At 38.2% G+C, this 112,315-nt stretch overlaps 3 protein-coding genes across 7 annotated transcripts; 1 reads left to right on the top strand and 2 right to left on the bottom strand.

Annotated features, from left to right (window-relative positions):
- Positions 1–21,229: 21,229 nt before the first annotated feature.
- On the bottom strand, positions 21,230–82,071 carry ALPK1 (alpha kinase 1). 2 transcript variants are annotated; one of them, XM_034442292.3, is made up of 14 exons: positions 81,799–82,071; positions 48,531–48,711; positions 44,572–44,726; positions 35,842–36,040; positions 33,994–34,053; positions 33,360–33,446; positions 33,176–33,252; positions 32,003–32,098; positions 30,299–30,403; positions 27,334–29,410; positions 25,305–25,458; positions 23,408–23,570; positions 23,094–23,280; positions 21,230–21,893 (listed from the first exon to the last, which is right to left on the bottom strand). In XM_034442292.3, the coding sequence occupies exons 2-14, from the start codon at positions 48,643–48,645 to the stop codon at positions 21,694–21,696; spliced, it is 3,675 nt and encodes a 1,224-aa protein (XP_034298183.2). In that variant the 5' UTR covers positions 48,646–48,711; positions 81,799–82,071; the 3' UTR covers positions 21,230–21,693. The 2 variants fall into 2 exon arrangements, with proteins under 2 accessions (XP_034298183.2, XP_087730568.1); XM_087874442.1 differs by lacking the exon at positions 44,572–44,726 and having other exon boundaries at positions 81,799–81,931.
- On the top strand, positions 81,425–83,331 carry TIFA (TRAF interacting protein with forkhead associated domain). 3 transcript variants are annotated; one of them, XM_034442294.3, is made up of 2 exons: positions 81,425–81,561; positions 82,670–83,331. In XM_034442294.3, exon 2 carries the CDS (start codon positions 82,692–82,694, stop codon positions 83,229–83,231), a length of 540 nt encoding a protein of 179 aa, XP_034298185.1. In that variant the 5' UTR covers positions 81,425–81,561; positions 82,670–82,691; the 3' UTR covers positions 83,232–83,331. The 3 variants fall into 3 exon arrangements, with proteins under 3 accessions (XP_034298185.1, XP_034298187.1, XP_034298186.1); XM_034442296.3 differs by lacking the exon at positions 81,425–81,561 and adding an exon at positions 81,757–81,780; XM_034442295.3 differs by lacking the exon at positions 81,425–81,561 and adding an exon at positions 82,063–82,198.
- Positions 83,332–85,210: 1,879 nt separating this feature from the next.
- Positions 85,211–110,834, bottom strand: AP1AR (adaptor related protein complex 1 associated regulatory protein). Of its 2 annotated transcripts, XM_034442289.3 has the most exons (10): positions 109,415–110,834; positions 104,105–104,153; positions 101,042–101,068; positions 99,805–99,830; positions 98,086–98,182; positions 96,293–96,391; positions 93,169–93,221; positions 92,735–92,808; positions 90,670–90,798; positions 85,211–88,325 (listed from the first exon to the last, which is right to left on the bottom strand). In XM_034442289.3, exons 1-10 carry the CDS (start codon positions 109,492–109,494, stop codon positions 88,060–88,062), a joined length of 900 nt encoding a protein of 299 aa, XP_034298180.2. In that variant the 5' UTR covers positions 109,495–110,834; the 3' UTR covers positions 85,211–88,059. The 2 variants fall into 2 exon arrangements, with proteins under 2 accessions (XP_034298180.2, XP_034298181.2); XM_034442290.3 differs by lacking the exon at positions 96,293–96,391.
- Positions 110,835–112,315: the final 1,481 nt, after the last annotated feature.

Genomic DNA, 112,315 nt, shown 5'->3' with positions numbered 1-112,315 from the left:
CTAATTCTTCGGCTCTTGGGACCATTCCAAAAGCTGCTAGATTTTCAAACTAAAATTATTGATTGTCTAAGTATGTTCTCGTTCCTACCTGAACATTCACAGACCATAAATCAATGTCGTCATCTATAGAAATAGGAAATATTTAAGGTGGGTTTCTTTTTTTAGTCATGTGGGTGATATATTTCATTTCTAAACAGTTCAAGCATCCCTTTATTTAGAATCTTCAATATAGTCGTTGCAGTTTTCCAATATGGAAATAGATTATTATCAGATTACAACTTGATTAAGCCATAAAAATGAGTTATCAGTTAATTGTATACTGAGGGTTCATTCCAGTGGTGAAATCCAATTTTTTTACTACTGGTTCTGTGGCCGTGGCTTGGTGGGCGTGGTGTGGCTTGGTGGGCGTGGCTTGGTGGGTGTGGCAGGGGAAGGATACTGCAAAATCTCCATTCCCACCCCACTCCAGGGAAAGGATACTGCAAAATCCCCATTCCCTCGTCACTTCTGGGGGAAGGATATTGCAAAATCTCCATTCCCACCCCACTCTGAATCCAGCCAGGAGTGGTATTTGCTGGTTCTCCGAACTACTCAAAATTTCCACTACCGGTTCTCCAGAACCTGTCAGAACCTGGTGGATTTCACCTCTGATTTATTCCAAACAAATAAAAACTCACTCTTAACAGAAGTTTACAAAATGAGTTACATAGTGCAATCTTTTAATGTTTGTTCCTAATGGCAACCACAGCAAGAAGACTAAATATATTTTAGGAAGAACCTTTTTGCCATAAAGAAATTTGGTCCAATTCCACATCTTCAGTGGTGTTCTCTTCGGAGTCCCATCCTTTTCCTTGCATTGTCAATATTGTTTCTTGGCTTTCTTTCTTCTCGGGGGGGTCTAACTGCTCAAATGTTGAGAGAAAGATTGCAAGATGTGCTGCATCCCTGTAAGAGTCCACTTTTCCATATGTAGTATTAGGAAGCCTGGGAGGTCAGCAATAGGCCTTTCGCAGAAGGGTAAACTCCAGCAGATGCTCAACAATGCAGCTATTTTGACAATGGTTAACTGAGATGCTGAGAGGTAGTGACTTATCAAAAGCCATTTGGAAAATTTATGGATTAAATAATGTTTGAACAGGGGCTTAGTAGTTTACAAGCCACTGAATTTATACCAAAGGGATGAGGAAAATGTTTGTTTGTTATTCCAAATATAATGGCACCAATACAAGGCTGTTGAGTGTGCTTAAACCAGAAGGGAGACAGCTTGTTTTCAGTTGGGGGAGCCTGACTGGGCTGGGAAAATTGGAACTTTGACTCAAAACTTGATTGAGAGTGAGATCTGTTCGCACAGATTATTGGCCACTTTTACCATTCCCAAAGTAGATTTTCTTGGCTTTATTCAGCTTTTAAAAATAGAAACTTTATCTCTTTTTGAAAAATGCAACCATAATTTTAGACTACCTTCTAATTACAGTATTAGCAAATCTCTATAGAGCTAATGAAGAACAAATTTAACCAATAATTCTGCTAATGGATATTCAGCAAACATTTCTCCAAACAGAAGGCCTTGTTTATTACTTATTTAAAATAATTGTATACAGCCTTTCAGATATATTCTTTAAGCCATGATATAGCTTATTTGGCTTTGATTTATGCAACAAACCAAAACCACAGATTGATAAACTAATCACTGTGGCTTATAAGCAACGTTGAGAAACCCACAAATGTGAGGATGTTTTAGATGCTGAAAGCAGTGGGATATATATATATAGCAATCATTCATGACATTATTTTAATCTGTATATACATTTGGTTTGCCAACAAAATGAGAAAGAATTCAATAGCATCTAGCAAAGTTTATTCTGACATAGCTTTTCATTTCATTAAATTACGATTTGCAAAAGTCCTTTTTTTTTCCTGATTTCCTGGCCAGCACAATATTTTTTTTTTAATCTGCTTAATCAATAATATGTTAATTAGAGTCATTTGTTGAGATAGGCAGCATTAAGAAATCAAATAAATAAATTCCTTTAAATGTAGTAAGTCTACATTTATCAAGTTGGAGCAGTTGGGTCCCACAAGAATGTTAATGCTGTGCTATGTGATGGGCTATGTAAACAGGATAACCAATGGACAACTGTCCATCCAAAATGAGTAAAAGCTGCTTGTTTCCATAGCAGCCTTTTGCCATAAAAGCTTAATTTCTCCTGACAAAAAGGTCATCTTCCCTGAAAACATCTTTATGATCCCTGTGCGTATTGTGCTTTTAGTATAAAAGCATCGCTATACTATCAATGCTCAACTGGCAGTTCTATGCCTCTCAAGGGGGTTTATTGCCCTCCTTGGCATAAGAATAGCTTTGAGAAGCCAAACCTACTGCCAGTGTGACAAAGGCTAACCCCAAGAGCCTGTGTTTGCTTTCTTTGGGATAATGCACATTTCTCAGAGCATAGCACCATAATTAAAAAAGAGTGTTCCTGACACACAACCATAATTTGGCTGTGTAATCTTAAACAAAGATATTTTCCCTGCCTCTTCTGGATGAATGTCTTACAACAAAGGGAGAAGCTACATGGATTATTATGGTGGTTGATCAGCTGTTCCTCCCTTAATTTTCTGTCATTGACCACAACATAAAATTAAATACAAGAAGCCAAACATCAAAGCCTCCGGGGGATCAAAATCCTTTGCTTGTTTTTTAAGTTGTGTGACCATTGAAAAGAAAAATCAATGAAGCTTCAAAAATAGGAGAGAATATAATCTCTGTAGAAAGTGTCTATTTATACATATGGGCATTTAAAAGTAATGTAGGTAGTTTCCAGTTATTGTTCTTGAAAGTTTAACGTTGTCAGTTAGCAAATAATTCTATGGTTTGCAGGACAATGGCTAAAGAGTCGGAGGATATATTGGTTTTGGGGATTGGGGATTCCCTTATGTTGGAAAGAGCTGGTGTGGATGTGGTGGAGGTAAACAAGATGACTTTGGATCTCAGCATTCTGCAGATTGGAATGGAAGAAATATATATATTTCTTGATAGTTGTTATTTTTGACAGACTTGAACACAGGGCCCTATCCAACAAAATGCAGTTCAGTGGTGAAAAATGTAAGTGTATGTAAATGTAATGTAAATTACATGTAATGTAAAAATGTAAATGTATGTCCTTCATCTAGGCAAGAAAAATCAAATGCTCAGATATAGAATAGGTAGTAATATAACTACTGCCTGGCTCAACAGTAGTAACTGTAAAAGGGAACTAGGTATCCTAGTGAATCCCCAGTCAAGTATGAGCCAACAATCATGTGCTGTAGCTGCTAAAAAAGACAATGCAGTTTTAGGCTGCACCAACAGAGAGGTAGTATTCAGATCATGAAAAGTGATAGCGCCACTTTATACTGCACTAGTGTGAAACCACATGCTAAAGATGAACAGTTGAGGGAACTAGGTATATCTAGTCTAACAAAGAGGAGTACTAGGGATATCATGATAGCAGTCTTCCAGTACTTCAAGGGTTCTCACCAGTTCTCTGCCCTAATGACTGGCTGGATGGGCGTGGGCATGGTGGGCGTCGCCAGGGTGTGTGACAGGTAGCACTCAGACTTTACCCCCTGGGAGTAAAAAACAAGCCACCGGGGGGGGGCACCAACCCTCCATGCCCCGTTTTGGGCCTAGTAGGCCTCCCTGCAGCCCTAGGAGAAAAAATGAGCTTCAAGGGGGCCATGCCGCACCCCATGCCACATTTCGGGCCTAGTAGACCTCCCTGCAGCCCCTGAGAGCAAAAATGGAACATGGGAGATGCTGCACACCCCTGTGCCCTGTTTTGGGCTTAATTGGCCTCCCTGCACTTACCTGGGAGCCAAAATGGGGCATATGGGGACTTCTGGAAGGGGTGGGGTTGGGCCAGTCATCAATTTAACAACCGGTTTGGCCAAAATGGTGCGAACCGGTTGAATCCCACCACTGGTTGTCATAGAGAAAAGGGGTTTTACCCAGTGGTGAAATGTAAAATTTGTTACTACCGGTTCTGTAAGCGTGGCTTGGTGGGGGGGTAATGTGACTAAGGTGAGCATGGTGAACTTTTTTTTTTTTTACTTTTAAAACCATTTTTTTTTACAACCACTTCGCCCCAAAAAAATGCTTTTAAAAGCCTCTGACGATCCCAGCTGTGTTGCCTGATCGGCAGAGACTTTTTTTCTTTTAAAAATTTTTTTCTATAACCTCTTTGGCCAAAGACATTGTAGAAAAAATGCTTTTAAAAGCCTCTGACGATCCCAGCTGAGCCGCACGATCATCAGAGGCTTTTTTTTACTTTTAAAAGCATTTTTTCGGTCGAAGGGGTTGTAGAAAAAATGCTTTAATTTTTTTTTAAAAAGCCTCTGATGATTCCGCGGCTCAGCTGGGCATGAGAGGGGGGGCAGGGATTTTTGCTACCACCCAATTCCATCGCTACCGGATCGGGCGATCTGGTCCGAACCGGGAGCATTTCACCCCTGGTTTGACTATTCTCCAAAGCACCTGACGTAGGACAAGAAGTAACAAGTGGAAGATCATTAAAGAGAGATCCAATCAAGAATTAAGGAGAAATTTCCTTAATTGGGATGGGCAGTGGACGGTGACATGAGCGGCTCCCTGCGTTGTCCATGCAGCTGCTGTTCAACCTGCCTCTGCCCTGCCTGAGCTTGACTCTGGCTGCCACCCTGCTGCTGCTCTTGCGGAGCCTGCCAGTCAAGCTCTCATTGCGCCCTAACCTCCACACGCCCCGCCTGATGTCCCTGCTGCTCCTGGGACACTTCTTGGCCACGGCGCCATACTGGCTGACATGCGCAGCAGCTCTTTTATGCTGTGTTTATTGTGAAGCTTTGTGCCAAGGAAGGTCCGCACTTTCTCCTTTCCTTCCCACCCCCATCTCCTCCGGCTGCTCTGTCTCAGCTTTCACAGACGCCAAGGGTAGAGGCTCCCTTGCAGGGCGTAATCAAACTTCCAACCCCAACGGCAGGCCAGGCTGGGTGAAAGCTGAGGTGGTGGCAGAGCTTCTGCAGGTGAGGTAGATGCCGAAGGCGGCCAGGGTGAGTGTGTGAGAGGCTTTTAAAAGCATGTTGGTGTGAGTGTGCCAAAGTCAGGGCTTCTTGGCCAGCCCCCGCACTGGTGGTGCTACCACTTAAAGGAAGAAGCTGATGAAGGTGTTTGCATAGCAATCTGACTGGCAATCCCTCACCACGTGACCCTTCCAACTCAGGATGAAAGGAGGCAGACACTTAGAGCTTCTTTTCTGATGCATCACACACATGCACCCCCCCACACACAGTTGGGTGATACAGGCTAGCCTTTTTCTTCTAAGGTTGTAGATCTGGGCTGACTCGCCCCACACCAGGCAGGAGTAGCCCAGCAGGCAGTTTAGAGCAGCATTGCCAGGGGGGGTAAAGAGTCCCCACGAGTCCAGCAGCAGCACAGTTAGCCACTTCATGGCCAGTACAGTGCCTGCCATGGCCGAGAAGTGTCCCAGCAGCAGCAGGGTGAGCAGGCAGGGCAGATGGAGGCTGGGGCAAGTTGAGACCATTGTGGCTGCTACAAGCAGACAGTGGGACGGAGAGGGCAGGGTTGGCTGTAGCAGCACTCCCCCTCTCATTGGCCCCCGCACTTACTGCCTCTTGTACATTTTTTTAAAAAGACATCCCCCAAAATAAGCCCTAGTGCTTATTTTGCAGCCCCCCCAAATATAAGACCCGGTCTTATTTTCGGGGAAACACAGTATACAAGCTGTAGAGCTGCTATACATTCTCTCCTATTCAATCCCCTACTTTGAAATCATAGTTTAGTACAATATTGATGTGAAATTAATGATGTTGAAATGTTAAAGAGTCAGAATGAAAAAATGACTTTGCAAATATCAATCTAGTGATATAGTTTTGAGCAGCCAGATTTTTGGGAACTGGTTCAGTCACCGCTTAAGTGTTAGATGCACAAATTAATTAATGTTGTCTACTTTGTTACATTATTAGCACTGTAGTTTAAAAAGAAAGAAACAATTCTCACAACTTCTTGATGGTGGTCATCCTAAAACCTGCTCTTCTCCAATCAATGATGGTTCCAAGCAGTGGTGAAATCTAAAACTTTTTGCCACCAGTTCTATGGGTATGACTTGGTGGGTGTGGCCTGGCAATCATGTGACTGGGTGGGCATGGCCACCATGACGTCACCCACGTCATTCTTTATTTTTTTCTTTCTTCTCTTTCTCTCTCCCTCTTTCTTTCTTTCTTTCTTTCTCTCTCTCTCTCTCACACACACATGTACACACGCACACTCGCTCTCACACACAGACCTGATCTGAGCAGCGGCTACTGTGGGAGAAGGAAGAAAGTGCTCCAGGAGGGTGGGCGGCCCAGCATGGAAGCAGCGCATCCCCCGTCATGGGCTGGATACTGGCAGCGGGACCCAAGGCGGAGGGGAAGGCAAGCGGACGGCAGTTGCCCAAAGGCCAAGTGCACCAGTCCCAAAAGGCAAGTGAGCCTCACCATGTTCCCCCGAGGCATCTCTTTGGCCAAGCTCAGTGGGTCTCCCTTCCCCACCACCAGCATCGGCCTTACATCTGTCCGCCCTCCCGAGGCTGCCCAGGCACACCCCAGCAGCTCCAGCAGCAGCGGCGGGAGAAGGAAGAAAGCAAGCAGCCCCTCTCAGCCCCAGTGCAACAGTTGCGTCTCCCCCAAGGGCCACCCAGCAGGAAGCAACTCTCTCCCACGCAAAGGCTGGATTCCCGCCGTGACCCAGACAGGGGAAAGGAGAGGGAGGAGGGGGCAGCTAGGTCTTCCTGGCCTTTGCTGGGTGCTCTTCCCCCCTCCCACTCCCCCCAATTGCTTCTGAAAGATGCAAGAGGCATTTTGGGCAAAGGCAGGTGGGCATGGGGGACCGCCAGGAAGGCAGCGTGGAAGGCAGGCAAGCATGGCAGGGCTGCGAGGAAGGGAGTAGGCTGTTAGCTCCCTTCCCTGCAGCCCTACCTTGCCTGCCTTCCACGTGGCCTTCCGCTTGCCTGCCTTCGCAAGCTGGCCACGGGGATGCCAGTAAGGCTGTGTGGAAGGCAGGGAAGCATGGCAGGGCCGTGGGCCGGTTTGGGGGCATGGCCAGCCAGCGATTGCTACCAGTTCTCTGAATCAGCCCCAATCTCCGCTACTGGTTCTCCCAAACCAGTCCAAACTGGTAATATTTCACCCCTGGTTCCAAGAGGATTTCTAGCATATGCTTAGCACTAAGGCTGCCAAAATCCATGGGACCACTCGATGAGAACAAAGAGTTTGAAATTTTAGGTAACTCTTTACTTCTATCTAGTGTTGATATGATTATTTTTCAGCCCATATATGATAGCGCTATTACCATAGCTTTAGCCACTCTGGCAATCTCTAGTTATGGTGGTACCTACAGTGAAAATTCCTAGTTGGCAAGAATAATTTTGGCCAGTTTTTGTCCCTGTGTCTGGAAAAATGAAACGTGACTGGAAAAATCAGTTTGGGAAAAGCTGCTTTACCACCACACACCACTCAAACTACCAAAAAGTATGCTGAGAAGAACAAAACTACAGTCCACTACAGTAATAATATGGATTTTGTTTGGATTTTTGCTCCCCCCCCCAGTAAGCAAGAGATGCAGAGGGAATAGTAATTACACACTGATAATGTGTGTGGCTGTGAATTTTGGATAAATTTTGCTCTTGCAGAATTGAACATTATTATTTAAGGTTTAGTTTGCTTTAAAAAGGCACCATATTTTTCATACTTTTGAAAATCAGAAAATTGCCATTGAATTTTGATGGTGTAATCTTTGATGGAAGCCCTTTGGAGGCCTGCACACAATCCACAGATGATGGGCCATCAGTTAATCATTAATCTAAAATATTTACAATCCAGCTGTCTTCCACACAGTTCTAGGATTTCTAGTGAATTACATTAAATCACATATGGTTAATTTAGTCATCCCTTGAATCATAATTATTTGAATTGATATGCTCGTCAAGTGTAGTTTAATCATTAATTTTACATAACTTTGTAAAAGGATAAACAACAGTGTAATGGTTTTAAAGTTATGCATGAAGAAATGGCATGTATCCTGTTTCACCCAAAATAAGACATCCCCTGATAATAAGCCCATTCGGGTTTTTAGCACATGGCAATAAGGCCAAGCACTTATTTCAGGGTTCAAAAAAATATAAGACAGATTGAGAAAACACCGGTATTAACTCAGATGATGCCATTCTTTGTTTCTTGAGACCAAAGATGAGATGGGCTTTAGAAAACATGGTGTCGGTCATGTTATAGTTTTTACTATAAATTTTAAGAAGCTGCACATGCACATAGAGACAGCTTGAATAGTTGTGCCACAGGAACTCACTGCACTATTTTTTTCCATCAGAAATTTCTTGGGTGATTCTTCTAACCAAGATTTATCATGTTGCTTAAGTCATCCAGTATAACTCTTAATTAGGCTAGTGCCAAAACGGAGCCAGTTTGCAGTCGATCAGAGGAATTAGTGCACATCAATATGCAAGTCCATCAGTAATTTCTTTGTCAGTGACATCATGGTACTTCATTCATAGTGTATAAACACTTTCAACCACCTTCTGAAAAAGTATATCTCAAATTAAATAATTGATTGATGTAGTTTCAATATCTATGACAATAAGTTTCTTTTCCCCGGAATACTTTAATATAATAATAAGCACACAAAACATGGAAAAAGAAACCTTTTCAAAGACAAGATTGCTGTTTTTTCCAAAAAAAAATCAGAAAAAACTTTTACACCTTGATGTTTTGATAATTTTTATTCTGGCCCCATCTGATTTTGAACTGTGTTTTACCCCAATATGGCAACCAAAAAGTTAATGTGATCTTATCTTGAAAACATTTGCACATCCTTAGTTTGTAAGATTGAACCCTCAGGCTGCAACCTAATCACATACTTAGTAGAGAGTCAATCCTATTTAGCATAGAGGGACTTAATTCCAAGTAAACATACTTTGGACTAAACTATGGAAATCTTTAGAAAGACTTTGCCGGCAGAATTCAGGCTAATAGAGGCTAGTGCACATCAACACTTACTCTGCATTTGTTTGCATGACAGAAATGTGTAAGGCACCAGTTCTATTCAGACTATCTTGGTGTTCCTCAGAAGCTTATTTCTGCCTGTTCATGAAATACTTGATGATCGTCTGCCACACATTTGACTGAAGCTTGACTTGACAATGTCAACTAGCCTTCTGTTTCACTTGACTGAAGTAATCAGATAAACTCAGCGTGAAGGAATAAAACGGAGCCAGGAGCAAGGCTGACAGTTAAATGGAAGCTAAGCCTCTGTTTTCTAGGCAAGCGTCATCAGACCCTTATTGGGGAGATTTTGATTTGGTGGCAAGCAGCTCAGAACAGCTGCGCTCAGCAACACAATCACACTGTTGAAGGGCAGAACAGAACTGTGTCCCCTAATCGTATTTTCTGAGATATGGACAATAACGTAGAGAATTCTGCCCAATCAAGAAATTCAAAGCCAAAGAATACTCTTAAGCTTTGCCCTTTAAAACACATAAGCAGACCCAAACATTACTCTTATTCTCTGTTTCTCAATATTTTTCACAAGCAAAAACCGATTTGTGGTGTCTAACTGCCTCTCAGATTGGCAGGAACTGTCTGAATAAGAATATGTCTGAAATTCCATTTTGCACTGACAATTAATCCGAGGTGGCTTTTATTTTCCTTTCTGGGTTTTTTTTTTTTTTAAAGTCATCCAATTTGAATATTATCTCACAGGCTGGACTGAAAGAGTGGCTGAAGATTTCAAGATTTGCCATATTACTCCAGGTGACTTTGGGCATTTAAATTATTTTTAACCCTTTACAATTTTTATATTGTAAGCACCCAGAGTCGTTGGATACGAGATGGACAACAAATAAATTTCATAATAAATTAACTAAATTTCAAAATAAATCACTTTTGTCCACTCATCATGTTTGCATGCATTGCTGCAATTTTTTTAATGATCCAGAAATACTGTAGGAACATTTGTAGGGTAATCTGTGAATATTGTAACCACTCTTAAGTAAATTACCCTGAAAGTCAGATTGAGACTATCCATGATATAGACATGAAAGCTGGTGCTGAAATGAGGACTTATTTCATAACTTACCTTTCTAAATATGTGAAAGGAAGTAAGAAGAGAAGCTTTGTTTGGAAGTGATGGGCATTATCTAAACTATTACTTGATACAATACTCAGAATCAAGGTAGTGTGAGATTTATTAGGCAGCAGCCAGTGGAAACTACAAGCGTGGCAGATAAAAAGATATACAAAGATGTAACTTGTCAAAGAAGCTCTGATGAGGGAAAATTTTCAAACATTTCTCCTTCTTTCCTTCTTTCCTGCCTTCCTTCTTTCCTCCTTCCCTCCCTTTTTACTTGTACGCTACTCATTTCTGAAGGTACTAAAATTATGATAATGTCAGCATAAAATAGATGCGTATAACAATAAAATTTTAAAAATGCAAATGTCACATGCCCATGAACCCACTTTCAGTTCATAACACACCTTTTCCCATGCAAGATGGAGCAGGGAGCTCTTTACCATTTTCCTGAAACCCAAGAAGTATGAAGCTAAAACCAGGAGCGTCTCACAGAGTGGATGTGGCTTTCAGTTTCAATCAATGTAGTTTTGTAATTCTGGGGTATAAGTAGGATCCATAAGCATCCTTGGAAATAAATTGTGAAAGAGACTGTTGTTTAGTAGCCTGTAACTACCCATTTTTTCCTACTAAAACAAACAAAGATGCTAAGTAAAATACTGTATCAGTATCCAGGTCCTTGATGCCTTTCTTAGTATCCACTCCATCTAAGGGAAATTGCTTGCTGAAGCTTCATTAGAAGGAAAACAGAATGATGCTACACTGTATAAATGCATTTGTGGGTATTCATATTTAAATTCATAACAAATGGTTATGGTTATACAAAAATTATCTTCCAGGAGGAAGAAGAAAAAAGAAAACATGTAATGTGGCCATTCATATATTTGCATTAAAGGGTATATGAGGTATTACTTGTTTCCTAACCATTTTAATTACCGAGAATACTTGTGGGTCATATTTTTTTTAGCGTCTTAATTATTGTTTCATGTCTTCTGTGCCAGAAACTTCAAATGAGAGGAGAATCGCAGCAACTAATTGAGCATTATTCTTTAGGTCTTGGAATCTCAGTCGTTATATTTTGCTTTTCTTTTTTCTATCTTTTGCTTCCTCCTTCCTATTATTATTATTATTTTAAAAAAGAGGGGCAAGACAGCATGGACTGCTGCTGATGGAATATTTACCTTACTGAGCTTTCTCTAAAAAGTTAATTACTGCTTGGAGCAAGTTGATTTGGCTGTCTTGAGCTGCCTTTTATTAGTAGAGTCTTTCATTAATTTCCCTCGCTGGATTTGCTGTTAATAGCTGCTTGGTCTCAGGCAGCACAAAGCAGCATCTGTGCCATTGATGGGGGTGGGAGGGGTGACGCCGTTTACAAATCAGCTCTGATTAACATGATGCTGCAGTCTAAGGGGAGCAGCACCTCTCGTCTACCACCAGCTTCAGGAACATCAGTCGGTGCTACTCTAGCTCCAACATGATCAACTAGTGTCATTTAGTAAAAGGAGGGGACAAAGCAACTTTTCACGTGGCAGCAGAGGGCAACTGGTGTAACTAAATGAAAATGCCAATTGATGCATTGGACAAGAAGATGACTAAACATACAATGAAGTAAACAGAATGCAAAAACAGCTGCAGCCATTGCGGGCTGCTCGAGAAATGTATCTGACCTTAAAAACATTATTTGAAAATTAAGAACATAAAATCACACCCATGACTATTTAATTTAACACTGTGTTCCTAAAGGCAACTAGTCTGATGCCCAGATATCTGAAGTCAGACTACGGTAGTAGTTAGTCCGGTTGTATCTCCACTTTTCATATAGTGGGCTTTATCCATCACATCAAGCCTTAGTTTCAATTAGCCATGTTTATTCAATACATGGCTTGAATAACTCATAAAAGTTAATGTCCTAGTTTATAAACTAGCTGGATTAATATTCTGAGCTAAAGTCAGTCTAAATTAACCACATGTGCAACTGTAAGCATAGTCTTACAGTTGCACATAGACTGCCCCATATTTAACTCTGCTGTGCAGACTTTTAAAGCAATTCGTTCTATAGTTGAAAACAATTCACACATCATACTAAGCCATGGCTTGTTGAACAAGCAATTGTGGCTGATTCCTACATTATGCCGAGTTATAAAAATCATAGTTTTCTATGAACACTTCTATTAGGAGTGTTTGCCTTTTTGCTCAATAAGCCAATTATTTTTGAGTGTCTGAACCGAGGGCTCTGTTTATGGCGATTCTACATTCTACAACATAGAGTAGCGGTCCCCAATCTTTCTGAGTCTGTGGACCAGCCGCTGGTGGTGGTGAGGGGGGGTGGGGTGGGGGAGAAAAGGGGATGGTTCTGTGCAAGTGGCAGGTGCATGCATGCAACTCCATTTGTGCAAGTGGCGAACATTCGCGGGCAAAGCTTCATTTGCACAAATGGAGTTTTGCACGCTCACCAGCCACTTTCGTGGCCTGGTTCCCAATGGTCCACGGCAATGGTGGGATACAAATTTTTTTACTACCGGTTCTGTGGGCATGGCTTGGTTGGTGTGGCATGGCTTGGTGGGCATGGCAGGGGAAGGATACTGTAAAATCTCCATTCCCACCCCATTCCAGGGGAAGGTTACTGCAAAATACCCATTTCCTCCCAATCAGATGGGACTCGAGAGGCAGACAATAGATGGGGCGGGGCCAGTCAGAGGTGGTATTTACCGGTTCTCCGAACTACTCAAAATTTTCACTACTGGAAACTAACCCCTGACTTAGAGATCACACATAAAGTGATCACTACACCACTTTCACAGTAGCCAAATTTATTGCTTGAAGTAATAAAAAATAAGACAAAAACTCAAATCAAATATAACTTGACAATCATTTTTATTTTCTCTTAATTGGTTTTATCTGGTTATATCTATTGCTGATCCCTTGCTGTAAACAAAGTATTTGAATAATTTTATTTGGCTTAAAAGTCAGTTTCTTTTTTAAAAAATGCACTACTGATTTCAGTTACAACTGTCTAAGTGTAGCTCTGGATAACATATTTTAAGAAGGATTCAGACAGATTAATACTAGGCCTAAAGAAATACAAGAAGGATGATAAACTGGAAATTAAGTCTTTAGATTTAGATTTTTAGATTTAGATTTGATTTGATTTATATACTGCTCTATTCCCGAAGGACTCAGGGCAGTTAACAGCCACAGATAAAACACATAAGTACAAAATTTAAAAGCAAAGTAAAACCGAATTAAACAATTTTGGCCCAAGACAGATTTAAAACACCCCAATAATTTAAAACAGATTAATATTTACATTTTAAAAAGGGAAAAAGGGAAAAGATTAGGCCAGGCCAGCCTGATGGAATAAAAAGATCTTAAGAGTGCGGCGGAAGGTGCGCAGGTCCGGGATCCTCCGTATCTCCGGGAGGAGCTCATTCCAGATAGTAGGTGCCCCCACAGAGAAGGCTCTCCCCCTGGGGGCCGCCAGTCGACATTGTTTGGCCGACGGCACCTGGAGGAGCCCCTCTCTATGAGAGTGTACCGGCCGGTGGGAGGGTATTGGTGGCAGCAGGCGGTCCTACTTTTCTTTAAAAGAAAAGAGTTTTAAAATTTTAAATTGGGAAAGTTCTGCATAAAAAAAAGTGAATAACAGAGTTGGAAGGGACTTTGGAAATCTTCTAGTCCAAACCTCTGCTCAAGCAGGAAACCCTATTACAGACAAATGATTGTATGAAGAAGGCACGGGATGGTAGTGTTAGGATATGGTGTAAGCCTAACAAGTTGTCCAGGCAATATATGTGTGCTATAACTTTAAGATGTAATGCTGAATAATTGTACTGATGAGTCATTGTACCTGACTGCTGACTGACTGCTGACTCCAATTATCCTAATTGTACTGTTGAGTCATTGCACTGCTGACTCCACTTATCGTAAGTGGATAATTACTAGTGTAAACTGTATATAAGGAGAGAGCCGAGCTATAGTCATTGTTGCTTGACTTGCTGCTTGACTTGTTGGTTGGAACTGTTACCGTCGTGTGTGAAGAAGTGGATGGATCTGCTCGTGATTTGTTACCAGCGTTGAATTGCTGTTTATTACCTACTGCTGTTTGTATGGTAAGAAGATATCTGTAACTTCGGACTGACTTGGATTGACTAAAAGACTATGCAATTGTTTTTCACTACAAAGTAAAAGCTTTGTTAAACCAGTTTGTATGTATTGTATTCATTGCTCTCAGTACCGTTTCTCTGTGCACTCTGCTGGTTGGTAACACAACAATATCCTTAACAGGTAGCACTGTCCAATACACACCCAGAATCCTACAATTGTCCCAGAATGTAGGATTGTAGGAACACACTTCTTCTCTTACAGCAGAGATGGGCAACCATTTGCACTCTCTTGGCCTCTGTATTGGGGGACATACAGTGGGTGTCATGTCATCAGAGTGGGTGGAACTGAAATTTTCTCCATGGCATTATTGTTTCCTGCATGTAGAGGATACAAAACTGCTGGTGGTGCGATGTTAGAATGCAGTATTGCAGGCTAACTCTGCCACAGCCAGGAATTCAATCCCGACCCACTCCAGGTTGCCTCAGCCTTCCATCCTTCTGAGGTTGGTAAACTGAGGACTCAGATTATTGGGGGCAATATGTGACATTTGTAAACTGCTCAGAAAGTGCTGTAAAGCACTATGACAGGGTATATAAGTCTAAGCGCTAGTGCCAGTGCTACATTTTTACCAAACTCAATTTAGTCTCACCCTTATTAGATTTCAACAGACACAAAAGGCATTTGTTTATTCTTTCTTAATTTGGTGGATGAATCATACGAATAGTTAGTTTTTCATTTCTCTCTCTCTCTCTCTCTCTCTGTGTGTGTGTGTGTGTGTCTCATATATCTATCTATATCTATCTATATCTAATCACTATCTATCTATCTATCTATCTATCTATCTATCTATCTATCTATCTATCTATCCATACTATGATTTCTCTTCAAATTATAGAAATCTTTTGCTTTGTGAAACTGTCATAGTTTAATAGCTAGTTAATTAAATAGTATTTTTAAGATTCAATTATAAAGAATGTGTAGCCAACAAAGAATATGAACCTGAAGAATATAAAAAAATGGGGTACAACTATTTGAGAAGGACTATGTAATATTGATGCTTACAGCTTATTCAGATAGTTCCTCATTTTCAAAATGCAAAGAAAACAATGACTAGGTTCATGCACTGCAGTTAGACCTAAGGCACAGTAAGAAATGACATTGATTTTGGCTTAATGGGATATGCAAACTAAGTCAATGGTTAGCAATAAGACATAGGAAAAAAACATGGCTTACTGCAATGTATAGTCCATTCCATGTATTGTCCTGTTGACTATATGTAGACTAGTAATGGGTTTCAATTTTGGCTGCTACTGGTTTGCTCATGGGTGCTTACGCACTTGCGCATGAGCAGAGACATCTGGACAAGTGGGTGGAGCTTCCTGCTACCGCCGATACTGGTTCACCCAATACTGGTTCATCCCGGATTGGGCAAACCAGTAGCAACCCACCACTGATGTAGACCTGTATACTGATGCTTAGAAATCCCAATTGGGCCAGACTCCATAGGTGCATGAACATTTATTTAACGATTATAGTAAACCTTTGCACTTTATAAAACTCTTTTGGGATACACTGCTCTAAATTGATTATATCTACTAAACTATGCTTATTTGAAATTGTTAAGCAAACATTATCAACATGCAAGCAGAGAAAATAAAATCAAAGCTACTCTATTTTAGCTTCACAAAATGACTTGAAAGAGTATGAGTACCATCCTTCTGTAGATAGAGCCCTGGTCCCTTGGTTAAATTTTTTGAGAGTAGATAGGTGTCTGTCTTTCTTAGTTGTGAAAAAGAACTGGCGTAATCTTCCTAGGAACACGTGAGCTGTCATGTATCCTTTTAATCTGCAAAACCCCACAGCCAAATGTACTGTCACATGCTGATTTTCCTTTTCTTTGAGAAAGCAGCTCTGGGATAGCTGATGGATTGTTTGCTCTCTTTTTAACACAGTCAAGATGCTGAATGCCCTCGGGTGATGGGAACCAATGGGAACCAAAGCAAGGCTGATGACCCAGTTCAAGTTCACCTTACAAAGCTTGAGCAGTCTGCGAGCAAGACTCTAGAAAAGGATTATTCACACTGGCATTATATTTTTGAATGCATTTTCTTCTTGTGCAGCTGCAAAAGTCCCAACACTGAAGATTTTGCACAGAGCTTTAAAAGAGATTTAATTTTCTCCTCCTTTCTTTCTCCCGCTTTTTACTCTTACTACCTAATTTCTTCTCTAGCTCTGGACTGTGACAGAACATTTATGTACTCAAACAATGCAGCACAAGCATCATATAGGTGACAAAAGGAGGATAAAGAAGCTGCTGTACAAAATCTGAACTCTCTCTAGTTTGACAGACAAAGCCATTTCCTCTTCCTTAAGCTAAACTTTGCGGAAATCATGAATTCTTTTATGAAATATTCCTGATCTATCTCAAAATAACCCAGATATTTATACATATTTTAAAAAGATACCATCACCATACCTTCATAAAAAATAGCTCAAGGAAGTTTATTAAAAAGCTGCTGTGTTCAGAAAATATTCCTGTTTTCTACTTAAATAGCAAGACAGTTATAAATTATCTCTACAATAGATCATTTACAACAAGTATATAGGTATAATCTGCATGTAAAACATTACGTAAGGGAATGGCAGACCTGGCACATAATACTGAGTTGTAACACATAATGTAGAAAGCCTAGAACTAAGCCAATATATATATACCTGATATTTGACAAGTACTAGAACTCAGATTCAGAGAATAATGAGTGGGATAGGCCCGGGATACATGGCTTAGGCCCGGGGTACTTGCAGGACCATCTTCTGCCATCCTCCCATCGTCCTGTGCGCTCTCACAGAGCGGGCCTTCTCAGGGTGCTGTCAGTCAGACAATGTTGGCTGGCGGCCCCCAGGGGGAGAGCGTTCTCTGTGGGAGCGCCAACCCTCTAGAACGGTTTGCCCACCGGGCTTAGGACAGCCCCCGACCTCCTTTCTTTCCACCGCGAATTGAAGAGGTGGCTTTTTCATCAAATGGACTGACCCGTTGAGGGGGGTTTTTACATTGTAATAATTTTAATTAATTTTAATTGGATTTTAATTTATATTTAATTCATATTGTTGAATTTTTATCTTGTAAGCTGCCCTGAGTCCTTCGGGAGAAGGGCAGCATATAAATTGCAATAAAATAAAATAAAATAAAAAAATAAGTTACTGAGTTGTGCCCTCTAAGGAGTTCATTTGCAACAACACAGATTGGCACCTATATGTGTTAGTCCACTGTAACTGGGACATCATTTGGTTGTGAATTGCTGGGCTGCCATCATAATCAGGATGGTAAGTTGAAGTTCCCCAGCACCTGAGAGCCAGAAACTCCAGTAAATATATTTCTTGCAACAGAGGACAATAGATCAATAACAAACTTAGCTTGTCCTTGTTTGTGGATATATCTGGTCAATGAAGCCAGTGTTATCTTTTTTTCTGAAACGTCTTACCCCAAACAGCAGATGCTATCTCCATTGCAGAAGATGTTCTGCCGCACAGCAGCACCGGAGAAGCCAGTAATCCAGAAGTTGCTTCTGCACCGGAGAAGCCAGTCATCCAGAAATTGCTCCTCTCTGCTTTGCTTGTCTTGCCTCTCAGGCCTGGAAATTAGCCACAGACCCTGAATTCCCCTGCCAAGCTCACTGTATGCTGCCATCGAATCTTGACTTTTTTCGATCTGACAGCCCTGGTTTCTTTAGCTGCTTTCAAGTTCACTCTTCTACTTTTTAAATTTCCATACTATTCCTTAAGCATTTTAAAATTTCATTAACTATATTACTTTCTCTTTAACTTCTTTCACTTTTCCCTTCCATCCACCTATGAAAAAAATCAATATTCTTCCACTATCATCAGTGCCATTTTAAGTCTAGATCTTGCCTTATTCTTAGCTGTGCAGTTAGACTAAAGAATTCATATCTTTATGTTGGATAGAAAAGTATACTACATCATCTAAATATGTTAAATTGATCCTGGTGGAAATCTTCCTGTTTAATTGGGCCTTAGACGTCAAAATTCTGCCTTGTGAGCATCACTGCTTTAATGTACATCCATATCAAATCAGGCATCACCCATCTAAATGAGATTCTAAATATTTTTTTAAATAAATGGGTGTGTGATGAAACAACCAGCCAAACGCTGATCTAATTTTCAGTCTGAAAATTATCAACTAACATTTTGTTAGGGATTCCAGGGTCATGTGAATTGGTGCACTCAAAGAAATCCATATCACACAGGGTGGTACAAAACAGATGTCTGCTCTATAGCTGAGATCCCACCATTGTTTAACATTAGGAAAGCTACAAAGGTAATTACTACTTTTAAAGGGGAAAAAGGGTTGAGAACCACAGTGATTTAGACATTCTCCTCCACCAACTTTAAAAAATGAAGGGGAACCATGTAACAGCTAATGGGTTTTGTGCAGGAAAATGTGTATTACTGTTATCATACTGTTCAGATGGGAATAAAAATATTCCCATATGAATATTTAGGAAACGAAACGATGCAATTCCTCTATTGCTTCTTTTTAAAATCCTCCAGGTGGTAGCTGACAAAAGTCCAGGAAGGTCACATCCATGAATTATAAGCTTTGATCAAAAACCACAAAAGATTGCTTCATAAACAGAAAGAAAGAAGGAAAGATAGATAGAAAGAATAAAAGGTAACAGCTGCTTTTACCCAGTGCAAGAACAGCATACATACTACAAAACATTCAAAGAGGATGAGTGTCCAACCAGAAGCAGCCTGAATATGTTAGATAGCTGTGAGCAACACCCTCTGTTCCAGGATCAATGGCAATATCATTGGCCAATGTAACAGAATGAGGGACCGCTTGATTCAGGAATAGCTCTGGGAAAAGAGCTCTGAGTTTTAAAATCAAGATTAGGAAACCAGCACAGAAAGTTAAGGCCCAGTGGCTGCAAAGAATGTTTGCTAAAACAAAGGTGAATTTTATTATGCACTTAGCCTCCCAATGCATTTCAAAATGATTTTGGGTAGTTGCACCCCAGGACATTTATGCTTTCATTTGTTTTGGGAGAATCTCCATTTATTCCTGCTTGTATGGCTTTGCATCAGTTTAGCAATCTAATAATTCTAATTTCAAATCTTTATTGTCAGTGCACAACATCTGTACAATGAGATTGGTTGAGCTCCCTCAGTGCACCCCCCCAACACAATACAACTCAACAGTGAAGATAGAAAATCCCTAACCCAATAAATGATATTAACAAAACACCCAGTCCTATTGCACCAGTGTGAACATGTTACACATTGTGCTGCCCCTGCAGTCCATCATACTACGTAGTTACGATGTTATTTCTCATTCAGGAGTCTGACAGCCCATGGATAAAAACTGTTCTTCAGCCTATTTGTGCAGTTGGCTATACTTCTATATCTCCTTCCCGATGGTAGGAGGGTTAAAGAAGTGATGACCAGGGCGAGAGTCGTCCCTGAAGATTTTCCTCACTCTTCTAAGGCAGTGAGCCCTAGCGATCTCGTCTAGTGGTATCAGGGGACAGCCCACAATGTTTTGTGCTGTACTCATCACCCTCTGTAATGTTTTTCTATCCGCGGCTGTCAGACCAGCATGCCATACCGTGATGCAATAAGTGAGGATGCTTTCTATTGTGGACTGGTAAAAGGAGGTCATCAGATGTTGTCCCACCCTGTTTTTACACAAGACCCTAAGAAAATGGAGTCTCTGTTGGGCCTTCCTGGCCACCTGGATTGTACTGTTTTTCCAAGTGAGGTCTTCGCTGAGATGGACTATTTTAATTACACATTAAACACATACATGTCCAAACATACATACATAACAAGTTCCTATACCATTAAGCTCCTTAAATCCAAGATCTTTCCACAATTATATTTTTATTTTGAATTATTAACTAACATTATATATTTATTTTTTATTCAATGTTTTATTTTAAGGTTTGGTCTAGGACTGTACATTCTTTAATAAACACTATTGAATAAATTAAGACCAGGCTTAAATAGTTTTATGGATTGCATCTTTCTCTGTCACAAATGTGAGACTGGCATTAAAGATAATATTGCAGATTTTTGACACACTGACCTTTTAAGAAAAGTTAAATGTAGGGCTTTTTAATTGCTTTTAATTATTTTTTTGTTGCTTCAATATTTTAGGGTGGAATTGGTGGTGTTTAGGTTCTTATGAAGTTATTTTTGTTTTGATTTGTTAGCTTTCAAGAAGGATATAATTTGTACCTATGAAGATGCCAGACACTTGAAGAAACATCAGGATACAGGATAATTAGACCATGACCTATAACATCCATGATTATCACAACTGGAAAAAATTTTTCCTTCTTCCTTGTGAACTTTTTTGGATCACCTTGATTCCATGACTATAATACAAAGTATTGTTTTTAACATGTGGGCACCTATTATCATGTGTTCCTTGTTGGTCCCTGGATAATAAGTTGAAAATGAATCAGGGTCCATGGCTCAAGTTCAAAGCAGAGCTCCCACTTAATATATAAATCTAAGCAGTTGTTGAAATCTGGTGACTAATGAATTTAACAATGCTCAGCTAGTTTATTTGTGTTGCAGTATTAATACAAGAAAGGAGAAATGCAGTCTTTTGGAAGAAAATGTACTTAAAATGCATGACATAAAGAACATGCGTGCTGGCTGAGCTGAGAGTCTTACCAAGCCTATTTAGCTTTGCTCAGTTGCATTAATAATCATTTCCAGATAAGATAAGGTGGTGTATAGACTGTCTTTTATCAGTACTGACTTTCAATGACTAATTTGTATGATGCTGAAGCACAGAGCTACCGGTATTTCTGTAGTTAGAACAACACTTCTGTGCATACAACACTGCAATTGTACAAAGAGTAAGATACAAAAGAAGCAACTAAATGCAAGGTCTCTCCTTATGAGTAACACCTCTGCCTTATTACAGAATGAGCTTTTGATATCAGAACGCACATAACACATTTTAATTGGATGTTATGGTGCAGATATTAAAAAATAGGAAAAGATGTTTGTTGAAAAGTCACAGCAGGGACTCTTGAAATACAACAGGTTCTGACAGGTTCTGGAGAACTGGTAGAGGAAATTTTGAGTAGTTCGGAGGACCGGCAAATGCCACCTCTGGCTGGTCCCAGACTGGGGTGGGAATGGAGATTTTGCAGTATCCTTCCCCTGGAGTGGGGTAGGAATGGAGATTTTGCAGTATCCTTCCCCTGAAGTGGGGTGGGAATGAAGATTTTGAAGTATCCTTCCCCTGGAGTGGATGGGAATGGAGTTTTTGCAGTATCCTTCCCCTGCCATGCCCACCAAGCCACATCACGGCCACCAAGCCATGCCCTGGTAGCCATGGTAGTAAAAAAATTTGGATTTCACCACTGACTCTTGGGTAAAGGGGCAAGGGTCATCTAATATCACTTTGGTTTCTCTATTGTAGGTCTTGTCAATGAAAGACGGGAACAGATTTCATTGCATTCTGCATGCTGATTATTGAAGAAATAGTAGATTCCTTTCTTTCCAAAGTTTGTAAGGCCTGATGTTTCTTTCTTAGAGACAGAATGGATCTGGGGATCAGTAAGATAAATGAGGCCTTTTCCATTATCAGTCACCCAGCCTGTCCAAAGGAAAAAAACAAAACAAAACAAAAAGTCATTTTCTTAATGTAAGCATTATATAAACTCTCCTAATCCAAGCAAATGTAAAAGTGAACATGCAAAAAAAAATATTTTATTTATTAAACAAATTTATATAGCCACCCAACTCACACATGATGACTTGTAACTGTGCAGCTTTGAAAATGCTTCCACTGATTAAAAGTTGTAATCTTTTATTTATTAGATTTATATTCCATTTGGTAGTATACATAGCACTACCTTATCCAATTTTCCCTGGCAACTACCTTGTGAAGTGGGTTGCACCAAGAAAGAGTAACTTGCTTCATCATCAAGCAAGTTTCCATGGCTAAAGATGGATTTGAATCTAGATCTATCTTAGTCCCTTAGTATTAAAGGTGTATTTATCGAAAATGTAACAATTAAAAACAGTTTCAAAGTACGAAGTACAGCGGAAGTAGAATTATATGCTCTTTTAATTCTATGTTCCTAAAATATTTCAGCAGTAAATATTGGTTCTGCAACTGGATCAAAGCAGAGGACCTCAAGGCTAGAAATTGGGATTTTATGAGTTTTAATTCTTCTTTTTTCCACAAAGGCAATGGAGTGACCTTGGGCCACTCACTCTTTCCCAGAAAAAGGAAGAGGGCAAGAGCAAGCACTTCAAAAATTTTGCCAAGAAAACTATGTAAGTATCAGAAATCAATATTGTTTTGAACATACCAAATAAATAGTCAGTGTCTTTGAATCAGAGTTGATTCCTAACATTAATCCCTTTGATTGAACAGCCACGACACCATAATAACTTTAGTAGAAAAATGTCTTCAGACTTATTTTCAGAAATGAGGACAAATGGCATCTAAATTATTTATGGGATCTACTTATGAGAAATTTCTTATAGCTTAAGTGAAATGGACATTAATCACTTGCATCTTCCAATCAATCAGTTAAAACTTTTGCTGCGGTTTGGCTGCTTTTGAGATACATTAATTCCATTCTCCCTTCTGCCTGCCAACATTTTTTTCTTCCTCTCATCTTCGTCCCATGTAATTATTTAACATTCTATGGCTACTGAAATTAGAACTCCAAATAGTCACATGATGAAGAAGGTATGCCTGTTCAAACCAAACTTCAGCTTTTAATAACCCATTGGTCTAATAAAATGTTAGATTTCACCACATGACAACTGCATGTTTACAAACCTTGTAAATCGACCACCACATCTGTGCCTTGGGAAAATTCGTAGCAGAAATGACCATATGCAAGTCCATATTCTGTGGCTTTGTACTCCAATTTTACTACATTGGTGTTGTTGGATAACTTCACAAATTCTCCTAGAATGTAGGGTTCCACAGTTACACATCCTTGGATAGACTTGCCTTCTAGTATCTGACAAAAAAATAAGAGAGCTACAGTATGAATAGTATTTCCATATAGATACTGTCCATTATTTTCATGAGGACATTTCTCCCTTATCTTCTGCTGAATTCCTTATAGCCTTTTGTTTTCTCCTTACCAAGAGTACCACTGATGGAATGTAAAAGATTTGTGTAGGGATGTTTTGCTCATACAGTCTTTTGTTGAATTCTGTCACATAGTACTGAGCTGTCATTTGCCGTTCCACATCATTGAAATGGTACATAATTTCTTTTTCTTCTTTGTATTCTTTGCCAACATACCTACGGATAATGTAACACACAACACAAATAATATTCTCCAATTACTGGGACTAATGTAACATACCACAGTAATAATTCAAGTTTATTTAGAAAATGTGTTCATTGCTCTTCTCCAATAGCAGCTTAGGTGTGACATGAATATATATATATTTAATATAAACACATTAAATATGATCTAGGTAGAATGACCCTATGAATAACCTGGAAGATTTTCCATAGCTAAGAAATCACTACCTTATAGTGCGCTTCAAGGTTCTGGTTACCACCTTTAAAGCGCTCCATGGCTTAGGACTTGGGTACTTGCGGGACCGCCTACTACCACCAATAGCCTCCCACCGGCCGGTACGCTCCCATAGAGAGGGACTCCTCCGGGTGCCGTCAGCCAAACAATGCCGACTGGTGGCCCCCAGGGGGAGAGCCTTCTCTGTGGGGGCACTTACTATCTGGAACGAGCTCCCCCCAGAGATACGGAGGATCCCGGATCTGCACACCTTCCGCCGTGCCTTAAAGACCTTACTATTTCACCAGGCCGGCCTGGCCTAATTTTCCCCCTCTTTTATAAGAGATTTTTAAAATTTTAAATATCTTTTAGTATTTTATATATTCAATTTTAAATTGGTTTTAAAAGTTTGGGGTTTTAAATTTGTCGGGGCCAAAATTATTTAATTTGATTTGATTTTATTTTTAAATTTTGTATGTATGTGTTTTTATTGTTTGGCTGTGCACCGCCCTGAGTCCTTCGGGAGTAGGGCGGTATAGAAATCTAATAAAATAAAATAAAATAATAAATTATAAGTCAGTCTGGGTTCATAGTAGAAAAGGGAGCCATGGTTCTGAACCTCCTGTAGTTTTCCTTTATTTTCCCCTCCACCTTTTAATTATAATTTATTTTGCAAAAGAAGTAAAAATTCTGTATGACTGATATAAGTTTTCCTCGTGTTTGGAAAGTGTCTAAAAAAATAGGGATATAACCATATGCAATTGATGGGCTATTGCAGTGTTTCCCAAACTTGACCCTTTGAAGATGTATGGACTTCAACTCCCAGAATTCCTCAACCAGGCATACTGGTTGGGGAATTCTGGGAATTGAAGTCCATGCATCTTAAAATAGCCAAGTTTGGGAAACACTGGGCTATTGGAATACTCTAGTAGTGGGAAGAGGGGAAGGTCTTCATGAAAAACATGGATAATATTGAAGGAAGCCTTCTCCAGGAAGAACTCTGGTTCTCCTGTGGAGGAGGAGATTCATGATAAAATGAATCGCTGGAAATTCCCACCTCCAAGATTCAATATCCAGGATATTTGCTATCTTAATGTTGCCCTTTCCCTAATTCAACTTCAGAAGTAACCTGGTCTGGCAACTGAAACCTCTGTACTCATCCTTTGATAATATGGGTGCTCAATACATGTGAGTACTTCAAGTCAGCAATGCTTCTACTGCCGAGGAATTCTGGGAATTGAAAATGAAGTCTATAATCTAGAGGGTACTCAGATTGGGAAAGGTTATCTCAGGAAGCAGATGTGGGAATCAAATAGTGGCAGACTGCTCGAGTTTGTGTTGTATTTGCCACTTATCCTAGGCTGCTAAAATAACATGTAGTCTCAGCAATGGTGGAACACTTTATAAAAGGCTGAAGTAAATTTCTGCTACCAGGAGCCCTATATGTAGTCAAATGCAACATAATATGGAACTTGTGTGAACTTTTCCAGATCGTATGTTAGCTTGAGTCATACCTTCCCAGGGTTTCTTCTTGGTGCAGAAAGTGCACCCAAAAAGCATTCCTCTGCTTGCCTTTCTTTGCCACACTCAGGTTATCTCCAATATATGCAGCTGTCTCCTGAGCTGTCCACAGCCCAGATATCTTAGAATATTTCAAAAGAAGAGCATCTAGAGAAAAAAAATGGATGAAGTGACAGAGCTATGGTATATTACATGTGCTTTCACAACCTGATCTGTACTGCAGCATAGAGCTATCAGTCTCATATGTGCACAGAGAAGCAAAACAAGATGAATTGCTTTGGACTGAGAAGATACCCGTATTTTTCTGAGTATAAGATGCACTGGAGTATAAGACGCGCCTTAGTTTTTGGGGAGGAAAATAGGGGGAAAAATTCTGCCTACCAGGTATTCATCTGGCTAGTCCCAGCACATTAGTTCGCTCGCTGGTTTTTAAGTTGGGCTGGTTGGGGCTGTGCTTTAGCACAGCTGATTGTCAGAGGGAGCAGCAATTAGAAAAGCAGGCAAAGCAGGGAAGATGGGGCTGAAAAACAGCTTCAAAAGCACAGCTGATCCTTGGAGGGAGCTCCAGTGACTAAAGCAGGCAAAATGCAGAAGGGGTAAGAGAAGGCAGCAGCTGTTCCGGGTAGCCATTTTGGGCACTGCACGGGGTTACATTCAGATTATAAAACACACCCAAATTTTCAGCCTCTTTTAGGAGGGAAAAAAATGTGCTTATACTCTGAAAAATACGGTATTTCTCAATAATATCTTGCCAATGACTACAGATTTAAAAACAACTATGGCCATGCTCCCAAAGGAAGTATATTGTTTTGTATACGATAACCACAAAAACACTAAAATCAAAACAAATGATTCTGCAGCAGATACAGAACTTTAACTGAAATATGTGGATATCAGTATTTAGATTCTGCCTCTCATTAAATCATTAACAGTTTCTTTACATCTTACATTTAAGAGTATAAATATGATACAAAATCCATAGAAAAACAATTGTATCAAACAAGATCTGAATTCAAAAGCTTGATCTTTTCTTAACTTCTGTAGCCTCATTTCTTTTCCTTTATTTTTGAATGAAAAATAAATTTTATTCAATTTTACATCAACATTTTGTTTGTTTTATGTTTGTTTGTTTTATTGAATTTGTATACCGCCCTACTCCCGAAGGACTCAGGGCGGTGAACAGCCATAGGATAAAACATAAAAATACAAAATTTAAAATAGAATAAAACAAATTAAATAATTTGGCTGAACAAATTTAAAACCCCAATAATTTAAAACCAAATTTAAAATTTCCATTTAAAAAGGGGAAAAATTTAGGTCATGAAATTCGCATTGGTAGGATATGAAGCTTGTGTGTTTAATTAGCCTCAACATAGCCCTAGGGTGAGTATCATGTCCTTCACTGTACTACCCTCTTTCCAGCAATAGACTACAAGATTCCAATCATCTGACATCAGCAGTCATAGAACTTCTGTATGTGTGGTCAGCTGCAGCTTTGAGGAAGGGGACCCAGCAAAAAGAATGGAGAAGCCCCTGGAACTACTGGCATTCTATGTGGTAGCATGGAGAGAATAGCATTAATTGCATCATTCCCCCCAAAATGATTATGTGATTGGTTTTACATAATATGCAGCTATTTGCTCTGCTACAGACAGTTGTAGTACAGTATAGATCCTGGATTTTGATATCCATGCATTGATAAAAATTGGGCAAAAAAAAAAAAGAAATACAAATTCAGAATGAAGCTAGACAATAATTGATATTTATCCCTCAACATTTGGTGGTAAATATTTAAAAAAATATGCACAGTGCTATCTGCTGGCCATAGCAACAGGTCCTACTGAGCTTCTAATCCCAACTAGGGTGGATGAGCTGGTAAACCTACCATGAGTCAAATGTCCGCATTTATAAATCAGTATGAAAGTGTCAGGATGCAATCAACTTCTGTCTCTGAAAATAGCATAGGTTTACTGGGATCAAAATTCCTGGAGCAAAGATAATGGTTTAGAAAATGTGACTTACAGTGTGTTTTATGCAGGAGGTTTGGTTTAAAGAATCCTGTATTCTTCAATCTCTCAACTAGCCAAGCATGTTCAACACCTGAAAATAGCTTGTTATAATCATCATTGCTCAGAGTACGAGCTTGTTGCATTTGTTCTTTGACCATGCTAATAAAGGAAAAAGAGCTTCCGCTAGAATTCATTAAGGGAGAACTTCCCAGTTCAGAAAAACTACTGGAAAAACTGGGTCCTTTGTACCATGATTTCCAAGAGCTTGAGCTGTGGCAGCCGTTTAAAATGCCTTTCATATTTTCACCTTCATCTTCTTCAGTTGTAGCACAATCACTAGAATGATTTGAAACTTGCTTGTTGCCCCAACCTAATGAACAACTTGGGGCCTCAGTCCTGTAATTTTGTGGATCTTTTATTAGACCTTCATTGGAACAATGGTCTGTTAACTCTCTTCTATCATCAGAAACCAGTTCCCAGTCATCTTCTGCTTGTGTTTTAACTTCAGATATTTTAGGAGAGCCTCCTGTTAACATCATATTGGCAGATTGATTAATCCAATTTTGTACAAAATGGTCACATTCAGCTTTTAAAACATTGTTTCTTATAGAAGCAGGTACTGTCTTTTCACTGGGTAGATCTGGATTCATTAGTGAATCTTCCGTCCCCTCTTCTGTTTCTCCTTCTAAGTCAACCATTTGCCAATGATTTCTACTTATTGGGCCTGAATCTCGTGTATGGTTTGCATTGTCTTCGATGCTTCCTTTTCCAATACTAGAAATAGCAACATTGCTGCTGTCCTTGGTTCTGGAAATCTTCCCTGAAGAAATTATTCCAAAAGGATCTTTTTCAGATGTAACACTCATTACTTTATCTTGTTTGGAGTTGCTGCTACTAGCTCTTCCGGATGATTGTTTTGAAGCATCCACTCCTGCCTCCATATGTTTCTTTCTTAAATTTGGGTCCAATTCTTTTGGTGTATTAGTGAAAGGTATGCTTTTTGGAAAGGGATGCTTTAAAGAAACTGTGTCATTTTGAGAGTGTTGAAGTATGATTTTATGTATTTTATTAGTTAACAAACAAAGATCACTTTCTTGAATTTTCTTTTCAGTATCTTCAGGCAACTCTGTAGTGTTCTTTGTCTTCTGCACCTTATCTTGGGGTAGATCGTTTTTATTATTGACAATTTCTTCCCAACTAGTATTGGAGCTTGATCTGGACAATTTGCTCCAAGTTCCCAGTTCACTAAAGACTTTATTCCCACCTTGGGAATCCACTGAAATCTCACCAGCTTTGTTTTGATTATCAGAAGTTTCACTTTCTGTCTGATCATCAAGAGAAACCCCCCTTGTAACAATGTGAGAAATTTTCTTTCCCATTTGGTCTTTAAGGCCATCATGTCTTTTCCTTGCTTTCTGTGAAACTAGGATTGCTACGCTGTGATTTTCATAATGAGAATTTGCTTCAGTGGCACATATGGTATCCATATTTCTGGTTTCGGTCTTCAAAGTTGTTATACAGACTCTTGCCTTCCCTTTTCCTGGTCTAATTTTATGGTTTCTGCAAGAACTTTCAAAAACATCACAGACTGATTCATGATGCTGAAAATACATTCTGAGAACCTCCTCAAAGCTCAAATCACAATTCAGAACTTCTTTTTTGACATCCGTTTTGTAGCTATCGGGAATGTAGGATTTGGCATCTGAATTAGGAAAATTTTGCACTTGCAATTGTTCTTTAACTGACATGACCAGGGACATGATGTCTTTAGCAAGCAGTTCTTTTTCCTGCTCTTCATTTTGAAGTGAATAACTGTAAGCACAAAGTTTCTCCAAAGCTTCCTGGCACAACTGATTCACCTGATTAAGGCTCTTGCTTTCCCCATACAGCCGCTGGTGTACTTTGGCAAGGGAGAAAGCTGCTTTGAAAAAACTGTGGAGCTCCTGTTTGCTGGTGACTGGTTCTTTGTCCTTCTTGCTCAATAAACCAATTTCAAAGGACTCCTTTGCTTGTGATAAATAAAATGCTCGCTTTTCTGGAGGACATACACTTGAACAGCTGTAAGTTAGCAAACATATTCCCCGGATATTCTGAAAAATAAGTACAGTGGGAATGAATAGGATTTGTCAAATTCATATGTCAATATATATGTTTAAAAATCTATTCCAGCATGTAATCAGAATTGTTTTCACTAATTTTCAGTTGATTATAGTTTCTACATTTAGTGAAATATTATTATTAGTTTTATTTTAACATAAATTTATTTAGCATAACATTTTAAGTCACTGCTCATCTTTGTAGAAAATGGGGGCGCTTAGAGAAATACAGTAAAAACACTTCAAAAACATTAAAGGAAAGTAATCAGACTCAGACAAGAATGGGCATAATTACAACAGAAACATATAAAACATAGAAATGAAAGATACAAAACATCCAAATTAACTCAACCAATCTTGTAAGCTGCCCAGAGTCACTTAGGTATGATTGGTGGTGTAAACATGCAATGAATGAATGAATGAATGAATAAATAAATAAATAAATTACATATGGGAATTGTGAAAGAAACCACATTTTCTACTCCAGCATCAAGTAAAGCAAGCTTAATTTCAACTTATTGATAACTAAATATGGATTCTAATAGAAGCTGCATTTATAACTATACTTATCCTATGGTAAATGCCAGTGAAATAAATGGAACATGCTTTTATCTATCTTTCTGAACTGAAATATTAATTCAGGCAATAGTAAATAATTGTTTAGGAATAACTCATAACTGTTTAGAGTAAAAAGCTTGTCCCTGGGTGCAGTTTAACGTTCTGCTTTATATTTCATTCCTTTCATCTGCACTAGAAATTTACATTATAACTTGAATCCCAAGTATTAGCTAGGCAGGATCATATTATATCAGTAGTTGACAAAGACCACTGTAAAGAATTTTCAGACTGGAAGAAAATAGGAATGCTGAACATGGTACTTACAACTGCAGTGAGCACAAACAATGGTGTGAACTGACTCAAGACTGCCGCCAGCTTGCAAGCTTCGGCAGCTGAAAGCAAACGATGATTGAATTCTTTAAGAAGGTTCTAATAAAATAACAAAAAGAAAATGGACATTGAAAGATACTTGTTTTGAGTGTTTTAAATGCATATTTTATATGACATAGACTCAATTGCATCTCCAATTCAGAGACAGTGTATGATAAAAAAGCTTGAATTACAAACTATTTTGTATAAATAAGAAGCTAAAGATTGCTAAATGTGCCAAAAGCAGTATATGATAGCAATAAAACATGTGTAATGATAAATGGAATTCTTACAGAATGGTTTAATATTGAACTGGAGTAATACAAATGTGTGTAACATCATCTTATTTGCTTAATGTATTTCTGGTCAAATAAATAAGGAATGCTGATAGTATGTTGGATGGGATGAGACATTAATGTATCTGTAATAATGACATGTGGGTTCCTGACAGCCCAAATAACTTGCAGTGAATATAATATAGGTGCGTCTGATGCAATTAGAAATATGGATTTGAAAATTAATTTATAAGGAGCCTTGGTGGCACAGCAGACTAAAGTGCTGTTAAGTAACACTTAGCTGCCAGTTGCCTGCAATTACTGCAAGTTCAAATCTCACCAGGCTCAAGGTTGACTCAGCCTTCCATCCTTCTGAGGTAGATAAAATGAGGACCCGGATTGTGGGGGCAATAAGCTGACTTTGTATAAAAAGAACACCGCTTTGGGGGGGGGGGGCGAAAGCCCTACTAAGCAGGTATATACAAAAGTATGAAGGCTATTGCTTAACGCATTGTAAGCCACCCTGAGTCTCCGGAGAAGGGCGGCATATAAATTGAATCAAAAAATAAATAAACAATAAGTAAATATTAATGGTACTTGCATTTGAATTAGAAAATGGAGGGATCAATTGCAAAGTATACATAACTCGTAATAACTGGAGCAATATTTGTTTTTTTACATAACATTTAAAATAAATGAAAAAATTAATGGATTTTGAATGATGAAAATGTTTGTAGAAAAGGAGTGGATACTGTGTGGTTGATTATAAGGAAAGAATGTTGGTCGAAATAAGTGAAAAATAGCTATAGTAACAGCCTGCCTACTTTGTTGTACAAAAGGGAGAGTTGGGTACATGCAAATAAACATAAAAGGAAATTGGACATGGGGCAATGGGAAGTGTGTATGATGAAACAAGCAATATAGTGCGTGGTTGTGAATGAATGGATGATGCACAAATGTGGCTTGAATGCAAACATCAATAAATGATGTAAAAAAAAAGATGGGTCAAACAATGAAAATGATGAGCTTCAAACACAAAACAAATATATGAAACAAAGGTGAATGGGTTGAGAGGAACGTTGGGTGGAGTTAATGAAAGTCTTGAAAAGAAAGGTGAGAAAGAACAAAAGGCTATAAATGTGAACGGTATGAATGTGGCAGTAACAAGAATGGTTAGCAAGGAAAAACAGCTATAAAGCAATATGATGAATTATGTTGATACAAAATTAGTTTTAGCTAAATTTACTTTTCTTTTTTCTTGTTTTAATTCATTTGGTTTATATTGTTTATTCCTTTTCTGTACTCTGCACAATGTTTGCTCCAAAAAGTATGTATGTATGAAACTTAGTTAAATCAGGTTCATCTCTACTAAATAAATAGTTACCAGGCCCAGCTGAGAATTGTTTTTAAATCTGATGTAATCATCTTCACTCATGGATATAAAGATGTCTGCCAAAATACCCAGTGAGGTAGCTATTCCCTAAAAAAAAACACACATATGAACAACTATATATATATTTATTTGCGGTTTGTTTCTATTTTAGCCTACTTCAAACATGTCAAAAGAGAGAAAAAACACCATCTAAGGCTCTTTAGCTATCTAATTCTAGTGGCACAAGGAAAATCAGTTGTTTTTCACCAGTCAGGAAATATTAAGATATATACTTCAAGAAAATTTAGTTTTTTGTTGTAACAGATTTGCAACAATCTAAATTCTTCTATTTGTGAGCAGATCTGATCATGATTACAATAAATCTGGACAATATGAAGCAGTTGAATAAGATGAACTCTGTAGACACCAGTAAATAATAGAGAACAGTGATATTAGGTACTTAAAGGTTTTATGGCTGCTGAACCAACTCAAGATTAATTAGATATATCAATATTTTTTCCAGATTAGTAGAGAGCTGAAGAATACTAATAAACTAACTCATATCCAGATGCAAATATAGAAATAAAGAAATATTTAAATTTCACAATTAATTTCCCATCCAAATCACCTGCCATTCTTCAATTATTCCAAATCAGTAATTTCTCTTCAATTAATTTACCTCTAATTAGTTTTCCACACTGATCCTGTTCAAAATTAAATTTGCCTTCAATTAATCACTCTCTTTCATCTTAAACTAAAGTGCTTTAAGGTATAAACTGTAGAGTCATATTTTTGTGGTGGTGGTGGCATATATGCCTGCCTGTGTGCTTGAATCCATGAGAGAAAGGACAAAGTGTCCACATTCTTCTAGGAACTCTTATTTCTTTCTTAGTTACATGCATCTATATAAACCAGTCTCAAAACTTCCAACAGCTATTTCACTTTTTAAAATCAGAAAAGAGAGACAAAATTATCCCTTAGATATCAATGGCTCAAGCACCAAGGGCCTCAAAGAACATGGAATTTTGCCTCTTCAAAATAAACATTTTTTATGAAGCAGTCTGCTTCTTTGTAGTCATTTGAATGTATACAATCAGTGTTCAATATGCCCATTTTTAATATGAGCTTCTAATAAGGGTATGACTGAATAGAAAATATTCAAGGTGTCAAAAATACATTTATTACCTTCTTATCTGGCTGGGGAAGTGTAAAATAACCCAAAATTGAGGCCCAAATCAGCTCTGCTGCTTCATACCACATCCCTAAAATACAACACACATAAACAAATGTTCATTTTAAAAACATTTTAAATGCAATCTATTCCAAACTTGTAGTTTTGGAACAGTATAGAGGTTCTTAGATTTATTACCCAGTTTCTGTAGAATCTGTCCTCTGATCTGTATACAGACAGATTGAACAAGAATACGATCACTTTCTTTACAGTACTTCCATACTCCTAAAAATCAAAACCAAAAGGTCAGTAAAATATCATTCAGAGCTTTAAAGATGAGGAATAATAATAGGAAGACTAGAATTTAACACTTGGTTGAAATTAACAGTTCTTGTTTTACAGCTAGTTGTTTTGTAACTTAAGCTCTGGGAAACATTCAAAGACATAAATACATGATTATTTTATATTTTATTTAATGACTTATATTTATCATTCAATATAATTACAATATTTGCTTATATATCTTTCTACAAATGCTCATTAACATCTACCTACTAATACACACTACAGTTCTTCAGTGAGCCAAACTACAGCAATTAAAAAAAATGAGGATATGTTAAAATTGGTTCCCAATAGATGTAACATGCAAGGTTAAACATAAAAAACTGAAGAAATAAAGACTAAAACATAGTTTTACTCCCAACGAATTAATTTATAACTTAAGGAAAACATATCCAAAATTATTTGCATATTCCAGTGTAGGCCATAACTAGCAATAACTGGAATTTATCAATTAAAATGGAGAGAAGTATAAAAACCATAATTTATTTACCTGTTGCCCCATTGTCAATAATAAGACTGCTAAGAATATATTCAGCCTTCAATAATTTACCTAGAAATATTAAATGTTTTTGTTATAATCAACGTGATAGGGCAATTTCACTTCATGAGTAAAGTTCCTTTAGTTGAAATGATCACCAGGGTGAATACAGACAGCTGCATTACTTCACATACAATTACACACATGTATCAACTTTGTGGTAATAATTTCTCACCATGCTTGACATAATTATAGGCTTTCTTTTAAAAAAACATATGGGATCTACTTGTTAACTTGGGTTGTAGTGTCTTCTAATCATAGTGTAATGATCAGGACCCGCCTTAAATTAGGCTGTGACTAAGCAGCAGCCTTGGTTAGAGAATGATGATATGCTGTATGGTCTCAGTCTCACCCTATTAGCTAAAGCTGCGACTTACTTGGGAGTGAGCACTATTGAAGACAATATATTAAACAATGAGACAATGCACAACCTTGTTTTATGCTTTCGATATGCTACTTTGACTAACACTGAATTAAAAGAATGAACAGAGACCCATCTCTCTGTTTTGTTGACATATCTACTTTTCAGACTTGCCAGTAGAATGCTAGAAAACTTAATATTTCTGCTTCTATTGTGTTAAAATGCAGTTATTAAAAGATTATAATTTCATGATCATTTACCAAACGGCTGAACAAAAACAGATTTTGTTTTCTTTTTACAATAATCCTTTTCCAAAAATAAAGAACCAGTGCGATGTACTGGCCTAGAAAATAGGAGACGGAATTCTAGTCTTCCCTTAGGCATAAAAGCCAGCTGGGTGACTCTTGATCAGTCATTTCTCTCAACCCAACTCACCTCATAGTGTTCTTGTGGTTGGAAAAAAGAGGAGGAAGAAGGAGGAAGGAATATTATGTATGTTTTCAGTCTTGAGTTACTTGGTATTGTTCTTGAGTTACTTACTGTATAACAATACCATTTATGTTCTTTGCTGAGAGCGAAGGAAACTCCTCTGTTTATATAAGCCGGTTAATTATACAATAGAATTTGTAACCTTGAGCATCTGCAGATTTTTAACCCCTTATATGGAGTTTGAACTGTACTCAGAAAATATTAGAACTGTGTAATCTATTTTAAGACATTTTTGTTCCAAAATACAGCAATTTAGCACTCAGTATTTATGTTAAGATTTTTAAATTTAGTAGCTGGAGCAGTGAGATCGTGCAGCGAGCCAGAACACATAGTTGTGGTCAATTGGTTGTAGATTGCTAGCTCCTGCGTGAGGCAATCTGTGCTGTGATTGGTTGCTGTGGGTATGGAGGGGGAGTTTCCTTGTTTCCCGCCTTTTTTCCCCTGTGTGTTCTGTAATTTACCTCATGATGTTCCTGCTGTATCGATTTACCTGATGATGCTCCTGTTTGCCTGACTATCTAATTTGATGTATATATATAGAGAGATATAAAATATTTATTTATATAAAACAAATTTGTGTTAGTGTCTCTGATTTGGACACCTGCTGTGCAATTCTCTGACAGGTTATGGGCCCAGAAGCGCCCTGAAAAGCTAGTAATATTTTTCTGAGGTAAAAGTTTCTTTGTGAGCCTGAGGGAGATTGAGGACGATTGGCAGGGAGCAGCCTTTAGGCAACAAAAGCTCTAATTAGTGCTTTCCACATTCTTTTACAATTTTCTCCTGTTTTTCTTCCCCATTAGAAACTTTGTGTTGGCAAAGTGCATGGCATAAAGAAATGTCACCTTTAAAAAGAGACAAAGTATCCTCTTGAAAGTCAAGTATCTTCTAATTGGAATTGGGCTAAGAAAATGGAGAAAGGGTCAAGGGGCTTGCAGACAGCATTTCATTACCTGAATTCACAGAGATGCGAGCCTGACGGATAACCAGCTGAGGGGCAATTGGTACCGTAGGCTCAAGCTGATGCAGCCGTTTGACAATTTGAAGAAGCTGGCTGGAACCATCAACCCAATATAAAAACCGGTCAACCAGAAATGCAATAGCTGTTGCTGTCAGATAGTCTCTGTTGGCAATGGAGGTTTTTAAGCAAACCTGAAAAGAGGACCCAAAATATATAAATAGGAACAAGTTGTTCTAGGAAACTGTTTGCAGGGGACGATTCATAAAAAACATCATTCATCAGGAGATAGAAAAGGTACCAAGCTGCAATATTTGTTCACTTATTTTTCTGAAAGATGTTTATGCTTCCCTTGAGCTACAGAAACTCCTGAGGCAAAGTTGGAATGTATTTCATCCAATGCAGAAAACAAATAGAAAAGGTGGAAAAGGACTTAAATAAGACTTCACAAAATATGGTATACACTTTTGGTATAGCAGTGTAACATTTTACGTTTGTGTGCAGTGATATTTTTCAGGTTCATTCAGCTTGTTAACTGAAGTTAGGTGAGAAACTTAATTCTGTAAACAAATATATAGGTTGTACTAAGCTGCTAATAGTTTAGTTTGTTGATTAAGCCACTGTTGCTGGCTTCACAGATAATGTAAAAATATAAAATATGGTTGACAAACTATAGAAACTGAATTCACACCACAGGCTAAACTAATCCCCTGTACAGTTTAAGCGAACCTAGGTATTAAGTTAATCTACAGCTAAAAAAGTTAAGTTTGGTTCTCACTAAAATCAACAGGGCTTAAATTGTGGAGAATGTATCACAGAAATTTTAATCAGAACTAAGAACTGCACAGCATCTCTTCACGTAAGTGAATGGTCCAGAATGCGGCCAGGCGGGTTGTTACGGGAGCCTCCCGTTACTCCCGTGTAACACCTCTCCTGCGCGAGCTGCACTGGTTACTGATGGCCCTTCGGATCCGCTTCAAGGTGCTGGTCTTGACCTATAAAGCCCTACATGGCATGGGCCCAGGGTACTTGCAAGACCACCTCCTACCAGCCTCCCACTGCCCAGTGCGGTCACATAGGACTGCCCTCCTCCGGGTGCCATCGGCCAGACAATGTCGGCCGGTGGCCCCCAGGATGAGGGCGTTCTCGGTGGCTGCACCGACCCTCTGGAATGAATTACCCACCGGGCTTCGGACGGCCCCCGACCTCCGTGCTTTCCACGCCAAACTGAAGACATGGCTTTTTCAGCAAATTCCCTGATCTGTTATGAGATTTTAGTTGTTGGGGTTTTTACATTTGGATGTTTTTAGTTCTATTTATTGTTATATGTTTTTTATTCTGTGAGCCGCCCCGAGTCCTACAGGAGAAGGGCGGCATAGAAATCTAAGAAAATAAATAAATAAATAAGTGCGAGAACACTCTCTCCAGTCATGAGAATTTCACCACATGTCTCTTCTCCTTATAAAGAAATGTTGAAAGCAGACTTCCTTTCACTATAGTGAGGGAAATTTTCCTGCATGGTATTAGCAGGAATGCAGAGTATATGTTTACTCACAAGATCAGGGTGCTAATTACTTTGAAGTTTGCTCTTCAGATGATTTAGGCAATAAAAAAACTGATTCTTTTTGAGAATTTTTGACAGTAAAATAAAACGGGGCAATTGAAAAGGATTCCCCTTTTTCTGGAACATATACTTTCCACTATGGGAGGAATTCCCCATCTTGAAGCACCTGTAAATTGATACTGCCTAGGTATAAATTCTTCACAGTGCTCCAGCATCTACCATATGTATAAGCATTGCCTTCATTGCCTAATATATTTTTCCCCTTTGCATCTTGCCTTCCTTTAAGAAACTGAAACACAAAAGCATGGGAGAGGGTGACCTGCCAGACAAAAGAGCCTTTGAGTTCCTAGGAAAAGGAGATGTGAAGAAGGGTAGGAGGAATCCAAGTGGCCCTATTATTTCCACTTGCACTAATTAGACATTTTTCTGTCAGCTATTGAGCACCGCTGAGAGGCCAAACTCACTGAATTCATTTCTAAAGTGTTTACAGAAGTTTGCATCTGTTTGTGTCTCTTCAGGAGGAAAATAAGCACTTCAATAGCATTGTGAAAAAAATCTATACCAAGTTTCCCTATTCTGGGAGGCTGGGCAGCTGCATAATTTAACTCTCTACTTTAATGCTGAAACCTCTTGTAACCCTCTTCAAAATCAAGTTGACATAAAATAGGGCAAAGTCAAGACAGAGGAAGAATATTGTCTATTTTATTTTTCCTTTCTTTGAAGGTAAGGTGGCACTTCACTCTGATAAATTTAGCTTGATATCAGTTGTTGATGTTATAGAACACTTCTCTGGTCTCTCTCAACAATATGCTAAGAAAATATTTGACTTTTTCTTTGCCCATGGAATCATACAACAGCATTTAGTCCACAAGAAAACTGTAAAACGTATAGATGTCAGACTTCTTCTCCCTAAAAAATATTTAAACATTCAGGCAAAAAAATTCAGGCAAATTCTGGGCACAAGTCTGAAGCAATTGAAGAAAGTAACAATACTTGAAGCCTAATAAAGCAACTTACTTCTTCCTCTCAAAATCATCGGCAGAGATCTAATAAAATTATTTCTCACAGGGGATTCTGTCCAATTCAATTCTGTTGAACTCAAAGCCTATAATAAATTCTTGGTCTGCCATAATTTCTTTAAAAATATCTATGTGCTTCTGGAATCTTCTTTTTTGACAGATGCTGAGTTATAACAAAGCTAGCTTCTCTTTTTATATCATCATGCAACAACATGATGTTGCAGCTGGAAGGATGGTATCCTAGTTCAAATGTTTCTATTCACACAGATCAAGAAACTCATCTTGATGAGGCTAATGAAGGGATTGAAGACTCGCCTTTTAGGTAATCTGGTCAATAAACTAGGATAGGATTTAATAGTGTTTAGGAAAAACAACCCATCTTTGTAAACTTATTTTTCACTTTCTCACTTTGCCTAGTTATAATTAAAACTAGCTATAATCTAATAATTTTGAAAGCAAACCAGTAATTGTAACTGAAAGAAAAGTAATTTCTTGTGTTACAATCAAATAATGACTATGTATAAATATACTGATAGAAAAAAGGGAAAATATGATGATCATTTGGAAATGTATATGTTTATACATTATATCAGTATAATCAAATAAATGATTTATATTATTCCTTCCATTTATGCATAATATGTAAGCTAAGAATAGCTGGTTTCTATATGACTTTCACATAGAATTATTATGACTTTTGAAGCCATCATGCAATGATCTGATACAGGTTTTTCAAAATGCATTAAGATAATATCTTACAATTTACGCTCAACTCCTGGAGTCTATGTTCATAAATTTTCTTTGCAGTAGTACAGAAGTGGTTTCTTATTGGCTTCTTCCATGATTTTTCAAATCCCCAGCCTAGTTTACAGCCTTGATATTTCTTGTAGTCTCTAATCTAAATATAAATCAGGTCTGACTCTGTTCAGCTTTGCCAAGTTCAGGCAGGTGCTGCCACCTGCTGTGGCAAAATAAGTTTGTACTGTTAATGATACCAAGCTACTGTCCTTTACAATGATATCGTCCAGATCACATAGTTGTGTTAGCGCTTCTGTATTTGAATGCTTCCATTCACTATATAATCTCAGTAATTTCTTTGTCAGTTTTGAAGCAAAACTAGTTTTGATCTTGCTATTGGTTTTGTTTCCAATTCTACACATATGTCCCGCTGCCTCCCCCTAAAAAAGCAACTGGTACATATAGTATAATTTCAAATAAATCAATTTAAAATTGTAATTGTAGTATTTTTGTCAAAATATAGTGTAGAAATCATTGATTCAGTAAATGCAAACAGCTCAACCTTTTAAAAAATACAGTGTAAAGAGGATGGATGGGCGGGGGGGAAGTTTTTGTATTCATCATGGCTAAAGAGAGGAATAAGTATGCACTCTGCTTGAACATCTGTTCAATGTGTGTATGTAATTGAATTTAGGGCACAAAAGGAACTTCATGGCTAGAGAACTGAAGAAGGTGAAAATGGAATTAGATTTTGCAGAATTCTATATGTAATTAAAATGTTTGCATTTGGATATATGCACAGATTGGGGATGAAAAAAATGTTTTCCCAAAGAGCTTTTTCTAAAAAGCTCAGAGAGGATGAATGTCCTGTATTCTAGTACATTATTTTAGTGATTTGAAAACTGGGAGGTTTTCCCAGTTTTCTGGGATTCATAGTTTCATTTCTAGCCTCAAGGCCAATGCTACAACATCAAGCATTTGCCAGAAAAACTCCTACTTCTTCAGAAACACCTGCTCCGGTTATTGTTATCAATATTACAAATACAAACAGAACCAATGTCTCCTAAAGTCCTTTGCTGATTCTGACTCTGTATGTCATAATAGTTCCTCCTTAGAGACTGAATCACCATCACCAAGTCCTCTAGGAGTTTACAGCTTTACAGTATTAAGAGCAAGCTGGTTTTTGCATTATAATTCTATAAGTTATGCTTTCTCATTAAATGCAAATTTTGAAATACATAAATTTGAATCTCAATTAATGACATTGAAAATCCCAAATATTTTAGAATGTCTCAGGAATCTTATTTTCAGAAGTGTGCAGATTCTACCACAGTACATGTAGCTTAGCTGCATCAAGAATGACGCTGATTTCAGTGAGCTATTGGCAACTCTATCTTGTGATCAAAAAATACTCAACTAGAATCAAGACTTGGCTATGAGAAATCTCGATTCCCAAATAGGGGCATCAATGAAGTCTCTTTTGGCCATCCTTTGAAGGGAGCTTTCCCCCATTTTGTAACTATTTTTACCTTCTAATATGGAGACAAGGTATAGCACAATTGTTGAGGCATTAGACGTAATTCAGAAAGATCAGGTTCAAATTCTTCTTAAATAACAGACGTTAATTGGGTTACATGGGGCAGCTACTAGTTTTCAACCTAGCTACACAACAGAATTGTTATAGGAAGAACTGGAAGAGGGAACCATATTTACATAATTTTAAGGTCATGAGATAAAGGCAGAATTACTAACCTATCAAATAAATAAAAATATGATTATGCTAGCCCTGGTGGATATTATCTCCTGAAGTAGAAAAACAGGCAAAAAGTAGGGGTGGTGGGAAAAGAGTTCAAAAAAACAATTGAAATAAATAATTGTAGCAAATAAGAGTAAAAAGTAAATGCTGAAGAAATTCTAAATTGGCAGTTAAAATTCAAAATGTTTGGGCTTTTTTTGAATAACCATTCAAATAACCTTAATAACTATTAAGTGTTCTTAGTGTCCAGAGAGACCATATTTTCTGCATTTTATTGAATCAAACATTTATTATCAGATACATTAATCTGAATTTAAATTAATGAATGAGAATTACTTAAAGAATTCATGACAAAATGTGCTAAGGGTTACTATATCTTCTTTTCATTTCAAATTCCTAGCTAAAAGTTCAACAGTGAAAATCATGAAGAGAAAAAAAATATATTGCAGGGTACACATCTCACTCTGCCAATTTTTGAAGTTTGATAAAAACCAACAATATGGGGATTCTCTCCACTCCCTGCCAGCTCCTCAGTGTCTTTTATGATCGTTCTCATTCTGCTAGTTTTATACAATAGGATTCTGCAGCCAATGCCAAGCTGAACTGTTTAAAAGGCTGATGTAAGCAGCCCTGATTACTTTGCATACTCAGCCAAGCAGTGGTCTGCAAACAAAGCTTGGCTTGTAACAATGCAAAGCTAAGTCAAATTTTCAGACAGGAGACCCAAGTGCTCTCACAGAGATACTTTGAGATCAGGGAAGCTACTCAAGAAGTAAGATGCTGCATGCTGTGAATAAGGACCACAAAATCTGGCCTTCCAGAATAATAAACACTTCATTCAAGGATCCCAGAGCATTTACAAACACTGGTTCATTCTGGTCGACAGCTTATTCTAAACTCACCACTTTAGAATAAACCCAGACATAATATGTTAACTGTTTTTTTTCCAACAATACCAACAAAAGGTTATTTGTGTTTCTGGGAGAATTAAAATAATTCCTCAAATCATGTGAAAACAGTAAAAAATTCATTTTTAGCGGTCAAGCTGTAATTTTGAAAAAATACATAGAATTCAATTGAAAATCTGATAATGCCTTGATTATTTAAAAGCTGGGGGTGGGGAGCAAAGTAGGAAAGGAAAAAGCCTTTCTTGACTAATACTAATAATATGGGTCAAAATGTCAGTCAAAGTACGATTAAAAGGAAAACAAAAAGAAGTGTCTCTTTTCTCCTGCACTACAATGGTGCTGGAATATAAATTACCAATGAAACTGAAATAATACTTCAAAGCCCACAGGGAAAGGAGCACAGTATTTGGAAATAACTTCTTACGGTAGGATGAAACTACGAAAATGATGGGTAACCCACAAACTTTGGGACACTTGAGTGAATAGTTTCCAACTAGCATGACCTGGGGCCAAGAGACCTATAGCCTGTAACCCCAAGATCTGCTTTGTTTTGCTGGGGCAGCTGCAGTTATCAACAGATGTTTCAACAATAAATAATTGGTATCATCTCAGAAATGGTTTGTCTACCTGGGGTGAGAATATAATGTGTGCAAACATGGCTTTGCTATTACAGCCACATTAATCTCCTATATATCCAGGTTTCTCAAGGAGTTTTACTGCAGGTGTTTTTCCTAGGAGGGAGCAGACAAATGCTTTTGAGTCTAGGGGCTTTGTGGGCATTGTCAAAGGGTCAGCCTCCACCATAAATTTCTGTCTAAGGCCACACACCAGAAAGGAAAAGAAAAGTTAAAAGAAAAAGAAAAAAGGAGGGGGGGGGATGGGATAGGGGGTAGGGGAGAAAGGGAAGAAGTAGAAAATAGCCAAAACAAATTCAGAATCACAATAAAACTCCACTTAGTGCCAGGAATTTGTAAAACAGCAACTGAGCCCTCCTCCTCTGTCAAGGCGTGTAAGTTACATCACACACGCAAATTAAACCCATTTGCTTATGGAGGGGGAGAAGGAGAATGACTTAGTACTGATTCAATAGGACTTTAAATATTACAACTCTCAGGCAAGCACTGCATGATGCATTCAGTATTCTAGTTGAACCCACTTGGAGTCTTACATTTAACACATTTTTCTGGTTAATGGCCCACAATCCCATGGATAAAGCTTGGAAATTCATATCTATGCAAATAATTTTAGCAACAATTTTATAGGCAACATTTAGCAGAAAAAGCTGCCAATTAGGAAGTTGGGTCCCTTGGATGGGAAGGGTCCAAATAAAATATTCTGGAATCTAAAAGAGCATGCCTAATAGGAATATCTTATCTCTATGCATTTGCCTAAAATGTAGTAAAGACACAAGTGGAATTGTTTCATTAGAGAATTGGTCCAGGCAATTTGTGGTGCCTGATGTATTTTGGATATTAGGACTGTTCAAGTGATTCAGATTCAAAGACAAAGCATCATTTGGACCCTGAGTGGGTATATATGAAATATTTTCTGGGACACCTTAAAGCAACTGCCTCTTTGGGTTTCTATGGCTGTCCATTGTGGCTGTTTTTCCATTGCAGGAAAAGTGTCCAGTCAATGGTCCTATCAGGTGCTAATTGCACATGCACACAACTTTAAGTCACATGTTGCCCTTTGAATAGATTTGATTTCATTATTCAGCATAAAATGTTTCCTCTATAAGGGAAGGCTTAATTCATCTTTCAGAGCTAATACTGTAGTTTGGGTAAGGCAGAAGAAATATGAAATCTGCTTTCTTTTGCACTGACTTGTTGGCATCGTAAAATCTGATCCTCAAGCCCTAGGACAAAGTAACCCAAAAGCATACTGGGATTAAAAATACAATAATAATAAATTAGGAAATATACAAATTTGTTTTCCCAAATACTCAAAATCAGCTACCCATCACCTAGTAGCTTTGAGAAGAAAGGAAGCTTCTAAAAAGTTTTCAAATGGAAATACCCTTTTCAAAATTATAATTATAATGTAACAAATAAAACAAGTTTGCTGTCCCTCAACATAAAGCTAGGCAAGCCCACTAATGTTAATCTTTATCTAACAGGTAAAATTTAGAATGAAAATTTTCACCTCAAGGGGAAAATACTAGAAATTTTAATCCGTGCCGTAAGTAACTATCATGGAACTATTATTTCAGACCAGATTTATCTACTTGTTATTTGCTTTGATAACTAGAATCATAATGTCACATTTTTTATTTTTTTATCATTTTATGCTCACCTTCATGTGGCTGAATAATATTATCTATTCTTTATCAGGCTAACAGATAAAATGTTAAATTTGTGTTTTTCATTTGCACAATCCAAAGTATACCTGATGCACTTGAGTGAGTGGCTTCTTTAATCTCTTCGCTGCAGGAAGTCCTTTTGTGCATGAACCCTGTGCTTACATGAAAATGCATACTAAACTACAGATCAGGTTACATATCTTGCAATATGTGAACAAAATCAAACCACTGACCCCATGTCTTCTGATGACAACGGGAATCAATTTAACTATTGACTTGAATAGAAGCAGGCTAGCAACTGTCATGGGGTAGAAGGAACAGTGAAAAATGGGTGTGTGTGGGGGGTCACCAGTGTAACAAGGAAGCTACCATCTGTCGGGTCACTGTAAATTTAAGAGCTAGTGCAGGTTTCAAGGACAGGTGTCTTTGGTGTCATACCAGTAACTCATGCAGCCTTGCATTGATCATATCTTGCAAATTTGTTTTGTCTTCAAGGTCTATGGCTTGTTTGTATTGCCACCTTTCTGGCACAAAGGGCCACTTCATTTCCTTGGCCTCTTCGACGAGAGTCCTCAAATCCTCAGGGAGTGAAGCTGAAAGGGTCAAAGGGCAGGTAAGTGAGTCAGCCACAAAGGTTACAAGGTGATACCTTTCTTGCTGAAAGCATTCCCTTCCCCAGATTGCCTCTAAGGAACTACAAGCTGCCACTTCTTCCAGCAACAGACCAACAGGGAGAGAGGCTACCTGTCATCAGGTGACCTCTCATCCTTTGCCCTGCAGCTAAACTGGAGCTGTCTGCCATTAAAGAAAGAAATTTTGCAGGGAGAGAAAGATTCGGTATTTCATGAGTATCAGTACAGAGTATAAATTGGAAAGGAGTGGAAGATATAGGATGCTTATAGTAAATTCATGAATTTGGATATAAAGGGTTAAAGCAACAAATGAACGGCTTGATTGTTCTCCCTTTCAATATTATGCATACAAAATAAATATGGACCATTGCATTATTATCTGATATATTTATGCCCTTCAGAAGTTCAAGGCAGCTCATATACTCTGTTCATTTTAACCATGCAAAACAATTCTGTGAGGTAGGTTGGGCTGATTCAAAGTCACCCAGTGTATTTTCATGGTTGAAAGTCTTTGTCCAACTTCTTGAACCTTTACGCCACACTGATTCTCAACAAAATTGTTAACTATGTTTGACATTTTGCATCCCAAGCTAAGAACTCAGACAAGTATCATAATGGATTGGATCCAGGTTTGAATATTCTTGTTCTATAAATGGGGTTAGTGCAACGATTATATTTTCTATCTTGCTAAAAAGTTGTTTAAAAGAAAGTGGGAGATATTGTGAAAAATTATCATCTCAGCCCAATTATATAATGAATCCAAGTTCTCTTCGTGAAAAGCAGCTTTTCATGAGATGATATTCTGATATTAAATTAGGATAAGAGATAAGTCTGCAGCTATTATATGTGATAGATAAATAGAATCTCAAGGAGAGCCAGAGATGTATAGTAGTAAGGATACTGAACTAGCAGAAAACCCAGCTTTAGATACATGCTAAACCATGTTATTTCTTAATCAATGAATCAGTTTTAAAACAAAATCTTCACTAGAATTCTTTGTTGATCAGCTTATGCAATGGGAAAATATGAAAAGTGTATGAAGAAGTTATAGAAAAGGAACTAACATGGAAAATAAGAAAGATAGTGTTGCTACAAGGCAAGACAAAGCAAAACATATATAAAAATATTCAAAATTTTATTTATCGTGGTTTTATTATATGCAATAATGAATTTGCAATTCAACAATAGATGTTCAGGGTGAATTTGGATGTTAATAATTTCAACAATTATTTAATGGCTTAGGGATTTACAAACTGGAAACATTCCTTTCCAAATCATCTTTTCCTCTCTTTTCCCTTTCATCTCCTAAATTCTGCTTCATCTGAGCATCATAGAAAATAATAACAGCTCGTTTTGAATTCACAAACCACCATAATAAAACAGGCTGCACCATTCCTGTTATCTTACAACCATGATGCATGCTTTATGAATTAATTGCCAAAAATTCATGTTATAGCTTTGTGTTGTAAACTTCGGTCTTAACTACCTCCCTGTGAAGTTTGCAATACAAGTACTAAACAGCATTGTGATGTCATAATGCACATTTTATCACCAGGGATAAAAATGGACACCTACAAATTTTTAAATTAATCATGCAGAAAATCACATTAGGCCATGACCCAATTAACTGCATTTTAAGTCTAGTATTTCTACAACTTCAATCACTTAAGAATCTAAAGCAATAATCTCTGTCACACATTGTGATATTTATCAATATGTCCCATTTCACTGGTTCAGGCAGATTTTCCACCCTTATCTCAGCTGAGGATAATCGATCCTAGGAAGCTCCGAGTCTCAGATCCTTCACTTCCTGAAGCAGTTCACCTGGAGGGCCCTGTCTAATGAGGTGATTATAAAGGCATTGATGCAGCAGATCTGGAACTAAACCGATTGTTCACCAAGATCTGCAGCATTTCACAGTGGAAGAAGCAAAGGAGAAGCCACCTGATTAGAAGCTGCACAGCCCATCTGAGAAGAAGTACGGTAATACAGCTGAGAGGAAATAGTGACAAGGAAGCAAAAGTATCCCTTATGGCATAAACAGATTTATACCCGCTAAACTATATTCTTAAATGAATGTGCACAATAAGGAACTATTGTATAATCAAAGCTATACATCAGCAATTCACGAACTGTAATTCAAGAGGCTATCTACACTCCCACAGAATGCAGTCCACAGCACTTCTACAGTCACCAAAGCAAAAAATATTAGATATAGACCAGTGGTGGGATTCAAATTTTTTTACTACCGGTTCTGTGGACGTGGCTTGGCGGGCGTGTTGTGGCTTGGTGGGCATAGCAGGGGAAGGATACTGTAAAATCTCCATTCCCTCTCCACTCCAGAGGAAGGTTATTGCAAAATCCCCATTTCCTCCTGATCAGCTTTGACAGCCAGAGGTGGTATTTACCGGTTCTCCGAACTACTCAAAATTTCCTCTACTGGTTTTCCAGAACCTGCTGAATACCACCTCTGATATAGACATTAGATACAGGTAGTCCTCGTCTTACATTTAGCAACTGTTCAAAGTTACAATGGCACTGAAAAAAGTGGCTTACAACTAGTCCTTGCACTTATGACTGTTGAAGCATCCCTATAGTCATGTGATTAAAAAGAATAGGTAGTTATGATGGTACTGACATTCTGCGGTTTTTTGATTGCCATTTGCAACCTTGCCAGCTGGCTTGCGATAAGTAAAGTCAATGGGGGAAACTAGATTTGCTTAACAATTTGTTTAACAACTGCATGATTCATTTAACAAGTTTACTTAACAATCATGATAAAAAAAGATTGTAAAATTGTGCATGTATTGCTTAATAACTGCCTTGCTTAGCAAAGGAAATTCTGGTTCCACTTATGGTTTCAAAAGGAGGAACTACCTGTAAAGAAGAGCAATCTTATTAAAATAATGTATCAAGTGTAAATTAAATTATCATGGATGAGTTATTACAAAATAGCAAGTATTACTGGTGCATCAGTCTAGGTGGAGAGAAACCTCTGATCTTTGTGTCAGAAAAGGTTGTTACAAAACCTGTTACAAACAGAAAAACTGTGGTACAGATAGTGATTGTTTGGAGAGTTTTAATGAATAAGAAAGCAAGCATAACTATTTGATATGAAATAATTTGAACAAAGGGTATGATGGCAGTGAATATGGCAGAAAATCTGGATGACTATTTTATAATCCAATGCATTGTTAGTCATTAGAAATTATGCACAGAGTTTGGAAAACCTTGCAAATATCAATCATTTGCAAGTTTCCCTGCCTTAGATTCATTGAGTTCAAATAGACTTACATTTGATCGAGTGCATAAATTTGCACTGTAAAATGATTTAATGTTTCTATTAACATATTGGGATGACTTATATAATGAAAAAGCAATTAAAGAATTCCAAAATAGGGAAATTTGTCAAATAGGTTTGTAACAGAGAATGATTTTCAACAAATGGAAAAAAAAACAGTAACAGGCAGCATTCAGGAGATTCATCACTATTTTTTCAATAATTTAAATGTATGTGCACCACCAATCTTTGGAAACATTGTTTTTGTCAAGTGAAAACTGCCCCTTACAACCTATGTTTACTGAAGCTTCAAATGGAAACTGACAGCAATTCAATGGTATAATGTAGCCTCTACTCTGCCTGCCTCTACACCCGCATCCGGTTTTGGTTCTAGAAGTTTCACTGCAAGAGAACGGAGCACAACGGACCATATAAGCACGGGTGGTCAGCTGTCTTATATCTAATTCTTAACATAATAATCTCACCTCCGAAGAGTTGATTCTTGCTTTCCTTGGGATGTTCTTCCACCATAAGTGAGGGCTGCTCCAACATTTGCTTGCATTCTTGCAACAGACAGTTCACCATTTTTTGATTATTCATGTTGTACACTCCTGCACTGCTGGAATCAAGAGGAGGGGGTGTTCTGGTTGCACAGTGATCAATTACCTAGGAGAAGACACACATTCTAAATGAAAAGGATCCCTTTCAGGTTGACATACCTGGTGAACAAAAGAAGTAGTGGGGGAGATGATTAACTAAAACATCATCAATTATCTGCAACGCTCAAATAGGGTAGGATAATAGGATATGTATATTATAGCCTCCAAGGGCTTTATTAGAGAAGGGTATGAAATTACTCCAGGGTCCACAAGACAGACTAAAGTACAACAAACATCTCCTTGCAAAGGGAGCATGAAGAAAGAACTTGAAATCCACAGTATTTTAAAACCCAAACAGAGAAATGGCCAACTGACCTGTGAATAAGGGAATCACTTTACATATCTACAACTTCTTGGGCTTAAGTGCTTTAAACTGGGGGGGTGGGGGAACAAGAAAGCATTCTAGCTGTAAATTAGAGGAAAGAAACAGAATATTAGATACAATAACTGAGTTCTATGATAGTCAATCAATCAGAATAGAACTGAAAGGGACCTTAGAGGTCTTCTAGTCAAACCCCCTGCTCAAACAGGAGACCCTATACCAATGGTATACTATTTCAGATAGGTGGCTGCCCAGTCTTTTCTTAAAAACCTCCAGTGATTACTACTTCTGAAGACAAACTGTTCCACTGATTAATTCTCCTCAATGTTAGGAAGTTTCTCCTTAATTCCAGGTTGCTTCTCTCCTTGATTAGTTTCCATCCATTGTTTCTTTTCTTGCCTTCTGGTCCTTTGGAAAATAAGTTGATCCCCTCTTCTTTGTGGCAGCCCCTCAAATACTGGAATACTGCTATCATGTCACCCTCTAGTCCTTTTCTCTAATCTGGCCATACCCAATTCCTGCAACCGTTCTTCATATATTTGTCTCCAGGCCCTTAATCATTTTATTTGCCCTTCTTTGTTCTTTTTCCAAAGTCTCAGCATCTTTTTTTGTAACGTGGTGACCAAAACTAGATGCAGTATTCCAGGTATGGTCTTACTAAGGATTTATAAAGTGGTACCCTGTTTCCCCAAAAATAGGACCCAACCGGAAAATAAGTCCTAGCATGATTTTTCAGGATGCTTGTAATATAAGCCCTACCCTCAAAATAAGCCCCAGTTAAGATTGTCAGCCAGATGGTGCATTTAGTACCGTATTTCTCCCAAATAAAACCTAACCAGAAAATAAGCCCTAATGCGTCTTTTGGAGCAAAAAATTAATATAAAACCCGGGAAACATGGTACTAATATAAATATATGATAAGTTCATGTACTACATAGGAGTTGGAAGATAGCAACCTCTACTTTCCCCCCAGCCAATAAACAGGAATGCATCAACTTCCCTTGTAAATGATCACATTGAAAGCTCTTCTTAAAAAATAGAGAGCTGCCAATGAACGTGGCATTCTTTTGTTGGCTGGAATTCTGTAATATCCAAGCTTAATATATGTGATGGAATCCGGGAAAACTCCCCCAATTTTTAATGCATAGTGTTCCCAATTTGGTTAACTTCTTATGTGTTGAACTTCATTTTCCATGATTCCCTAAACAACATGACCAAAAACTGCAGGGTGATAATGGGAAATGAATCAGGTTAAGAAAAACTAGTCTACAGATAGTCCCTTTAAGACTAGAATGCTGTGCTGTCGTGAGTTTCTCCACCCAAGAGTAGAACATGAGTGGGAAGGGAAAATGTCATAAATGTCATAAAAAAGCATATGATTTTGACAGAAACCCAAGTATTCCTGAGGTAAAGTTTCCTTCAATACAGTTTTTAATTTGTCTCTATATTTGTTAATTTTTCATCTTTAAATTCAAGATAGTTCATATAATCTAAAGTTTAAACTTCTGCACTCAGTTTATGAAGTTGCCCCCCCCATGCAACCAAGTTTTCTAAAGCAGTATGTGTACAATCTCTGAGACTATATTAAAAAACAATGAACTTCGAAGTAGATCATAAATAGTTCATAAATGCTTCTGTCATAATAGATTTCTCTACAAGCAAATACAGCAAAACTGATTTTCTTTTGCAATACGTCATCACAGAAAAATCCTACATTTTATATTGTTAGAAACTGAATTCCACATTCTGAAAAGCCAATTAGATTACCTAAACCCTTTTATTCTTTTTCTTTTTTAAATTACCCTAATTTTGATCTCAGGTTACACTATTTAATTCCAGAGACCAATAAATGGGGAACAAAGACTTGAAGAGTTCTATGTGGAGGCTGCATTTATGGATTAATCCCAACAGGGAACAAGTAAAGCTCCTCACAGGCGCCTTCACTGGGACTTAGCACAGTCAATTGAGAAAAAGCGATTGTTATTTATGGCTACTGGTGTTTTGACTTTCAAATAAATATTTTAATTATTTTAAATGCCACACCAAAAATTCCTTGTTCTTTGAATGGAAATCTGTGGTGGCCCCGAAATAGATGCAGCTGTAATTATACAAATCTTTTTGTTATGTTAGGATTCATTTGCAGAGCCAAATGGGGAATGAGTGATGCTTGAATTACTAGGGGATCTGGCAGCTGCAGGAAACACAAAGCTCATTATTACCATTAGCAGTTCCCTCATTTCCCTTTGGGGAAGGTAGGCTTCTCTTCTTCTTCTTTAAAGTATTCAACTAAAGGTTCTAAAAAAAAAAGGACTCTGGCTTTCAAGCATCAGAAAATTAATTATTTAAACATGGAGAGACACAGGCTTTCCTTACGTGTGGTGAGTCCTTTCTTTGCTCCAAGTCTCCATCAGGACTATCTTGAAGGATTATGCAGGCATGGAGTGAGACCAGTATGGAACTGCTAACACTGTTCTAAAACCATTCTGAAATAACATAGTTTGTTATCCTGCTTTTTAAGTTGGTTTCTTTATTGCTTCATGTAGCTTTATTTTTTAAAACATTTTAACAGATGGTACACCACACAAAGAATGTCTGTTTTAGGTAAAGGTAAAGGTTCCCCTCGCACATATGTGCTAGTCATTCCCGACTCTAGGGGGCGGTGCTCAGCTCTGTTTCAAAGCCGAAGAGCCAGTGTTGTCCGAAGACGTCTCCGTGGTCATGTGGCAGGCATGACTAAACACCAAAGGCGCACGGAACACTGTTACCTTCCCACCAAAGATGGTCCATATTTTTCCACTTGCATTTTTAAGTGCTTTCAAACTGCTAGGTTGGCAGAAGCTGGGACAAGTAACGGGAGCTCACCCCGTTACACGGCACTAGGGATTCGAACCGCTAAACTGTCGACCTTTCAATTGACAAGCTCAGCATCTTAGCCACTGAGTTACCGCGTCCCTTGCCATGTCTGTTTTAGGATGATATAAAAGAACAATCAGTCTATCAGATATTTTGCTTCTTATTCAAGAAACTTCTTGGATGAGAAGTGAAAAGTCTTCAAGCAAAACAAAGAAAGAAAGTCCAGTTGCCTTTTGAAAAAGCACCTTTTGAGACAACCATGACTTGAATGACTGAGAATCTCCATAGACAATCATTCTACCAATTTAGATCAATGATTTGGTGCAATGCATTGCATTGCCCTGCAATGGGAAGACCCAAGTCTATGTCCCTTCATGATTACAAAGCTCACAAGGCAATTTGAGGCCAGTTTTTCTCAGTCCAACCTCCCTTACAGGATTGTTATTAAAATAAAATTAGAAAAGTTCTTACAGAAAAAGCTTGTGTAAAGCATGGCTACTTGGTTCATGGGGATCAGAGGTGGTATTCAGCAAGTTCTCACCAGTTCTGGAGAACTGGTAGTGGAAATTTTGAGTAGTTCGGAGAACCGGTAAATACCACTTCTGAGTGGCCCTGCCCCCCATCTATTCTCTGCCTCCTGAGTCCCAGCTGATCGGGAGGAAATGGGGATTTTGCAGTAACCTTCCTCTGGAGTGGGGTGGGAATGGAAATTTTACAGTATCCTTCCCCTACCATGCCCACCAAGCCATGCCACACCTACCAAGCCATGCCCACAGAACTGGCAGTAAAAAAAATTGAATCCCACCACTGATGGGGATTGCCTTGCTTCCAATAGCTAGAACAGTGTTTTTCAAACTAGGCCACTTTTAGATTTATGGACTTCAACCCCAGAATTGCCCAGTCAGCATAAAGAACTTTGACTGATGAATTCTGAGGAGTAAAATTCACACATCTTAAAGTTGCCAAGTGTGTAAAACACTGAGCTAGACAATCTACTTTGAGCTATGATATAAAGAAACAAGATATCAAAGAGAACCTCTGTGTTTTAATTAGCCATTTCACCAGAAGTGCCAGGAAAGAGAGTCTTCTGCCCATGCCAGAACAAAGAATTGAGCAGAATCAGCACAAAGATGAAGTATGACATAATTTAATAAAATTAAATTCATAAAATTAAATTATATAAAGATCATAGTGTTTTACCAAAGTTAGACATGTTTTAAAGTATCAAAAAAAGAAAGGAAGTTGTAGAGCACTGTATTCACCCATAGTATTTGCCTGGAAGGACCAGCTTTAATTATAGTATTGCACACAAATCAGGAAACCAAGGCAGTTCAAATGAATAAATGGATTTATTGCAAGCTTAAGCTCTCGACAAGAATCTGAACTACTAATGGTCAAAGCAAATTGGCGGTAGATGGAATTCAAGGTGAGCTGGACTTAGAGCTCTTATGGGCATGAAGAGACTCAAGACTGATGATGCATTTTACCCCTCCCTTGGATTCAGCCTGGTCGTTTCCCACAATTGCATGGTGCATGTTACTATATCAGAACCAAGCTTTTAATTTTAGAACCAAAATGAGAACAAGTCAAGATTCAAAAGTTGTTTGTTACCTATGGAATACATTTCATATTTCTTCTTCTTTAAGGACAGTCAATGGATAATCTACATGCTAAGGTCTATTTGTCTGTGTAGGAACAATTCCCTGTGCAGACATCTGTATTATAATCAGGTTTCTCCATCCCAATCCTGGTAACTCAGGTCTATATTCAATGTAAAATGGTTAAAATTTCACAAATTTATCAGTTTTGATACTGCACTCAGACCCAAGTTTTTTGGGAAAAATGGTGAAATTATGTTTTTTTTTTTGATACCTTAAAGCAAACATGCATGAACATCAGAATATGATGAAATAAACAAGTTGCTATTTTTATTATTTTATTCGGGGCTGGAAATGGTGTGTCGATACCATCTAGAGGCTGTCAATACAATGGAATCGTCTATGGCAGTGTATCATGAGAACTCATGCTATTAAAATTCTGTTGCAAATCAAAAAACAGGAAAAGAATTGTCAGTATTGCATCAGATAACAATTTTACAATCACATGAATAGCAAAGTTATTTCAGTTATAGAGTAGTGGAATAGATCGGAACAATGTTATAAAAGCTTGTAAACATAACTGCAGGAGATGAAGTCTATCATCAGGGAATGGCAGCCAATATTGTAACAAATATAGAGCCCAATTTTTATTTGTTGTAGCAATAATGGAGTGGAGATTGCAATCATCTCTCTCCCCTCTGATATTAGTTGAAAAAACATTTTTAGAGAATGATAAACTAATGCATCCAACGTTCAGCCTCACTGCAAATTATCTTCCCTTTCCTACTGCACTTTGAACTGTGTGCTTATTAAAGCTACTTTGAACCCGTGTCATTACGCTACAGTGCGTTTTGTCTCTATTCTTTTAAAAGGGTGGGCTTTGCTCTCTTTGGAATTGAATAGCAAAAATCCTGTGGTTCTGTCAAGGGGAGAAGGACTGAGCCCCAAACACATGGCCTTTCCAAAGGTCAGATTTAATTTTTTTATTTTCACAATAATGAGCCTTCTCCCCATTTTCAAATCAGGAAAACCCCATTTTATTTGCACTTTCTTCACTTTTCATCTGAAATTACATTTAAAGCAGAATCAAGGGTCTGGGAGGAACGGAACTACCAGCTGTTTAATTTTGGAGGCATTATTAAGACAAGTAAAAATTAGCATTGTTCCTATTTGTTGTGTTCTGTATTTTTGCTTTGATTTACTTTGCAGAGTTTTGTGAAATAAATACTCAGCCACTCTTTGAGCTCACAGTTATAACAGTAGAAGATATGAAGCCTTCCTCCTTCTCCTTCTTTTCCTCCTGGCAATTTTTGTTGCTTTTCACTCTTGTAATAGACGTAATATTCCACACAGCACGGAATCAGTGTAACACAATGATCTAATGTGTGATGAGCCAGCCAATTTGCTCATAGTCCTATTTCCATCTGATTTGGGGACTGCAAGGCTCAAGGCTTCCTTTTTTCTGCATTGCTCAGTACACCAAATGACCCCAGCAGTATTAAAATAAGGAAAACCCTGACCAAGAAAAGCCTCTCTGAAGACAAGCTTACTTGTTAATATGCAGCTACATGAAAGGCTTTCTTTTCTCCTATACAACCATTGGTGTACGTGTGTGTGTGTGTGTGTGTAAATTGCAGGGGGCTCATTGGCATAAATCTTGGCTGCGACCTCTGAGGTAAACGGGATTTACATTACTTTCTGACAAGAATTAAATGAAGGCCTTGTGACTATATGAACAGCCTTCGAGACTGCAACAGATGGGCATGAATGCACTCCCTAGGCAAACTATCAGTGACATCTGTGTCCCCCAAATTCTGGTGGTCTCGGCCAATTAACAGGCAAAATGAGGGAAAGGGGAGGGGGACCAAGAGGGGATGGTCCTACCCCACCCCCTTTCCTCAGCAAAAGCTGCAGCAGAAATACTTGTGAAAGGAGATCAACAGTAGTTTAGAGCAATGTATAAATTGTTTGCAGAAATAATATAGATAAGCTTGGAATGAGATGAATACATTTTAGTAGATATTAGTTCAGGACCAAGGTCCCTTTATAAAACAAATCTCCCCAACTTCCAGAGAACTGTAAATTTATAGAAATGTGGAAAGATACAGAATTTAGTTTGGTAGCTCAAAACACAGGTAGGTACACTGGAAATATCTTGATTCTCCAATTGCCCTAAAATTTGCAGATTTCCTGCATTCCTATATGCATCTAGCATGTTTCCAGAAATTGGATCCAGCTGTTGTGGATACTGATTTGACAGGGGTGCCCAGCCTATGGTCCCAAAGCTACATGTGGTCAATGAAAAGCTTGGTGGGTGGCCTCTAGAAACCCCTGCAAAGTTTGCCACTAAAAGGCATTTTTCAAAAGGACAGAAGGGGGAAATAATCAGACAGATGAGTTTACTTGAATACTTTAATTTTGCTCCAATTAAGTTAAGGTTGGGTCCTTGATTCACCACATTTTTTGCCATGGTCTCACAAACCTTTTTGGTATATGACGTCTGGCATAGCATTTAACAGCCAAGAATAAATACCCCTCAAAATTATGATTCCAGTATTATAACATGATCCTTCCTTCTATTTATCCACAATGATTATTTATTAAGTCACCTAGAGTGGGAGATAAGTAATCATTTACCTAATGTTCAGTTTTACTAAGTCATCTGAGATCTGTATATGAATCCAGATCCAAAACAAGAAAGAGATCAATTTTAGAACATTTTTCATATGAGAGGGAATTACTACATCATGGCTCTATCTATCACCATTTATCTTTGGGCCAAAAAATAACCCATATAGCTTGGACATAAAACTTTATTATTAAATATACACAAGTATGTCCAACCATACATACATGGGCATATTTGCTAGGCACTCCAAGAGGTGCAAAAAAAGGTATTCTTTAATACTGTATTTAAACCCTTGGTTAAGAAATGTGTCTGCAGTCTTCTGAAGACTAGCATGATTTTTTTATGTTACCAAGGAGATAAGAGTTGTATTGACACCATCAATGCACTACAATCATATTCCACCCACCTGCCTCTTTATTTAACAAGTGACAGATTTCCTAATGATGCATTCAGTCTCATATCTAGCTTGATCCTGACTGTACAATTCTTTGCATACTTATAGGAAATAAATCATACTGAGCCCAAAAGGGCTGTAAAATAAACATGCTTATTTAATTAATTTAATTTAATTTAATTAATTCAATTTATATGCCACCCCTCTCCGAAGACTCAGGGCGGCTCCCAATACATTCCAAAAAATCATTATAAAAAAAATTAAAAATTAAAAACATTAAAAACATTAAAAACTCATTCACGCCATTCATGGCCGGATCTCACCAGATCACAAGAATGAGATCAACGGCCCCAGGCCTGCTGGAAAAGCCAGGTCTTCACCGCTTTTTGGAAGGCCTGTAGGGTGGGAATGGTCCAGACCTCAGGAGGTAACTGGTTCCAGAGAGTTGGGGCAGCCATAGAGAAGGCCCTCCCCCGCAGTAATAACCAACACCTTGAATTGTGACCGGAGACCAATAGGGAGCCAGTGCAGCTCGCAGAGAATTGGTGTAATGTGGGTGTATCTAGGTGCACCCATGACAGCTTGCGCGGCTGAGTTCTGGACCAACTGTAGTCTCCGAACACTTTTCAAGGGTAGCCCCATGTAGAGCACGTTGCAATAATCTAACCGTGAGGTGACAAGGGCATGAGTGACTGTGAGGAGAGCCTCCTGAGCCAAGTAGGGTCGCAATTGGTGCACCAGGCAAACCTGTGCAAAGGTCCCCCTAGCCACAGCTGTCAGATGTTGCTCTAATCTTAGCTGTGAGTCTAGGAGGACACCCAAATTGTGTGCCTGTTCTGAGGCGGACAATTTCTCCCCCCCCCAGAACCAAGGATGGACAATCAACATAGTCTTTAGGAGGCAATACCCACAGCCACTTGGTCTTGTCTGGGTTAAGTCTGAGCCTGTTGACTCCCATCCAGACCCTCACAGCCTCCAGGCACCGTCACATCACATCCACCGCATCACTGAATTAAGCGGGGTAGAGATATACAGCTGGGTATCATCCACGTATTGCTGATAACTCACTCCGTGTCATCGGATGATCTCACCCAGCGGGTTCATGTAAATGTTAAATAGGAGGGGAGAGAGGACCGAGCTCTGAGGGGCCTAGGGCTCGACCTCTGTCCTCCTATCAACACCGACTGTGTCCGACTAGAGAGATAGGAGGAGAACCACAGTAACACGGTGCCTCCCACTCCCAGCTCCCTTAGTCATCCCAGAAGGATACCATGGTCAATGGTATCGAAAGCCGCTGAGAGGACAAGTAGCACCAACATGGAGGAATGACCCCCATCTCGGGCTCGCCAGAGATCATCCATCAGCATGACCAAAGCAGTTTCCATGCTGTAGCCAGACCTGAAGCCAGACTGAAAAGGGTCTAGATAATCTGTTTCCTCCAATGACCGCAGGAGCTGAAGTGCCACCACTTTCTCTACAACCTTTCGCACAAAGGGAGACTGGACAAAAGTTCTTTAATTCTGCTGGATCCAGGGAAGGCTTCTTGAGGAGGGGCCTTACAACCGCTTCCTTTAATGGTTGCAGGAAGGCCCCTTCCCTCAAGGACGCATTAACTAAGGCCTGGAGCCAGCCTCGTGTCACCTCCCTGCTGGCCAAAACCAGCCAGGAGGGGCACGGGTCCAACAAACAAGTGGAGGAACTCATCGCTCCTACAGCCTTGTCCACTTCCTCAGGAGTCACAGCTCAAACTCATCCCACACAATGGGACTAAGACCTGCCCTCGTCATCTTGGTCGGAATTGCCCAATCAGAGTCCAGGTCCATCCGAATCTGAGCGACTTTATCCGACAGAAACTCCTCAGCTCTACCCTGCAATGGCTCCTCCACTCCCCCTACATTAAGGAGGGAGCGAGTCACCCTAAATAGGGCAGCTGGGCGCGAATCAGCAGATGCAATAACTGCGGAAAAATGCGAGCATTTTGCCGCCCGTATCGCCACTAAATAAGTCCTAATAAAGGCTCTTAAGAGTGTTACTGGTCCTCCAGCGTCGCTCTAGACGTCTCTTCTGGCGCTTCATCTCCTGGAGCTCCTCGGTAAACCAGGGAGCTTTCCTGGATCCACCGCCATGGAGAGGTCGCAAAGGCGCAATCCGGTCCAGTGCCCTAGATGTTGCCCTATTCCAGGCAGCAACCAGGGACTCAGCCGGACTGTGGACAAGGGAGTCAGGTAACTCCCCAAGCTCCTACTGGAACCCTTCACCCTCCTGCGATGGAGGACTAGCACCCTGAAGTCTAACCTCAGCAGGAAATGATCTGACCACGACAAGGGAGAAGCATCTATACCCCTTAATTCCAGATCATATCTCCACTGCCCCGAGAGAAACACCAGGTCAAGTGTGTCCCCCCACCTATGAGTCGGACCCTGAACTACTTGGGTCAGGTCTATGGTTGTCATGGAAGCCATTAACTCCTGAGCTGCATCTGAGGATTCGCCAAGTGATGGCAAATTGAAGTCCCCCAGTGCCATAAGCCTAGGGAACTCCACCGCCAGCCCGGCTACTGCCTCTAGCAGCACAGGCAGGGCTGTCGTAACACAGCTGGGAGGCAGGTACATCAACAACAAGCCCAACTGAGCCCCTAAGTCCAACCTCAAGAGGAGAGACTCACACCAACAATCTCAGGGGCAGGATTCCTGCGAGGGCAAAGACACTTCCGGACAATATCTGCCACTCCTCCACCCCTTCCCTGGAGTTGCGGCTGATGCAATATCTGGAACCCATCTGGGCACATCTCCCCCCTCCTGGGGTGTGCCAGATCTCAGTTATGTAGATTAGCCCTCTAAAACAAAAATGTTTATTGGAAATCCTACACAGCTACCAATGTACATATGCTAATTTCTATGAGGCTAGTTCTAATTAGCCCAAATCAATCCACTGAAGGATAAAGATCTCTTCATTAGTGGTTATGGATCATAATCTAACAAACTTAATCCAGTGTGGGTTCGTATATACTAGACAGATGTTTTTCAGCATCCCAAAGCAAAACTGAAAGCTGGGTGACTGACCCAAAATCGTTTGGGTGGCTTCCAGGTCTAACAGAAGACTTGAACGTGAGCCTCCCCAGTGCTAGTCCAGTACATTAATCACTACAGTCTATTAGTTCTCATGATGCTAATGTATAGATAAATATATTGACGACAGAATATCATGCACATTTTTGCATAGGATTAAGCACACATTCCAATGAACTTTACTCTTAAACTATATGCACAGGATTGCAGGCATAATTTTACAAAACATTTTAAATAAATCCCAAATTGTATTTTACTTTTGAATTATTATGCACATTTTCTTTAATTAAGACTACCTGTACTTGATGCTTTCCAAATCTGTCTCATTTTAGGAATTATGCAAATGATAGTCTAACAGGGAAAATGTTTAATTTATATCATAGTATGAGTTTTGATGGAGATGGTGAAGTGGGACCTGCATCCCCAGATTCCATTTTTTTTTAAAAAAAAAGAAAAGGCAGTCTTAAAATACAAGGTAAAAAGTGCAGATATTCTCATTCTTCCCTCTCCACATATGTAACTGTTTATGATAAAAAGATATTATACATTAAGTTTTGTTCGCTCAAAAAACAAAATCTTGAAACTCTTATTTGCCTCAGGAAGGATGGTACAGCAATCAGCAAGGTGGACAGAATAGGCAAAATATGTTGCTATGTCATAATATTTTCTGGAAGTTGCATAATCTTTTGACCTCCAAATGACAGATATCTAAGTTCCAAAATTTCCTGGCATGTTGCAGGATGCCATGCTGGATAATTCTGATCTACAATATATATGTAACACATTGCTCCTTGGCCCAGAGCAGTATAAAGTGCCAAAGTACAGTAAGTTCTCAATTTAAAACTATTTGTTTAGCGACCATGGTGCTGAAAAAAGTGTGATTTACAACCATTTCTTGCACTTATGATTGTCACAGCATCCCCACAGTCATATGATCAAAATTTGGGTGCTTGGCAACTGGCTTATATTAACAATGGTTGCAGTGTGCCAGGGTCGTGTGATCTTCATTTGAGACCTTCCCAACTGGCTTCCAAAAAGCAAAGTCAATGGGGGAAGTCAGATGAGCTTCATGACTGCATGTTTCACTCAATAACTGCAGTGACTTGTTTAATAACCATGGCAAAAAAGGTCATACAATTAGACATGACTTCCTTAACAACTGCCTTACTTAGCAATGGAAACCTGCTCTCAATTGTGGGCATAAGTCGAGGACTACCGGTACAGGTTACGACCACAATTGAGCACAAAATTTATGTTGCTAAGTGAAATATTTGTTAAGTGAGTTTGCCCCATTTTACAATGTTTCTTGACACAGTTGTTAAGTGAATTGTTGCATTTGTTAAGTTAATAAGATGGTTGTTAAGTGAATCTGGATTCCCCAGTGACTTTGCTTGCCAAAAGATCACAAAAGCTGATCGCTTGACTCCAGGACAATGCAATCGTCATAAATATGAACCAGTTGCCAAATATCTGAATTTTGATCATGTGACCATGGGGATGCTTCAATGGTCGTAAGTGTGAAAAACGGTCTTAAGTCACTTTTTCAGCGCTGTTGTAACTTTGAACGGTCATTAAATGAACTGCTGTAAATTGAGGACTACCTGTCCTCAGGTCTCATAATAGAAAAATGAGAAAGAATGGAATTTTGGAACAGAAATTCTGCTGTGCTTAACCATAAGAACAATAATAACTATAACAAACACAGCAGTAATTATTCAAAAATATTAAGAGCACCTTCTTTTATTTCCAATTAATCAATTGGTTCTCCTCCAAGTGAATTACCCCCGAGACAAGGTTGCATGAGCTAGGATGGAATAACTTTTATTTTAGATCAGAGCTATATGCAGTGGTTCCTTCCAGGGAAAACAGAACAGGCACAATGACAATTGTGGCACTGCAATCAAAGCTCTGACCCTATTTTTGTTTAAAAAAATATTGTAAAAAATATTTAATAGTATAGCCAGAATAAGTTATTTAAAGGAATAAAAGGTCCAAGAACCCCAAACTAATAAAAAAAAAGTTATGTACTGGAAAAAATTGAATAAACATTTCAAAATAAATTAGGTTGATCAAAGTAATCTTAACTGCTATTAGAATTTATCAATCCCAAATAAAATGGTAAATAATTAATATATATAGTCAATATTATATGAACCATCAATTATCCATTCATTTGATCACACGATCATTTTTGACTTGTTTAGTTTCTATTTCAATAACAACTTATAAATAAGAGCCAAGAGATGTTCTGAATTTTGCAATGTTGCAATGTTTTCAAATTCAGTCAAATCTGAGTATTCTGCATTGTTTATGTAATACCTTTTGAGCTTTACTGCTCACAGTATCTGAAAAATATTATATTCAGTGGAGCATTTGACCACTTTGAGGAGACAATGGCAAAGAATTCATTTTGTTTCAAGGACTAAATCTTGCAAATGCATCTGAAAAGTTCTCTATGCTAATTAAATTGTTTTATGCATTCACTTCATAGAAATATTTAATACTGGTGCAAGAAGTGATAGATGTAGACTTTCTCTTTTTAATCCTTTAATTTTAGTACACACTTTATAACTGATTAATCTTTTATAGGTAGTATCTTTATTTTATACCCAACCAAATATATTTTTACAAACCTTCTGGAATCTAGCTGCTTCAACAGAAGCAATATAGTCAGAAAATATTATACTCCAATGTATAATCCAAATTAACCAAATAAAATTGATTATTTGTCTTTGCAACTTGTATAATGCCTTTCTTCCTAATCACAAGTTTAACTTTTTCCATCTTGAATTATCTGCCATTATTTTGATCCAATTCTGTGAGCTTTATAAATCTTTATTATATTTTGTTAAGTAAAATACTTAGGTACTTAGTACTTAATTATTTAATTAATAAATAATTTTTATTATTTTATCAATTATTCTATTCATGCTAATAGTAAATCTGTTAATTGCTGCAGATGTTGCTTTTCTTCTTCCTACAGCTTATGTGATCATTTGCATCCTCTTATTAACCCATTACTGTACAGTAATCTCATACTGAAGCATATTTATTGTACATGTTCCATGATTATTTAATTCCATTTTTGGTATTTGTGATGCATGTACCGAAGAGGCGGGGTTTCAATGCAGTGCTGTGATTGTTATTTTGATCTCCCTGCTGCAGATGCTGCTGGATGCACAGGGTGTTGCCTCAAGGAACCACTCTCTAAATCTAGAGTTTGGTCCCTTTAGAGGCACTTCAAAAGCTTCTGTCAAATCATCATCTTTAAACACAACAATGAAGAAAATATGAAATACATTAAGAATAATCTATATGTCATCCTCATGTATTTACTTTTACATCGGGCCTTCCTACTTCCTCATTCTGGCTTTTTCTTCCTCTTGGATGCCCCCATGAAGCACAGTAGACAGGAGGCCAGTAGAGTTCTCTGCCTCAAAAGACTTATGGTCTTCCTTTTTGCAGACACAGTTTTTATATGCTGTCATATCCAGGTCAAATATCCATCTGTTGTTTAGCGAGCCCATTTGGGTTCTTAGGCCTTGCTTGGGATATATTTAGGCCTGGGTGGCAAATTTAAAAACCTACCCACTTTTCTTATGTGATGAATTATTCTATTCATGAGTCCTACATTCTAACTATCCTCTGTATGCAACTCCATTCAGGCAGGAAGATTCTGTGGCCAAAGGCAGAATCTGAAGGGAGTCACATTTAGGAACAAAAGCACCTGTTGTTTTCCATCACTAATGTTCTTAAAAGTACAAGTTTGGACTGTTCCTCTCTAAATATGGCCATCTCAAAACTACGCTACATGTTGAAGAGAGGATCAGCATTAAGAGCAATAAATTTAAGAAGCCCATTAAAAAGACATAATGAATTTGGTACACTACATATTTCTAGATCAAAGGTACCTTTGAAGTGACCAAACTCCAATCCGTGAACAACTGAAACTGATTCCTTTTTGTTCTGATCTTGCTTGGTGGTGTCCAATAAAATAGAAGTTAAGGAAATTGTCATTATCTGAATATGGTCAGAAGAAGTCATCAGTGAATGACAGCCTTGTCCCTAACAACAATTGGCAAAATCATTAAGAAGGCAAGGCCAAGTGATGCAAGGATTTTTTTCCCCCAGCTAATCTTGTCATTCAGCTGTTGTCACCCACAACTCCCATCCACTTGCTGTGTGAAACCAGCTTAGTCTTTGTCAGTGTTAACAGGGTTGGGAAAGACTTTCTCATTCATGAATATGTATCATCAGCCCACAAGTCTACAGAGACAAACCCTTCAAAACTGCAATTAAAAAAAAAAAATCCTCACCAGCCAACCAGCCACTAAAACCCTAAGCTATTGGGCTGAAATGCTAGAGAGTAATGTGAGCTCACGCTTTTGAAATTAACCAGAGGAACTCTCTGTTTTAAACCTTTCTTTAGAGCTTGATGAGGTTTGTGGAATATTTCTTCATGTGCAAATGTGTAAAACCTTCACAGTCTCTCAGGGGAAAAGAAACAATTACGTATTTTAGGGATCTAGTCCTTTTATGTACTTCAAATGCGTTTCCAGATGCACTGTGCAGGGGTCAAATATTTACATCTATGTCTAAAATTGACAGGGCCTTAGTTTTAAAGTGGCAAGACACAAACAACACAATTTCTGCAAAACAAATCTGGATAATTTTTTATGTGACAAAAGATTCTTAATACATGTCTACCTGATCATGATCATGAGTTGTGAAAGCATTCTTTAAGTCAATATACTTAAAGAGTTCAAAATGTTTATCTTGTCTGAGATTCAAATATAAAGAAGTTAAAGTCTGTCAATTATGCTTTTGTATTTGATAAATAATATAATTTCAACCTAAATTTATGAGACTAAATGTTTATATAATGCATTTTTATAAGTGACACCAATACATTTTAAAACCTTGCAGTTTTTTTAATATTGACTCCCTGCATTAAAAAAAAAAAAAAAAAAAGATATACAGAGATACAATTACAGCATTTCTCCAGAAGTAACACCACTTTAAATTTCTTCAATAAATAGGGGAAATAAAACAAAGTCTAACATATCTTGTCATACATAGACAAAATTTGGGGTACTGTTTAGACCACTATATAATATGCTATACTTTCAGCCTATAGAACCGTGATCGTGAACCTATGGCATGTGTGCCTATGGCTTGCGTGCCAGAAGTGGCACATAGCGCCCTCTCTGATGGCATGCGAGCCGTTGCCCCAGTTCAGCTCTGCTGTGCATGCGTGCACACCTCCTGCCGGCCAGCTGGTCTTCAGGTTTCTGCTGTGCATATGCAGGGGACGAGGCGTGTGCGGGAGGCTGTGTGTGCATACGCGCGGGGGTGGGGCGTATGTGGGGGCGTGCATGTAGAAGGTAGGGCACATGTGCATGTGTGGGGAGCAGAACGTGTGCAAGGGGCCACATACGCATGCACCGGGGCAGGGCACATGCACGGGGGCCGTGCACGCATTGCATTTTGGGGGGTCAGGCATGCTTTGGGCACTCGGTCTGGAAAAGGTTAGCCATCACTGCTATAGAATATGACAAAGAGTTTCAGATAAATAGTGTAATATAATAAAGAAAATAATCAACAAGTTATGGTTTGGAGTATGTGAACAATTCAGGCAGAACGGGTATCCACAATCATTCATCACAAGATGTCTGTGCAACATGGAGGGGAGAGAAAGGAAAAAACAAGATACAAGATCAACCACATGGTACATCCTGCCATACATTCAGAAACATTTCAGAAGCTGTAGAATGCAGCTTCCAAGAACTGCAAGTGGGCATCGCACAATACGAGGACAAATTATTCATTGTAAAGATCTCTTGGAGGTGGGAGATACTTCCAATGTAATCTACCAGATCCCTTGCATGGATTGCCCCTGTGACTAGGACAGATGGGGAGGAAGCTTACCATCAGATTGCAAGAACACAAGCGAGCGGTCAGACGAGGAGACCCAAACTCATTGGTAGCCTCATACTGCAACGAAGAAGGACATACATTTTGAAGCTACTAAGATTGTTGGATGAGCAGGCACAAAAACAGCCAGGGAAGTGATTGAAGCCTGGGAAATGGGAAAACCCTCATCAATCAACAGGTGTGCTGATTTACCACCAGCTTATCAAGTACTTAGGAGATGAGGGCTTGGCAGCAGAAGCAAATAACAGCCAACAATTTAATAGCCAGTCATCAACACCCAATTAACATCTAAAAAGCCAAATATAACAGTCACCATATAAATACCACACACAGAACAGCACAAAGCACACACTCTGCTAGAGAGAAGTTCCCTGAAGATGGGCTCCAGTACGAAACAAAAAGCTTGGAAAACAAAACCGCTTGTTTTGGTGACCAACACAGATTGGATCCTGTTCTCTTTATATAGAAATGGGCCTGTGAATAGGATATATTGAAATTATATTGTAGTCTTTAAAATCTTTGGAGCTTGCATCTGTATTCTTATGTTTTTGCAAAGAGGTATGCTTGCTCTTCGCCTCAGAAAAATAATTTCCTTATTATACTAAAAACATGCACCTACACATATGCAACAACTTATATCATGTTTAGTACTTCCTAAAGTGACTGCTGTACATTATTCATGACATTTCCCTTTGCAGCAGAACAACAGACAGGATAATTCAGTAATTCTGTGATAGAGTACCCGCTTTGGATTTAGAAGATCCCAGGACAATATATAATGTCTCCAAAAGCCAAGTAGCAGCGTGAGTTTAGTCCTCTGAAGGAAAGAAGATAATGCAATTGCATGTACAACTGATTCCAGAAGAAACAATATGGAAATAATCACTTATAACTTCTTTCTTTGAAATATATGGCCATCTAGGGATTAGCAACCAACTCCATATTGTAGAAAACTATAGCATGAAAGAGGATTTCTTGAATTTATGACCAAGAAGATTTGAAATGGGACTTTAGTTCTAGCTTGTGGCACTCTGGATTATTTTTGACACAGCATATTCTACTGTGTTTATTCAGAAGACAATTCTGGTTATTCAATGGTGCATGCTCCTGGTAACTTTCCAGATGAATATTTCCCCCCCCAAACTGGCCTCTTTCAGATGTTAGGGTACAATTCCAGTTGTCACGCCAGCCAAGTGGGGATTAATAATAATAATAATAATAATTTTATTTATATACCGCCCTTCTCCCAAAGGACTCGGGGCAGTGTACGGCCAGAATTAAAACATAAATATACAGTATCATAGTTAAAAATAATTAAAATCATTAAATAGTTTTGGCCGAATTTTAAAACCCAAAATTAAAACCCAATTTAAAATCATTCAGTTAGACAGCCCCGCCTGTCGGAACAGTAGGGTCTTGAGGGCACAGCGAAAGATCCGGAGGTCAGAGATGTTACGAATATCCGGGGGTAATTCATTCCAAAGGGCAGGAGCTCCAACAGAGAAGGCTCTCCTCCTGGATGTCGCCACCCGACATAACTTGGCCGACGGTACCCTGAGGAGTCCCTCTCTGTGGGAGCGAACTGGTCGGTGGGAGGCTGTTGGTGGCAGAAGGCGGTCTCGTAGATACCCTGGTCCTATGCCATTGATTGTATATTGTATATCAGTTTATCGCATTCACAAAAGATATAAATTTAAATTAGATCTGTGTAGCAAATATTCAGAGCTCCGCTGGGTGACAGCAAAGCGAGACAGAAAACTCTAAATTTTTGCTGCCATCTACTGGTTTAGAATATATAGTTCAGATGTAGTAATCCTAGCAACAAACTAAAATCTCTGTCATAAGAAGTTTCAAAGAAGATGCTTTTCATGATGAATCAATTCACCCTAAGAGGTGTGTCACTATTATTCTAATTGAATAAAGTAAAACAAAATAAAAATACAAGTATTTTTTTTTCTTTACTTAATGTCTGGAGAAACTATTGCATCTCAGAAAATGTATTGTTGTTAAGAAGAAAACACAAATATATTTATTTCTTTATCTCTGTACTCTTTGTCATAGTAAGATAATCCCCTGGTGATTTTTGAGATTTGTGTGTGTGTGTGTGTGCTCTCCCTTTCTGCAGGGAAGTTACTGTCTATGTGCCATGTCTAATATCTATATTACGAGATGGGCCATAAATAACCACAGCACTGTCTACCTCCAACAGATTGATTTTCTTCAGACAGCAGTGCACTGATTTGCCGTATATTAATTCAATTACTGATACCACTTGGGATGTAATTTTAAGTGGCAATTTCATGTTGAATGCATGTCATTTGTAGAACTTGAATAATGGCTGTCAAAGTGCAGTATATTTTAAGATCATAATAAAAACATTTTTGGAATTCAAAATTGTGGTTTTCTTACCTCAGATGACATTGTACCTTATTTCTATACATGGTGCTCACATTTATAGAGTGCAACCTTTTATCTATTGTGTTGAGTATTGATTCCCATAGTGGTAGACGCCTGGTGACCTCTACGTATTTTAGAGTGTAACTCTCATAATCCATTGCCCTTAGTTATGCTGACTATGGCTGATGGAATTATGTACATAATCTTACTATATGAATTGAGCACCAGCTCTTTAGAGCAGGGGTCTCCAACCTTGACAATTTTAAGCCTGGCGGACTTCAACTCCCACAATGGGAGTTGAAGTCCGCCAGGCTTAAAGTTGCCAAGGTTGGAGACCCCTGCTCTAGAGTCTGACAATGCAATGAATTGAATGTAGGACATTTTACATGTGAAACCTGTCTTCCAGGACTGATCTTTCTCCTCTTCCTGTTCTCCTCCTGAGTAAATCACCACTAGGTTTTTATGAATTATAATTTGTACAATTAAATTAGTTTAGTAGATGTGAAGTGTTTTACAGACAATATCTCAGTAATGTTTGTAATATTCTTTTTAAGTAGTTCTGTAGTAATTTAAATGTTGTCTTCCAAATTACTTTCTCTAGGTATCACTAACTTCAGAATTTAAACTGATAGCAACTGGATAATGCAGGGGTGGGCAATTAATTTCCTATGACAAAGGAAGGAGGCCACATGACAAACTGGGACTGTTGTAGAGGACCACTGCTCCTCTACCACCCCATCCCCTCTTGCTGCCACAGGCTGGACAGGGTCAGTAAAAGGGGAAAATATGGCCTTTGGGCCACAAAATGCCCAAGTCAGGGCTAAAGACTTTCTCTGTAGTTGCACTCTGCTATGGGGCCACCAGGGTCATTGTTAGTGGACAACCAGTAAATCAATAATATATTCTTTTTTCAGTACTGTTCTAATTTTGAACAGAACAGTAACTAAGTGAATTGTTGCAAGTCAATGACTACATGTATTACGTTTTTGTAGGACTGCCCTCACATGAAATTGGAATTTAGTCTCAGCTTCATTGCTTGCTAATTTTCTAGTTCTTTGTTTGGCTTCTATGTGGTTGCTCATACAATATTTCACTTATTAATCTTACCTTGGACTTTTATCTATGACTCCTCAAGTCTAGTTATTTCCTATTTTTGAAAACTGACAGCCACAATCTTACTCTTGGGGTTGCCAGAGAATTAGGAAGAGAAAGTTTGTGATGCTTCTGCAGTTTTCCCTCTGTGCCTGAACTTTAACCCTGAACTTCTCAAAGGAAATGCCCACAAGTAGAAGTAATGTTAAATTCGGTGAAAAGATTGGTGTGTAAAAGGAATCATGTACAGACATTCTGATAGGATCAGTTTCTGCTGAAGAACTAATTTTTCAGAAGTAGAACAAACCAAACATTAATGGACATTATGAACTAATAAAATATGTCCGATACAACACTGCCCTCTAGGGATAGGAAAGAAAATGCAACAGTTTTCTCTAAACCACACACTCTACAGGTAATCCTTGACTTACAACAGTTCATTTAGTGACCGTTTGAAGTTACAATAGCACTGAAAAAAAGTGACTTATGAATGTTTTTCACACTTACGACTATTGCATGGTCATGTGATCAAAATTCAGACTTATGACGGATGTCCTGAGATCACGTTGTGTCATTACTTTTTGTAACCTTCTGACAAGCAGAGTCAATGGAAAAACCAGATTCATTTAACAACCTTGTTACTAACTTGACAACTGCAGTGATTCACTTAATAACTGTGGCAAGAAAGGTCATGAAATGGGGCAAAACTCATTTAACAAATGTCTCACTAGAAATTTTGGGCTCAATTGTAGTTGTAGGTCAAGGACTACCTGTATACAGTAGAGTGGCTGCAAAAAATCAGAAGGAGTTTGGTATCACATTTCTCAACTAGCAATATTTATTAAAAGGAATAAATACGATAGTAAGAAAAGATGGTTCAGACTCCTATTTTTTTTGTCATCACATATCTTGCTTCTTCTGACTGTCGGCCAACTGGTGATGGTATCCAGCCGGTTCAGGCGAACCGGTAGTGGTGACCTGCAGGTGGGCCTGCCCACCTGCCCCGGTGCTATGCTATCCTATTTAGCCACATTTTCTAAGCCGCGTGCATGCATGCAAGCCACATGCACGAACAAAGCGCATGCACAGATAGTCACATGAATGTGCGGAAGGCGCGGACGCTCACATTTTTGGTGCATGGCGAACTGGTGGTAAAATTATGTGAAATCCACCTCTGCAGCCAACTGCAATTCAATAGTTCGATTCTCACTGGCTCAGGGTTGATTCAGCCTTCCATCCTTCTGAGGTGGGTAAAATGAGAACCCAGATTGTTGGGGGAAATATGCTGATAAACAGCTTAGAGCTTAGTAAAGCATTATGAAGCGATATATAAGTCTAAGTGCTATTGCTATTGCTATTAATATAGTTATTTATCCTCTTACAATATAGAATAGCAGGAAATCTTTGAAGTAACTGGGCAGTGCAATTTCTTAGATATATGTATCTAATTGAGATATGTGTTTTTTCATTTGAGAAAATAAAGTAAGTGATTTTTTTCCCTAAAACTTTTACATTTATTCTATTAATATTTTCCTAATTTCTTCTCTATTTTTTCTTTTCTTATTTGACTACCACTTTGCTGGTTAACAGGAGCTCATAAACATTTTTCCAATTTCTTTGTGGAAATTGTACAGCTTTGTGGAAATTTGAAAGCTTATTAATAAGAGCAGAGTGAAATTGAAGCACTGTGCGAGTGTTGAACTTTGGTTACATCATATATTTAGAATAATTTGTGGTAAAGAGGATCTACAGATTACTCAGATCAATTGCTCCATTTTCTTAAAAACATTTCTTTACTGAAAATTTGTTCCACATTTTTTTCAGAAATATCTATTAGATGAAACCATTGGGGTTTTCCCATGCAACTCTACAAGCTTAACCTCTTTTTTCTACTTCAAAGCAAGCTATGCCTTGCTGTTTGATTTAAACAAGGAAACTAGAGTTTTATTTGCTGATCTTCATTTAGAGAGCACGTTCACTAGCTTATTGTTTTGGCCCTTTCTTGTAACATGCATTATTTCTATAATATGCACTATAGAATGGGAGAGATTGATAGTACAGGTAGACCTTGAATTGCAACCATAATTGGGACTAGAATTTCTGACATAAGTCACTGCGGTTGTAAGTCAAACCATCACCTCATTGAGTGTTTTTTATCAGGGCAACCTGGTCTACCCAAAAATGGGACGGAACATACCGCTTCTGCTTTCACCTTTCAGCCCCAATCCAGGATCCTTCGCAGGCAGTCGCTTTCGCGACAAACTATTTTTATGTTAAATTTATATTTACCAACAAAGAAATAAAGGGAAACTAGTATAGATCTACTTCAAGCTATTTAGCTCTCGTCAGCTAGCCCTTCGAATCCCAGAATGGTATGGCTAGCTGATGAGAGCTAAATAGCTTGAAATAGATCTATACTAGTCTCTCTTTATTTCTTTATCGATAAATATAAATTTAACACATCACCTCATTGGATCAGATTCTATGACCCTTTTTTCTAATGGTCATAAGTCAAGTCACTGTGTTGGTAAGTCAAGTCATATGGTCATAAGCACGAACTCAGCTTAACCAAAGGCACCTGATTGGTGCTTCAGGTGTTTTTGATTGGTGGTTACCACTTTGGGTGCTTGGCAATCGGTTTGCAAGTATGCAGTTGCAGTGCCCTGTGATCATGTGATTGCCTTTTGCAACCTTCCCTTTGCTTTTCCACCAGCAAAGTCAATGGGGGTAGCTGCAGGAGGTTGCAAGACACTCCTGCAATTTGCTCCCACTCTTCCACCCAAGGAGCTCCCAGGAACATGGGGATCTCATGCTCTCTTGTGCCCATCTGCTTAGTGCCCATCTACCTAGTACTGTGATGGCGAACCTATGGCACGTGTGCCACATGTGGCACGTGGAGCCATATTGGTGGGCACATGAGCTTAGCTTTAGGAAGCATGCAGGCACCAGCCAGCTAATTTTCAGGCCTTCCGGGCCCACCAGAAGTCGGGGAAACAGGCTGTTTCCAGCCTCCGGGGGTGGGGGGAGGCCATTTTTGCCCTCCCCAGGCTCCTGGAAAGCCTCTGGAGCCTGGAGAGGTGTAAAACGGGCCTTCCAGTCCCACTGGAATTTCGGAAATGGGCTGTTTCCGGCCTCCAGAGGGCCTCCTGGAGAGTGGGGAAGGCCATTTTAACCCTCCCCAGGCTCCAAGAAAGAAATTATGGGTGTGAACATGCGCACATGCGACTCCCCCGCACTCCCCCCACATTTGGCATGCAACGGCAAAAAGGTTAGCCATCACTGGCCTAGTACTACCTAGTCCCCAGCTATCTGCTTGCTCATACTCCACATACTTATTTGTAACAGTCACCTGCCCCTAAGAAACTGCCCACCAGCCTGCTTGCATGGAACACAGTTTCAGCAGCACAAGCAAGCCTTTCTGGATTCTCTCCTTTTCCCACATCAAGGTCTCATGAGTTCATTGCTTAACCACCCATGTGGCCCTTGTTTAGCAATGGTAATGGGAACTGCTGGGATTGCTGTTGCTAAATGGTGCAGTCAGGCGATGTCATATTTTATGACTGCATTGCTTAGTGAAAGAAATTGTTCTCAATTGCCAGCGTAATCAAAAGACTGTCTGTAGTTTATTGCAGGTAATTGTGACTTACTCACAGCATTCTTCAGTGATTGTTTGAAGTTACAGAATGCTGAAAAAGTTGGTTTATGGCCGGTCCTTGAACTTGCGGCCGTTGCAATGTCCCCATGGTTCTGTGATCACCAATTGGGTGCTTTACAACCAGCACGCATTTCCAATGATCTCAGCATCCTGTCTATCCTTGATCAAGCTGGATTCACAATTATGACAGCAATTATGACTCAACTTACGACCACAGTGATTTGACTTACAACCTTTGTAAAAATAGTTGTAAAATCAGAACAGGTGTTGATTAGTTGGTTAGGTGATGACTTGATTTAGACCACAATGACTTACTTTGGAAATTACAGTTCCAATTATGGTAATAAATTGAGGACTACCTGAAATGCCAAGAGGTCTCTCCTATCAATTAAAGCCAACACAGTTCTGTGCTGCATAAACAGAGGGCTAGAATCAAGATCACATGAAGTGTTAATACTCCTTTATAATGCCTTGGTAAGGCCACACTTGGAATACTGCATTCAGTTTTGGTTGCCACGTTGTAAAAAAGAAGTGGAGACTCTAGAAAGAGTGCAGAGAAGAGCAACAAAGATGATTTTCTGACAGATAGGCCACAGTCAGTAAGGATGGGATCTCACCATTCCTCTACTCTGATACTAAGCACAGGAGCCCCCCAGGGTTGTGTGCTAAACCCTTTCCTTTATTCCTTGTAATTAATCAGTGGAACAACTTGCCTCCAGAAGTTGTGAATGCTCCAACACTGGAAGTTTTTAAGAAGATATCAGATAACCATTTGTCTGAAGTGATATAGGGTTTCCTGCCTAAGCAGGGGGTTGGACTAGAAGACCTCCAAGGTCCCTTCCAACTCTGTTATCCTATCCTATCCTATCCTATCCTATCCTATCCTATCCTATCCTATCCTATCCTATCCTATCCTATCCTATCCCATCCTATCATGTTATTGCCATTTGCAATTTTCCGATTTATGATAAGCAAAGTCAATGTGGAAAATGGCAGGAAGCCACAAGATGAGGTTATAAGACAGCTTGCTTAACAATGCTTAATAATGACAATGGAACTGATGTTGTAAGTCCAGCACAATCATGTGACTATTCACTTTATGACTACCCAGAACAGATTTGCCGGTCCCGATTGTGGTTGCTAAGTGAGGACTTACCTGTATTAGTTTCTGCTGGGTATTTTCCATATAGATGAAGGATGGGTTTCTCAATTAAGTGTAAATATATATTTACAAAACCAGCCATATTTTTTCCAATAATATGTTGTTTATATGAAACAAATTTATATAGTTGCCCATCTTCCAGAAGGAACTCTGGGCAGCAAATAGAATAAAAACACAATACACTAAAAAGACTATTTTAAACAATAAACAACAGACTGTTTGAATAATGTTGAGGTCCCAATGAAGCTCACATTCACCTACCAATCACTCTATGCCAGCTCCATCATATGAAACAAGAAACAATGGTAGATCATGAGCATGATTATTTTATTAAACTTTCTAATATTTCTTTGGGCAAATGGTAAGCCCAAAGAAGAACATAAAGGATATAAAAGATGCCACAGACTGCAATTTATTAGCAGACTGAACACAGGTTCCATCATTTCCCCAAAACAAATCTCTGCTTGAATATATAAGGTAGAATTTATCTAAAATTGTCCACTTTTGCATCCATCTCCAATACAACACAGATAAAATACAACCTATTTAATGTGAAAATGGTTGAACTACTGCACCAACACTAAATTAGATTCACATTTTCCTATTCTCTTTTAAGCACGCACTTGTAATTATCAGTAGTTATCTCTAAATAATTTCTGAGAGAGAGAGAGAGAGAGGGAGGGGGGAGGAAGGGAGGGAGAGAATAAACCAATCTTGTTTAAATAATAAATCAATAACTCCTTGAAGAATACAACTTCACTGAAACCTTTTCTGGATTTATAGATAGCAATAAGGATATTATCAATATTATTCAGAAGGAAGTTGTTTCTTATTTGAAAAGCTTATGTTTCTTGTAAGTTGAAGACATTGAGGAAGAGAAAGCTAGTAGAGAGATTTGCAGGAAATTCACAGTTTGCTCTCAAACATTGCTCAAAAGGGGATTTCCAGAGATGTCAGTGCCAAGTGACATCAAGTCATTGTTAGACATAGACTAATAAGGTGTTGTTTGGCTAATACAAACACTTTTCCAAACTGCAAATGGAAAATCAATCTTGCAGCTACTGTATTTAGAATGTTATAATGTTTTCTTTAAAAAAAAACTGTTCTAAATGAGCTTAACCAGAAACAGTATATAACAGCATATATTAAACATGAGTAATGAATATAACAACTACATCTGTGGATTTAAATTTGACAAGGCTGGGTCCAAAGTGACCATTGTTTGTCAAAAAAACAACTTAGCTAAATTTGCAAATTGATCATGATTTTATATAACATGCTAAGCCCTCTACATGCAAGCAACATTGTGGCTTGTCAATGTGAATCAATTAAATCTGAAGGAAGCACTGATCACCATAAGAAACGAGATAATTGTGAATAGGTATCTGTTCTTAACCATGAAACACAGTTTGTAACTTCATGATGCAAGATACAAACTCTGCTACTTCTTTGTATTAAAATATTGCATTCAAATGTGTAACAGAAGAGTTAACATCTCAATGTCACACAACATGAAGTTGATGAAAAGTGCTTCCCTTTGGATGCCCATATGAATGGAATAGTTGAAATGGCTGAAAGGGAAGATGATTACATGTGAATGAAATAATCCCATCAAAATGCAATTATATATTTTGGATTATCTAGTGAAGGAAACCTATAACTGTCTGGTTTGGTTCTGCAACCCAATAAGACAGACACAGACTTCAGAGGATAAGTAGAACTGCAGAAAAAACAATTACTACCAACCTGCCTTCCATTGACGACCTGTATACTGCACGAGTCAAAAAGAGGGCTGTGAAAATATTTACAGACCGCTCTCATCCTGGACATAAACTGTTTCAACTCCTACCCTCAAAATGACAGTATAGAGCACTGCACACCAGAACAACTAGACACAAGAACAGTTTTTTCCCCGAACGCCATTCCCTCAACACTGTTGTAAGTGGGAGGAGATGGGTGATAGGAACTAAGGCTGCATTACTATTACTATTAGTCTTCTAATTACCATATTTTTCAGAGTATAAAATGCACCTTTTCCCCCCTAAAAGTGGCTGAAAATTTGGGTGCACCTTATACTCCGAATGTAGCTTTTTCGAAGTTTTTTTCAGCCCTAACGAGGACTCTCAGCTGTTCTTCAGAAGCTTTTTTTCAGCCCTAACTAGGCGCTAGCCAAGTGAAGCAATCTCCCTGTGCTTTGCCTGCTTTTCTCATTGCTGCATCCTCTCACCTGTGCCTTAGAAGCTGTTTTTTATTCCCAAGCAGGGGATAAAAAACCAGCAAACTAATGTGCTTCCCCCCCCTATTTTCCTCCCCAAAAACTAAGCTGCGTCATATACTCCGGTGAGTCTTATACTCTGAAAAATACGGTACTATTACTCTTAATCTTCTCATCGTTCCTATCACCCATCTCCTCCCACTTATGACTGCATGACTGTAACTTTGTTGCTTGTATCCTTATGATTTATATTGATATTATTTCCCGATTGCTTATTTGTACCCTATGACTACCCTCTTTCCCCCAAAAGAAGACATCCTCTGATAATAAGCCCAATCGGGCTTTTGAGCGCATGGCAATAAGGCCAAGCACTTATTTCGGGGTTCAAAAAAATATAAGACAGGGTCTTATTTTCAAGGAAACACAGTATCAGTGTTGTATCTTATGATTCTTGACAATGTATCTTGTCTTTTTATGTACACTGAGAGCATATGCACCAAAGACAAATTCCTTGTGTGTCCAATCACACTTGGCCAATAAAGAATTCTATTCTATTCTATTCTATTCTATTCTATTCTATTCTATTCTATTCTATGCTATGCTATGCTATGCTATGCTATGCTATGCTATGCTATGCTATGCTATGCTATCTCTGTTCTACAGAAGTTACATAAAAGAAATGGCCCAGTATCATCTATCAAAAAATCATATAGTTAGCAGTTCCCTAGAGACACCTGACATTGATCTAGGAAATTACCTGAGACATTTCACCATATTTTTTTTTAAAAAAATAGGTACTTCATAGGAAGATTCACACAGTATATTAAACCATAATTTAACATACACACATCAAAATAAACAAATCCGAGTCAACATTTAGATGTTCTTCCACATAGCTAGGAAGACATATTAACTAGAATTCAGTATGAAATCCATACTTCTCACTACATACAAATTTTATAAGAAATTATACTAAAGGCTAAATAACACAGTTTTAATTTTTATTTGTTTAAGGTTTTTATTTTTAATTTTAGATTACAATTCTGATTTTCAACAAATAATATACCAGGCATCAAGTAAAACAAAATTGATTCTTGGTACTTTCTCCCTACTCATTAAACATCATTTGTTTGATGCTATCCTAGTTCTTAATGCTACATGCTCATCATTTAGCATTAAGAACTACTGCTACTATTTAGCATTAAGAACTGCTGCTATCCAAAAGCACTTCTTCTTCAAAATGATTTTATTTATATATATTCCATCTTTATTATTTTTATAAATAACTCAAAACGATCTAATATTCCTTCCTCCTCCTATTTTTCCCACAACAACTCTGGGTAATGGGTTGGGCTGAGACAATGATTGGCTCAAAATCACCCAGCTGGCTTTCACGCCTAAAATCAGACTAGAAAATGATGCCTCATTTTTCACCAAGATAGGGTGACTTCTACAATTACACAGACATGGTTTGTACAAAATATTGTTACTGGAAATTGACAGCAAAAAGTTCAAATTTTCTTTATTGCTTTGCTGCATCTATTTGGTCAAAAGAGTTTTGTAGCCTAAATCTAATAGTGCTATGTTTATTTAATTATGATTAAAAAAAAGAAATGGTTTGTTTTTACAAAATGGTAGGCATTTTACAAGCCACAGTGTCTGGTGTCACTTGGTGATAAACCTAAATAATTTTACCTTAGCAATGACATGCAGAAGAAGCACAAAGCTGACTTTCAATGACAGAGAAATAAATTGAGTTAAATTGACCAACTGTAGGTCAACACTATGTACTTTCCTGTTTAAGAAATATTTTATGAACAGTTAGTTCCCCGTGGGGAGTTATGACTGAATAACACCACATGGTTCATGATGTCACCACACAAATGTTATGAAGTGTATCGCAATTGTGTGAATTTACCATATTACTTTTCACAAAACCACATTAACAAAATCATGTAGTTAGTGAACTACAATGGGACAATAGTGGGACAAATCCACAGTATTTGCATCAATGTCTTCTAACCCATTCTTTGACAGCCAGTTTGGTATAATGGTTAAGATACTAGATTGGAAACTATGCATTCTAATCCCATTTAGGCAGAATGTCTTTAAGCCAGTCACTCTCTTAGCCCTAGAAGTAGAGCAATGGAATGTCTGAAATCTTGCCAAAAAGCTGCAGGAACAAGTCCAGTTAGCTGCCAGCAATCAAGCTTGACTTGAAAGCATCCCTAAATTTGAAAGTTATAAATAGCTATACAAATGTGATTAATAATTAAAAAGTTTATTCTTTGAACATGATGAACCTGGCAGTTAACTCTTTTGAAATATTTCTCAGTTATCATGTACACGAAGGCCTAGTATTTTAACCTTGGTTCAGGAGGGCCTGGTTAGTGAAGGTCAGGAATTTTAAAAATAGCTTATAAAAGAGTCTCAGATGAAATTTTGCTTTAAGTTGCTTCATAAAGTTCATTACAGATAGTTCTTGACAGTTTGTTTAGTGACCTTTCAGATACAACAGCACTGAAAAAAGTGACTTATGACCATTTTCCACGCTTATGACCATTACAGCATCCCCATAGTCTTGTGATCAAAATTCTCATGCATGACGGTTGCAGGGTCCTGGGTCATGTAATCCCCGTTTGTGGCAAATTAACTTCTGACAAACCAAGTCAATGGGGTAGCTCAGTGATGGTGAACCTATGGCATGGATACCAGAAGTGGTACCCAGAGCCAACTCTCCAGGCACGCCAGCCGTCACCCGTTGCTCTTCTGGGTTCCAGCCAGCTGGTTTCATGCATGCATGCATACCAGAAACCGGAAGACAGATGACTGGCACACATGCGCATGCCGGAAACCGGAAGGATGCCAGGGAACTGCTCTTCCAGTTTTTGGTGTTCCCCTCGGCGTGTGCTCCCATTTCGGCACTCAGTGCCGAAAAGGTTCGCCAACACTGGAGTAGCCAGATTCACTTAACAATTGTGGTACTAACTTAACTACTGCAGTGATTCACTTAACAACTGTAGCAAGAAAGGTCGTAAAATGAGGAAAATTCATTTAACAAATGTCTCACTTAGCAACATAAATTTTGGGCTCAATTGTGGCCATAAACCTGTATTATTATTATTGTTATTATCATTATTATTTAAACAGAAGGTTTTTTCAGATTCAGTACTGCAATAATTTCCCTCAGATAAACGAAAGCTTGCCAACCGAAGCTAAATCGCAGCTAAGAATCAGTTCTGATGCTTGTTAGAAACTGCTGAAGGCAGAGACCAGATACAGGAGGCTTTAGTTTGATGGAAAGATGTGGCCTGAAAAGAATCCTAAAAAATCTGCAAGAGAGCCAGCAATTAAGAGGTAATCAAAGAGGCGTTTGACTTACAGCTATGGGCAAAAAATCCTGGCAGGGGTCCGAAGGTGAACAAAAGTTCATCATTAGCATACTAAAATCTCAACCCCCTAATTATTTAAATGAGAAATTTAGAGATCATTCCAAACATGCTAAGAAGCTTCTGGAGAACATGTGAATGTTTGCACAATCAGCATGCTCAGGAAGTGGTAGATAACCAATGACTGAGATTGTAACTTTGTGTTTCTTTGTAGAAAAAGTATAAAAGCTTTGATAGAAACCTGGCTGGGGATGCCCATTTTCTTTTGAGCTGAAGTTTACTGAAAATGACAGCTGGGATGCCCACTTTGCTCCTGTGCAGAAATAAAGTGTTTGAATTCTTCTTTCCTCTAATTAGTTCTTCATACCAAGTAAAATGAACAAAGAAGTAGTTTGGGGTCAGCCTTGAGTTACAACCATTTGTTTAGTGACCATTTGAAGTTACAGTGCCACTGAAAAAAGTGACTTATGACTGGTTTTTTTATTTACGACCATTGCAGCATCCCCAAGGTCATGTGATCAAACTTTTGGGCTCTTGGCAACCAGCATGTATTTATGACAATTGCAGTGTCCAGGTCCTGGAATCATGTGTTCATCATTTGTAACTTTCCGAGCTGGTTTCTGACAAGCAAAGTCAATGGCAGATTCACTGAGCAACCAATAGATACATTTAACAACTGCAGGGATTCGCTTAATAATTGTGGCACAAAAAGTCATAAAATGGGGCATAACTCACTTAACAGCTATTCTGGTTAGCAATTTGGGGTTCCACTGTGGTCGTAAGTCAAGGACTACCTGTACATGTGAAAAATTGTTGAATTAATCTTATCTTGAGACAGTAAAAATATGCTTAATATTCTTTAAGTCAAGGGTGTCAAACTTGATTGCATCATGGGCTGGATCATAACATTTTCTGCCTTTGTGGAGCTGCAGTGGGTGTGGCCTGTGCATGATGCATCTAGCTGGCAGGCCGCCAGTTTGACAGGCCTGCTTTAAGTCTTCACTATTTTTTTTCAGCATGAATTTCCAGCTCCTTATCACAAAATATTTGCAAAGTGCTACTATCAACTTTAGCAATGCTCATTAATTGCCTATTAAAAGTTATAGATCTGAAATTGTCCAAAGCACTTTTTAGTATTAACAATAATTTAGGAGCTCTAGACGCTGCTAATATGTTTGCACAAAACTGTGGGGAAAAAAAACAACCTGAATATGCTGTCATTCCACAGTATTAGACAATCTAAATTTCTCTTGCAGTGTCTTAAAAGATTTAAAACTTGAAATAAAGTGACTTAAAGTAGGAAAACACTTAATATCCTACCAATCCCATGAGTTCCAATAGAAATTTTCAAACTGGAATTAACTTCAAAATGGAAATCAGAATAGGGATCAAAATTATATTTCAAACTTAACATCTTCCAAGCATGGCGTCATTGGATGCTAAATTTTGATTTAAAAAAGGAACTATGACATTTCAAATGTATGGGAGGTATCACATAATAGTTTTTTAATTGTGCCCATTGAAATTAGATCCTATTCAGAAAAGAGATGCTCAAATGTAGCCCCAGTGAGAAATTCAATCATGAAGTACAGATTATCTGCTTAAATTCAGATATCAAAATATCTCTTTTGATATTGTTTGCTTGTAAAACAATGAGGTCTCCAGAGAAAGAAATAACAAGATGTCTAAGAACATCAAAATTACAAATGGTGTGTGTGTGTGTGAGAGAGAGAGAGAGAGGGAGGGGAAGGGAGAGAGAGACTCCCAATCTTATCGGTATTGCTGATAAGGAGAGATGTTCTGTTATGCCACATTGTAAGTGACTCTTTATCGACATTTTACAGTCTTGTTTACCAGCTTCACATGCCCCACCCACCCTCCTTTCTATCTTCGCGGTCAAAGGAAAGGAGGAACTTCGGTTATGCACCAGAATTGAAACTCATCCCCTTCCTAACGTTACCCCCTCCCCTTTTGCTGGGCGGGAAAGGGAAAGCCCAGTAGGGGATATTTTTCTGCAGTTGCAGCGCGGCATCCTTTCGCCACCCAGTTCCTCCCGCGAGCCTGGTGGACCCGTTTCTTCCAAAGATACCCACCTTTCTCACGCTCTCATTGGTGCTGCTGCTGCTGCTTTTGAGATCTCTTTGAAAAGGTGAGTCCCAGGAGGAAGGCAAAACAAATCCTGTTTTGAAGCTGAACTACCGATCGGTCTGTTAATATAGGCTTTGATCATTTAAATTTCTAATACATAGAATTCGGTAGAGCCCCCCTCCCTCCCCTTCAGACGACGCCTTTTGACGCGAATGTATTCACGGAAAACTCAAAATCAGCAATGCTGTAGAAAATGACGGGGAGAAGCAATGGATTTGAAGTAAGGCTGACTGCTTACCTGGGCGTTTTGCCAAGTTCAGACGAGACCCGGGTGGAGTGGGAGATCAGCCAAGAAATCTTTAGCCCCGCTTAATTTCAGGTTTGAACGCCTGCCTTGATCTCTCTCTCGTGGGATGTTCCCGTGGAGTCACACTTCCACTTACCCCGCCGGAAATAGAAGCGAAAGTGCAAACCCTCGTAGGGAAGGGCCTCCATTCTGCGTGCAAACGCAAGCAGGGTTAAGACAAGCGGGCGGGGAAGACTCCGCCATCTGGGAACGCGGAGCTGAGCGACGTGAGAAGTTTTGCAAGGACGCCTGCCTGACTGAAAAGAATGTAAAAGTTCTACAGTAACTCCCCCCCCCCTTTTGGAGGAGAAGCAATGCGAATAGAGGCTCCGGGCCCCTTATATATCCACGGGTAAGGGATGAGGATGCTTGGTCTAAGCCTCAAACGAAACATGGTTTCGGTTTTTGCTTTTAAATTAAACTTATATCTTCAATAGTTTTTGTGCTGCCTGTATGGTTTTACCTTTATGTGCCTCCTCAGGACTGACTATAATTACTATAAATTATGATGGATAGGGGACTTAAAAGCAATAATGGTCACTTTGGATCTCTTCCTAAACAAGTGAAATAAAATGTAAAAAAGTGAATTAAAATTAATCTGAAGATTTTTTTTTTTCATATTTTAAGTTTACTGGAATCAAACCTCGCAGCCTCCAACCTTGTCAATATTTATGTTCCCCATCAAAATGACTTCGTTGCAACCTGTTTGCTTCCATTTTTGATGGGAGGTTTTTTTTTTTTTTTGTTCTTCATGAACCAAGATCCAGTAAGCGTCAAGCAATTTGGTTTTAAAATGATTTTAATATATACTTTGTTCTTTTAGGATTTTCTGAATTAGTACTGCCATGTCTGATTTTGAAACAGAAGATACTGAAGAGACTGTGACTTGTCTGCAAATCGCTATTTATCATCCAAAACAAGAAGAAAAACCAGTCTTCCACGCTTTAACCTTCTGCCACGAACAACAGCTGAGAGCAGATGACATAGTGAAATTTGGAAGAGATTCGAACATCTGTCGTTTTCACTTTGTAGATACACGGGTTTCACGTGTTCAGTTTTCCCTTCAGTTTTTCAGGCACTTCAACAGCTCAGAGTTTGGTTTTGAGATTAAGAATCTGAGCAAAAAGGGAAAGTTATCTGTGGATGATGTTGAACTGGCCTATCTAAATAAAGTCAATCTACCAGATAAATGTATGGTTTGTTTTGGAGAGTACCAGATGCAATTGCAAAAACAAGAAGGACAATGTGAAGACTACTTTAACATCTGCTTTGAATTGTCCAGAACGTCACTGTTACAAGAAAAAAAACTATTTTTAAAAAAACCAGTATGTGAAAGTAGCAGTTCATATACCCAATTTCCAACAGAAATGGATGAGAATGAATAACTTGGAAAATTCAATGAAAAAAAACAATTGTGTATTCAGTGGTCATCTTTACTTTGTGTGCTATGGTAGTTGAAATGATATCTGTACATCTATATCAGGGGTCCTCAAACTTTTTAAATGGGGCCAATTCATGGTCCCTAGACTGTTGGGGGGGTGGACCAGTTAGGTGGGCATGGCTAAGTGGTCAGTGACTGGGTGGGTGTGGCCAATTTAGCAGTCTATTAAACAATACACACAAATTGATTAATATGATAAATAATAAAAAATTAAACTTTGTTTTGCTTCTGGGAGTGTTTTGTTTGCATATTGCTCTTTTGGTTGATTTCTTTTTTTACTAGATTGTTCTTTAAATTGTTTAGGAGTCTAGTGGTCCACTTCAGGAAACTCAAGTTTTGCAGCAATTCTTCTCAGCTCCAAGGAGTTTATAATCAACAAGTCTCTTTCACTCTATCTCTGTCTGTCTGTCTTTCTTTCTCTCAATTTCTCTGTCCCCTGCACGGGGAGGAACCCCTGAACAGGTGCTGGTGGTGGGAATCTGACATCTGGAGCGGGCCAAGACTTTTACGGCTTTCTGCCTTGCATTAGCAAAGACGGGCCGGAGGTCCGAGAGCACATAGCGCCCCAGGGTGGCGCTCTTCGCGAGCGCCCGTTCGCCCTCCTGTCCACCTCGGGCCCCGCATCCAATCCATGACTGGGCTAGTCTGGCTGGCAGGTGGGCAAGCGGGTGCCCTTCCTCCAATCCAGGCCTCCTGCAGCACTCCCGGCCGTGCAAAGGCCCCAGAAGGCCTCTACATGGCCCATTTTTGACCTCCCTGGCCTCCAGAAGCACTCTGAAGGTCAAAAATGTTGGCCTTACCTTCCAGTTCCAGCCCATGGGGCTCAAAGATAAAGCCCTGCGCTCGGCTGAAGGGTGGATGGGGCAGCCTCGTGGTCCCAGGCAGGCCGGATTAATGGGTTCGGCGGGCCATATCTGTCCCACAGGCTGTAGTTTGAGCACCCCTGATCTGTATCGTCACCTGTATTGCCAATAGATTAGCATCTTTCAGGGGCACTTGATGACTGGTCAGTCATAAAAGTTGAATAAATATTGTTTCAACATTGCTACCTTTTGGTATCTTTGAAAATTTCCTTCTATCAACCAGTCGCAGCAGCTATTTCTCTGTATTTAGATCCAAGTTGTACTGATGTTTGTACGAGGAACTTAATGCTTCCATTTTTCTCCTCCCAACGTTTTCTTCTATGTCTTATAAAAGCATTTGATAACTCAGTGTTTTAAATTGATGAACACAAGTGAAATATTTTTGTTTTTATATATTTTAAGAAACATTTTGGCCAATGTTGGGGTTAACACTTGGAAACCAATTTAATTTTTTAAAAAATATTTAAAGTCCTAAATGGTGTGAAGGATTGCTTATTTAGTATGGACTTGTTTGGCCATTAAAGTCGGTAGATGAGGACTTCTTAAACAGTACTAATTTTAAAGACTTAGATCTCAAAATCAAAAGATAATTGGACATCTATATAAAACAACCAGTAAAAGGCATCGTAAAAAATGAACAGTCTCTTATTCTTCCTAAACCAAGTACAGGTAGTCTTTGACCTACGACCATAACTGAGCACAAAATTTGTTGCTAAGAGATATTTGTTAAGTGAATTTTGGTCCATTTTATTACCTTTCTTGCCACAGTTGTTAAGTGAATCACTGCACTTGTTAAGTTAGTAACATGGTTATTAAATGAATCTGGCTTCCCCATTGAGTTTGCTTGTCAGAGGGTCACTAAAGGGGATCACATGACCCAGGACACTGCAACCATCATAAATAGGTGTCAGTTGCCAAGGATCTGAATTTTGATCATGACCATGGGGTCATAAATCACTTTTTTACTGATGTAAATTTGAATGGTCACTAAAAGCAAACTTCTTAAGTTGCAGACTACCTCTATAATGGAACAATAAGACAAAAAATATAAGGCTAGTTATGAAGTGCGTAAAAAATTTATTCACAGCTTGATAAATCTAAATCTTTAAGGATTGTAGCATTTATGAAGTGACAGAAATCATATCAAACCATATATATATATCTGCAGCGTACAAATATAATAAAGCGTATTACAAGAACTGAAAATACAGAACTCAATTTTTTTAGCAACAAACTTCTACTTTAGAAATGCAATATATGAAGAAAAAAATTTCTAAGGAATTATGAATGGTAAAATCTGTCTTTTAATTTAAACATAAAAGGCACAGGAAAAGAAATCAAATGATGATTTGGTATACATTAAATTTTTACATATAAACATATAACTATTTACTGTTGCTGACCTCTTCAAACCCATAACTCTGGAGATGTGAATAATGTAAACAATAAATATTCTGGAATCATAACCTATAAATTAATCTATAAAAAGAGTTAATGAATCAATGTGGCAGTTTTACAGAGCAGCAAAGAGACAAATGCCAAGCACAAGCCTACCAAGTAGAATATATGTAGTTATTAGTGTATGCATTTTAGTGGTTTTAGAAACCACTATTGCTTTGATAGCAGAGGTGCAAGAGATGTTCAGTTTTTGTTCAACAGCTGGCAGCTCTGGTTAACTTTGTCAGTCCTTGGAACCCAATTAAGGCCGTTTTTGCCCTCCCCAAGTTCCTAGAAAGGCTCTGGAGCCTGGGGAGAGAGAAAAATGGGCCTACTGGGCCAGGAGTGAGGGGCGGGGCGCATAGAATTATGGCTGTGGTCATGCGTGTGCGCCCTCCCCCCCGTCGTTTCTTGCACGCGATGGCAAAAAGGTTAGCCATCACTGTTCTATAGTGTTGCAAAAAAAAGTGGGTGGGTGGGAGAAAGTAACTCTTGGTTTTTTTCATATCCATCAAGATTTTTGTGGGGGTTTTTTTGGTCAAGCTTAACTTGAAGGAAACAAACTTTTAAAAACAAAATAATTTTCAATATTGCAGTTCTGGTTTTCCTTTCTACTGTAGCAGCAGCTGTAGAAGCCATCATGTTGTCTATGCGTGTCTATGGTATTTCATTGTTAATGCATTGCAAGAAAACTCTTGTTAGGAAGCTTAGAGCATGACTAGTAGGACAAAATGAAGTTCAACAACTCAAGGTGGTGTGGAAATAAATACTTCTGCTCCCTGATTTACAGTACTGTATTGCTACACTCTGAAAATGGTTATAAATCAGATACTTGTGACAGAGACATGTCTGCTTTATCATACAAATGTAACCATCATTCCAAAGCAGTTTTTGTCTCATCAGAAAAACTGCTTTATGAGAAGAGTTTTCTAGTCTCAATGGTTAGAACCAATTAAGTAAGGATTTTGGGGAGGATTAAACCATACTGATAATAGTAACATTTTTGAATAATGGTGTCATCACTCTATCATTAAATCTGATAAACTGAATTTAATTAAATTACAACAATGGAATGTTTCACATACTTCAGAAAGATACTTTGATTGGAATGTACATTTGCATTGATTGAACCACAGATAGTATTGATGCTATCTATATTTTACAAATCAGAAGAGCACTAAATTACCAATTATTAGGCAATATTAATTTTACACAATTTAAAAATTAAGTATCATTTTGATTTGGAAGAACAGTGGAACCTTAAAAATGCAAACCTCTGCATTTTGGTAATCCAACGTTTTAAAAGAAAGAACGATGTCTTCAATACTTCCAAATTTCTGCAGTTACATGGGTCATTACTGCCATGATAAATTTTATTTATAATGCTTTAGCTTTATAAATAAAATGCTTTCAAATGTAATACATTGTGCTTGAATTTAATCTCAGTAAAACATCAGAAGGAATAAAGAAAAAAATATATTCCAAAGTTTATTTAATTTTCAAAACAAATTGAACTGAAAAAAAGTAACTGTTAGGGATGCTTCAGCTGATAGCAGAACATGAAGTTTGCTTTCACCATGTCCAGTCCTCAACATTTCCAGATAAATCTGGGAATTGCTTGAAACACCAGAAAACTGGGAAAGTAATGCCAATGCTTGGAACATTGGGCTATATGGATCAATAGACTGACTCAATGTAAGGCAGCATCCTATGTTTCTTGGGAAGCCATAGCAGAATTCCTATTCCTAGTTTTATGCTTCAAGTACAAAGGTGCTGATCAGATCTCCTGCTAAAATTATGCTAATGAAGGTATAGCAGTACTTTGGTACTCGTTTGCTTTGAAACTTACCAAATTTGGTACACAATGCATTTTGATGTGAAAATTTTGTCCTGGTACTCATGATTTGGTACTCAACGCACAAGCTAGAACTTGTCTGTGTTGGCTGCCTTGTGACACTATATTATTCCTTATGGGAAAAATCAATTTGGTACTCACATTTTTGGTATTCAACAAACCTCCCAGAATCAATTCACAATAAGTACCGAGGTACCACTATATTTAAAGGGGAAAAAAAACCCAAATACTGAAATAGGACAATTGATTAAAACATTAAGCTGTAACGCTATATTTAATGGAGGGTGCTATATGCTTAAACCTAAAAACATACGTAATAGAATCATTCAAGTATAAACATTTAAAAGGTAGATTATAAAAATTGCACTTACAATTCAGTTCAGATAGCAAACCACATTGTTAGCAAACCATATTGTTTAATGGACATAAGGTAGCGTAGATTCCTTCTTTTGTATAGAACTCTGGAGCTCAGTCACCAAGAGCAGTCACTGTATCATTTCCTTATTGTAAAAGTAGGCTTTGCAGCAGCAGCAGCAGTGATTACAAGATTGTGCACAATACAGGTTTGTAGGTTTTCCAACTTCAATCATTCTGCTAGGTACCAATGGCCAATTTCATTATCTCACTTGTTGATCAACACCAGAAGTTTTTTGGTCTGTTGCAGAAAGTTCTAAAACGGGATTTACAAATCCAGCATACTCCGAGTTACCGTTATCATCCATTTCTGCACTAACGAAGTCATTCTCCCATTCCAAACCAGTAGAATCATCAGATGTAGAAGTTGGGTTACTTCCAGTTTTCTTGCCATTAAATTTCAATGCTGCCCGGAGAATATCTTCTTCAGTTTTTGAACGTTCTCTCAAAGGGATCATTCTGTTTATACCTGCCATTGAAAAAATGTTTTTAATAGAATCCTTGACCCTAATCCTAACCCTAACCCTTGAATCCTTAAAAGTTGTCTTTCCATGGTTCTTAGGTTTCATGTAGATACATCCTGAGTCAAATAACTACAATTTCTTTTGCAAAATATCTAATATTGGGAGGCAAATCCGTATAGCAGCCAGAAAATGATATGGTACTTCAAACATTTAATTCATCAGCATGGCATTAATGTTTATGGAATAGAATCTACTTCACCAATAGCCAAGTTTAGTGTGGCTTCAGAATTCAGCTTTCAAACAAGCTTTTGACAAAACTTGTGATGAGGAATATATTAAGAAAATCAATCAATCAATCAATCAATCAATCAATTTTATTTACAGCCAAAAGGCCAAATGAGTGTTACAAACTCAATCAAAATTAATATATTAACAAAATAAACTCATAGAGTGAACACTATGACAAAAAATCATAATCTTTTAAAATCCTACCTATTTTTCTGCAGCTGTCGTCTTAACCAGCCTATTAAAAGACATCTGAAAACTATTTTCTATTAATTCTAACTTGTTACACAAGTCTTGTCTTACCTTCCATGTATCAATTTTTTTCTTGTGTGATTATATTTAAGCAATATAAATATGCAGAACATTCTCTGTACTATGTATAAATATATAAATAAATAGCCAGGTATTAGCCTTTCCTCTGCATGCTCTGTGAGTCCAATGCAGCAGCAACATACTGATTTTTCTAGTAATATCTATTTTAGTAGCAAAAATATTTTATGGTTGAGCGAAAATCAATTTTTTGCAATGCAAATAGAATACTAGTAGTGCTCGGAGAATACTACTGTCCTCGACAGTAATTGGGATCTGAATTTCTATTGCTAAGCAATGTGGTCATGAAGTGTGCCATCATACAACCATATTGCTTAGCTTCTGAGATCTTCCAAAGCTTTGTGAGAATGGGGCATGCTATTCCACAAGAGCATGAGCAGGAAGAAAGCCTACAGTGGCCACAGCTACCTGTACCTCCCATAGGGCCAGGTCAGGCATGTCTACTTAGCAGCGAAAGGAAGACAGCTAAGGTCAGTTGGGTGCAGCAGAGCAGAGTGCCAGGGGCTTTGTAGTGTGGCACTGGGATGGCTGGCTGTGGCATGGGGCTTGAGGCAGCAGTCCTCAGTAATGGCTAAACTGAAGTAGAGGCTCGAAGACAATGGTGGCCAGCTGAGATGCTGACGGTCCTGGACCTTTACTTCATCGCCAGGATCACTGCCAAGGAGTGCCACAGGGAAGGGAGATAGGTGGTGGTGGTGGTTTGAAGGGACCCTGCAGTTCTAGGTGTGGGCAAGCTGCCAAATGCCCAAAATTTCAGGGACTGGGTGTAGGTACCATTTGTTCAGTGCTGCTATTAATGCTGAATGGCTGCTGAACAAACGGTCATAATTTGGGGGCTACCTCTAGTGTTTTTAAATATTCTGCTATTGTGGACTACTAAATATTTAAAAATATGGGGAAGGGCTTCCAAACACCATCTCTCTCTGTTTCTGTTTTTAAAAACATGGGAAGTCATGCTTCTCAATGAATAAGATAATACTTATAGTTACATTTGTATATGCTTTGCTTTACCTTTATTTTTAAAGGCCTTTTAAAATTTTATTTTCTACTAAAATGTATTTACCATTTGAATTATTTTGTATTCCACGCCATGTCAAGAATATTCTTTTGTCTGAATCTCTGAGTTCTAAGTCTTTCATATCAGTGAGGACGATGTTGCATCTCTTCTTGTACTAGGAGATTCATATTCAACTTGATGGTGGATAATCTGACCACAGAAACTATATACCATCAGAAAAATTGCCAAGTAGTGAACATAAGGAGGAAGGATTGAGGGACTGAATAGACAAGACTGTAACCAATGAACAGAGAGAGACTGCAGATTGCCATTGGTCTGCAGGCCACACGAGTTTCACTGCTATAAATAATAGAACTACTAGGATACAACTAGCAACTATCCTCAAAGTATCTGTAATTCTCAAGATCCATAGCACGTTCATCACGAGAGAATGGAAAACTCAAATTTTACATGAATTAACTCAGGTATTTCAAAATTAATATTACTTGCTCAATGTTTATGTACATGCAAATCCTCAATCCAGTTTAAGATTACCTACTTCAATTTCCTCTTTATTCATGCTTCCCTCAGTTGGATTGGAAACCTTAGACAATTTATGAAATTTCAAAAGCAATAATGGAGTTTTGATTTTTAAAACCCAACAGTGTCCACTCTGTTGAATTCATTTTGGATCACGTTAGATCAATTAAACAATTATTATAGGATAGAACATATACCTTCTTCATCTTCCCATTCTAAATCTAAGGAATTACTGTCATCATTTCCACTTGTAGATTTGGTTTTGGTCATTAAATCGCAACTGCTCTCTGTATTTGGTGTTAGAACAGTGGCATCTGATGAAAGTCCTGTAATAAAAAAAAAATTAAATGTACTTGAACAGAAGAGGAGAGGAATAAGAGGGAAAAGGACAGGAGAAAGAATTCCTCATTTGCACACTGAAAAATTCTCAACAAATTTTTAGAATTTATTTTAGAAAGTAATAGGATTTTTATTTATTTATTTATTTTATTTAATTTATATGCCGCCCTATCTCCATAGGACTCAGGGCGGCTCACAAAAATAAAATATCCAATAAAACGTGTTAAAATACATGCTGACCCCCCCCCCCAGTCCAGGTTGAACAACCATGTCTTTAAGTCGCAGAGGAAGGTGCAGAGGTCAGGGGCCAACCGGAGCCCCAGAGGACATTGGTTCCAGAGGGTGGGAGCACCCACAGAGAAAGCTCTACCTCTAAGGGTCGCCAGTCAACACTGTCTAGCTGACGGCACCCTGAATAGGCCCTCCCTGTGAGAACGCACCGGGCGATGGGGAGCTGTTGCTGGTTGTAGATGGTCCGACAAATATCCTGGGCCTAAGCCATGAAGGGCTTTATAGTCATCACAGCACCTTGAATCTCACCCGGAGGGCAACCGGGTGAGATTCCAATGCAAGTCGCGCAGGAGAGGTGTAACATGGGCGTATCGGGAACCACCCATCACGACCCGCGCGGCTGCATTCTGTACCAGCTGAAGTCTCCGGATGGTCCTCAAGGGCAGCCCTAGGTAGAGAGTGTTGCAGTAGTCAATAGGGGAGGTGACTAGCGCATGAGTAACTGTGCGTAGGGCATCCTGGTCCAAATAAGGGCGCAACTGGCGTACCAGGCGAACCTGGGCAAACGGCCCCCTGGTCACGGCCGTTATATGATCTTCTAAACTCAACTGTGAATCCAGGAGGACACCCAAGTTGCATGCCCTGTCTACCGGGGGTAACACCTCACCCCCTACAGACAAAGATGGAACTTCTAGATCGGACCGGGATGCCGGTACCCACAGCCACTCTGTTTTGGCAGGGTTGAGCCGAAGCCTGTTTTAATAAAATGAATTAATTTACAAAATTATTTTTCAATTTTTTCAATCATAATAAACAGTTAAATGAATATTTTAGTAATATTAATATTTAGTCAACTAATGGACTGGAGTTCCTGAAAATGAAACTTGGTTTCACAGGAACTTCTGATAAAGGAAAACAATCTTTACTCCCTAAAGCCATCTATAGTTTCCAAACATTAAATATGTATATGTTGGGTGCAAAGAATCAGGATCACACATTAAGTTCTAATTCAGCTGATTTATTGCTCATGTCTATAGCACTTAGCACTTAGATTTATATACCGCTTTATAGCTCTCTAAGCATTTTACAAAATCAGCATAAAGCCCCCAACAATCTGCATCCTCATTTTACCAATCCTGGAAGGGTGGAAGGCTGAGTCAACCTTGAGCTGGTCAGGATCAAACTTCTGGCTGAATCAATACTGCATTCTAACCACTGTGCCACCATGGCTCAGAATCTTAGTCAACTAATGGTCAGCACTAATTGGTGCTAAACGATAGTTAATGGAAATCAAGAGGGGTCTGGACTTGAACCACTCATGAGAACGTAGCGATTATAGGAGGAGTCCTCTCTTCAATCTGACAAACTCTACCTCTTGCTCTTCTATATCATGGGGGTAGGTAACCTTTTCAGAAACAATATAGGAACTACATTGGAATCTGCAAACATATCTCTTCAACATTTATCCTTTGTCAAACAAACATATATATAAAGCCTCCTAAATAAGGAAAGTACTGAAAGGGAAGTCTTTCAGAAGTAAGGAGACATTGCTTGCTTCGAAAGGAATTGAATGGTTGCAATTCATAGTCATAGACGACATCATAGGCTGTTTTATGTTCACTGACATGTGGGTAAAAATAGCAAATTACAAAGAGGGAGAAATTGTAGAAAATATATACATAGGAAACTTACTACTAGTGCGGAAAGCTTCATATGGCAGTTTTACATTTCTCAAATAAGAATCCAAGTCTTCTTCTACCATAGAACTGTAAAAAGAAGTTATAACAAGTAGGCCTACGTTCAGAGAAATATTTTGGAAATGAAAACGGGTACTATGCTGACAAAATGTATTAACTTTGTTTTAATTTGAAGAAAAATATGCTGCATAGGTGGCTGCCAAAAATTCATTTATGGATGATCGTAAGTAGAACTGAAAGCTTTATCTAGTATAATTGGACTTCTAAAAAAGATGGCATTAACTTTTGCTTTATTCTTGCCTTTTTTCTATATTTTCTATTAAACATGTAAGGTATACAATTCTACTATTTGAAATTCAAATTTTAAATAGTTTCCAACTATACTGCTTGCAGTATTTAAAATTTCTCAACATTAGTTGTTCTTCTTACCTTTGGGCATCTCCATGGTTTGCTTTCTGAGTTATTCTCTGCAACTTTTGTTGCTAACAAAAATAAGGAAAAAGAAAAAGCCACTTAATGATAAGATCCTCCAAGTTAAGAGCATAATCAATATTATCATAGCATATCAATTTCTAGGATCAGTACTCATCAAAATAACATAAATCTGTTTGCACTCCATGTCTGATATATTGTTTCTCATTAGCACTGGAATCTATTTATATTATGTAAATAAAAGTAATAAAGACTGTCAAAAATTATCAGATCAGACAATTCAAATATGAGAGTGAGATAAAAATATACATTATTTTAATTTTGCTTTTAAATGAACAAAAACAATTTTCATGATATCTCTGAAAATTCTACCTTGTAACAAATTAAAAATTAGAGAATTAAATCCAAGATAGTTAGCCTGATGCTGAGATCATAAATCAACACATTCTTGAAAAGATAATATTATATAGTGAGGGCAAAATAAATACCTGCTTTTGAAAGTGTAGAAAAAAGAATATTAAGACATTTCCTTTACTTGGAAAAAATGTATTTGGACATTTAAACACAACATTTCTCTAAATAAATTATACGTTAAAGCAGCTTAGTATATGGAACTGTTGTAGCAAGTAATCATCCAATTCACTTTTAGGACTGGGCTGTTAGTATCTTCAGTAAAGGAAACTTTGAAACAATGGCATCTCTCACTTTTTTCTATAGGGCACAATCCAACAAGCTGTTTCAGATACCTGAGCACAGTATGTTTTTTACATACATGTGCACCCTCCACTGTTACCTATTCTGTAGCCTTTCACATAGCAAATATATAATTTCAATCTTGATTTTTTTTTGGACCATTAGCCTGCATGCTACTATTTCTATGACCTTAATGTGTTTTTGGTGTCCTAAACAAGTATAATACACAGGCAAAATATATTATTTATTTTATATTTATTTATTTAGACAATTTATATGGCTGAACACTCACTCTCAGTGACTCTGGGCAGGTTACAAACAATAAAAAAACCCATATAAAAAAAGTAAAAACAGTAAAAACAATAACTCCCGACCCTCCTGACCACAACAAATGAGCCACCGGATGTGGTCCACACTACTCTGGGATCCCCAGGCGCGTTGGCAGAACCAGGTCTTCAGGGACTTGTGAAAGTGTGTGAAAGTAGAGGCAAGTCTAATCTCTGCAGGGATGATGTTCCAAAGGGAGGAACTACTACCGAGAAGGTCCTCCTTCTGGGCTCCGCCAGCTGTACCTCTTTAGGAGAGAGGACCAGCAACATTCCTTACCTCCCTGCTCTGATGCATTGGGTGGCTATAACTGAAGAAACAGTCCTTCATATAAACTGGTCCCAAGCCATGTAGGGATTTAAAGGTGACAATCAGCCCTTGAATTGGACCTGGAAGCAAATCGGCAGCCAATGTAGCTCCCACAGAAGAGGTGATACGTGTGCACACCTGGGTCTGCACAAAACCATGAGAACTGCTGTATTTTGAACCAATTGGTGCTTCTGGATGCTTTTCAAGTTCAGACTCATATTATATTCTTACATGGCCCTGGTGTTCCACTCACCTTTGATTTGGAGTCCTTTTCAATAAACAAACAAACAAACAAACAAATCTCCACAGATCTGTTGAAACCTGGACAAACAACAAAGATTTCTAAAAATCTCTCTTCCCGTGATATACCTGGCTTGAGAGGAAAATTCCAATTTGTTACTTTCTTGTAGCTATCAATTCGTAACAGCCTTGCAGGACTTTTAAAATCAGCTAAAGTTAATGTTGTTTTGTAGGAGAGTTAAATAATATTAGCCTTGTTAGGTAATTGGTTAATGAACCAGAAAATCTCTCAGAGGGAGATACAAGAACTCAAGCTCCTCATTTGCTCATGCATTGATTACTGAAGAAGCAGTTTTAAAATGTGAGAGCAGACATTATATGAGAGTTTATAACTTTGTATTGTGTAAAGACCTCAATTTTGACATTTGTGCTAGAAGCCTATCTCAAAGAAGGAGCAAAAAACAGCAAACAGGTAAACTGAAACTTAGAAAGGCTGAGCATAAAAAAATACTAGTGAAAACAACAGAATGGAAAGACATCAAGTTACAAATTGTTTAAGAATCAAAACTAATATTTATTTATGGATGATTGTAATGACAATGATTCTATTCATATTCCAAAGAGAAGTAAGAACATACACAATTATTCCACACAACACTCTGAGGGAAATTTAGCTGAAATATATTAATATTAGAGACAGTTTTCTATAAATTTCATAACTAATTGAGATCTCATTCTATGTATCCTGTAATATGAAATGTCAATGACTATTTTCTGTTGGTTTTCAGATATATTTTATGGATTATATTATATTTCCTTCCTTGCTTTCAATAATTTCCCTCTGCATCCTTAGTATTCAAGTTCTTTACTTTTCTTTTGGCAAAATGCCCCGCCCCCTTTATTGCCAGTCAACAATTTCTAATAAGCCCAAGTACTGTATTTAGAACAGAATATTGGTCAAGTGTGATAGGACACACAAGGAATTTGTTTCTGGTGCATAAATTCTTAGTGTACATACAACAAGTGATAAAGCATGATCATAATCATAATAAAAGTACATTCATCATAAATTGTAAGATTTTACACTAAGCTGCTAATGTAGAATTAAACATTTCAGCCTATTTTTGCAAATTAACAATTCTGCAGAAGAGCTTTATGTGCAAATATAGATACTGAAATATTATAATTTATCCACAAGTTAAAGCCAATAAATGCTGGAGTTTAAAATAGGAAGAAGGCAAGGATCTTGGCATACATGTTATATCAGACAAACCATGGATAGGACTCCTTTGTCTGTTCAGCAATTTTTATTGGCCAAAAGAAAAAACTGCAAATCAGAGAGCATTAGCAACTTGTCTACATAGTATGAACTATAATTGTAAAAAATTTGGCTTAGTATTACAGCCAGTATCTAGTGAGAGACTAGAAAAAAAACAGAAAGTGCTGCAAACCAGTGTTAATGCTGAATGTTGTTTTAAAAAGCACATGAAACTTAAGAGGAAGATATAAATAGACACTCTAATACATATATTTTGGGGTCTTTTCCCCTCACCTCCAAGAACTTTCTTTGTTTTGCTGCCCTGGCTTTTTCACGCTGCACAGCATATAAAGTCTCCTCTTCTATTCTTAACTTCTCCTCTTGTATGGCTAACTGTATATGAACAAAATAATAATGGTTAACAAAAGAAAACCTAGCTATCTCTCCTATGAAATTAAGTGCATTAAATTTAAAGTAAAGGTACTTATAAAAAAATCTGAAACATAAAATATACCAAGATTTTAAAATAAAGTATTTCCATATTTAACACAACTTTTAATTGTACTATGCATGCTATTTTAAAATTCCTTTAATTTTTTTTAGTTTAGTTAGTAATGCCTTTTTCTATTACACCTATTTATGTGAGCTGTGAGGCAGACATCTAAAGCATTTTGTTTAATGGTATTATGTAAGACAAAGACGACAACCAAAAATTGTCCTTCAATACTGATAAAGAATGAAGCAATAATTACTTCCATTCTAAAAGTAACACAGATTTGAGCCCATATTCAGGCAGCAACAAACATTTATCCATGAAGGAAACAACAGTTGCTTGGTTTAAATTGAAACGGTTGCTCTGAACCTGAGGCAACTATTTTCAAACTTGAGTGCCTTCACATGCATGATATCAGCAGAAAGCACAGTTATTTATTGTTGGAGTTACCTATTTAGACACATTTTTATGCTTCTATCTACATTCATAGATGTAGAGTTCTAACTGCAACATATGGGAAGAAATCATACCAGATTAAATTATACAGCATGTACAAGACAAATAATGAGAAATATTTTTGTTACATAACACATTTTCAGTATTTCAACTACCAGGACAAATTTTTGCATTTCCCCCTGTGTTTATAGTATTATTACTGTAAAGCAGAATAGCAGCAGAAGGTCTTCTATTAATTGTTTCCCCATGCCAAGCAATTTTATAATAAACTATATACAACTAATTATTGATCTTATTTCTATCTTTCAGAGTGGTACTGAAATGGACATATACTTTTTCATGGTTGCATATGCTATTACTATGCTCTCCTGTTTTCTTAATATATTTCTAAATTACCCATTAACTAAAAAAATTCTGGATACATTATAGTAGCTTAAAGCAAACAATAAAATAGCAATAATCAATAAAGTATTTGATAAAAATGAAATGTACTGATAGGTATTTACCTGAAATGGGAAAACAATATTAAGGCAGGTACCTGATATATCTCCATAAGAAAACAGCTTCACAACCTTTCTAATGTTTCTCTTCACAGAAAAAAAATACAATGCTGCTATTTGAAGATACTACCCAATTTAAACAATTATTCCAGACTTCATAAAGCACTGACTGTAAATCTGGGTCCAAGGTTTGAAGCTTTCAATGCAGATCAAATGGTTCATGAGGAGAGGGTCACACAAAATACTCAGGAGCCAAACCATAACCATCAGAATTTTGGGAAGCTTAGAATGATTTTGTCTACTGGCCTTTGAATGAGAAATGACTGCACAAATATTTTGTCCTTCTCTGTGCCAACATTTATCTAGCACTCCAAGCTAATACCTAGCTGCTCCTTTTATACTAAATTTTAGTAACATTTATCTAAACCATTTCCCTATAAATTTACTTTCATTCATGACAACATTTCTGTTTGGTATTTTTTTCCTCCTTATTCAGTCCCTTTAATTTTAATATTACAGTATCCAGTATTGGATGCTTCAGTCACAAAGTTTCCATCTGCTATTAGCCAATTATGAAAAAACATTATTTGTATGCAATACAAATTATTTGTCCAAGCACAAAGAGTTACTATGCTTACCTCTGATTGAAGCTTGTCATCTAAAGTTCTCTGTTTATCAGCAATGGAATTATACTGTCTTTCTTGAAGAGCAGAAATTTCTTCTTCTGTCAGAGGTCTGAAGAAAAAGAAGAAAGAGTACAACGCCTGTCATTCTGATCTCTTTAGAGTTGGAATGTCAGTTTCAATGTTTAAGAATGAGAAGGCTAAGAAATTGTCGCAGACAAATATGTACTGAGGTGTCATTTCTGAGCACTGAGATAAGTAGTCATTATAGGAGCCATGGTGGTGTAGTGCTTAAAATGCAGCATTGCAGGCTAATTCTTCTGACTGCCAGCAGTTCGATTCTCACTGGATCAAGGTTGACTCAGCCTTCCATCCCTGTGAGGTCGGGAAAATGAGGACCCAGATTGTTGGGGGCAATATGCTGATTCTGTAAACTGCTTAGAGAGGGCTGTGAAGCATTGTGATGCAGTATATAAGTCTAAGTGCTATTGCTGCAGTCAATTAAAAAAAAAAACCAAAATCCCAACAAGAGCCAAATTCAACCTCACATCCAAAAGAGAAGTGAAGTTTTGCATATATTTTTGCTTATATTTCAGTTTTATTTATTAGTCAAATTATACTGAAACAGAAGAGGCTTCACAAGTGGTTAGCATTTTAAATATTTTAAAAAACATATAGCATACAATTGCTTTTATATAGTGCAATTCCTTTTTGTGATATTTTTTACTAAATTTACTGTGATCCATCCATCAATTCACCAATTCACCTTTTTACTGTGGGACTCTAAATTAAAGTATTTTAACAGAGGGCTGAGCAATCCCATTAACTCATCCAATGAGGGGAATTCACCACAAACCAAAATGGAAAGTTTGGGATTAGATCATGTCCAGCACCACAAATCACTATCAGTTCTGGACAATATGCATAAACCAACTCCAGAATGTTTGGTCAGTCTTGTCAAGGAGAAAAACATGATGTTTCAAAAGAAAAGGTGTCACAGTTGAATTGCTCTATGTTGCACATCTGTATTTACCATCTTCCTTAGTAATTAGTTCCACAACTGAATTGAATTTCTCGTTAGCAAGTTGTCCCAAACATTCAGTGGGAATCAGTCTTCTTTTGAGATAAAACACATTGTGACCTTTTGTATGACTGATAAGTGTTCTCCACCTCTTCATGCAAATCATTAATGAATATGTTGAAGAGCATTAAGACAAGGACTGCATACCTCAGTCTACTTTAATGAAGAGTTATTAATGTTCTTATGGAAAAAATCGCTAGCTTAATCTACTTTTCTGAAATCCAATATTTCATACTTAGCTTTAGTTTATCATATCAAGAATTCCACTATTAGACATTTTCTGTTAAAGTCAGCAAGTCTTCCCTATTAGTCAGAGATAAGCATCTTATGCTTTTCTGCAGACCCATGAACAAGAAACTTTCTAGGACCATAGCTAGTTGAATGTGTTTTACAAATGATATTCCAGTGATTAAAAATAACTTTCTATGAAATATATCTTCCTAAAAGAACTAACAACATTACAATCAAATCAGTATTTTCAATTTCAAAAGTATCAATTTGCTGAAATGAATTAAATTGAAAAAGTAGATGATTAAAAAGAATGAAGCAAGGAGCATATAAGAGAGAGAGAGAGAGAGAGAGAGAGAGAGAGAGAGAGAGAGAGAGAGAGAAAGGAAAACAAAACAATATATACTGTAAATATAAACTCATACCTTTGGTTGCTTCCTGGACTTTCACCCTGTTTAAAAAAAAGTGCTTTTTAAAAATGAACCTAATTATCAAGTTACTTTCAAAATAGATCTGAAATATATGACTTTAAATCCCTCAATCTTTTAAAATATCAAATCACTATAAAACTGTCAAATTAAAATATTTAGAAAAACACCTATTGATATATTTTCAGGCAATAATATCTAAATTCTTCTATTCTTCCCTGCACTGGAACTGTCTGAATTTTAAAATCAGATTGAGCAGCAAATCTAAGGTATGTACATTTCAAAGCAAATATCAATTCTTTAATGGGCTTATCAGTTGATCAACAGATGTGTTATTTTTATTTTATTTCAGATTATATCTTAAGACTCTGAATTGTTTTGCTTCTTAGGGTTACATTAAATGCCACAGAAGCAAATCTGCTTAATCACAGGGCTGGTTTCTCATGATTAGTGAGAAACTGGATATTCACATTTCACTCAGATCTTCTCAGCTATAAAGACAGCTGTTAGGGCTTCTTACAGGATGAGAAAAATCATAAACAAGATATGAAATTTATCTTCCTTTACCAAATGAGAGGATTTATTATTAAAAAAATAAAGATCTGCTTTACAAAGAAAATCTTGGACACTGTGCTAATGTCTTATAGAATATCTATACCTATATTAAGTATATTATACATGTATCTTATGATTAATTTATATTAAGGGTGCTTACGAAATCTTCCTTCAAAGTATGTCAGAGGCATTTTCAGCAAGTGAATGGGAAAAAGCCCATATAGAAGGCTTCTAAATTGAATCCTCTCCTGTATCTATATATATGTATACACTGAGGTGTATAAAAGGTTTGGATCTGTATTAGCATCTTTTTGAAAAAGCCAACATTATTATTTTCCCTGATCAGAGAGTTAAGTTTCTCCCAAAAGATTATTACGTAACACTATGAACATTATATAATTTATCTTAAAAGAACATAATTTACATAACACAGAATTGTGATTATTATTAAAGCATGGCATATAACATTTCCTCATCATTCTGCACAGATGCCAGAAACTAAAGGTAGTAGTGCAATATATATTAATTCTATGAATTAAATAAATCTTAACTGCCACCTCTTCTAAACAGTTTTCCAATTCACTACACTTTTAGTTGCTCTAATTTCAAATATCTTGTAATCTAATTTGCATATATAATACATCTACTGAACTTAATAAGGTCAGTATGAAGAACTTACTTCATCACTTTCCACTAGGTTTTCAAACTGAAAATAGATACAATATTTCAATTAATCAAGCATAAGTAATGTGTTTTGTGAAATACCAAATACATATCTACTTCAGACAAAATAACTGTCATGTGTAGTAAAGCTTAGCAGCTATTTTTTTTTAAATAAAACTGTAAATTATCATTTTAAAGTACATGGTACAAATATATAATTTTGTTAATATATATTATATATAATTTAGATATAGTAGTAAACAATGGAGAAAAATATATTACTCAGTTTTACCTTTAAATTAATAAATATCTGACTATGCATTAATATTTGTATTAGGAGTATATAAATTTATTCCACTTTGTGTACAGATAATAAAATTATAACAAAGAATTTTCATTTGTTTCATTAAATAAAGATAAGGACTAACCTAGGATCTAAGACAGGGGTGTCAAACTCGATTTCATTGAGGGCCGCATCAGAGTTGTTTGACCTTGAAGGGCTGGGCTGGGCATGGCCAGCTCGACGTCATTCATGTCAGGGCGCCTGTGGTAGCCCGAGTGCTCTGCCAGTGAAAACAATCTCCTGAGCTCTGTTTTTGGCTGCAACGGTCTCCTGCAACCCTCTGCCAGCGAAAACGGAGCTTGGGAGGGCAACATGCAGCCCTCCCAAGCTGTTTTTGCTGGCAGAGGCACTGCGGGCCAGTCCCAGGGCGGCACTGCAGGCCAGATCTAAGCACCACACAGGACGGATCTGGCCCCTGGGCCTTGAGTTTGACACCCCTGATCTAGGACAATCTTTTGCTTATTTTCCTTATTTGAATACGAACTATTAGCCAAAACCTTTGAATTTTTATATAAAACCACCATATGTTGTATGTACATCAGGGGTGGGTTCTAAATATTTTCACTACTGGTTCTGTGGGTGTGGCTTATTTTGTGGGTGTGGTTTGATGGTCATGTGACAATTCTTTAGGATTTAGTAGAGGTACTGGTCAACCATGCTTTTAACTGCTTGCAGAGCTGTACCGGTCTACCCATTTGTTCTTGGAGCATTCCTGTCTACCCATTTATTTTTGAAGGCCCCCGTCTACCCATTTGTTTTTGGAGACACCGATCTACCTATTTGTTTTTGGAGCGTACTGAGCTACCACCACACTGCCTTTTAACACTGATCAGCTGTAGAGTGGCCCTTTGAAGCCCCGCGGCAAGAGTTTAAACAGTTTTTTTCCTTTTAACCGATCGGCTGGGACTTGGGAGGCAGCGAATAGATTGGGGGCGGAGCCAAATAAAAGGTAAGAATAACGCGGGGGGGAGGGCTGGGGGGCCCAGATCCCGAACAAAGAGAACCGGTTCAGTGACGTCATATCGTCACCGCTACCGGCTCAGCCAAACCAGGATGAACCTACCACTGATATACATAAGATCTAATTTAGGTACAGCTTTGCCAAATCCTTGGGTTTATGTCTGGTTCTAGTGAACACAGCTTTCTTAAGGTAGCAACTTTAATTAATGTCTCCTAATTTTAGCTGATATTTGTTTACATTTGGTTTTGCCCGTATAGAAATCCAAAAACAGTTTAGAAATTTGATTTAAATATTTTAAACTGTCTTCAAATCCTATAAAGTACATGTAGATATTTTGACCAAATCTCATAAGTATTAGAAATTCAAATCTTTTTTTTCTGATCCATTTGGGGATGAAATGCTATGATACACAAAAAAAGAGTTTGAACTTTTACCTTTTTTGAACAGCTATAAAACTATAATAGAACATAATATTTAAATCAAATTTAAATCTGTAAAATATTCTGATGTTATAAATATAAATATTTAATCTTATCACATATTATATTGTTGTAAATTGTGAATATTTTGTTCTTTATTTTCATTGCTGTACCTAATTTTAGTCTCAACTCATGCCTTTCCCCCATGTCTATAGTTATTTATTAATCTTCTGCCATATAACTACTTTATAAATAACCAGACGAAGGCACTGAAATAAAAAATAATAAACAGAAATATAAACAGAAATAAAAAATATACACGGTAGAGATTTTGATTAACTTCCCTAAACAAGATAGCTTTAACAATTTCCAGGAATTAACCTTTGAATAATATTTTTAATATATCCAATAAGTGTAAATTTTTAAAAGCCTCTTTAACATTTTAGATACAATTACTTTCAAATAACTGAGGTATTTTATGTCAATTTTATGCCTGATAAGCTTTGTAATATATTGTAATTTTTTTCTATATAGATAGAAGATTGTTTTCAATTCAAATCACCAACATTCTTAAGAAAATTAAATGGGCTAAGACTGGAATTAACAAAAACTAGATGGTCATCAAACAAATTAACTTTATCTGAATTATTTTAAATGGTATTCCTTTAATATTGTTTGAGATATTTTCTAATTTCTGCAGCAAATTAATTTCTGGAAAAACAAAAATATTGGTGAGAGAAGGATTTTGTCTGCTTAGCAGCAATTTACAATCACATATGTGCAATAGTTCACTGATCTTTTGATGTTTGAAAGTCTTCTGGTAACTGGAAGCCACAGATTTTCTTCTGCCATTTCTTAACTTATTTAATGTTTGACTTTTGCAGCTTTGGAAAATTTTATGCAATAATTCCTAGGGCAATCCTAGGAAAATGCGGTTTATGTCAGGAAAGGGTACCAAAACGAGCAAAAGTAGGACACAAATGTTAAGGAACCAAAGAAGTCAAAGAAGCTGGTAACTTGTCACCACCTTCCATCCCTTTTATCCAGTCACGTAATGGAACGTACACAATTCATAACTGCATGAATGTTATTAGATTTATTTTATCCCAAGATTACAGTATTTTATGTCTTCTTTGCATTTTAATGAACATAAAACATAGCATATAGTGATTTTAATTAGATTGTCATTGTTAAGAACAGACTGTTCCAAATTGATGTGATTGAAATTAGCAACAAATAATTTTAACTGCTCAAAATTATTTATTGCATAATGTTTCAGCCAGCAAATATGCAATAAGAAAAAAATCGTGCTAGTTTCATAATATGACTATAGTGGTACTTAAAATCTTTACTTACCTCTATAGTGAAATGTTCTCCTGTTGAACATGTCCTGAAGTACTTTGATCTAGAATATAAACCAACAGTGTCATAGCAGAATTACTGCTATATTTAAAAAGATTATCAGAATAATTTTTCTCTCATTAGAACCTGTTTAATAACCTCCATGCATAATACTGCATATTGTACTTTTCAAAACTTTGTCATGAAAAGGCTGCACATGGTTACATGCCCTTTTTAAAAAAAATACTCTTTTAATAAAAGCTTGATCACAGTCTTGACTATATTTAGCAAAGAAAGGCATGAAATTAGAACTTCTGATTCCCAAATCAAGAGTTGATAGCATCAGGGTTTGGAAGTAAAATGTGGCATGCTAAAAATATTCTGCAGAGAGAGTTTACATATCACATTACACCATGTTTTGTTTAGACTTGGTTTTCTGAATAAATCACAATTTATTACATTAATACAAAACCAATTGGACCTTGTGGCGGTGTAAAGCAATGGGTGAGCCAAACAATCATATACAAGCCTAATTTGGAAACAATATATATCTGAATAATTGAAAAGAATTATTCAATTCTTAGCTCTGCTATATTGCAATACTGTAATTTCTCCCAGCACATATTAGCAGAACGGCAGTTGAATCTCCTTTCCTATTCTTCTAGAAATAAAAAATTAGAAATTACCGGTCTATTTTGCAGAACATTAATTTATCCATCTAGCATTCTAATTGCCATGTTCTCAAGTGAATAAGTAATGTTGCCCTATCCCTGTAAATAAGGGGTTTGGCACATGTATTGAACACAGTTGGATTCCAAGGTGTGTACTATACATCACTGATATTATTTATGTATTTTGGGTATATTCAATATTATACTATGAAAGAAATTATTAAAGACAGTAAAGTCTGTCTTTAACATATATGGTATGTAAAAATATATATCAGCTATGAAAAGAGTAAAGGTTTTTTTTATCCCTTACTCCTTCCTGAAAAAAACCTGACCATCTAGAACAAGTAGTGACATGGAGGGTGATTGGTGAATTGAAAAATCCACTCTTCTTCCAGAGAAAGCTCTACTGGTGGCCCAGTGTTTAGAATGCAGTACTGCAGACTAACTCTGACCACAGCTATGAGTTCAATCCTGACAGGCTCAAGGTTGACTCAGCCTTCCATTTTTCCAAGGTCAGTACAAGAGGTCCTAGACTATTTTTAAAGAAAGTGCATGATGCCTATTACCTTTTAAAAAATGAGTATTATAAATTTAGTTATTCTCCAGATAGGATAATAAAAGTAATCCCAAAGTTCTAATTATATTTATTCCCATAAGCACTTAAAGAATAATGTTGCGATTCCTCTGGGGATAAAATGAAAGTTGACAATGAAGAAGCTAAAATTACACATGACTTAATTTCTAATTACATCTGCAGCATAAAGAAGACTCCTTTACAACAAACAATTTAAGCCAAAGGCAGCTATATAATAAGCCACAATTATGTGAAAATGAAATACATGTCATATTATACAAATGAGATGTGTTATGAGATCCAATGTATTTACTTGTTGACATCATGGTGTACATGTTGTCATTTATTCCCTTGAAGACATCTATGATTAAACAGGGCTTTTAGATTATCTTGAGAAACTACCGGTACTTCAAATTTTGTATCTTCAAAATAAACAGCAAGGTGAGATTTGTTTTCTATTGCATTAATCATGAAATAAGTAGAGTTCCAGCTTCAAAAGAAACTTGTGAACTCTTTGGCACTAGGCATCAGCTTTGGAAAACAAAAAATCCTGGGAGCAATAGACAAAGAAAGCTATTTATATTTTTTAAAAACTATAGCCTACCAGATTTGTTTTATATTTCTCACAGCTACCAGATTCCTAAGGGTGTATTTCAGTTTAGATTAATATACAGAATATTGAAAAATATTCAGGCATAAATGATCCTATGCTGATGCAAAAAATGCAATTGTCTGGTCCAATATAAATTTTCAATATATCTTCACTGCTAAATAAACTATTAATCCTGGCTTTATAATAGAAGGTATCTATTAAACCCATGAATCCAATCACTTGCTCAGTGCTAGAATCCAAATAAAAATATTTTAAACAAGTGGATGCCTTCATTTATATTAGTGAAAGGAAAGACAGTTCTTGTGGTGTAGTTTGTTCCATTCTAAATTGTTTCAAATTTACAAGTCTTTTTTCTACCACTCAAGAACCTGCATTTTATCTATATTTTTCAGTGTTCTGTTACCTGGAACCAAGGATAACAGGCCTTAATGTTCTATGTCAAGGGTGTCAAACTGGTGGCCTACAGGCCGAATGTATGTGTAGGCCACACCGACCCCAGCTCCGCAAATGGGAAAAATGTCATGAAACATCCATGACGGCAATGTGATGCAGCGAGTTTGACACCCATGTTCTATGTAAAATCTTTTGAGATATTGAAGAGAACTAGCGTTAAAGCATCAGACTAGAAAATGGAGATTGATAATTTGGGGCCAGTCAGTTTCAATCAGCCCTAGAAAGAAGACAATGCTAAAACACTTCTAAAATATTGCCAAGAAAACTGCAGTCTCATCCTGGTAGTCACAATGAGTGACTTGAAAGCAATAAAATAATAATAACAACAACAACAACAACAACAACCCTATCCAGCATTCTTAAAACTTTAAATATTCCAGTACTTTTCTCCTTTAATGTATTTAGATATATTATAGTAGGACATAAATATAGCCTATATACAGAGATATAGTAAACCAAAATACTGTATAGTGAGACTAGTGATTAGCATAATACAGACAGACATCCACCCATCTGCTTCCTATAAAGTACTGAGGCTACATGGCACCATTCCAGAAGTGGGCTCCATTTTGGAGCAGCCACAATTCCCTGTGGCTGTTCCCAAAATGGTACCCACTTTCAGTACAGCACCACATGGCTTCTGTTTAGGAAGGCTGCTTGGTAGATCAGCTTCAAAGAAAACTAGCTGATCTGTCCCTCGGCTTCCGTATAGAGTATACTGGCTGCTTCCCCAAGGAGATCTATAGAAAAGGTAAGTGGACTAAGCTGGGCTGAGGGTCTGGGGAGGAGTGTGTGGGACTCAGGGTGGGAAGTGGAGTAGGTGATATCTCCGGGGGTGGGAGAGGCCCTGAGAAGCCACATGTGAGCTAGGGAGGTGCTGCAATGTGGGCTTGGGTATGCGCTAGGACTGCCAGGGCCTTTCCCTACCTGAATCACTCCATGCACGGATTGCATGACCCATGCAGTCACTTAATGACAATGGGAGAGCAGGGATTGCAGTCATTAAGCAAAGCAGGCATGTGGGCACCTTGCTGGATGATCACCACAACTTACCATTAAGTCTAGAACTACCTATATTAGAATAGAGAGATTCAAAGTGGGGAATTAAACAAATTCCTACAGGCTAGAGCAGGGGTATCAAACTCGATTTCATTGAGGGCTGCATCAGGGTTGTGTTTGACCTGGGGGGGGGGCGGAGTGGGTATGACTGGGGTGGGTGTGTCCAGCTCAATGTCACTTGTGTCAGGGGCGCCTGTGGTGGCCTTAGTGCTCTGCCAGCGAAAACGGGTTCCAGAGCTGTTTTCAGCTGGGATGGCCACTTGCAATCCTCTGCCAGCGAAAACACGCAGCCCTCGCAAGCTCCATTTTTGGCTGCAATGGCCTCCTGCAACCCTCTGCCAGCGAAAATGGAGCTCCATTTTCACTGGCAGAGGCACCATGGGCCAGTCCTTTGCTGTTTCCAGGGCGGCCTCGTGGGCTGGATCTAAGCACCCTGCAGGCTGGATTCGTCCCCCAGCCCTTTGACACCCCTGAGCTAGTGGTTCAGCTAGGTTACTAGCTAGATGCCCGGTGATTACTCCATACACCGAAATAGATATTATTATTTCATCAGTTTTCAGAAAATCATAGACAAAGCATGGAGTTTTTTGTCTGCCTCATGAATTATAAGGGTTTTTTTAAGATCTTGCAAACAAATCTGAAGTGAAAGTAAGTTGGGAGGCTGAAGACAACCTAAACTGTATAGTTAAAAAAAAATGTTAACAGCAATTGCCAGCAGGTCTATAATGTCTATATAATATATAATATATAATATATAAGGTCTATAATAGTCTGAATTATTGCCTCTTTTATTCATACGAGGCCTACAAAAATGTGGAAATAAGTTAAACGTGCTTATCAAAAGGAAACTGTTTAGATCTCCCCACTCCCTTCTACTCAAATAAGCTATCCCAGTGGTGAAATCCAAATATTTTTAGTACGGTTCTGTGGGCGTGACTTGGTGGGCGTGGTGTGGCTTGGTGGTCCTGGCAGGGGAAGGATACTGCAAAATCCCCATTCCCTCTCTACTTGTGGAGGAAGGATATTGCAAAATCTCCATTCCCACCCCACTCTGGGGCCAGCCAGAGGTGGTATTTGCCGATTCTCCGAACTGCTCAAAATTTCCACTACCGGTTCTCCAGAACCTGTTGGATTTCACCCCTGAACTATCCTCAAAGAACACCGCAGCCTTTGAGAGCTGTAGGCAACGAAATTTCATTTTAATGTGTGGCGATTAGTGTACATTCAAAGAGACGATAAAGTGATGGTTCTGTTCTAATTCTATTCTATTTTATTCTAGCAGGGGCAAACAAGAAAGGCTGAAGCGTTATTGGTTATTTGTTTGCTGTGAGCCACAATTAAGCACATACCTGAATTGGCCTGTAAGTATATAGCAAATGAGACAAAAACCCTTTATTCACCCTACTACACCACAGAGACTTTATTAGCGAGCCCACCTGCAAGTCATGAGAGCCCCTGTACACCACTGGAGCCCACGGTTTCTCTCACCCCTGTCATCAAGCCCTGTTTTCAGCCAGGATGAGCTAGCCGGTGGCTGCCTGCCTGCCTCTTTGTGGGGGGGGGGGGATGGGGGCACCTTCGATCCGCACGTGACTGGCAGCCCATTGCAGCTCCACCAGACTGAGGTCACTTCACTCTACACCGCAGAGGCCAACTTGATACTTCCAGAACCGCCCCCCCCCCAAAAAACCAGGCATGGCTTGAAGGCCAGCGCCTTCAGAAACGCCTGCCCGCTGTTCACTCGGATTCAGATAGACTGCCGGCGAACATGGAGGCTTTATTCAACCCTCCCCGGTTAACAAAAGCGCGGGTCGAGTTTCTAGCCGAATTCCCTTCTCTTCCAAAGCAAAGAGGCGAGAGGGACTCTGCCTTTCAGTCCAAGGCCGGCCTGCCCTGAATTCCCGCCCCCCGGAAAGGCGGAACCGACCCCAACCCTGACGTCCCACCGCGCTTACCCTCCTCCTCGTTGGAGGCGTCCCGCTTCCCGTCTCGGGAAGACCCAGCAACACCACTGCGCCGCCCAGCTGTTGCCCATGGCATGCTGAGAGAGAGGGCGGCCGGGGGGGCGTTCGCTCACCCACCCACCGACGTAGCGCCGGAATCGGTTACCACGGTCCCTCCTCGGCGTCGGCGGCAAGCGGAAGAAAGGAGATGGCGGGGCCAACAGCTGTGGCGGCTACGGCTCTCGGGCATGGAGGAGAAAGGGACACGCGGCGTAACGATCAGCCGTTACGGCGCCGCCGAGGAAAGCAGCGAGTCCGCTCCTTCCCCCGCCTCATGAGGGCTCCCCCCCCTTCCCTCACGTTGTGACGGCGAGCTCGGCAGTCGCGTGCGGCCGTCAGCCACGCCCTCGCCTCATTCATCACCCGGGGCTGGGAAAGCGCATGCGTAGACCGAGACGTTCTGACTCCTCCCTTACTTTTAGATTAGATATGTGTGTGATCTGCTGCTGGGAAGAGTTTAAAGCAGGTCTTCAAACTTGGCCGCTTTAAGACTTGTGGACTTCAACTCCCAGAATTCTACAGCCAGCTATGCATATGCATAGCTGGCTGTAGAATTCTGGGAGTTGAAGTCCACAAGACTTAAAGCGGCCAAGTTTGAAGCCCTCTGCTTTAAAGGCTGGTGGTGAGTTTTTTTATATGTTTGTTTTTTTGCAGTGGAGGGGACAGCGGCTGTCGGATTCCGGGAACTGGATGAATAAAATAATTATTCTTAATAGCCACAGAGGATGCCGGGATTCCCTTGGCGGAGTCCCAAAACTTGTTCTGCTTCTGAGACTTTGCATTCAATCCATATTGATTGCTTTTAATTTAAAAATCCTCTTCCGGTTGTGATCATACGGGGAACGATCAATATATGCGCTGTACCGCTCAGTATTGCCGGAAGTATCGATATTCTCAGAAGCTTTAAGAGAGGTTGCTGATCTGCTTTTTACAGCTGGGTGCATTTTGAGGCGGTTCTGCCCTCTTGCCCTTCCTTCTCTTTTGCTTTCAAACCTGAAATGCTTTACTGACGATGCAGTTTAACCTTTGCTGCTGCTGCTGCTTTTTCTGTGGCTTAGTTTTGCTGTCTTCGCTGCTTTCTCCCCAATCCTAGTTAATTTGGCATGAAGCAAGTAACCAAAGATTGACAAGTACTTGTTAGATTCAAAAGACTTATTTCAATGGCTCAGCTTTCGCTCCGGCCTTTGAAACTAAGTTGGAACAATGTTAAACCACAATGCAGCCCACAATGTAATAACGGGCTAAGGAGGAGTAAATACTGTAGAATGGCAGTGTTAGAAGAAATATCCTTCTGGGTTGCCAGGTCTGCTTCCAAAAAATAGCGGACAAGCGGGGGTGGTGGGGTGGTGGTGGGGGTTAAGTAGTAAAAAAAAAAAAATTACAATTAAATTATGTATTTTCTTACAAACAATTTACAGTAGGCCGTTGTATTTGTTCTGTCGGTTTCGTTGTTGGTAATCCATGCAAAAGTAGCTTCCCAGTCTTTGGTGTATTTGCACACTCCTCTCTTTCGTTTTAAAGAATTTGAAATCTCGCCGCTGTCACTTCTCATCACTCGACGCCATTTTAGGTCAGCCGACACAAGCTACAATACATTTTAAAAATGTGAACTGTACATAATTTTATAATATATTTTTATTTTAATCTCATTTTTTTCGGAGAATCGAGTTCAATGGATATTCGATCTTTGTCTCATTCTAACTTATGAAAAAAAAAGACAAAACCCGATTCTCCTATCCTTTAGATTACCTACCATTTCATCATAAAGCTTTTGAATAAAAAAAAGGTCCACTTTTGTGAAAAAAAATAGTGAACATAATGTGAAAAAAGCGGACTGTCTGCTCAAATAGTGGACACCTGGTAACTCTAGCTCCAAGTGGAGAAAAAGACACTGGAAACATGGAGACTGCTTGGAAAGATGGTTTAATGGTGGACAGGATCACATGGCTTGGGTTCCTGAACAGAAAAGAGGGCGAGATCCAGCGAGTCCCCAGGTTTTATGCCCTCTCTGGCTTTGAACTTCCTGGGGCCCAGAAAGAGTATCCTGATTGGTTGGCAGACTCCCATGGGGTGGGGGTCTTAGTTAGCCTTGCTGGCTGATGTAATCTTCCCAGGTGCCATGTGGTGAGTTTCTGTTGCTAGATGGGTCCTATTGTGTTGCAGATGATGGTCCATTGACAAAGATTGAGTTTCTGCCTCTGGCCCATTTACAAAGGGTGGGGGGCAAGAAGGTGGGAGCTGCTTCGTCTTTCAAAACATGCTTCTCCATTTCTCATTCAGGGAAACATAATATTCTGCCTTTTTAGTATATCCTAAAATATTTCATTCTTCTAGGAAAGGGGTGGGTGCTAACTTCCTACAGCAGAAATTAATGGAAAAGGTGCTTGTGATGATGGATGAAAAGTGTATATTTGTAGAATTCTTAATGCCCCTATAATGATGGTTACTTCTTTGCTAATAACTTTCTTTTAGACATTCGGCTTTATATTTTAATAATAATAACAACAATTTTTTCCAGGCATCTTCACAATATGATCCAACTGGAATCAATTTAGTTGCTTCTTACTCATTTCACATATTGCTAGAACCAACAGTATAATGAAATAATGGTGTTCAGAGGCTTAGTTTTTTTTTAAAAAAATCACAAAGAGTAATAATTTCAAAGCAATAGATTCTATGTGACAACTATTATCAGACTCCACAGAGAAATCTAGCAGGTTTTATAGAGGCAGTATTTTCTCAGTCTCAAGACAAATATTTTTTATCAGTGTCTCAGCCCATTAATCAAGCCAAGATGAAGTTTAGATTGAAAAAAAATACTTTACTCATAAATCCTCAGAATTATTATTACAG

The sequence above is a fragment of the Pantherophis guttatus genome, chromosome 8, assembly GCF_059756535.1.
Source record: "Pantherophis guttatus breed Tessera chromosome 8, ASM5975653v1, whole genome shotgun sequence".
In the NCBI taxonomy this organism is placed as follows: Eukaryota; Metazoa; Chordata; class Lepidosauria; order Squamata; family Colubridae; genus Pantherophis; species Pantherophis guttatus.
This window is presented reverse-complemented; position numbering and strand designations above follow the sequence as displayed.

Excerpts from the sequence above, each read along its gene's own strand:
- ALPK1 (XM_034442292.3), bottom strand. The coding sequence starts at position 48,645 with ATGAATAATCAAAAAATGGTGAACTGTCTGTTGCAAGAATGCAAGCAA. Across the intron at positions 36,041-44,571 it reads CAAGGCTGCATGAGTTACTG|GTTTGCTTAAAAACCTCCAT; the intron begins GTATGACACCAA and ends TCCTCTTTTCAG. Across the intron at positions 33,253-33,359 it reads ACAGATTCTACAGAAACTGG|GGATGTGGTATGAAGCAGCA; the intron begins GTAATAAATCTA and ends GTTGTATTTTAG.
- TIFA (XM_034442294.3), top strand. The coding sequence starts at position 82,692 with ATGTCTGATTTTGAAACAGAAGATACTGAAGAGACTGTGACTTGTCTG.
- AP1AR (XM_034442289.3), bottom strand. The coding sequence starts at position 109,494 with ATGGGCAACAGCTGGGCGGCGCAGTGGTGTTGCTGGGTCTTCCCGAGA. Across the intron at positions 101,069-104,104 it reads GAGAACATTTCACTATAGAG|TTTGAAAACCTAGTGGAAAG; the intron begins GTAAGTAAAGAT and ends ATCTATTTTCAG. Across the intron at positions 90,799-92,734 it reads TGAAGCTTTCCGCACTAGTA|GACTTTCATCAGATGCCACT; the intron begins GTAAGTTTCCTA and ends TTTTTATTACAG.